Source organism: Prinia subflava, chromosome 12, assembly GCF_021018805.1.
Source record: "Prinia subflava isolate CZ2003 ecotype Zambia chromosome 12, Cam_Psub_1.2, whole genome shotgun sequence".
Lineage (NCBI taxonomy): Eukaryota > Metazoa > Chordata > Aves > Passeriformes > Cisticolidae > Prinia > Prinia subflava.
Genome location: NC_086258.1, coordinates 18,082,776 through 18,226,954, shown reverse-complemented (window position 1 = coordinate 18,226,954; position 144,179 = coordinate 18,082,776). Strand labels below are relative to the sequence as shown.

The window sequence follows — 144,179 nt, the reverse complement described above, 5'->3', positions numbered from 1 at the left end:
TGCAGCCCCCTGGCAGAGGGGCAGGGTACCAGGGCAGGGATGCCCTCACTCAGCATCCTGCGGGCTCCTTGGGGCTCCACCTGCACGCCGGGGCAGGAGCAGAGGTGATCTGAGCCACCCTCGTCACCCCCAGCACAGCAAGGGTGGTCACACCAAGCCTGGGGCTCCCAGCAGTCTGTTAGAAATGCCAATCCACTTTGCCAATGAAAATATAATTTTGTTTATTAAAATCAAATTACAGAATGTCGGTAAAACCAACAAGCGGAGTTACAGTGTCGATAACCCGGGATCGTCAGAGGGTGAAAGGAAAGCAGCCTCTATCACACTGCAGTCCCCCAGAGTTCACAAATTGGGCCCTTCTGGGGTTCGGGTTTTATACACTTTATTTTGCCCGTGGCAGAGGATTTCGCCACGGTTCTTTGTTTTCTTGGGGTGGTTATTCAGATGCATCTCGGTCCTTGGTCTGCTGAATGGGGTCTCCTCTGGGAGGGAGAAGTGTCCATTTCTTTCCTCCTGTGTGTGGATGGAAAATGAAATTCTGAATGAAGGCGTCCTCCTCAGATGATCTCTGTGTGATGGCCGGGCGTTCACAGCTCTGCTCCTCTGTTTTGGGAGGAGGGCTGATTCCTTATCTCGATGTGTCTTCTATTCTGATGCCAATGTCAAAGTCTCCAATTCCTGGCACTGCATTGTCCTCCTCTGAATGGTGGGTCCTGGGTGTTGCCTGTCTTGAAATTCGTCACTTTTGCGCCTGACCTCAGCCAGTGTTTCATTTTCCAGAACATATTTACTGTTTACGTGCACTAAAACACGAATTAATATACCGCATTTATTACAGGTCACACCCGGCCTTTGAAGCTCCCCGCAGCTGGGTGGGGGCGGCAGAGCGGGTTCCTCACAGCGGCGGCCCCCGGAGCTGGCAGGGCACACAGGAGATCAGATAACCCCAGCAAGAGCTCCCCAACCCTCCTGCCTTTCACCCCTCATCGGCACCGAGCCCCCACCCTGAGCCTTCACCCGATCCTCCCTCCTCATCCTCCTCAGAGCCCCCTGGGTGTGCCCCGGCGGGGTGGGCGCTCCCTGCTGCCCGTGGGTTCAGGCCTGCTGGAGATGCAGCACCTCGGGGTGCCTGTACCCCCACCCCTGCATCCCCTGCATCCCCTGCATCCCCTGCATCCCCTGCAGCCCCTGCATCCCCTGCAGCCCCTGCATCCCCTGCAGCCCCTGCAGCCCCTGCAGCCCCTGCAGCTCCCCCAGCCCTGCAGCATCACTGCACCACCCAGAACAATGCCCCGCAGAGGTGCAGGTGCCCTGGGGACAGGGGAGGATGTCTTTGTGGGGTCCCCTTTGTTTAATGTAGCTCTGGGGTGCCAGGGAAAAGCCAAACTCCCCCTCAACTCAGAGGAAGAGTCTGAGGTGTTTGTATCTTGATTTTATCTCCTCTCCACTTGTGGAGCTGGCTGTTCTGGGGACCCAGGTGCCCTTTCAGGCCCCCCTGAGTGCTGTTAGCCCCCCCAGCAGTGCTGCAGATGTCCCAACCCCTCCTGCCCAGTCCCCTCAGGTGCTCCGTGGTTTCTGTCTCCCAAGGAAAGGGTGACTTCCAGCCCCTGATTTACCTTCTCTGTGCCACTTACTGCCTCCTTTTTCATGTGCATGGATCATATCCCCGCATATTTATCTCATCTTCAAAATAAATGTTCCCCCTCATCCTTCAGTCTCAGCTCATCTGCAAGTCTTGCAGTGCCTCCAATAATTTTTGTTGCCTATCTCTTGACCCCTTCTATTCCTGCTGTATCTTTTTGAGATGGATTGACTGGAAACGAGCATGCCATCCCAGGCAGGACCACAGCACTGATTTATGTGCTGGCATTAGAATACTCTCAGGCAATCTTTTTAACCCCATTCTCCCTCAAATTTCCTTTGTTTGTCTGGTGCTGGCTGCACAGGGAGAGCGGAGATTTGCACATGGATGTCTCTGTTGATGCTTCTCCCCTCTTCCCAAACATTTACAGCCAACTGAGACCTCACCATGTGCCCCTTCTCACTCGCAGCACGCTTTGCATTTGCCTCTCTGCTCACCAGCAGCCCTCCAGCTTTATCAGGAAAAACCCTTGGGAGGTTTTCCACCTCTTCTCCTGCCAAACCAAAGGCACTTGCAAGTTTTGCTATTCACCCATTCCCATTTTTTTCCCCAGCTCATAAACAACTGCATTACACAGCACCATGCCCGGAACACATCCCTGTGGTAAAGCTGCAGCCAAATTCCTTTTCCCACTGGTTTTCACGTGGTTTTTGTGGCCTCCCCTTCTCCCAATGCTCCCATTTTCCCATTTTCAGTCCAAGTGGCACAAAGGGGCACAAAGCATTCCCCTGGTGAGGCCACAAAATGGGGGCTGAAAGCTTTTCCATCCTCCCTGGGACTCAAGATTTGAGACAGAACAAAGACAAAGGATGGGGAAAAGGGTGGGGAACACCGATCTGAGACCCTGGATTTGAGCTCCAGCTTCCCTGGAGAACACCACCACAGCAATAAAGCACAGGGGAAAGGATCACAAGCACCTGGGGCTGAATAAAGCCACTCTCCAAGGAAAGTCCTTCCATGCACCCACCCATCCCTTGTCTGCACCCAAGCCCTGCAGCAGATGCACGTCCACACTCCCACCCACAATCCTGACCAGCAAGGGGGTCCCCGTTGCTGCTGGGCAAAGCTGGGAGCAGAGCTGGCTGCTGGAGCCAGAGCTCCACTCCAGACTCTCCCTGCTTTCCCAAGAATTGGAAATGTGTTTTCCCCTCGCCAGACATGTTTCTATTCAAATCAGTATCAGCCATTCTGTGAGATATTTGCCTTCCTGCATTTATTTCCCAATAACAAAGCTGTCCTCAGCTTTTTAGAGCTGGTATTTTTATTTTATTTAGTTAATATTTTTAAACATTACTACTGCTATAATAAATGTTAACTATTTGTGCAGAGCTCTCATTGCCTTGGCAGGGGCCTTTATGTGTGCAAAATAACAGCAAATCATAATAAATAATAATAATAAATTATTATGGTTGATTACAAGGGAATGTGCTACATTTTTATAAGCTCTAGACCACCTACAGCTCACAAAATATAATGGGAAACATTAAGCCTTTAACTGGTTTTATACATTCCCTTCCCCCTCTCCCACTCCCCATGTTCTGTAATAGATTTACAAACAGTGTAAGGGGGGAAAGAAAATCTTCCCTTATAAGAATAGCATCAAAATTCTCCTCAGCTTTCCAGCTGCTGAGTGTTTCTGAAGCCTTCAGTGAAATGCAATTAGTATCTTTTACCGCCTGCCTTCTGGGGATACTGACATTATTATCTTATTGCAGTTTCACCTTGACATGCAGATCACAAGGCAGCGAGCTGGATTCTGTCTCCAGACGCCTTGAATTGTGGCATTGCCCCAGCTGGCTCAGCGAGTCGAGGAAGGAGAAGGAGGAAAAAAGGAGAGAAGAGCCATTTTCTCATCCTGTGGATCTCAGCTTTTTTTTTTTTTTTTTTTTTTTTTTTTTTTTTTTTTTTTTTTTTTTTTTAGGCAAATAAATAGAGGGAAATGGGAGCTGTAGGGAGAAAAAAGTGTTCCTGCCCTGCTCCAGAGAGGATGGGCATGGCCAAGGGGGGATCTGCTCCGTGCCAGCCCTGAGCTGCCAGCACAGGTCTGGGTCTCCAGCAGGACCTGCTCCCCTCCAGCTCCCAGCAGGGTTCAATTCCACATGGATACAGTCCCAGATCTCTGTACCGCACTGCGAAAGCAAAGGGAAAAACAAGGAGAAGAGAGGATGAGAGGAGGAAAACCTCACCATCAGAAGTGTTTTACATGTCAGGAGTGATCAGAGGGACACTCCTGTCCCTCCCTGTCCCTGCTGGTGGGGTTGGCCCTGTCAGTGCTGAGCCATCCGATGGGGAATGCCTGCAGCCACACATTTCTTGTCTTGAGGCTTTTATTGATCAGCAAAAAGTGACATTAACCTTCAGAATATCCACCTGAAAGCTTTCCTCTTGCTTCCAGGCAGCGTTTTCCAGCCCTCACAGCAGTTTTGGGGAAGCCCTGAGCCTGTCTCCCAATCCCTGCAGCCTTTTGGGTGGAAGCACCAGCCTGAAACCTGCCCTGGAGAGTGAGAGATGGGTGAGAATTGGAGCCCACCCACATGAGCGTGGTCTCCTCTCAGGTAACCCAAACCCTGGAATCCAAACCTTCCTATGTCCTCGAGTTTAAACCAAGGAGCACACTGTTAATCTCACTGAACACTGATTTATCACAGCTGGGAAGCAATATTTAAAGGGAATGCACAGAATGGGTGGAGGGAACCTGGGTGGCTTCACCTCCCTCAGGTGTGACCCCAGGCAGATGTGGTGGTCCCTGTGTTGGTGCCACAGCTGGAGCTGTGGTTCAGGTGCAGGGCCTGTGCTGGAGCTGTAGGAATTGTGGTCCAAGTTACAGATGGAATCAGCTGAAAATCCAGCCTGTTCCCTACTTTTCTCCAGCCCGTTCTTCTCTCTTGTTACTCTTAATTAACACTAATTCTCTGCATACATCTCCAATGGTCTCATACCCCTCAGAAACCACGACGTGAGCACGTTCCAGGACTGAGATCCTTGTAGCCCCCACAGGGATGAGACAGGAAACCTCAGAGGATTCACACCCAGGCTTTTCCCTCCAGAACTGCCTTTCCCATCCGAGTTCAGGGCCTTTCCATTCCAGCAGGGAATTTTCAAACATCTCAATGGCCTCCTCTGGACTGGCAGCGAGGGGTGGGACCAGCTCTAAGGCTCCTTCCAACACAAACCATTCTGTGAAAAGGGGAGGGAAAGTTTTCAGGTTCTTGGCTACTTCCAGCTCCCTTGCCATCCAAACCCAGAGAGGGGCAAAAGAACATTTCCAACCTCCCCGTGCCCCGATGCCCTCCCCTGCTCCTGCCCAACCTGGCCTGGCACTGCAAAACCCAGCTCACAGCTCTGCTCAACACAGCAGCACCACATCCATCCCAAAGCTGCAACTCTCCGTCACAGTAAGTGATTAAAAACACAAAATTCGAGTCATACAAATGTGATCTGGACAAAAACAGAGCTCCCAGCTACTGCCAGAGTCCCCAGTGCCTCTCTGGAGTGGACCAGGCAGGGTGTTTGGTGTCCTGGTGCACTGAGGGCACTGTCAGAGCAGGCTTGTAAGACCCCAGGCATCACCCCACCCCCTTGCCTTGTCCCATGGAGTTTCTGACAAATAATCACAACAGCCCAGCCTATGACACTCTCATTTTTCTATACAAATGGGGTTGGGGTTGTAAAAGAGGCGCCGTGCAAGGAATCCCTCTGTCTCTTGGAATGCCTGTACTTTTTTTTTTTTAAATTTAAAAAATATTTGGAAAGAAGGGACGGTTAAACAAAGAAACAAATACTAAATAAATCTCCTTGTTTTTCTGATGCTAGACTGGCAGCTTGTAAGAATTAGTGATTCCAGAGAGCAACTGGCTAATTTCCAAGGGAATAGGGAGAGAGGGAAGAGAGGAACAGCAGTAATTTACAGCTTACCCCATTTGTATTTTCTCTTTACAGCTCTCATCTGGATTACCAAATGCAAATTATTTATGATATTTTATTGGCAAACCCTTTTAGTGCACTGGGATGCGACATTCCTTCCAAAATCCCAGTTTTTCAGCTAAGGGGCTGCACCCCTCTCTTGGTCCTCCTTTGAAAGGTGAGTGTCCCTCCAGGATTTGGGTGGGCATCACGACAAGGCCACCAGCAGCACAGCACAGAGCCCATCTCTCTTTGGCACTGACTCACAGAGCTCCTGAACTATTGTTTGCTCCTCTTGTTGTGATCATCGTGCGAATGCAACACGAATGCAAAAGAACACAGCTGGTATTGAGACTGTTGCTTTCAAGATTCTAGGAGAGGATCAAATGAAGGAGAAAATTAAATTAAAAAAAGCAGCACTTAATTATGGAGGCTGCTTTTGTGCTCTCTCCTTCCTCTGTGTAGTAGTTTCCACCTGAAAATCTTTAAGTGCTTTAGAACTGGTAATTAAATCTCAGAACCACTGCAGAGAAGGATGCAAGGAAAGCATACACAGCTCACTTGATTTGTCTGTTTGATTAGACATTAACTTTGCATCTCTCCAGCCCTCTGCTCTGCCAGGACACTCCTTGCAGTTAACTCCAGGCCTGCACAAATGCTTGCAATGCTGTCCCTCAGAGAGAAAGTCTGCTAAAAGGGGGATTTCAAAAGGGATTGGGTGGGAGCTGGTATGTGTGGATGTCCTCCTGGGCTGTGTGCTGGGACTGGGGAAAGTGTTCTGGGGCACCCACAGTGCCAGGAGCCTCCCTGCTGCACCAGCAGGAGAGAGCTGCTCCCCAGCATTTCCTCTGCTCCGTGGGGACCCACCCACTGTGGTGGCAAAACCTGACACCAGCGTGTTGGAAAGCTGTGTCACCTCCCTTCCTCCACCGGTGGTGTCTGAAACCAGCAGCGAGGTCAGAGGACAGCCTGGGGGCCACCAAGAGCCAAGCTCATCCCTCATCAGTACAACCCACAGGATGATGCTCAGAGATGCCCCAAATCCTGTGGATGGGGCTTGGTAACTCCCACTGGAGGGCACAAACCCCCTGAGCTGAGCACCCTGAGCTGAGCTCCTCATGGGCCAAACACTCCTCATCAGGGAAGGCTCCTCTGTCAGGGTGGATCTTCCCCCTCTCAGCAGCCCTGGAGCTGGGATCCTCCCTGCCAGGACAGCCCTTTTGGGATCCTCCCTGCCAGGACAGCCCTTTTGGGATCCTCCCTGCCAGGACAGCCCTTTTGGGATCCTCCCTGCCAGGACAGCCCTTTTGGGATCCTCCCTGCCAGGACAGCTCTTTTGGGATCCTCCCTGCCAGGACAGCCCTCCTGGCACCACGGCAGCCTCTCTGTCATCACCAGATCACTTCAGAGGGGACTGCCCCCGTGGCATTCGAGAGGAGCTGCTGAAGAGCAGCTTCAGCAAATGTGATTTAAGATGTTATTTTCAGAGAGCAAGGAAAGCACGGGGTGATGCTCATCTGGCAATCCAAAGCATCAGCAGGAGTTCTGGCAGTGGATCCCAGAGATGATGGAAATTAAAATGTCCTTGAAAGCATAATCAGAGCTGTGGCTGGCACAGTTGCTGCTGCAACACCCAGACAATCTAAAGAGGGGGATCTGCTGGGAAAGTGCAGTTTCATGGCATGACAAAGCCCAGCTCGTGTTTTTGGGCTCCTGATATGAAATTGTGTTTGGTTCTCCTGGCCTGCTGCTCACACAGAAGCCTCTGGGGAGGCTGAGGTGGGGAGGACACCAAAGAACCTCTCGTGTTGGCCCAGGGGCTGCTCTGTAGCTGCCTGGGAGCTGTGGAATCAGCAAGGCTGTGCCTCAGCTCACAGAGGACGTGGCACAACGTGGAAGGGGACACGGTGCCAGCAAGGGACTCACTGCAGAGTGTGGATGTGACATTCCCTGCCCACAGGAACCAGCAGCTGAAAGGATCCCCTGCAGCAGCCCCAGTGTTCCCTAACAGTGAGGAAATGCTTCAGGAGTCAACAGATACTTGACATTTTTAATGGTGCAGGAAGGGTCTGTGGTTTCACATTTTGGTTTGGATACCAGAGGCCTGATTTTTTCCCCTTTTTATTCCAAGAAAAGCAGGATTAATCCAGCACCATCAGCTGGTCTGCTCAGAAAGGTGCTTCTCTGTGCCACCAAAAATGCTCAAATGGAGACAAAAGCCAACGCTACAGTTTTATGTGTAAAACGAAATTTAAAACTGGGGAGGACAGCAACCAGCAATTAGTGTTCCTAATGAGAGCCTTTGCAAGCTTTTTGAACATAACTGTAATATATTTAAAATCTGACTGTAAAGAAAAAAAAAATCTGGAGTGGGCTAAAAATGTCAGAACAGATGTTGTTCCTCCTCCCTTCAGAGAAAAGTTTTGCCAACCATTTTCAATGAGATTTTGCTGAGCTCAGTGTAATTCTATGAAAAACTCCAGGTGAATTGAAACAACCTTTTCCCCTGGAAGCTGTTCCAACAGCTGAGCTCCCTGAAGGAGCAGCTGCAGCTCTGGAGCCTGGCCACAGGCAGAGGGGCAGAGGGACAGCTCTCCTCTGCTCACAGCACCTGGGCCAGTCCTTACAGGGACATTTTTCTCAGACCTACCTTGACAGCCTTGGGTTTGGGGCTTTTTTGTTATTTTTTTGTTTGTTTGTTTGTTTGTTTGTTTTTCTTTTTTTTTTGGTGGGGGGGTGTTGGGGTTTTTTGGTTGGTGGGGTTTTTTTTGGTATTTGGGGTTTTTTTGGTTTTGTTTGTTTGCTTGTTTGTTTGTTGTTGTTGTTGTTGGTTTGGTGTGGGTTTTTTTGTTTTTTTGTTTTTTTTTTTTGTTTTTTTTTTTTTTTGTGGGTTTTTTTGGTTGGTTAGTGGGGTTTTTTTCCCCTCCTGGCTTCCTGCCCTCAAAAATAATTTTCATGTACAGGATCAGTGGAAGGGGCAGATCCATCTCTGGTTGCATTACAGGCAGAGGAACCTGGTCCATGCCTGGGGAACAAGATCAGGAGCCCAGCCTGGTCTCCAGCAGCCCTCCAGCAGATCCTGCAAGGATCACCTACAGGGTCCTCTTCCACACCTCTGTGTCCTCTTCCACACCTCTGTGTCCTCTTCCTCCTCCTCACAACCCCTCGGCTCCTTCCCACCCCTTCTGGGACTGGACTCCCGTGGAAAGAGCAGAAGAGTCAGCTCAGCCCCTCGGTGCCAGCAAGAAGGGTCTCAAAGAGCAAGAGCCCATCAGAATAAAGCTCTGCAGCCTTTGGCTTGTCACAGAGAGGAAAAGGAGTAAAGATTCACCCAACAGAGAATTTAACCCCAAAGTGGAGACTCGGTTCAATCCCACCTTCGCCCTGCCAGGGTACCGGGGAGCTGCCCACAAACTGAATACAGAGAGGGTGGATGGCCCTGGCTGCATCCTTCCCAAGGCTGCTCATCCATCCTCCCTCCCAGGAGGGTTTCTGGAGCTGGTGCAGGTGTTTTCCCGCAGCCCAGCCAGATGTGGCTCAGAGTAACCAGATTTCGGTGTGCCCCGGGGGATGCTCTGCGTGCCCGGCTCTCACACGGGGCTCCTGCGCTCATTTCTGTTCCTCGGGCAGGTCTCCTGCTGTCTTCGTGATATTTGCACCGTTTGAGTTCGAAATCATAAAACAATCCGTGGTTTTTAAGCGCTCAGGACCGCCAGCGAATCTAGGAAATAGGTAGGGCTTATTTGCCAGAGAATTCAGCATTTACTACAGAGGTTTCACTGCCTCCACCCAAGATACCCAGGAAGAAAAACATTGATAGCCAAGATTTAATCGTTCCCATGCTTAAAGACAATATGCTTTTTAATGGCCGGCAGTACCACCTTGGGAGGCATTTTAATGCCAATTACAGTTCTCATTCCGCAGCACGGCCCCAAAACCCCCCTTTTCCCACCACAAACCCATCCGAGCAGGGCCGGCCCTGAAATTTCCACTTCTCCAGCGAGGCCGGCCCCGGATTGCGCTCCCAGGCTCTCTTGTGATGTTAAGGGCGATAGATAAAAATAACTCGGACTCCATTGTTCTGCTATTTATACACCGAAAAAGTCAACAGCGCTCGGGCGGGCGGTGCGGGCGCGGATGACCCCGCGCGTCCTTGGAGGTGCAGCGGGGGGAGCACCGCGGGGCAGAGGAAATCCAGGCTGTTTGGAGATAAAGAGGCTTTTCAAAAGCCCAGAGGGCAAGCTCAGCTCGCAGGGTAAAGAGCCCCATCGGGGCCATTGTGTTGGCGGTGCCGAGCAAGGCCGGGACAAAGGGCGGGGGCGGCCCGGGGTGGGGGCTGCGTGCGAGGGAGCGGCCGCGGAGCTTCGGGGGGCGATGAATGGGAAATGTCCCTCCGAAAGGAGCAGATGGGTCCGAATACAGATGCAAAGCGACCCTCGTCTCAAGGCCGGCAAAGAAAAAGCAATCTCCCCAGACCTAAAGTGGGGGAGATAATAGGGCTTTTCAGGGAGGTAAAACTGGAATTTCCTCCTCGGCTTGCATTGGGCACAGGAATGAGGCTCCGCTGCCAAATCTACCTTCGCAAAGTGCCCTGGTTTTGCACTTTCACATGGGCATTGTGGTGGGGAAACCCAATGGTGTGGGTGGGATTAGTGCCGCAAAAAGGGCCGGGCATGGGGGCAAAGCAGAGCGGGTTCAGCCCCACAGGAGTGTCCGGCAGCCAGAGTGACCAGAGTGACCCCAGGGACATCGGGGGGTCCGCTGGGGACAGAGCATCACCGGCGGGAGGAACAGGCAGCAAAGCATCCTCAGGAACAGAAAATACCTTCTGCTAAAACAAACACCGCTCAGAATGAAGGGATGAGCTCTGTTCATTTACTTTGAGATTCTCCATTAACTACTGCACGCTAATTATCTCCCTTTCTGGGTTTGGGCTTTTATTTTTTTTATTTCTTCACACTAGAAAATTTTGTTCATCTTAAAGCCAAATAAATGCCAAGAAAAACCTGCTACCCACTACACTTATGATCAAAATAACCATTTCTTTTGATAAGTTCCTGCAGTTACAGTGGCCCAGAGAAAATATATTCAGTGAAGATCACTCACTGCTGAATACTTTCCTCATTTCTTCCCTCAAACCAGTGATGTCTTTTTTTTCCCCCTTGTATAAACAGGGTACTTTTTAATGGGGTAATTTGTACTACAAACTCCTGAAAACACGTTTTGATTTTATTTTGCTTTTTGTGATTCTTAAAGCTCTAGTTTTAAAACACATGCAGATAAAAGTGCTTTGAGGATTTTATTTCTGTGTCTCCAGATTGCTCACTAGAGAGCCAAAAGTCACTCCTCGCCTCTCAATCAAGGCCTGAGCAAAATTTAGACCCTTGCAGAGATAATCAGACTTGTCAGGTTACTCTAAGAGGCAGGAAGACCTGGGCCAACACTTTCCAAAATGCTGACATTACACTCTCCACATTCTGCAGAGCTTCGTGAAGGATTTAAACCTGAATTTATCTATAGAAGGGGAAAGTTTCACTCTATTTCTAAGCAAAGAAGAGTGGCATAAAGGAGCGATTGGTTGCTCTAAGACCAAAAAGGTGTGAAACTGAGTTTTATGTGGGCTGGGACAGATCCTCTTCTCTCCTCCAGCATGGCTGGGCTGGGGACACTTTGTCACCCCCTTTGTCACCCCGTTGTCACTTCACACCTCCCATCCCACCAGTCCTCACTTGCCCTCCTCACCCATCTGCTCCCTCCCCACACGGAGCAGGATGGGTGGCACAGGCAGGGCCTCTCTGGCCCTGCTTTGTTCATGCCATTTATTGAAGATATCTGATTTGGGATCCTTGTCACACAGAGCCACCCCTGGGCTTCCAGAGGAGCAGGGTTAGGGGGGAACAGCTGAGATCTGGGTGGCTGAGACAGCAGGATTGCAAACAGTGCCTGGAAGGTGCTGTGGGATCACCGTTTCCATGGCTGAACCCTCTGGATTTGGGCTGCCTCCACTTGGAATCATGCCAGGAGAAAAGGAGTTTGGTTTTTACAAGTGCAGAGCAGCTGCCACCCCACTGATGGGGACATCATGGGGTCCTGCAGCCCAGGCCACCAATGTCCCAGCTGGAGGAGCCCCGTGCTGGGCACTGGTGCTGCCCAGCAGGCAGAAATGAGGAGAGGTCTGGTTCTCGTGGCAGCCAAAGGGATCAAGGGTGAAAACAGCTGAGCTGAGGAAAATCAACCATGAGTGACCCCAGACACCAGAAACTTCCACCCTCTGCAGGTGACCTGAAACTAGAGAGCCAAAATGGACATGAAGAGGCAGAAAGAAGGGGCTTAAATCTGAAAAAATGCAAGTCCTGTCTCCCACTATTATGTGAACACCCTAAATCTGTCACTAAGCACCTCAAATTTTGACAAGTTTTTAACTTTGCTTCCTGTGGGCATCTTCTGTAGGAATTACCAAACCAGATCAAAGAAAAGCCCTCCTTGGGTAGTCTTAAAATGTGGTTTTTTCCTCTTCCCCCAGGGATCCCTTCAGCTCTGTCATGCCCCAACCATAATCCATTGTGTGTGGCCTTTTGGGAGAGTTATTCCCAAAACACTAAAAGGCTTCTGGAAACACAAAATGCAGAATCTGAACCTTGTTGGAAATGATGTCATTTTTCTAACTCATTTTTAATTAGTTGTTTTAATTAATTGTGGGCAGTGCCCACCTTAAGCCAGCACTAGTGAAGTCCCTTCACAGGCTCCTGTTGTTATTTTGATGATTAAATCACCAAAACCTTACTTCTTTAAAACTGACACTGACAAGCTTCAGTAAACAAAGCCAAAGTGAGTGGAAGATTGGACATCTGAGATCTTAAATGTGTGGCACTTCAAGAACTTGGAGTAATCAGGAGATACAGAGAGATGAAGGCCTGGAAAGCTGGAGGCTCCCCATCTGAGAAAAAGGTGATAAAACCATGAAAGAATGTGCAGCAAAGTAGCATGAAAAACGAGAAATCAATAACCAGTAGAGGATAAAATACTAATTAATGAAGATGATTATGTAACTTAGAACAAGTGAACATTAATCTCTTTGTTAAAAATGTATAAATGAGTGAGAAAACTTTGTATCATCATCGATGTGGAGAGCAGAACTTTGCCAGTCACACACATCCCCTTGGCCAAGAATGAAGTTAGGCCCTGATCTCTAACAGTAAAAAACAGTTTAGGGAGTTTTATTTATCCCAAAAAGTATGGAGGATTTGGGTAACAACCTCAGCCTGACATTCATCTCACCCATTATCTGATACCCACCATGAAAGATGGTGCTGGAGCTGGAACTGGGGCTCCTAACTAGAGGGAAGAGGAGAAGTAGCTGGACCTACCATAAAGTAAAACCTTGTAAAAAGCCATCCCAACTGGCCCCAGCACTTTTCAAAGCCCAAAACGGGTCTTTCCCTCTTATTAGGCACCCATCTGTGTCCCCCAGCTCTAATTAAGCATCTGCTCTGCAAGAAGCTAACAAGTTCTTCTGCTGATAATCCGGGCCAGCTTGGCAGCATTATTTATAACACAGCCACGGCGAGCCCCTGCCCCGGCAGAGTCGCTTCATTGTCAGAGTAAGATGTGGCTCTATCATTATTTTAGCAGACATATAAAATATAATCCAATTACACGGCGGATGCGTGGAATTCCCGATGATTTCGGAGCACGCTGCTTCATTCAGGAGGGGGGAAAAGATTTAAAGAGACAGGTTGTCACTGGGCATCAAAGGATTTGGGATGATATTTAGGATAACAGTTTATGGACATGGAGCAAATCCTATTATAATGCCACATGGCCATCAGGCTGTCACAGTGGCTGGTACAGGGCACGTCTGGGCACAGATGCCAGCCAGGAGCGTGGTCACCTCAGAGGTGTGTCCTGTGTCCCTGGCAGGTTTTGTGTGTGGCACCTCTGTGTCACCCTCAGCTCTGTGGTGTCTTCCCTGCCAGCAGGATCCAGGGGTGTGGAGCCTAAAAGGGGTGGATTTGGGTTTACCCTGCAATCCCTCAAGGAAAGAATGGAACCAGAGGAGTGAAAATGGGCATTTACCAAAGCTCAGGATCTGTGACTGTGGACAAGCACAGCAGCAACCCTGATGTCTCAGTCTGGTTCAGAGCTCTCCTTCCAAGGGGTTGAGTCAAATTCTGTGGACAAGGAGCCTCTCCATGGCTTCACCCAACTTTGGTTTGAGCCTGGCAACCTTGGGAGAAGTGGAGAGGTGGGAGGAGGAGCAGGAGCACTCAGAGCTCAAGCACACTTTGGGGCTTTTTTGTGCATGACTCATGATCAACACAACTCCAAGGCCCCTGAGAGCACAAAAGCTGATTCCTCACCAGGGGAACTCCAAGTGCCATGGGGGTGAGCTCAGAAAACAGCCTGCATGTCTGGACATGCCACACCAATGTGTCAGCCCCGGCCAGGAGCTGCTGGGGGCACTGCAGAATTCTGTCCAGCACCCACCAGAACTGCAGGCTGAGCAGGGACCCCCAGCCCAGGCTGCTGGGGGGAACATGAACCATCTCTACCACCCTCCCCAGCCTCAAGCAACACAAAGGAAAGCCATTCCTGCCTCCCTTTGCTTTTTTTTCCTCTTTCCCCTCAGCAGCACTCACAGGTTTCACACTCTCCTCCTCAGCAGCTCCCACCTCTGCTCCATCCACCCCTCACAGTTGTATTTTGGGTGCCTGGTGGCACATGGAATCCTGCCACGGTGTCACCCATGTCCCCAGCAGGGTGATGCACACCGAAATGCCACCCCACTGTGGTGGACAAGGATTAAAGGAATAACAAAAAATTATTTGCTGAACAGGAGATACTTTCCTTTGTGTGCAGTCCCTGGGGAGCTGGGAGGACTAGCAGCAGGAATACAAAAAAGTCCTGGATAGTTTATAAAACAAAAGAGATTCATTAGTGTCTGAAATATCCAGCACAGCAGCCTCAGAACGAAACCCCAGCCAGCTTGTAAGGAGAGTGAGGATGTCTGTGACTTACAGGAGTGACAAGGGTTTGTTTTTTCTTTTCTTTATTTAAATTCATGTTAATCCAGCTGGTGCAGTGACAGCAACACCCACAGCATCCTTCCCTGGGGAAGTCCTGGCAGTATTTCCCACCTCACAGCTCAGTCTCCTGTGAGGAGATCCACGAAAGCAGAGAGAGCCCCGTGCCCAGGTCACACAGACTCCAAGTTTTAGAGAATTTTGGGGCCCTGCAGGGCCATGCTGGGGTGAGTGGGTGCAGTGATGTGGCAGCAAGGAGCAGCTCCAGCAGCAGTGACAGGGCTGTCCCTGCAGCTGCCAGGGTGCAATAAAAGGCTCATTAATGGGGATCGTTGGACCTCAATTTCAGAATGCTGTGTGAAACCTCCTCAGTAAGTATCATTATTATGGCTCTCTCAATCAAGTCAAGCAGCTTTATGACAAAATCAAAAGTTGTGATCCAAGCAGCAGAGGGATGGGGGAAGCGGCCTATTTATTTTGCTTGGGGTTCACAGCAAGGACCCAGCAGCTGCCAGGACACAAGAATGATGGTCACATCCCCCAGGCAGCTGGGGACAGCTTTAAATGTCATCATTTAGATGAGAGCCCTCTGCCCTCTCAACCCCAGACCTCCCTGGGTCCACAGTGGGATTATGCACATGCCACTGTGCTGGTCTGTGGCTCAGAAAAGAGAGGGAAAACCCTCCTGGAACCATTAAGGTTGGAATAGATCTCTAAAATCATCACTCCCAGCTGTTATCCCAGCACTGACAAGTCTGCCACCATGTCTCTAAGCACCACATCAACACATCTTCTAAATCCCTGCAGGAATGGGGACTCCACCACATGCCTGGCCAACCTGTGCCACAGCCAGACCTTTCTGTGAAGAAATTTTTCATCTATCCAATCTAAGCCTCCCCTGGAAATATCCTCTTGCCCTGCCCCTTTCCCTTGGAGAAGAGATCAACCTCCACTTGTCTACAGCCTTCTGCCAGGGAGCTGTCAAAGTGACAAGGTCCCCCCTGAGCCTTTTTTTCTCCATGGTGAGCCCCCCCAGCTGCCTCAGGCCAAACCCAGACAGACCCATCCAGGGATGTGACCAGCAACATCCCAGCCATGTGCTGTGATCTTCCTACAGAGCACTTCATGCTGCATTTACTCCCTAAACTTCTTCCAGATATCTTCTCCCATCAAATCTCTTTTCACTGATTTGATTCCCTCTCCTGTCTCCATAACCTTCTGCCTGAAGGTCTGATCCTTCTGCTTCTCCTTGGGGTGTAAGGAACCTCCAAAAGGAGGAGGAGCAGGATGGGTGGAAGGGAATAACTCAGCCAGGCTGGTTTGCCCTGCTGGGAGGGCAAAATCCACCATCCACCACCTCCAGCCACCACACCTCAAGGCTGTGGGGCACTGACACCACATGGCACACGAGCACCCCTGGATTTGGGAACTTTCATTGCTGCTGTGCCTCTTAAACCATGGGTTTCTAAACTTCCCTGCCAGAATTTCTCAGCTGTCATCTCCACTGGAGGCAGGACACTGAGATCATAGAATTGCAGATTCACAGAATGACAAGGCTGGAAAAGACCTCCAGGATCATCGAGTCAAACCCAACCCTAACCTCAACTAAACCATGGCACCAGTGCCACATCCAGTCTTTGTTTAAACACATCCAGGGATGGTGACTCTACCACCTCCCCAGGCAGATCATTCAAATAATTTATCACTCTCTGTGAAAAACTTTTTCCTAAAATCCAACCTGTATTTCCCTTGCTGTGGCTTGAGGCTGTGTCCTCTCGTTCTGTCAGTGCTGCCCGGAGAGAGACCAACCCCACCTAACACAGCCCCTTTCAGGGAGCTGTAGAGAGTGATCCTGAGTCTCCTTTTCTCCAGGATAAACACCCCCAGCTCCCTCAGCATTTCCTCACAGGGTTTGTGTTCCAAGCCCCTCAGCAGCCTCGGTGCCTCCTCTGGACACAACACTCAATGTCCTTCCTAATCTGAGGGGTCAGAACTGGACACAGCACTGAATATCTTTCCTAAACTGAGATGTGGGGCTGCAGAGCCGCTGCTGGCTGGCAGGGAGAGAAGGAGATCAGAAGATGACTCTCTGAAGAATTAAGATCCCAATCTGCCTTCAGCTGCTCAGCACTGCCACAGGGACCAGCAGATGAGGCAGAGCCTGGCATGGGATTCACAGCCACAAACCAGAGGCTGGCAATGTAAAGGTCAAGCCTCAGTTAGACTTTGCCCTTCATTACATAGTTTGCTGTCTCCTCGGCTCATTAAAAGCCAGCTGCAGGTAGGAGGAAGCTTCAGAGGGATTCTCCAAAGCATGGCTGTGTGAGGAGATCTGATCTCTCTCAGCAGCAACAAGAGCCAAAATCTCCTGCTGCTCCTGGGAAAAGCTGCCCAGTGAGGACACGGTGATCCTGCTGCCCCTGCAGCATCCCCTGGGAGCAGCAGCAGCCACAGCCTCATCCCAAACGTGCTCCTCTTCTCTTTTAGTGGCATTTATGCACCCAGGAGATACCACAGGATTTTGAAAATCCTGAGGCACAGGCAGCAAGGGAAAAGTGAGTCTGACCGTGAGGAGCCTCTGGCTAAGCACCCCGAGGCTGCCAAAGGCATTCTGGTGAGGGCTGGGGATGGTATTTCCACACCGACCCCTGGGAAAGAGGGGAGCCTTGCAGGGAGTCACTGGTGCCACAGGAGGCCCCTCTGGACCCCCTTGCCCGATGGACACTGGAGCTGTGAGGGTTTTGTGCTCCCTCCAGGGCACTTTCACCCCAGCCACATTCCAGGTGCCCGATCCTTAGCTGCCAGTGCAGAAATCTGGCACAGGGTAGGAAAGGAACATCCATAACCCGGGCCAGAGGGGATGACAAGGGGCAGGTCTGTGTGCCTGCCCTGTGCTCCTCTCACAGCCACTTTGGAGGCTCAGAGATGTAAAATTCCATGATCTTTTCCTTCATTGCTTCTTCCACCTGGGAGCAATCTCCTGCTGCTGGAAAACACACAAGTTTAAAAGGTTTGTATAGCTCTAGTCAAGGGGCTTTGTTTGCCTTTGCCCCCGGGAAAAAGAATTTTAAGTTTCTTTCCGGGGCATTGTTCCAGCAGGTGGGGCCTGATGAACTCAACATAACAGACTGGGAGTATCCCAAAAGATTTAGGGCCATCAGCGGCCATTAATGGAACACAGCGGCCATCCAGGAACATCTGCCCCAGACCCTGCCTCTGGCAGAGGTGGAGACATCTCCTCTGGAAAAAACTGATATGAAAAGCAAAGAATGAAGAGTTAATTCACATCAGAAGCGAAGAAATCCAGATCCAGTAGGAGACCAAATGCTAAGAACTACGCAACTGGGGACCAGTGAACACTGACCCAATTCGTTTCTGTTGTTTTTGACTGTATAAAAGATCTGAAAAATCTGGTAAAAGCCATGTGTCATGGAGTGATCCTCTCTGCACACCCAGCCTGTGTGTGAATGAGATGATTTCTGTGGTACATCCTGGCCAGAACAACACCCTGCCCAGATAATAATATAATACCTTGACTCTCTAACTTTAAAAATGCTGTTGGAGGGGTTTTGGATGCTGCTGCAGGGTGCCAGTGGGAAAGGCACGTCCCCAAAATACACTGAAATCCAAACCACACAGGCCCTGCTGCACAGCGAGGAGGAGGAAGGGAGTCAATAAATAAATATTTGCCTGGCTACCCTGCTTTCTAGCACAGGGAGCCTGAAGGAGCAGAAGCCCAGCTTTCCAGTAAAACTCGGCCCACTGGTGCTGCCCACACTCCAAAATTGTGGTGCCTTGGTAACCTCCCAGTGTTTGGTCTCGTTTTCAGTTGAAGGAGCCAACGGAACCAGGGGAAGGAGGTGGTTTCAGAGCACACAAAGCCAAACTGCTGAGTAATAAATCAGCCAACTCCTCCCTTGCTGCTCCAGGACACTGAAAGTTGTGCCAACTGCTTTTTCTCTCAGTGCTGTTGGTTTTACACCCACTCCAGACAGCCCAGGACTGTTCTCACTGTGTGTTGGTTTTACACCCACTCCAGACAGCCCAGGACTGTTCTCACCGTGTGTCTTGGGTCACACCTGGAGCACAGGGCAGAGGGTGCTCCTGCAGAGCAGCCAGGATGGGCCCCAAGGTGGGGGTCACTTGCTAACACACATTGTCCCCTGGCTCAGGAAAGGAATTCCTCCAGCAGGAGGAGCGGTGAAGCCTGATCTCTGTGTCCTGTCTCATTGCTTGGCGTTTTATCCAGGGCAGTTTGTGGGTTCAGCCCCTTGGCAGGCACTAAAGAATCCTTAGGGGAGACAGATGTGAATGTCCTGACTACGGGGAAACTTGTGAGTCCATCCTGTTCCATTCATCAGTCACTGCACTTAGAGAAGACTTGGTCAGGAGTAGATGCACTGGTGCCCAGTATTTCATCATGTGGTTGTATTTTCTCCTTGGGTTTGAGATCTCCTTCCTTAGGTGTGTGCTCTGATGTCTCACACTGCCAGAATCCACTCTGCAGCCCTGCTCAGTGGGGTTTTTCACTGTTCAGGTCTCTCTGCTTTACCTGCTCTGCAGCCTTTATGAGATGTGTAGTTAAAATCACTGAGATCTGACTCTTTCAATCACATCCCAGTGGAGCAAAGCCCCGAGCTGAGCAGGGAATAGGGAAAGCTTGACAACCACTCTCAGCTGAGCACAAGGGGTGCAATCACCTAAGCCACACTTCTTTAGGAGCCAGTCTAAAAGAAAACAACACAGAAAAGGTGTTGAAATTGGAGCTCTAGTATTTTTTAGGGTGAAACAAAAGCCCTGATGTGAATCCTTGCTCTTGCTCTCCTGACATGCTGACATTCCCTACCAGCCCTCACCTCTCCCAGCCATGACCCTCTGCTGGCACCAGCCAAGGAAATTCCAAAGTCTGTGGCAGACTCCAGCTCAAGGAACAGCTTGTTTTCCATTGCCCAGAGCCTACAGCTTTTGGACCCAATTTGAAAACAGAGCCCTTGTTTTTTGTGGAAAGCCCTGTCCATCTTTACAAATTCTGCTGCATCAAGGCTGTGTCACCAGTGTGGTGCTTCCTACACCTTGCCCAGGTGCAAAGTAAAAATGAGAAAAGGAGCATTGTGAGAGGAAGGCAGCATTGCTGGGCTTTTCCTTCACTTCTTTCATGTCCTAGGCAGGGAGATGGAAATATTCCCAAGAGTTTGACCTGCCCCAAGCCTTAGAAACATGAGCCTGGTTGCAAAAGCAGCGACTCAGTCTGCCCAGGCAGTGATGGTTGATGAAACCTCCACTGCAAGAGAGAAGAGCAAAATCCCAGCTCTCTGCCCAGAGCAGCACTCTGGGACAGCTCTGGGACTCTGCTGACAGCCACCAGCCTCACCTGGGCTGCAGGAGAGGGAAGGAGAAGAAGGCATTCTGTGCACCATGCCGTAATAAACAGGAGGAAATGATAAACAGGGGAAACATTTGCAGAATTTCCCTGCTGTACCAGAGCCCTCTCAGCCTGCGCTCTCCCAGCTGGGAGAGGAGGAGAAGCAGCAGGGGTGGGAATGAGGGAGGCACAGACATCCCCTGAGCAAGTGTCGTGCTCCGGGCACCCAGTGGCACTCAGGAGGTGGCAGAAGGGCACTGCAGCCCCGGCAGGACAGCCCGGAGCTGCTCCTGGCAGCAGCAGCCGCGGCTGCATCCGCCCAGCACAGGGATGCTAATTAGGTATAAGAGACGGGAGGAGGGAGAGAAGTGAAGAAAGGAAGGGGAGGGGGGGTGGAAAGAAATACTGAAGCCCCGAGTCAATGGGAAAACACTCCAATCCACCGCAGGCAGGATGAAACCAGCCCAGTACAACATTGTCCGGTTAAACTCACAGCCCTGTATTATTCCCAGCTCGCATTAAGTAGCTCTGTAGTGTTAGTGCTGTTCTTGAAAGATAACTTCACCTTTGACCCCTTAAGCTCCGAGACACTCCTAAAAGTACCAGCATGTTATTACGAACAGAAGAGCAGTGTTAATGCTGAAACGCTCTATCCCCTTCTCCTCCCTCCTTGTCACCGCTGGATTTTAAAGCACAACGTTATTAAAAAATAAAAGATATGCTGGGGATGCACCATTCCCATCCAGCAGCAATCCCTGCGTGTGGAGAGACCCCCTCGGGTTTGCACAGCCAGGGCTGAGGGGAGGCTTTTCCAGCCTCCTGGAGTGTCGCTCCTGGGCATTTCCTGCCCTCTCTTCCTCCAGGGTTTCTGCTCTTCCCTCCCCAGGGCAGGACAGGACCCTGGCGTGTCCCTCGGAGGGCGAGGGTGGCGCCACAGAAAGTCAGGTCACCTTCACACACTTGAAAATACCCAAAAAATGCCCGAAACCCACAGTGCTCTAAAGGCACAGCTGGGAGGAGGTGCTGGTGCTGACCCTGCACAGACTGGGCTGGCACGGGCTCCATCCCGGCATTTCCAGGAGAAACCTCTCCTCTCCCTTTCCATCCTCTCCCCTTCATCCTCATCAGCTGCCTCCTCTTTTCCTCCCGGGCTCCCCTGGTTTGTGTTTGTGTTGCCTTCCTCAGCCCGTCAAGTCTTTGGGGGCAGGAACAGGCTGTGATCTGTGTTTGTCGAGTGCCCTGTAAGCGCCTGGCTAAATGTGTTTGTTTTCAGCCGCTTGTTTGTTTTCGAAGGGGTGGGTACAGGAGAGCGCACGAATCGGCAATCGCTGCGGGGCTGGGAAAGGATGGAGACGGGCTGGCGGTGTCCCCACTGGGGACAGGCAGGTGCCACCAGCCTGGGTTCCCTCCTCCTTTCTAACCCCGACTCCACAGCCACGGAGGGCTGGGGATAGCTCCGAAGGCACAAAAGATGTGCCCAAGGGCTTTGGGCATGAGCTGAGGGTGCCAGGGCAGGTGGCCAAGGTGTGCCCCATGCCAGCCTGTCCCCGGGGATGCACTCCTGCAGGCTGCTGTTATAACTGCCAATCCACTTTGCCAATTAAATACAATTTGGTTTAATTAAATTTAATTTAAAAATTAAAATTACAGAATTTCGGTAAAACCAACAAGCGGAGTTGCGGTGACTATGCCCAGGATAGTCAGAGGGTGAACGGAGAGCAGCCTCTATCGTACTGCAATCCCCCAAAGTTCATGAACTGACCCTGGCTGGGGTCCAGGTTTTAGACAGTTTATTTCGCCCCTGGCATAAGATTTCCCCACAGTTCTTTGTTTCCTTGGGGTGGTTATTCGAATGCATCGCTGTCGTTGGTCTGCTGAATGGGCTCTCCCATGGGAGGGAGAAGTGTCCATTTCTTTCCTCCGGTGTGAATGGAAGCCGGAATTTTGAATGGACAGGCGCTCTCCTCCTATGATCAGCTTGATGGTGGAGCGCTGCTGGCTCTGGGAGGAGAACTGATTGCTTATCTTGATGTGTCCTCCTTTCTGATGCCAATGGCAGCGTCTCCAATCCCTGGCAGTTCATTGTCCTCCTCTGAATGGCAGATCCTGGGTGTTGCCTGCCTCGGAATTTGCCAATTCCGTGGCTGACTGGAACCAGTGTGACATTTTACAGAACATATTTACAGTTTAACGTACTATAATCCATAAAAACATGAATTAACATACTATATTTACTGCACCGCACTGCTCTGAGTCCATGCGGCTCTGCACGCCCAGGACACACATTTCACCGTGTTCTCCTTGACAGCAGCACCCCGTGTCCTTCCCCACGCCGGCTCCAGCCCCTCCTGCCAGCCTCGAACAACTAATGAAACTGCAATCGCTTCCACCTCGGTCTGCAGGGCTTGGAGGGAGGAACTGAGAGCGGCCATCAGCAAAGAGACTGATTAAAAAGTACTTTGGGGAGGGGGCACTTCGCCTGAGGGTGACAACGGCTCTTACACTTGAAATGAAATATATCCGTGTTGAAGAGCGGGAAAGAAAAGAGGAAAACTTCGGCCCCTGCGGAGGTTCAGAAGCCCTAAGGCTGTTGGCCACTGGATTCATGTACACCGTGCTTTAGTGCTTTAAAAAGTGCCTAAAAAAGCAAGATATTGCTACCCGGTGGACTGTAAAATATCCTATCACCAGCCAGCCATACACAGCGAGGATGTCATGCCATGGGGTTAGCAGCAGTATCATAGGCAAGGTAAAGACGCTTCATTGCATATTTTAAGGGCAGCCCGAGCCCTAAATGCACCCTAAAGAAGATGGATCTCCTCGAGAAGCTGAGATCTATTCATCACAATCCGATTCCTAAGTGTCAATTAATCTTACAGCTTGTGTGTTGTTCCCCGGCCCTGACACATCTCTCACTGTCTCTGACTTGGAAGAGAAATGGCAGACGGCGTTTGAGTATATAAAAGATAATTAATAGAAAACATCCTCCTTTTAAAAAACAACCACCAAACCAACCTTTTAGCATCATACGTCTTTCCACCAGCACCCATTTTCACCCATTTCCCACTCGCAGCTTTTGTCGTTTAGGGAATGTTAATTGCTCCACAAGGAACTAAGTGTTTTAAAAAGGTGAGAAAGACCCTGCTAAGGTATGAGGCCAACACAAAAGAAATGGTGATTTTTTTAAAAAGAACCCAACTCATTGTTCCCCTGGCAGCACCGAGCCCGTCCCTGGCTCTTGCTCTCTCCTTACAGAAAAGCCACGGAGCCCCTGGCGCGGTGAGATGTAATGCAGATAATGTTATTTTACCTCTAACATCACTCGGAGGGAAATAAAGCGTGCGGATGGAGCCTGTTGCTCGCAGGGAGCCATCCCGGGATGCCGATACAGCCGCAGGAGATGGAGCTGGGTTTGCTGCTCATGGGGGTATGCAAGAAGGGGGCCCCCAGGCCAAAACTGGGCATGGCAGGAAAAAGGCCCGGGAACGGGGAGAAAAAAATGCATTTCCTCTGTTAGAGAGGCTCCCCAGGGGGAAGGGGTTTAGGGAAAGGTATCTCCTGGTGAACAGTAAGGACTGGGTGGAGCTGGGGTGACTGGGGTTCCTGCACGGATTTGTCAAAGGCTCCCAATGTGGAGTTGGACAGGATTCCTCTTGCTCCAGGAAAAACTGGGAAAACCGCAGAGGAGGTACCTGGATGGGTCAGAGCTCGGCTGAGTGTGGATGTGGCTCTGCAGGAACAGATTTCCTGGGAAGAAGGGTGGAGGAGCTGCCTTGCCACTCAAGGCACTAACAATGAGCATAAATGTCTCTGCTCCGCCCCCGTGGGGATTGCAAAATATCCGAGTTTGGCAGCATCAGCCCGGGATGGATGCTGTCCCTCTCTCCCCAGACAGATCTGCTCTGGCTGGGGTATTGTGGCTGCCTCACAGCTGGGCCAGGAGCACGGTCCTGGTGCTGGAGCCTGCAGGGATGGAGCTCCAGCTCTCAGCCGTGTCCTGACATCTGGAAGTCTTCAAAGACCAAATCAAGTCAAAATCTCGGCAGAGAGCCCTGGCAGCTGCGGTGGTGTGGGCCAGGGAGGATGGGGTTAGAGCAGCTTTTTTAGTCCCTTTCATAACGGACTGTAATTCCTGCCTGGAGGGGGTCAGCAAGAGTTCCTTTGGGTTTGTCCTTCCCACTTTGTCTCCTGGCACAACAAAACTTTAGTGTAGATTCAAGGCTTAAAAACACCTGAAACAAACCCAAGAGACCCGAGGAAGGACACTTTCCTGGTAATGGCATCAAGTCTTCTGGGATCCTTTGACCTCTCTTGGCTCTGGCTGGTTTACTGAGTGTTCCTGGGGTGCTGATTCCCGAATTTCCACTGGGGGTTATGGGAATGACACACATGATCAGGGAGAGATCAGAGCTCTGCATCACTGAGCCTGCCAGGACACCCTTACAGTCCAGTCTTCAAGCAAAATTTGAGGTTTTAAAGTAAAAATCCTGTTTAAAATCAACATTTTTCTCCTGTTTGATGAGAGTAAGGATTTTAATATCAACAGTTTTGACTGTAGGGTCTTCTGCTTGCTTCACTTTGGTTTTTAAAACCCAATTCTCAAGTTCCTTTCTACAATTTTTGGGTATGGACTAATAAAGAAAGGAGGCTCTCACACTTTAGTTCCTGTGAGCAGCTTTCCAGATAACAAAAGTGAAGGAGAGCAAGTGGAGCTCCCCATCCCTGGGACAGGGGAGAAACGTGGCCCTTTCCCCCCTCACCAAGAGGAGAAAATGTGCACAGGGACAATCCTGCAGAGCAAAGCACTGCAGCACCACCCCGGCACGAGCAGCAGATCGAGCTCCCTGCTCTCCAAGGATGCCAGATACAGTTGTAAGTTTGGAAGCGGAGGCAGGAGCTGTCAGACCCAGTCAGGTTTCATCAACCTGAATAAACAGGCTGTGAATCTCGTAATTACAGGTTCCCCCTTAGGATTTTGGCACATCCACTCCTAACCCAGCCAGGAGAAGTGCAGAAGGTATAGAAATGAAACCTAATAAAGCCTAAATATTATCTCCCATACTCTGAGGCTCAGCAAAGGTTTGATTTACATTTCTAGCAAAGGTTCTTGCATCTGGAGCAATGGCTTGTATATTGTATTTGTCTAAGATTATAGGTGCTTTATGGCATTTACTGGATCTTGTAAATATTCTGTAAAGCGCTATCGACAGAACAATTATGGGAGAGGAATAACAGTTTTGAATCCACTCCTCTTGGAAGAAAAAAAATGGATTTTGCCCTTTGCTGCTGCAAATGATCTGCAACTCAGCAATGCTTAACAGCACATATGAGAAGAGTACTGTCAAATTTAAACCTCCCTGGCTGGTTTTTCCCAAACCTGGCCTCCCAGCTATGCTCCTGGGAAAGAGAACAAGGCCTGGGAGACTCCAGGCTGTGGCAGCATGTTGGAAGAATGGGCTGTCCTGCAGATGAGAGCAGCAAACCTCATCCTACTTGTTCAAAGCCCAGTCTGCACTCTGACTCCACAGATAAGACCTCTGGCTACGCTGCTGGGAATGATCTCACTCCTCACCTTCACTGTGGCCTTTCCCTGTTCCTTTTCCAACACAAGCAGCAGGGACAGAGCTTTGGGGCAGTGAGGAGTGAGTCAGTGCCACGTGGAAAGCCCAGCTCTGCCTGGCTCCTGGGAGAAGCTCTTTCCTCCTGGAAGGACCCTGCCCTTCTCTGGTGTGTGTGGAGCTCTGGGAGCTGAGGGGAGAGGCAGCATCCCCGTGTGCTGTGCCCCTGGTTGGGCGCTGCTGGAGGGATGATGCTCACATCCTATTTTGGGCACAGCCTGCAGCAGGTTGGTGAGAGCAGCTGGCTGTGGGAACAAGGCCAGGACAGACAGGGACAGCAAAACCCCGCACTCAGCACCGAGGGGAGCAGCAGCTCCCCTGGAAAAAACACCTCCCTGCCTGTGGGGAGCCTCCCCAAGCCTCTGTAGGGAAGCACAAAGGTGTGAGAGCTGACGGAGGTTTAGGTGCTCGCCTGTCTCCTCGGCTAAGCAGCTCAGAGTCCTGCTGCCTCCATCCCAGCTCCCTGTGGGCTCACAGACGGCTCCCTTGGGACCAGCCTGGTGTCAGAGGAGTGCAGGAGCAGAGAGCCAGGCACAGGCACACCCCAGAGACAAACCCTGCTGCTCTGCTGCCTCCCCAGAGGGAGGGCTCTGGCGCTGTGCCTGGCTCAGGGTCCCTGGGGCAGTGCTGCTGTGTGTCCCTGCAGCCACAGACCCTGCACCTGGAATTGCCAGCAGACCCTGCCTGCCAGCCTGGCCCCCAATCTGTGCTGTGCAGGGACCGAGGTGTCTCCATCCCCAGGTGCCAGCCCCGCAGGCAGCAGGAATCTCCTCCTTGTGTGACCTTCCCTGGCCATGTCTTCCTCACTCTGTGAAATTCCTGAATTTCAGTGCTTTCCCACTCCATAAAACCTGAAAACCTGAGCTCCAGTGCTCCTGCAGAGGAGGTGGGAGGCAGCTTGAGGAGCCCTTTGTGGGGACAGAGCAAAGCCAGTCTCATGTGCAGTCCAAGGAGAACAGAGGTGGCTCTGGGCACTTGGGCTTGCCTGGCCCTTCCCTGCAGCACTGGAGCCTGCTCTGCATGCAGGAGGATCAGGAATCACCCCTGGCTGCAGCTCAGTGACCCTGGGAGCCTCACTGCCTCCCCAGGGCACTGTGCAGGTCTCAGCCCAGTCCTGGTGCTGTGCAAAGCCTCTGCCCTGTGGTGGGCAGGGACTCGAGGCATGACCCCACCACCAAAGGGGTCTCACCACAACCCTGGCCCTTGCCCCAGCTGATTTGAGGCATTAAATCCACCTGATGTTTCCTCTCTGGGGGAAGCAGTGGAGATGCTTGTACAGGAATCCAAATGGAACCACAGAGGACAGGAGGAAAAACTCTCTCCAGGCAGCTGGAGTGCAAACCACTTGGAAATGGTCACACATGTGTTGATGGTGTGGCCCTGCCACAGCCTGTGTGAGACAGAAGAAAGTTGGGGAGGGCGGAACCCCCATGGGCAGCTTTTGGGGCATCACTGGGCCAGAAATGCACCCCCTGAAAACCTTTCCCACCATCAGAGCCACGTGCATGGGGACCCCCAACAGCTGCAGCCCCACAGTGGGGACGGCTGGACCCAGGAGAGGACATCTGTGCATGGCCTGAAGCTGGAGAGGAAATGCTCCACCACCACTCCCAGCCAAACAGAATCCCAAGGGAACCCTTCTAGCAATCTGCAGTCAGAAAAGGTTCCTTTGTTTTCCTGGGTCGTGTTTTGGGTTGAATTTCTCCATCTCCCCAGTTTGTCTCCAGGCTCCCTGGTTCCGGGCCAGGCCTGTCCAGTTTTCCAAGCACACACAGATTGAGCGGTGAGTTTGAGCCAAGGGAGGACTAATGAATCATTTTCTGCCTGGGTCCTGCAGTGACAAGGGCCAAGCAGTGACGTGGCTGCTCCCCTCAGCCCCACCAGGAGCAGCAGCAGTGACATCCCATGGACACGTGTCTGGAGGCACCAGGGCCAGCTCTAGCAGGGACATTTTTGAGGGACCAAAGCAAAAGCAGCAGTTGTGGGATGTGTGGACCTGATATTTTGGGGCCTTAGAGATTTTAGCCTGTTGGTAGCTGCTAACTCCTTTCCCGAGGGAAAAGTTTCTTAGGAAAGCTTCTTCCCAAAACAATCTTGGCAAAACAACCATCCTTTCCCAAAACAATTTTTCTTCAGGTGGCACGTTGATTTCTGGTTCTCAGAGAAAAACGTTTTGGCTGTTTCTCTAGTTTGACCAATGGGGTTGGGGAGGTGTCATTCCTGTTCACCAATCATGTTGTCTGTTATCAGAACACCTTATAAAATTAGACAATTAAAGGTTTTTATGCCTTTTGCCTTCTGAAATATTTGGAGTCGAAAATCTTTTGTTTGTGTCCTACAGCGACATGAGGTGTCCTGCAGAGCTCTGCTCAGCTCTGCCCTTCACCAAAGGGGACAGATTCCTTCAGTGTCACAGCAGGATGCTGATCCCACTCCAGTGAGCAGTGGGAGCAGGGACACCGTGGGTGACACACAAACCCTCACAAAGCCCTGGGGGGAGCAGAACGCTCTGGTTCACTCTCCTGACCTTACACAAGGGCCTTGAGGCACCCCAGACTGTGTCCTCCCAGTGCAGAGGGGGTCAGAGGGTGGGGAACAGATCCTGGCTCTGGGGTTGTCATGTCTGTGCTGATGCAAAGAACACGGTGCTGCTTCCTCTCTGCTTCCTTCCAGGCAGCAGCCAGGATGGGAAGAGCAGCTCGAGCAGAGACAGGAAACACCACTGTGAAAATCACCCCACAAAATGCCCCAAGGATTATTTATCCACTTCCCTCTGGGATCTGGCTGCCTGGAGGTCTCCCCTCTAACACATGGAATCCCCAAGATGTGAAGATGCAGGGGAGCTCTGCTGGGGGCTGGAGATGAGCAGGGCTGGAACAACCCCTGTGCAGTTGGGGTTCAGCCTTCCTCTGCGACTCACCCATGGAAAACAGGCTCCAGTTCTGCCCTGGGGAGCTGATCCCTTCCAGGGCATCAAACCCACACGGGTCACAGCCACAGGCACACAGAAAGCAATAATATTGTACCACCTAATCCCCTTCAGCTCTTGGCTCACCTTTTGTTCTGCCCTTCTCACGCAGGAGGAAATCCTGTGTATCCTGTGAGCAGTTTGGGCAATCACTCATTCCTGGTGGTGCTGGGAGCAGGGAGATATGAGCACCTGGTAAGTTTTATGACATTTAAACCAATGTAAATAGCAAACACCTCCTCGAGAGTCAGGGATTAACTCCAGACTCCTCTGCTTTAATGATAAATATTTTGACTTAATCAGAACAAACTAATGCCCTTTTTTGAGTTAGCACTTCTATATTAGGGACACAATGCCTGCATCTGGCAGTGGCCAGAGGATAAAGTTTGGAGACATGAATCTGTCTGCCTGTTCCTCCTTTTAATTCAATTTAACTGGATGAAAAAAGGAATCTCCAATAGTTCAGACCACAACAGAGATGCATATTAATGTCAAGACCCTAAAGTCCCGTTAAATTTGAGGTTGTACTGGGCCAGGGGTTGGCCTCGATGATCCTTGTGTTTCCCTTCCAACTCAGGATATTCTACAATTCTAGGAAAATCCACTTTTGAGATACAGTAGATTCTCAAGTGTCTGCAGCCTGGGTATTTTCCACTGAAGTATTTTGTTACTTGAGCAGAGTTGTGAACTTGGCAGAGGAGTTAAAGGATGACATCCTTGGGAGTAAGGACTGAGTCAGGGTGGGTGAGTCCAGACCATGCAACAACCTCTGTGGATTATAGGACTATTTATTCATCTACTGCACCCAAAATTGGGCAGAAATACCTGAAGATGAGCAATAAATGAGCTAACCTCTCACTGCATTCCACTGAGCTGTGGCACAAAGCTGCCCAAGGAAAAGGCTCTGCTCTACTGCACCAAGGGCAGAAGTGGGATGTTTTAGCAGTGAAACAAAATTAAGAAGCAGGATAATTTTTTTAAAGAAAAAATATAGGAGAAGTGAAATTCCAGTGTCTTGGGTCACCCATTGCTGGTGACATTTCAGAATGAGAGTAAAACCAGGGGAAAGCACCCATGGAAGGAGAACTCAGCCTCTCCTGGGAAACCCCACAAAACACAGCACTGAAGTGGAAACAGAGCCAAGGCATGAAATACCCACTGAACTCCCAGCTTATCTGGCTTCCAGCACCCTCCTTTAAAACAGATTAGAAAATCCTACCACATCATTTTAAAATCTGTCAGACCTTTCCCCTCTCTGGCACAGCCAGGTTTGTCACAGCATTTGGGGTGTCAGCACCACAAGAATTTCCACAGGACACCCCCACGTCAAAAGCACCTCTGCTGTGTCCTGGGATATTTATGCAAACCAGGAGGCATGGCAGGATTTCACAGCAGGAGGACAAATTCATTTTGTAAAAGGTATTTATATAGTTCAATAGGTGTGTGCAGTGCTTTAGAGGTATAAAACATGAGATCCCTGCCCTGAGGGGCTTCTAATCTAATAACATATACTAGGTAAATTAAAACATACATCACGACGGCGATGAATGCCCAGCCCAGCTGAGACGGGAGGGCATTTGAGCCATATGACAAGGCAGAACTCAATTTTCATTTTAGATTTGTAGTTTGCCTTTAAACAGCCGGCGTTCCCTAACCCCCAAGCGAGGGAGAAATTTATCAGCATTACATCTGGGGGGAGGGAGTGCTCCAACACAGGATCATTTATTAATTGTTATTTATTATCTGTTAAACAAGGACAGTGTGTGCAGCAATAGCATTCCTTTTTCTGGATTAATTGTTGCCATGTAATTCCTAGGTTTTATATTTTTAGCAGCCCTGTTGTAGCCTAACCCACTGAAAAGGGGGGAAAATGGAACAGGCACTCACACAATTAATGTAATGAGAGTAATTAATTTGAAAATAATACCCAGGGGGTGGGAGGGTTAAGGCTTTCTTTTTAAAGAAATAAAAGTCGAACCAAAGCTCCCAGGTCCCTCAGGACTCGGTGCTACACTGACTGCACTCGTTATGTTCACATTTGAATACTCATTCGAGCACATTTCTCATGCTGTTATTCCACCACTTCCTCAGCCTTGCATAATAGATGCAGTCATTGCCACTAAAGAGCCGGCGTTTGGAGGTGAGGAAGGAGCCCAGAAAAGCAGGCAGGGGGCAGAAATAAAGCTCTCCTCACCAGCTCCCTCCTTGGGGCTCGCTCACTCCCGCAAAGGAAAAACAAACAGGATCAGGAGCCAAGCACCAGAACACTGAGCAGTGTCTGGGGTCCTTTTCTCCAGGCAGGTGGTGGAGCTTGGCACCTTCCATCCCTCCTCTTCCTCCTGCACATCGCCCCAGCAGCTCTGCAGCTGCCAGGACCTGCCTGCCTCACTCAGGGATATGTTTGATTCCATTTTATGCAGTTTTATTCCATTTTACTCTAAAGCCAGGGAAACACAGCCCAGAGGAACCGTGGACAGTGCCCAAGTGGCTCCACAGTCCCAAGAGCAGCACGGGGTTCACCCTACAAGGAGGGGTCTCATGGTGGTGAAAACACGGAGAAAACCTCACAAGAACCTTCCTGCTCCCTCCAGAGCCACAGAGCCTCACTGGGATGATGTGCCCATCCTAAAGAAGCTTAGAGAGGTTTTTATTTCTTGTGCATCTGCAGCAGGTGGCACCCAGACACTCGAGGGAGGCTGGAAACATGGGCTGGGTGACAGTGACAAGAAATGACACAATGCTGGTGGCACCATCTCTGACTGCTTCTCAGCACTCACCACAAACCCCAGCTTGGCTCTGAGGTGCTACCTTCAGCCAGAGCCTCCCAAATGCATCCTCAGCTCACTGCTGGAACGGGCAAAGAACCCTACAAAAGGCTCTGGTTTGTAGTTTTCTATTGCCACACATTTGCAAAAGGGAATTCAGGACTGAAGCCCTTCACTTGACATCTCTGACAGGTTTTCAGAAATAAAGAGGGGCATGGTGCTTGTCTGAGGCTGCATTTCTGTCCCTCCACGATGCACCTCAAGTGGAGAAGCACAAAACCTAACATGACAAAGAGTAACTCCCCAGAGACCAGAAAATCAAATTTTTCAGAGTTCATATAAATTTTCAACTAAATCAATTTTTCCCAAAACTTAAAATTTGGTAATGATACAGTTTTTGGTCCCAACCATGACAAAGCACAATCTCATCCAAAGCAGACCTGATTTTAACTAACACTTGAAATAATTATTTAGTGATTGTGCACTGAGTTATGTCATATAATAAAGCCAAAGTTCCTGAAGGCTTTGCTGTATGTGAGCACTTCCACAGCAAAAGAAACCCATTTTCATGTAATCTGCAGCAATTGCATTGGTCAGGCAGGCTTGGTAGAATGGAGAAGGATTTCTGTCTTCATTTGGAGCAGCTCGTGGAGGACAGTCCAGGGGGATGTGTGGACCTGGAAGTGTCTCCAAGGAGCTGGATCTCCTTTGGTTTGTATCTTGGTGACTGAGCAAAGAATTATGGTAGCATTCAAGGTGTTCCAGAATGGAAATTTTGGCTTTCTTGCCACCTCCACCAGGGATTTCATGTGGGGTTTCCAACAAGCTGCTGGATCATGTTGTATTTTCAGTCACTAGAATATTGGCATTTCTCTGAATTAGAGGGGAAGGGGATGAAGAGAACATGATGGGGAATAAAAGTTTCCAAACAGAAGAAGAAGGAACATGCCAGGACTTTATATGAAGTCAGCAGTAAACTCCAACTCCCACACAATGGGAACCCATGCGTGGTGTGGTGCAGAACCACTGTGGTTTGGTCAATGGGTGTTGCTTTTTGTTAACTCAATTCCACAGGGAATTGTAAGGGCAGCCACAGCCCCTGTCCTCATCATCACCTCGGGAAAGGGCAAAGGGCAACTGGCTGGTTTTTAATAAAAACCCTCTTCAAGTTAAAATCACAACATAGCAGCGGGAGGTAGGAGGAACAAGCAGCTGAGGAGGCTGCTCATGCCCCTCAGACCCTGCCCTGGGTGGGATACACAGTGCAGGAGGACACTGGGCCTTTGCTGCCTCCCTTTGGGGGGCAGAGACCTCCACGGGCACCTCTGTGCCCTTCCCCTGGCCGGGGATAGCCCGTGGGCACCGGGAGGAGCCCTCACCCCCATGTTCTGCGGGGCAAAGGCAGAGCAGGCAAAGGATGCTGAGGATCCCCAGCGGGGTGAGGACACGCCACTTTTGCACGGGGAGGAGAGGCAGGGCCCTTCCACCAGCCCTTTCTTCAGCAGCTCGGTGCTGCGTTTTGTTCGGGGGTTTAACTTTTTTTTTTCCCTTTCCTTTTTTTATTTTTTATTTTATTTTTTTCCCTCCGGTGTTCGTTAGCAGAAGTGACATTTCTGCGGACGGGCAGGCGATGACGGCAGCTAATGGCTCCCGGGCCCTCTCTCCGGTTTCCTTAGCAACTGCGGGAAGGGAAAACAGAACCTGTCAGATGGAAAATGTCAATTATAGCGGATGCGGAGGGGAGAGATGCTGCGAGCAGAGGAGGCGGGCGGTGGCGGGGGGAGCAGGGCTGCGGCGGGGAGGGGGTGCCCGGCAGCGGGAGAGGGACAATGCCCGGCAGCAGGCGGGGCTGAGGGATGCAGGGCTGTAGAATACAGGGCTGAGGGATGCAGGACTGAGGGTTGCAGGGCTGAGGGCTGAGGGATGCAGGGCTGAGGGATGTGGGATGCAGGGCTGAGGGATGTGGGATGCAGGGCTGAGGGATGCAGGGCTGAGGGATGCGGGGCTTTAGGATGCAGGGCTGTGGGATGTAGAGCTGTACAATGCAGGGCTTTAGGATGCAGGGCTGTAGGATGCAGGGCTGTGAGATGCAGGGCTGAGGGATGCAGAGCTATACAATGCCGGGCTGAGGGATGCAAGGCTTTAGGATGCAGGGCTTTAGGATGCAGGGCTGTGAGATGCAGGGCTGTAGGATGCAGGGCTGTGAGATGCAGGGCTGAGGGATGCAGGGCTGTGGGATGCAAGGCTTTAGGATGCAAGGCTGTTTGATGCAGAGCTGTACAATGCAGGGCTGAGGGACGCAGGGCTGTGGGATGCAGGGCTGCACTGCTTCAGCCACAATTTTGTCAGACACAACCCATTCCCGTGGCCCAGTGGCTGAGTGACCACCCCCCCAGCCGGAGCAGGGCGCCCTGAGGCAGAGAGGAAAGCAGCAGGAAGGATATCAGTCAGATGAACCAATAAATAAATAAGAGGGAGGAATAAATAAAGGTGCGGGCGAGCTACGCCCGTGTTCCGCCCGTGGCTCCGCACCCCTCGGTGGATGCGGGGCGGATCAGTGCCGGAGGAGAAGCCATGGCTGGAACGGGGAAGGAGCTGCTGACGCAGTGTTGGTGATAATCAAAGCCAGCCATCCCCTGCTGCCAGCCAGACAAAAGCAGGCGGTGCCGGCAGCCTGCGGCGGGCACTGTGCCCGGGCGGGGATGCCCGCCCGGGGAAGGGGCTGTGGGAGGGATGTGGGTGCCCGGGGCTGCACACCCACCCTGCTGCTGTCTGCCCAGCCCAGCTGGCAGCAGGCACGGGGACGTGGCACTGCCAGCCAAAACCACGACAGGAGGATGGAAGGAGGCTGAAAGCCGGGCTCCCCTCTGCAGTGGAAGCCAGGATGGCACCAAGTGAGCCCAGCCCCATCCTCGCAGCACCAGCAGCAGCGCTGGGAGCGGGGGGCCTCAGCACATCCTTCTGCCTCAGGCACCTCCCAGCACCGTTCGTGTGCTTCTTTATGCAGCTTCCCATCTCCACTTTGACAACTGCTCCAAAACGCACCCGGTTTTAAAACTGAAAGGGGAAAAGCCAAAGCGGCAGTGACCCCAGCATCTCTGGGATGCCTGGCGCTTCCAGCCAGCCCCTTGCACACCGGCAGCTCCTGCTGCAGCACTAAGTGCACCCTAAGGACACCGGGGTTGTTGTTCGGTCACCTTGCGCTGACACCTCCCTGCCCGCTCAAAGCCTTCTTAGCAGGGAGAGTGCTAAATCAGCCTTTACTCTCTCCACTTAACCACCACCCAGGCCTCCTTGTCATGCTGTGACAGGGGGGATTCGGACTTTCCTTGTCTTGACTGACATTGATATCCTGCCGGTAGGGAGCCAGCCGGCGGCTGCTGCGCCGTGAATGCTAAAGCAAGTGGAATAAAGGAGGAGAAGAGCTACCTTGGGGAAGTGGTCACCTGCAGCTGGCTGGAAGAATGAGCTTTATCCTGTTTTGTTCTGTATTTTTTTGTTGTTGTTTACTTGGATGGCTCAGGAAGCCTGTGGCTCAGGAGAAATGCTTTCTCTTGCCTTAATAAACAAATGCCTCACCTTGCTGGTCACTTAACCTGCTCCATTTCTGAGATCTCCCTTTAGCAGATAGCACTTGCCCATCTCTCAAAGCCCTACAGCATCCTGAGGTGAAAGGAAATACCAGACCCTGCTTAATTTTCCTCATCCCTTCCCTTATGTGATCTCTCTGAATGGGAAAAGCAGCAGAGGCACAAACTAGAGATACCCCAAGCTGGTGCTCTCTGGAGTCTCATCCTAACTCTGAAATCCAAGAACCCATCCGGACCCTGGTTTGCAGAGCTGGCCCTCTTATCCTCCAAAGACCCAGCACCAAGGTCCATCATCTCCCTTCTGTCTCTGGGCCCAAAACCATTTCAGAGCAGATAATTTTTTAATGCTCAGCATGACAAGGCAGTTTCACCTCTCTATTCCCTCTGTTCCTGTCTGTTTCCTGCACTTTCTAAGTGTTTAATTGCAACAACAGGCTTCTGTAGGCTGAAATAATCACCCCACAAGAGCTGTCCAACGGAGGAGAGGGAAAATCTTAGCTGGAGCCAGGACAGCTCTGGGAACCGTCACTCAGGTTCACTTCTCCTGCACTTTCCCTTCTCACGCTCGTGGGCTATTTTTACATTTTCTCTTATGTAACCAGGTCAGGGTCTGCTCTGGTTTCCACTCTGTCTGAAGCCAAAGGGAAAAAACCCTCTATGAATTCAAGTAATGGACTTCCAACCGATTGCTTTTCAAAGTGTCAGCACGGGTCTTTGCCATGGCACCTGGGTGGGCAGAGCTCCAGCCTCTGGGGAGCCCTGGGGAATAACCCTGGTGTGAGCAGGGCAGCAAAAATACTCCAAACTGAGTCCAAAACAGCTTTAACCAGTCTATAGTTACACTATTCCTGTGTCTGCTGGGTTTCTGACCCTCCTGTGCCTTCCCCAAAATCATCCACCAACCAAAGCTCCCGGGTGTGTTACAATCACAGCTCTGCAAACCCCTCTGCCAGGCAGGGCCCTGGCACTGCTGGGTGTGTGCCCAGCACCCCTTCTGCCCATCCCAGCACAGGATGCACCTGGAGATGCCATCCCATGCATTCCACATGGGAGCAGGGCTCAGAGCCCAGGCCAAAGACACATTTGCAGCCCAAGGAGAAGATTTCCCAGCCTGGCAAACCTTGCGACAGCCTCCCACAGTGGCATTTCCAAAAGACTTTCTTTGAAAAACTTGGTGCTGTCGATAAATCTTAGAACAGCAATACTCATCCCATCCATCCATGCATCCATGCATCCATCCATCCATCCATCCATCCATCCATCCATCCATCATCCATCCATCCATCCATCCATCCATCCATCCATCCATCCATCCATCCATCCATCCATCCCTCCATCCATCCATCCCTCCATCCATCCATCCCTCCATCCCTCCATCCATCATCCATCCATCCCTCCATCCATCCATCCATCCATCCATCCATCCATCCATCCATCCATCCCTCCATCCCTCCCTCCATCCATCCATCCCTCCATCCATCCATCCATCCCTCCATCCATCCATCCCTCCCTCCATCCATCCATCCCTCCATCCATCCATCCATCCCTCCCTCCATCCCTCCATCCCTCCCTCCATCCCTCCATCCCTCCCTCCATCCCTCCATCCCTCCATCCATCCATCCCTCCCTCCATCCATCCATCCCTCCATCCATCCCTCCACCCACCCACCCACTCACCTTCTCCCCCTTGTGCTGGTGTGGGACCCCTGGTGCTGCAGGGCTGTAAATATCCTTTGTTCTGGCCCCGTTAGGGCCTAATAGGCTCAGCAATATCTGCTGAGGAAAGGGCCTGACCCCGCTCGTCAGCAGTCATGACATGGAACAGCTATAGCATGCTCAGGGTATGCAAAAGGCTTAAATGCACATTTAATGGTTGTCAGGCAGCAGTTCCTATTAATATAAAGACAGTCACATCCCAGGGCTATGGAAAAAGAGCTGAAAAGCAGGGAAGAAAAATGAATTTATTTCAATGGATGTTGGCGTGATCAAGAAACGACTCAAACAGCTAAAGCTGCTCTGCTCCTGACACGCTGAGAGATTGAAACTTGGATAATTAGTACAAAAGTTTCCCTGCCCATGTGACTCAGATCTTCCATTATTGACATTTGAGTTCATTATCATTTATGCATTTTCTTTATTTGTATTTTGCCCAGGAAAAAGCAGCGCAACTCAGGCAGATAATTTGTTGTTGCTTTGCATATCTGCTTTCCAGCATTAAATTTTTATATCTTCTCCATCAAAACCAACTGAACTACCAGCCCTCTCAGCCCTCTAATACCGTAATACAAATAACTGCAACCTCCTCCCACAAAAGATTAACCCCTCACTATGTCCATAACTCCCCCTTCCCATAAATTTAAAATTAATAATCCGAAAATATTTACCACCATTTCAAGACTCAGGTAGAAATCTCCCTCATTCCATTGTGTAAAACAGAAATTTTAGGCAGAGCCAAAGCTGACATAATTTTTTAGCTCTGAACTACTTTGCCCAGGAGTGGCAGTTCATCCTCTCTCCTATCATGCTTAGGACAGACCTTTTGTAAAGCTTTGTAATGCCCCAGTTTGCCTCTCCTTGCAGGCTGTATGATGTTACTAATCTCAAAATTGCTAAATTACGAACACGAAGGCAGAGCAAAACCCTTTGCACAGACACGAGATTTTTCTTTTTTTTATTTCCATGTCACACGGAGTTTCCTTTTCCTCCCCTTTCTCTTTCTTTTGTGTTGTCATCTTCATTTGAACAACCTTCCCAAGGCTTGAAAAGGTCAGTGCCCTCGTATTTGGGACACAGGATTAGAGGTGACGAGCTGTGTTGAAAGACATAATTGAGCCGGGAGATTTCAGCCTGCCGGGGTGCGGGCAGCCCTGGCCCCTTGAAGGATCTAAAAGGTGTTCGTGGAGGGAACGATGCTGGAATTTCAAAAAGCTGCAGGCGAGCTTCAAAGGTAATTAATAGAGACTAATTGGTCTCAAGGCCCTGGATAGTGGCTCTGTGTGAAGTCCTCAGTGCTGGCACTTCTCCTTTGTCCTGCCGAGGATCCCGCACTGCTCCTGTGCTGGAGTGGCTGCAGGGAGAGAACAGGAGGGGACAGGAGGGACAGACAGGGACAGGAGGGATAGGCAGGGACAGGAGGGGACAGGAGGGACAGGAGGGACAGGAGGGACAGGCAGGGACAGGAGGGACAGACAGGGACAGGAGGGACAGGCAGGGACAGGCAGGGACAGGAAGGACAGACAGGGACAGGAGGGACAGGCAGGGACAGGAGAGACAGGAGAGACAGGCAGGGACAGGAGGGGCAGGCAGGGACAGGAGGGGACAGGCAGGGACAGGAGAGACAGGAGGGATGGGAGGAGCAGGCAGGAACAGGCAGGGGACAGGCAGAGAACAGGAAGGGACAGGCAGGGACAGGCAGGTGTTGTCACTGCAGCAGGTCAGGTGTTGTCACTGCAGGGAAAAGCAGGAGTTTCCCCAGATGCAGCAGCTGTGAGTGGGACACAGTGGGATGCAGGGCAAATCACCTCTGCCCTGGGGCTCTGGTGCCTGCAAGCTCTGCCCCAGTGCCTGCTCCTGCTCTGCACTCAGACTGGGGGACAAAGAACCCTCAGCAGCCTCTGGGTGCACACATCTGTCCAGCCTGAACAAGGGAGGCTGTGACAGCTGGGCAAAATCAAAACACAGACTCTGTGGAGAGTGTTTCTGGGTTATATCTCTAATGATGACAATGTGCCCTCCTCCACTGAGCACTCACTCCCTGTCCATTCCAGGGATTTTCCTCCCTATCCTGTGTTACCTGTGCTTATAAAGCACAGTTGCTTATTGTAACACTTCCATGTTATTTTCTTTTTATTTTTCTATGACTGCAACATGCCTTACACAGATTTTCTGGAAGCCAGACTACCTTATTTGTTGAAAGGACAGATTTGGGACGCAGTGTGTGATAGCAAGGATGCTGTCAGGGGCTGGAGAGGGGCTGTCCTCTTCCCAACCCTGGCCCTGCCACCTCCCTTATCAGCCAACTAGGTAAGAGAGATAAAGAGAAATAAGTTCTGTGAGTGTGCAGTGAGGCTTCATTAAAGTGAGGAAGCACTTCAGGCTCCTCAGAACAAGCAGTTTTAAATAAAACCCACGATAATAACAAGGTGGTTACAGCATGAAGGAGTCTGGAGGAGGGACAGTGACACACGGCAGTGGCAAGATGGCTTAGAGAGCTCCCTGGGACCTCCCACATCCCAGCCAGGCTTCACCATGGATCCATCCCCAGGTGAGAGCCGAGCTCCTCATGTTACTGGGAATAACCTTCTCCTTCTCCTTCTCCTTCTCCTTCTCCTTCTCCTTCTCCTTCTCCTTCTCCTTCTCCTTCTCCTTCTCCTTCTCCTTCTCCTTCTCCTTCTCCTTCTCCTTCTCCTTCTCCTTCTCCTTCTCCTTCTCCTTCTCCTTCTCCTTCTCCTTCTCCTTCTCCTTCTCCTTCTCCTTCTCCTTCTCCTTCTCCTTCTCCTTCTCCTTCTCCTTCTCCTTCTCCTTCTCCTTCTCCTTCCCCTTCCCCTTCCCCTTCCCCTTCCCCTTCCCCTTCCCCTTCCCCACAGGGACTGTCTGAGCCCAGAGCGCAGCTCCTTGGAAAGAAAGGTTTTCCAAGCAGCACTGTGGGGAGAAAAAAGACCTGAACTCAGCTGCAAACATTTTCTTGTCACTCCTGTGGTCTGTGAGGTCTCTTATCCTTTGTTTTGATGACAAAAATCCCTTCCTGGGGATGGGACTGACAGTGCTCCTGCACAGGCTGCTGTCCCAGCCCAGCTGGTGCCCTGGTGTGATCTCCAGTGGCTGCAGGAACAGAGGGCAGGGATGTCACCTCATGCCATCATGCCTCAGTGTGCCCCAGGACCAGCCCTCAGGGCTGATTTGTCCCAGGGCCAGCCTCCAGCAGCCCAGTTATCCCAAGGTCCTGGATTACAGATGTTCCCTGTGTTCTCCTCCTGTATCCTTAAGATAAACATGTCCTTCACTGTAGTCACCTACTCCATCATACACTCCTATCAAATGAGCCTTGCCAGCTCGTAAATTACTGTGCAAACCATTCCAAACAATAAAGGCAATTTTACTTACTGAACCATTAAATTTACATACTTAAATTAGACTCAACCAGACGTTGAGAGGGGACGTCTCGCGGCCAGACAAACAATGAATTTAGGGAAAGAGCTGCCGTGTACTTCCCCACCTCTCACATGAAATTAATGAGGTGCTTCAATTTAATCATCATTAAAATTACATCTTTATTTAGTTACTTAGCAGAGTTTGACTCACTGCGTGGCGTGGGACATGAGGTAATGCCTGCGACATCAACCCTTCCACAGAGGGAGGCAGGGGGAGGCCCATCTCCCCAAAACACCTTTACAGGCACGCCTGCCATGATCCCAAACCATTCTCCAGGGCTCATCATTAAGGTTAGACAATGAGAGAAGAGAAACAGCAAGGCAGAGTAAACTGAGAAAATCAGGATTCGTTTGGGATGGGTTTGAGGCAGGCAAACGCAGCCACGTTATTCTTTAGACAACACCAACAAACAGGAAGCTCTTGCAGCATAATCAGCCTCAAAGTTCAGTGCATGTGACATGGAGAAACTCAGAAAAGCAAGAGTTTGGAACAAAGGCACAGAGAAAGGGAGACAAAAGAGACAAGGCGCCTGCTCTCGTGGTGTGCACGTGCAATTTGTTTTGCACTTGCTCCCACACACAACTGACTCATCTGAGGATGCTCAGGGCAGCTCAGGGGAGGCTGGAGCTGAGGGCTCAGGGACAGGGGGAGCAGCACCTGCGGCAGCCACAGGGTGCTGCAGACCAAGTCTGGTTGTCACCTTTCCCTGTTTGTCCCGGGGGTGGAGCACTCAGCCCCATGCTGTCCTGTCCACAGGCACTCACTTTGCCACCAGAAACTTGTCAAGAAGTGACAGGGATTTCTGGGGCCTTTTAGGGTCCATGGGGACAAAGAAGGGATCAGACAGAGGGGACAGGCTGCACATTTGGGAAGGTTCAGTACCTGGGGACCTGCTGCCTCTGCAGTGCTGAAGAGTCATGTAAGGGAGCAGAATAAAGAGATTACAGAGCCCCGTGGAAGTGTTCTAAAGGAAACCAGTCCCCACTGCACTGGCCATAACACATGCATGGAGTAAGAGATGAAAAGCTTCTGAGCCCAGAGACAAAGGTGGTTGCTCTCCCAAGGTCACTGAGGATATCTGAGATTTGGTGAGGTCTTCCTCAAAATCAGCAAAGGGCTACAACAACACAGATTTTTTGTTATTCGAAAATATTTTCATCCCAAGGGACTGATTCTCTGCTCCCCACTTGGGCCACAGAGCTCAGTGATCTCAGTGACCTCACTCTGGCTTGGTGCTGTTGAGAATGAGTGAGATTGGACCTCTGAAGACATCAAACACTGGCAATCCCCATGGATACCCCCAGCTCTGCATGGATGCAGTGTGCCCACATTATTTCCACCTGAAAGTCTTTGCTTGCCTTTGCCTCATTTGGTCACTCCTGCTGCAGCAGCAAGGGGAGATGAGCTCCCAACAAGCCCAGACTCTGGATAATGCCAGCTGGGGGAATGGCAAAACCTGATTTGTTAGGGCTGCTAACACTGACTGTGCGTTCAGCAGCTTCCTGTGAGCTCTGTTTTCCCTTTGATCCCTGCACAAGTCCTGCACTGGCAGGTGTTATGTGCCACCCTTCACCACAATGAGCTGTTAGAGCAGCTCAGTCCCCAAAACCACAGCTCAGGCAGGGTTTGAGGGCTTTGTTTGGCCTCCCTTTAGGACAGCATCTTCCCTCAGACAGGAAGGATAAATATCAGTTATGTACAGCAGGAAGAAGCACTCGCACCTGAAAGCTTGCTGCATTAAAAAAAAAGAGAAAAAAAAAATAAGCCCACAAAAGAGTAAACATCAAACTGCCAACTGCTTTTTACCTTCTGTAAATCAAAATACACTCTGGAAGTAAAGCCTCCCAAATTACACCAGGCGAGATGAAACATTAACCCGCCAAGAGTGGGGATGGCAGTGGCAGGGATGCACAGACTGGAGCCACAGCTACAGTTTGTCTACATTAAAAATGCAACATCAGCAGAGGTGCCTGAAAGAGTCATTTATCAACTCCTGGATTAGAGAGACATCTTAAAGTAAGTGCACCATTTATACGCACATATGCACAAATTGTCTGCCGGGGAAGGAGCGCAGAGCTGCTCTCTTTGTGCCTTGCAAAGTTCTCTGCAGTCCTCTGGGTAAATGTAGGGCCACAATGACATTAGGCATGGAAAATAGGAGCCTTGCTCGTGGTAACAGGGGGTACAATTCATGTGAGCAGCCGGGATGGAAAGTAATCTAATGCTGCAATTTCAGAGAAACAATATAGAGTCGCTCACATACATCATGATTAATGGCTGGATACCATAGTGTGAAAACCATTTAAAAAATGGCATTTTTGTCACTGACAATGTTACACATATAGTAAAGGTCATACATGATAAGAGCATTATCCATATTTCTTCTGCAAACATGCTTAACCTTGTAGAGCACAATTCCCTGGAAGATTGGTGATCCATCTCCAGCTGCAAACTGTGCTCTTCAGAACCTGAGAGGGCCAATTTTACATTTATATCATTCCCATCCCCACACACACAGCCTGCATGAGCCTTCCCAAGCAGAAAGGGGTGGAAATGTTTTACTGCTCGGGGCTCTCCTCCCTCCACCTTGTCTCCTGCTGTCACCTGATGCATGAGCTGATGATGGGCCCTTGCTGAAGCTGCGCTGGAAACAGTTTCTCCTTAAATCCCCTCTCCAAATCTCCTTGAGGAGCCCCTCTGGCACCCTGTGGCCACAGGGATGTCCCAGCTGTGGGTCCACACTCCCAGTGGGGTTGTCTCTGCTCAGCACAGAGCTCTGGTGACTGGTTGTGTCTGCAGGGAAATCTCATCCCATCCAAGGATGATCACCTGGGAGGAAATCTGAGATGAGTCCACACACCACACATTTATCTTTTTGAGAGCTGCGTTTAAAACACACAGATCCTGCCAAAGGGTTGGCTCAGCCCATGAAGGAGAGTGGGATTCACCAGGTGAATCACTTCGGGTAAAAGCCAGTCTGACTCAGCCCCACACACCGTGTGGAGCCCACAGGGCTTGTCAGAAGCTGCAGCTGCAACCTGCACTATCCCCTAGACTCAACAAAACCCCTGAGCACCAGTGCCTGTGAGCCTCACTGCAACCCTGCCTGGCAGCTCTGGGAGCTTGGGTGTCCTGGCTGAAATTTGGAGAAGCAGCAAGCTTCACAATGCATTTTGCAGCAAGTTGTGTGAGCCTCTGGAAAGTCCCCAGAAAGTGGCACTAAGCTGACCAATTGCCATTGTCTGCTGGCTGGCACACGGTGGCCAGGAGAGTTTTTCAATGTGTAGTCATGTAGCTGGAATTGTAGAGTAATAAAATCAGAGAATCACAGAGTCACAGAGTCACAGAGTCACAGATCCACAGAATCACAGAACCACAGAATCAAAGACTCATAGAATCATAGTTATGGAATCATGGAGTCACAGGATCACAGAATTACAGAATCACAGACTCATATCCACAGAATGGTTTGGTTTGGAAGGGATTTTAAAACTCATCTCGTTCCAAGCCCCTCTACCACGGGCAGACAACTCCCACTAGGCCAGGTTGCTCAATGCCTGAGCAATCCTACCTACCCGTGTTTGTGTGAGCATTCACTGCTGGCTCACACCTTTCCCTGTCCCCCTGCCTGCCAGGCTCCTTTCCCTGCTGGTACTGAGCTCTCTTGATTAACCTCAGCTCCAGCTGCAATTCAGAGTTGTGCTCTGCACTTAAAAGCGTTGCATGAAAATTTCATTATTTTTACAGCAAATCTCTCTGCCTGAAATAAATATTTGTGCAGTGAGATGCAGTGTAAAGCTTGTTGCACCAGGTTAGACTCTGAAGGTGCTTTAAAGCACCTCTGCGATGCCTCAGCTGGGGCAGGGGGTGGGAAGCAGGACAGGGGCTGTGCTCACTGGTGCTGTTTCCTTCAGCAGGGCACAAACACAAAAATGTGCCACAGCAACCCCTGGGACAGGCTAAGCAGCAATGCAGCTCAGAGCCTCTGCATGCTGGAACTCTGCTAACAAATAATTGCCACTATAAAAAGTGCAGGGATGCTGTTAAACCTTGCTGGAGCAGGGTGAGTGCGAGTTCAGAGGCTGCAGGCAGGATCTGCCCCCATCCCCAGCTCCCTGCTCCCCAGCAGATCTGCCCTCCTTCGGAGAGGAGAGCATGATCTCACTGCGGAGGAATTTCCTCTGTGGGAGACACTGGAAAATGCTCTGGTGCCTTGTGACCACCTCCTGGAGCAGAGCCTTCCCCCCAGCCGGCTGCCAGATGGGGCTGGAGCACCCCGAGGCGTTCAGGGGGTGACCACATCAGGGGGAGTCACTGCCAGCCCGGGGATTTGTGCTTTGCTGAGAAAAGTGTGAGCCCAGATCTCCCTGCCGTGTGTCCCCAGCAGCTGGCAGGGCTCAGCCCCTCACACAGCCCAGGAGAGCAGGGAGGGATGGAGGGGATGGAGGGATGGAGGGGATGGAGGGATGGAGGGATGGAGGGGATGGAGGGGATGGAGGGATGGAGGGATGGAAGGGATGGAGGGATGGAGGGATGGAGGGATGGAGGGGATGGAGGGGATGGAGGGATGGAGGGGATGGAAGGGATGGAGGTGATGGAAGGGATGGAGGGATGGAGGGGATGGATGGATGGAGGGATGGAGGGATGCAGGGGATGGAGGGGATGGAGGGGATGGAGGGGATGGAGGGATGGAAGGGATGGAGGGATGGAAGGGATGGCAGGGATGGAGGGCATGGAGGGATGGAGGGATGGAGGGATGGAGGGGATGGAGGGATGGAGGGGATGGAGGGATGGAGGGGATGGAAGGGATGGAGGGATGGAGGGATGGAGGGGATGGAGGGGATGGAGGGATGGAGGGATGGAGGGGATGGAGGGGATGGAGGGATGGAAGGGATGGAGGGGATGGAGGGGATGGAGGGGATGGAGGGGATGGAGGGGATGGAGGGATGGAGGGGATGGCAGGGATGGAGGGGATGGAGGGATGGAGGGGATGGAGGGGTGGAGGGGATAGAGGGCATGGAGGGATGGAGGCGATAGAGGGCATGGAGGGATGGAGGGATGGAGGGATGGAGGGATGGAGGGGATGGAGGGATGGAGGGGATGGAGGGGATGGAGGGGATAGAGGGCATGGAGGGATGGAGGGGTGGAGGGATGGAGGGATGGAGGGATGGAGGGATGGAGGGCATGGAGGGATGGAGGGGATGGAGGGGATGGAGGGGATAGAGGGCATGGAGGGATGGAGGGGTGGAGGGATGGAGGGATGGAGGGATGGAGGGCATGGAGGGGACGTTTCCATGCTGGCATTTGCAGCTTGTCAGATCAGCTTGTGCTTTCTTATGTGAGCAGCACAGCAAAGGCTTCCCACTGTGCCCAGGGTGGGAAAGCTTTTCCCCAGAGTAGTTTGCAAAGACTGGCTGGACCAAATTATTCTTCTCATCATGAATGCCTCTCTCTGAGCCACCTTACTCATGCAGATACTCAAACGTTATTAATATGAATGAATGCATCTTGTCTCGGGGTGTCTCACGGTAGAAGCCATTTCAGAAACACTGGGAGGGTGGAGGGAAGGAGAGAATACGATCCAACAGCCCTGCTTGCATCTCTCCTGTTCCTCAGACGACAATTTCCCTCTCCCAAGAGCACCACAGACTAGAGGCACTCACAGATTATACATCTTTCAGTCCTTTGCTTTGCAAAATTAGCTTTCTTAGCAAGGAAACAAAGGATTTGCTGTATTGGATCAGGCTACCGACATTGCTGCTGCTGCATCCAAGCTCTGGCACTTAAGAAACACAGCAGCTCTCCCTCCTCTGGCTGTGCTGGCCAAGTCCCTGCCTGGGGAGCTGCATACACAGGCAGAGATTGCTTCCAGATTGCCACAAAAATTCATCTGATGCTCAGTAGCAGGTAGTTTAACTTCTCTCCTAATTTTGTCATCTTACAGACCCACAAATGGCCAACATTATTTAGCCCTTTTAAAAACTCAGCCAGAACGTTTATCTCAATAAGTGCCTTCGGCACTGCCCTCCATAAAGGAGACTGCATACCACATAAAAGGAAGGTTTCTTTTTTTACTCCTTCAGAATTTACTGGCCCGCATGGTTCACTTTACAGCTGTTAATACAATGAAAGCTTTTGTAAGGAGAGGATGGTGCTGGGGAGCGGGGCAGGAGCTGGCAGAGGAGAGACACAGCAGCCTGTGGCTGCTGCAGGGCTGCACACGGGAGGACCGTAACTCATCACACATTTAATGGCACAGGCGAGGGCAGGGGCTGCTGAGCGTCCCCCAGAGGGTCACACACAGCCATTCCCACCAGCTCTGGCAGCGGGTGATGGAGCAGGGAGGCTCCTCTGGGCTGGGAAGGCAGCGGCAGCTTTTAAGCCTTCCCCTCTTATGCATAGGAGGGATGGAGGGGGTTCCTGCCCGGGCAGGAGAAGGGTTCACAGCCAGGGAGAAATATTAAAGGTGATGCGGAGCGTCGTGTCTGGGAGATGCCGGTGTCTGACACGCCGGCTGCAGCCTCTTTTCCCCGACCTTTAACTCCTCCCGGCCCAAAGCAGAGCACGCCGTGTGTTTTACAGAGCCTGCGATCAAACACGCAGCCCAAGGCAGCAGAAGAGGGTTCTTTGGGGATGAGGGGATGTGCAGCAGCAGCTCTGCCTCGCTTCATCCCGGCAATGCTGGTGCTGAGAACCCTCCCTTCCCCTGCACAGGGCTGCTCCGGGGCTCCCTGTCTGCAGCGCTCGGGGTGAGGGAAGGAAACCTCCCCAGCTGCAGGCAGAAAGGAGAACTCGGTGTTCCCAAAAGCACAAATCCCATCCCTAAAGCAAACCCGCTGTCCTGGCCGTGCGGGAGTGCTGCCCATCCCTGTGCAAAGGGCAGGGAGTTTGGGGAGGGGGAGAGCCCCGTGTGCCCACACAGCTCCGAATCCCACAGCCCCGCACGGGCAGCACTGGGAGCACTGGAGGATGTGCAGGAGAGCCCTGGAGCGCTCTGTGCTCGGCTGTGCTGACACACACACTGTGTGAGCCTGCCCGGCTCTCCACGGGTATTTTCCAGCAGCTCCATCCTCTCCACAAACCCGGAGTTAACTGCTGAGAGTGCTCTCTGCCATCTTTTGTGAGCCGGGAACCAGGAACGCTGCATAAATCATTATTCTTGCTAATTACCAGGAAACATCAAACAAGACAAGCATTTTACTCCTCATCACTGAATTTTGTTATGCTAATTAGAGTTGTATAAGCTGTTGCTATTAAACCTGGAGAGTCAGAAAAACATTTGCATTAATACCCACAAAGCTGCATCAAAACCTAGTTATTAGTATTTCAATGAGGTTCAGGTTACAGGGAAGCTGCTGCCATTTCAGGGGCTGGTTTGTTGTTTTTAAATCCTGCTGTGAGAGAAAATATAAATAAATGCAGGGTGAGGCCTCATGCAGACAATACTCCTTTTATATGGGGAATTAAAAAAATAAAGCAACTTTTGATCAGGGGGAGATACAGAAGCGAGGGGGGGAGAGGGAAGGCAGAGCAGTGCAGAGATTTTGGTGCACTGCACATGGGGCTGCTCAGGCAGGGGCTGCTCAGGCTGTGGATGCCAGACTGGGAACTGCTTTTTGGCTTTCTGAGCTGCTCCCAGGCACTCCGCTTGACCTGGGTGGTTTGGGTTTGACTCTCTGGAAGGATCTGGGAAGAGGAGCTGCCTCCATGAAAATCACCTGATTTGCCTTCACCTATGCCTTGTGCATCCCACGGACACCAGGAGGATGGGGGACAGCATTTCTGGGTACCACACACCAAGCCACACGTCCAAACCTTGTGGGGAGCCAACTCTGTAACAGGAATTGGCAATTCCCTCTTTTTAGTGCCAATCACAGCAGCCGAGTGTTTCATCTGAAGATCTCACAGCTCTTCAGAAAGGCAAATTATTCCTCTATGTGCCCCTTTAATACAACAATTATCACCATTTGATGCATCAAATACATCTGAAAAAATTAGGGGAGTCCAAACAGGCAGCTTGTGAGCAAGGGAAGGGTATTTTAAACCCCTGAGGCCTGAGTGCTGGAGTTTCATTTTGGTGAGATGGTCACAAAGGCACACTCACATTGATGATTTCCATCATGTGAAAATATTGAGCTCACATGAGGTTGCAGCAAACTCTGTGCTGCACTGGGAGGCTGTGGCAGGTTCATACACAACAGAGGGGACCTGAGGGGGGAGGAGCTGGGGTGTAATTCAGGTTGGGAGCATCCTTATCCCAGGAAGTACCAGGGCTGTTTGACCTGGGTGAGGGGCACTGTCCTCTCTCCAGGCACTCAGAGTGTGCTCCCTCCATCTGCAGGTTCCCCAGCCCCTTGGCTCAAACCCCAGCACTCCCTTTGCCTGGCATTTATTCCTCAGTAAGGAGCAGCCCCTATTGACAGCTGGGTGCAGCTTAAAGAACACATCTGAGCTGGCTCTGTGACCCAAGTGCTGTTCTATCGACAGCAGGGACAAGTTATCTGTTTTTAGTGTCCATTTGTCAGATTGCTGGAGAGGGAGAGCCATTCACTCTCTGGCTGTGTATTTCCATCCAAGAAATTAAAAAAAAAAGAAAGAAAAGAAAGAAAAAAAAGAAAAAAAAAGAAAAAAAAAATTAAGGAAAGAAAGGTCTGTGTTGCCTTTTCCTCTGCTGGTGGGAAGCTCAGGTGGATTGAGCAGTGCCTTGCTGAGGATGGATTGAGGCGGCAGCACCCAGGCTCTGTTGTTTTGCTGATGTGGAGGAAGGTGGATGCACAGCACAGGCCCTCCAACACCTCCCTGTGCTGGCCGTGAGCTGTGGCATGCCCCTGCTGGGGTTCCCAGCCCAGGGCCACGTCCTCTCCCCCAGCACAGACCCTGCGCACCCCCAGCATCCTTTCCAACTCCGGGGAGCACCGGGTGCTTCTCTCCAGCCTCATTTCCTGCTGCATCCAGAGGAACACCCCACAGCTCTCTTCTCAGGGTTGCTGTTCCCTGAGATTCTCCTCGGGGTTGCTGTTCCCCGAGGTAAAAAGGTTTTCGAGCTTTTCTTGCCCGAAAAGTTCCGTGCCAGTGTCAGAGCAGACAAGCTGAGTCCACCAGTGTTTCCAAGGCTGTTTATTCTTCATTATCTCTCAGTTCTTTCTCAGCTCTGCAGGGCGTCCCCAGCAGAGCAGGACACGCGGCAGGACTGGGCAGATCAGAGGGTCCCAGACCCTTTGTACCATTTCTCTGGTCCAACCACCATCCACAACGAACTTTTTATTTACAAAATCTTACCAATACTTACTGCCTAAGTTATCATGTCATTTCTACTCTAAACCAATCCTTGTGATACAACTCAGCAGAAAATGGGGGATGAGAACAAGAACAAGGAGCACAGGGGCCACTCCCCAATTCCTCCATCTTGCCTCTTCAAGCCCATACACTAAAAATCCTAAATTCTACATTCACACTCTGTGATAAACTAAATACTGCTTATTTTGAATTCTCTCAGCTTGTGATTGTTCATACAATGTGGGCATTCACTCCATGGACAGGGATCAGAGGCAGTGCCCTCCTGGGCTCTGTGTGAGGCTGCCTGAGCCCCTTGGACAGACCCCAGACCCCCTGTCCGGTCTCCAAACCCTCCAGGGCGACCAGAGGGATGTCCTGGACTCTGACACTCTCTGGCCTCCAGAAGGGGATGTTAAGGCCTCATTCCCTCTGTCTCTGCCAGGATCAGTGCTAGGAGAAGAGCCAAACACCAGGCAGGTGCCAGCAGCCCCCAGTCCCACTCTAACCCTGCATTCTCCCTAATCACAGGCAGATTAAAAAAATCCACATCAGCCATGCTGAGGAAAGGAGAACTCTAAGAAGGATGAGGAAAATGAAGACACTGTGAAATGCAATAGATGTCAACTTCTACTTATTTTTTAATTTCATCTCTTACAAGCTTTTTGGAAGCTAACATGATTAAGTTCTTCACACAATTTATTAGCATCGTGTTGGAAATCCAGCAGTATATTACACTGTCTGAGTAATCCAATTAGTAAAATGTATTTATTTAACCAGAATATTAGCTGCACACAATCCCAAATGAAGTAAAGTCCCTGATCCTGGGGTTCCTCTCACTTCCTGGAATTCATTTACTGGCTACAGGAAAGCTTACTCTAATGAAATAAGTATCAGTCCTATGTTTTTGGAATAATACAAGAACACCAATCTTGCTGCTCAGCTAACTGCTGCTTTTTTTTTTTTTTCCACAGCAGATACTGATGGCACACAGATTTCACAGCAGCACAAAGGTTTTTCTTCTACCTTCCTCTCATCCCAAACCCAAGAACTTCCCCAAACCCCCCAAACCCACCTGGCTTCCCATTTTTTACAATTACCAAATCATTCCCCAAATTAAGAACACTTTTTTTTTTCTTTTCTTTTGTTCAGCAGCCCATGTGCTAAAGTGAGCCTCGTACCTCTTTACCCTGGTTTGAAAGAGCTTTGAAATAAAACCACTGTAGGAAGCAAGGGCTCTCCAGCACTTTTTTCCCTCCTAATGAAGGAGCTGAGTGACAGCCCCCGAGGCAGGAGGTCTGAGGTGCCTCAGCAGCATCCCTGCCACGCTCATGTGCTGGCCTGACCCAGTGCTGAGCTACAGGGACAGATGTGTGACAGTTCGGGGGGTATTTTAGTGATTTCTTCAATTTTTTTAACTCCCTCCCCTCCCTGCTTTAATTTTATTACTACCTTGGATGCTCCCAGCTCCTGACAGCACAGCGTCCCCACCCAGAGCCCCTGGGCACAGCCTGGCTGTCACACTGGGGTGGCTGTCACACTGGGGTGGCTGTCCCAGCCTGTGGCATCTCCTGGAGGGGATGTGAGCAGTGCCAGGCAGCTGCCACCAGCAGAAGGGGCAGGGCTCAGCCCAGGGTAGGGCCTGCTGTTGATCAATGGTATTTTTCCAGAGCTGCTACTCCAGCTTATCTTCATTAATTGGCTTAATTACTCTTTTCCCAGTGAGCAGCAGTGGGAGGAGCAGTCAGGAGCAGCAGCACGGGGTGGTGCAGTGAGCAGGGGGCTCTGCTCTGCCCCGGTGACCCCGGTGCTGGGGCAGCTTTGGGCACTTTCCCGGGTTTGGATTTGGGCTTGAGGGGAGCTGCAGATGCAGCTGGGGAGCTGCAGAAACCCTCACCTCCTCCCACCCAGCCAGAGTGTGAAATAGAAACCTCAGGGTAGTGCAGCATTCCCGGATGTGCATCCCCAGACACCCCAAATCTGGGATTTTGGGAGTCAGTACACGCCAGGTGTCAGCAGGAAAAGGCACAGAGGGGATGTATTTGCTTTCCTTGCTCATAAACTCTTTTTCCCACACCTCATGGAGCATGACCTTGTTCTCCATCTCCAGCAGCACCTGTGAGATCACTCTGAAAGCCACAATGGCAGAGCTGGATGGAGGAGGGACTAATGGCCAGAGTTAATAATAGACATCATTTGCAATGTGCCTCCAAAAAATTGAACGTCCTGAGGCAAAGGAGCTAATTTTGTGTTTCCTCTCAGATCCTGCCTGAGCTGTGTGCAGGGGAGGGGAGGAGGGGAAGCGTCTGCCAGAGACTCACCCGGGCTCAGAGTGCCAGCCCTGTGATGCTCATTCACATGCAGAGAATTTGAGAGAGATCCTCCCATTAATGCAAACAGGAATTACCCGTGTAATCTTGGGATTAGCGGAGTCCAAGGAATTATTTACATTTCCTAAGTGAGGGAAACTGTATCAAGTGGGTGAGGCAGAGACGGGAGCTGAGGTGTGGGAGAGCGACTCCCTCCCTGAGTCTGCAGGAGCCAGCATCCTTTGCTGTCTTGAGAACGGGTTCACCCAGGGTTGCACTAAAGATTTGGTGTGTTTGCACAAAAGCTGCTGCTGAGGTGCACAGCAGACAGGCTGACTAGTGCTCATGGCCAGGGAGGCATCAAACTCCAGACCCAAATCCCTGCCTGCAGATCCTTCCTGCATCACAGGGTGCAGCTCCTCATCTTCCACCAATGACTACAGCAGCAACAGGAATAATTAAAAACATTTTTAAACTGTTTTATATTTGATTTCTCTTGCAAAGTCTCTGTCACAACCACCCAAGTCCCCCTTGGCAGTGCTGGGTGTGTGACAGACCTGCTCCCCCCTCGGTCACACAGAGCGTCCCTGTCACTGAGGGCACCACCACGCTCTGAAACAGGGCTCCAACCACCCAGAGCATTCACCACACGGTGCTTTTCACTCTTCCCTCCTCAAAAACCACACTGAGAGGCAGCAGAACCCTCAGAGCCCCATCTTCTCCCAAATCCTATAATACCCACTGTAATCACAGCAACAACAACAGCAGCTGCAATAACCCTCAATCCTTCACACGCCAGGCGAGGAGTCAGGCTCCATTTCCAAACTAAGACATCTCGTGTGCTCTTCTCCCTCCCCTCCAGACTAATAGCTGACAATGTATGCCTTCCACATTAATGATAAGGGTTCAAGGGGAAAGAGACTGCTCTCCTGTTTCGCTGACATTACACTCTCCTATGTACCCACCAACATACCCTAAGGCAACAGAACTCGTAATAGGTTCCTCTAACTGCCTCCTGCATCAAATTTGACACCGGGTGCTTTCTTCTCCTTTCCCATCGCTCACCTTATAACTCTGTCATCATCATTGATTTTGACTTAAGGAGAGAAAAAAACCCCACCACCCAACCCTCTCCCCCTGCTCCAGCAGCACCAGGGTGGTGAAGCACAGCTGCTGCAGGGGCCTGCAGCAGAGAAGAGGAGGCCAAGGGGGCTGCTGCTGTTTTTCCCAAGTCTCAGTTTGTGGAGGGGCTGAGGCAGCATGCCAGGAGTGTTTGCTGCACCCAGCAGAACGAGTCTGCAGCCTCAGGACACTGCTGCTGGCTCTGGGGATGCTTCCCAGCTTGCAGGCAGCGCTGTTCAGTGCTCAGTGCATTTTTGCTCTAGGCTCATGATTCCTCTGAGGTCAGGATTTGTTAATTTTTTAAGCAGAGCTCCTTTTTTCCTTCTGTCTTTCTTCCACAGAAAAGACAGCTGGAGTGATCTCTGCCTCTGGGCTGTGTCACTCTGTGTACTGAGCCCTCCTCTGTGGCCTCCCCAAATTCTCTGCATCCCCACCTGCAGCAGAGGTGATGCTGGGCCCAGGAAGCCCTTGGGACTGGCGGTGGGAAGGGGCCAGTGCTGGATTCACCATGGAGGGGTGAAGGACCCTTCCCCCAGCACGGTGACAGGAGTGTCCCATGGGACAATTTCAGCTCAGTTCAGTTATCAGGTGGCCAAGGCTCTCAGAGGAGAGGGCCAGACTCCCATGCCAGCACCGGGCACTTCCCAGCACAACCCTGCCAGGAGAGACCTTGAACCAACTTCCAGCACTTTTCTTTTGCAGCTGCATCCCAAGATCTGCTTTCCAGGGACTGTATCAGTGTTGGAAGGGGAAGCAACCTGTCAAAATTCCCCAGCATGGGGCAATCCTTCTTCCTGCAGCCCCTTCCTGAGTGATGAGGGTTTGCAGCTGCCTCCTCTGTCTGGTTTCCTCACAGCTCCACAGCAGTGAATCCCCAGAGTGCGGCTGACCCGCAGCTGGTGTTTTCTTTGATTTATGTCAGAGCCTATTTATGTCCTCTGCTTAAAACAATCCAGTTCATGTCAGCAGTAAATGAAACTGTGTACCATCCAGCAGCTGTTTGGCTGCTACCTGAAATGAGTTTCACTCCAGTTCTTATCATGAAGAAATCCTTTTAATCATCAAAACTGCCACGGCTGCCTTGGAGCTGCGGTGGTGTGGTGATTTTAACAGGGGGAGGCACATTGCAAGCCAGAGCCATGGAAAGAGCCCTGGAATTGGAGGTGATTTTGTCTTCCAGGGTTGCAGTCACCTTGGCCACAGTGACAGGTTTAAATGAGGCTCTTTGGCTGCAGTTAGGTGTGAGCCTGGCCACAGCAGGGTTTATTTAGGGCAGTAAGGGCCAGACTGGGCACAGAAATTGCCTCTGAGGTTCTCACCAGTGACCCAAGAAGGTTCCTGAGACTGAAAACACCAGTGGTCACTAAGACCTGCTTATTTGGAAGATCCTGCTGCTCATATGGCCAGTAGGGCCAGCCAGGAGCAGTTCAGGAAAAATCCAGATGGGATGAGCTCTGAATCCGTGCTGCAGCCGCCTCACCCTCACAAGCCTCCTAACGAAGGGTTTAACTAACGAGGCTGTTGGCAGAGAGTGGGGATGCTGCTCAAGAGGCAAGGAATATCCTCCCAAAGCTATTCTGAATTCATTAAGGAGGAATGGCGAGAGCTGGGCTGCTGTGTTTGGGGACACAGCGTGAGGCCACAGAACCTGCTCGTCCCACCAAAAACTAATGATCACAGCTTGAGCAGCGAGGAGCAGGCGCCTGCCACGCGCTGCTTGCAAACAAGCTGCAGACCAAAAGCAATTTGAAGGAACTATTTGGGAAATAATTGTAAATAATGAATGAATGGATGGAGAAAACTGCAAGCTGTTTACAGATAACTCGCCGGCAGAAAAGAGCTGAATTTGCCGAGTAGATTATTCGCTATTGATTATTTCTCCACTCTAGCTGTAACCTTATAAAGCATTAATTAAGACAAGTCCTCACAGTTCAGCATATTCTAATCTGCTCCAGGTCTTGAGAGCTCAGCAGTGGCCTCCTGGAAGGAAAGCTGGAGTTCACACCCTGCCTGGGTGGGGAGGAGAGCCCAGCCCCACACCAAACCCAGCCACACTCCCAATAGGTGCTGAATATTCCAGCAGGCTGCCAGCTGGGACTGGGGACAGCCCGGCAGGGGAAGGCTGGCTCCTACCTGCCTGCAGGATTTCAAACAGGACAGCTGCCCCTTGGGATAAACCCTTTAAAGGCAGCCAAGGCAATCTGCCTGACCCACCGAGGCTGCCCTCACATGACCTGTTGCCAAGTCTGCCTGACAGCGATACTCAAACGTGCCCCAAAGTGACATTCTGCAAGTGCCCCTTGTGCCACCCAGCCCTTCAGGGGGGCTGCACTGCTCCCCCAGCCTCAGCTCAGACAGAGCAGGTGTTGGGGGTGCCCAGAGGCACAGAACTCCTGGGGTGATGAGTGGCATGGAATGTCACTGGGAGAAAATGGGCCAGTCTTTGGAGAAATTCTCTGCTCTGTGGTTTGGGAGTTCACAGCAGGACTGCGATCAAGTGTCAGAATATTTGCCAGGAGAATGCTGTGGCAGCTCCAGAGAGGAGCAGCTTATTACAGTGTGCTGGTCCCTGGTTACTGGTTATTAAACACATTAATCAGAGCTGTTTATCAGCTGCTCCTATCCCTGGATGTGCTGAGCAATGGCAGCCCCACGGAAATGCAAACACCCTGGCAGGGCCTGGCACCCCTGGGCACGTCCTGCTGACACCAGCACAGCTCCAGCCTGTGCTGAGCCAGCCTCCAGCTAATGAGGCACAGGGCTGTGTCTGGGTAATGCACAGACACGAAAATCCAGCAGAGCAGTCTAATCCAGCACAGCAAGGCTTCTGATTCCAACCCCAGAAGGAGGAAGGGATGCTGAGCCAAAGCAGAGCTGGGGCTCTCCAGCTGTGCTCCCCAAGGTGGATCTGCAGCCTGGTTTTTTTTTTTTGGCAAAGCCACTGAGTGCCCTGCCCATCCCATCACCCCAGGACTGCTGGCCCAGCTCTTGGCAGGCAGGAATGTGCCTGCTTTCCCCACATCCTGAAGAAATGAGGACGTGATAACCTGGCACCTCACTGGAGTTAAAATGCTCTGCCTTTCAAGCAGCTGATTAGCTCAGCATTGCCCACAGCACGTTTGCATCATTTCTGGATGTCTTGGAATACAGGGAGAGCACATTAGAATCTGCACTAAGCAAGCCCAGTATTTAACTGATTTTTGTTCTCCTAACTTTGTTTCAGAAGGAAAAGCTCAGGCAATAAAGTTTTAACCAGCAGTGAAATCCAGAAAACCAACGACTCTGGTCTTTCTATCCCATTTCCATGTCCACTGTGAACTAGCACAGGTTTTCCCAAGACTTGTCCTCAGTTCCCAAGGGAATGGTTTGCCAGCAGAGCCACCAGAGCCCTTCTGGCCACTCAGCACTATTTGGTGTGGTGCTCACTCAGCATCACATTATGGCCAAGCCATGACCAGATTACAGGAGCCACACACAGCCTTAATTTCTCCTAATTTATGCACAAAAATTAATAGGAAGATTCCAATAAAAGCTCCTCTTTCCCCCCCATCAGACGCAATCAGCCACAAGCTGTGTCTCACAGGGGCTGAGCTTCAAGGTAAAGTTACACTTGACCACTAACCAAGGGAAGATAGCAGGAGAGGAATTAAAAGTTCAAACAAAATAGAGCATAATCAGTTGGATTTTAGCAGCATGACTAGGTTCTTAATGATTTCAGAGCTTTACAGACTGTTTTGGGCATGTAATGAAAATTATTTCGTATCATCGACTTTGCAGGAAAAGCTTGTCAAGATTGCAAATATCTGAAATAATCATTTGAAGGACACGCAGCACAACATCTGATTTCTCCTAATTCAGGTGTTCTAGGTGACCACACGCAAGTAGATAACAATACATCACCCAAATTGTGAGTGCATTGCTTTTTACACACACAAATGTGGGATGGAGCATCTTTTCCTGCCTAGCAGTAAATCCTTTAGCAGCATCCAAAAAGGGGAGGAAAATAAACCTGAGGCTGCAAACTGCTCTGCCAGCCCTCATGGGACGTGTGATCCTTTGTGGCAGCAGTGGAGCTGGCTGAGGGCTCTGCTCTGGCTGAACCACAACCAAGCCAGGCCAGCCCATCCCCTGCCAGGGCAGGTCCTGCACAGCTCAGCATCAAACACACAAGCAAATGTTTCTCATGGATATCATCAGAAGCAAAATCCCTACCTGCTCCAGACTCCTTCAAGGTCTGCTTCCCAGTAAGGGCTCAGCTCCTGGTTTGTCCTTTTCTGGAAGACATGGAAAACAAAGAACAAGTGTTTGCCAAACTGCAGTTGGGTTGGAAAGGATGAAATGCTCCTGTATGGGGAGAAGAGATGCATTTCGTGTTTAATTTCATTACTCTCTCATTCGTTTCATTTTCTCCTTTCACTCATTGCACGCTGCACGCACTTAAAAACTTGCAAAATTCTCTCCACCCAGTTTGTTTTATTTTGCCAATTATCAAAATCTTCTCTCTCTGTGAGCAGATGTATTGCTAATTAGGACAGAGGAACAGATTAAGTTCAAATGAGTAGGTCTCCTTGTCGATGCTGTTGCTTTCCCTGCCTCTCTCCAACCCAAAAATCAATGCAAATCTTTTGGGGAATTCAAGCAGATTTTCATTAACATGGATTTAATGTGCTCATGGAAAAAAAAATCAAAATTACAAACTGTGAGAAAAGGGGATTGAGACAATGAGAGATACAGAAAATGGGAGATGCAAAACACATGTGTTACCCAAACTCCAAATTTCCTGGCCAGATCTGGCTTGGCTGGTGTGGGCAGAGGTGTGGGAAGTTGGTTTGTGTGTCCTCTCAGCTACAGGCACTTCCAGAGAACAAGAGTTTATGATGGTGAAAAATGATGATCTAATTGTTTTTATTTAAAGGAGTTTCAAGAGAACCTGAAGGATGAAAGCTGCAAAAGCTTCCCTGAACTCACTCCATGCTTTCCCCCGACCCCACTTCTAAGACTCAGCACTGCCATCAGGTGTGATCCCATTATTTAGGGAAAAAACCACTGTGCACATGCCCAAGCATGGGACACCTGCAGGAAAACCCCTCTGACTTCTGGCTGAGGACTCTGCCACCGTCCCCTCACCATGCTGAGAAACGTGCCAGTGGTCAGTGGTCAGGACAACCAACCTGCTGCCCAAAGGAGATTTCCAGACCTAAACCCCACCATGAAACAAACACCTTGGCATAGGAGAGAGCTTTTTGCACCAGATGGACCCCCTGCTCTCTTGGTAAATCCAGTTCTTAGGCTTTGCCACAAAGAGGCTTAAAATTAATTAGCAGGGGTTTTTTTAAGAGTTCTGCATACAAAGAGTGTGTGAGAAAGGACATTCAGCAGGAGCTTTTCAGTGCTTACAGGCCAAGATGAGGATTTGTAGTTTGCAAGACAGTTACTTTCAAAACTGGCAATTTTAGTGTTAAAGGCTTGCAGATGAAAACGTTCCCAGCTTTCCCAGGAAGACAGCCAGGAAGGGGGAGGTTTTCTGATTTTCCAAAGGTGACCATTTTAACCAAAAATCATCTGTCCCCTTTGGTTTTCCAAAAAGCAAATCATCACAACCTCCAGCTACTCTCAGCCTGAGAGCTGACTCAACTGCTGCTGACCCTGGACAACTCCTGAGACTGTTCTGGAACAGCACCTGCCACAGCTGCTCCAAAAAACATGGAGAGATGGTGAGAAATCTGCCTAGTTAAGCAAATCACTCATAAAATAATAATAATAATAAAAAAAAATACCCTTCAAACACTTGCTGCCACATTGGTTTGTTTCTTGGCCTTGACAGAATGATTCTCAAAAGGCAAAGTCTTGGTGAGGCTTTGCTTGGGGTGGGGTTTTCAACCTGTGGTTTCCAGGAACTGCACTTTCCTCCCCAAAAAAATTAACCCCAGAGGTGATGGAAACCCTGCTAGCACAGCCCCCCTTCCAGAGCACCCACCCTCACCCCAACCTCATCAGGGACCAGTCAGGACCACCACCAACTCACAGCGTTAATTCACACCCATTTTGGGATTAATGTTTCACAATTCACCTTCATTTACTAATAATTTGGAAAAATAAAAAATAAAAGCAGATACAGCATTTGGTAGGACACATCCACCAGTTAAAGTTGCTCATGCACCAGTTAAAGTTGTTCATCCACCAGTTAAAGTTGTTCATCCACTCCCTAGGGCAAGAGAAGACCCATCACTGCTGGAAGTGAAGCACCACAATACTAAAGTTATTTATTGTCTCAGCCCTGTGCTGCCTCCTAGGAGCTTACAGTGCCTGCCAGCACCTGGAAGAGGAGGAAATGCATTCATTAAAAAGCATGGATGAACAAATACTGTGCAATGCATGGTGGTCTTCAGCGTTTCCACAGAAGGAAACCTGGTTCTGTCAGGCTTCAGTGTTTTCCCAGGAAAAAAAAGAATCAGTTTGTGCTGCATTACCAACACCATCCCTCACTTCTTCAGCCTTTAATAAGTCCAACAAGAATTAATTAATTTGCAAGCCCCTGGTGACCAAACCCAAACTAAATGAGTTTTTCCTTGTCATGAACCCACCCCACACACACACCACAATCAGCAAAATCCCCGATTTTGCTAGGAAACCCTCTAAACTCAGCCTTGCCTTCATTATGTGCTTTTCCCACTCTGCTTCACTACCTGATCCTTCTGGGGAGATCTCCTTTGGAAGGAGGCTCTTGTCAGTGTTTTGCTGGTGGTGTTTGGGATCAGCTCTGAGCGGCGCCGTGTTTAAAGCTCTGTCAGGCTGCCCGCTCAGCCGTGCTCTGCCCTGTCTGTGTGCTCATGCAGCACCAAAAAAGAAGAAATTTAAGGAGAGCTAACCTAGTTAGAATTTGAAATGCTGTTTTGAGAACTCAGGGAACTGGAAACACAAGAAAGCCTTAGCAAAAAGGGGCATAATTTGTAAAAGAAAAAATGGTCTGAGATTGGTGAAGATTTCCTCCTGCTCCAGGTTTGGTCTGAGATGGCAGAGAAATTTAAATTTTAGCCTTTAAAATATCAGAAAGGAAAACCATGTCTTTACAGGACTTGAGATTGCTCCAATATTTGGAAAGAGAGGTTCACATGAAAAAGATGGGTTCCCAAGGCAGAAATCATTCCCCATTCCTGCCAAGCCCCTAGAAAAATATTTGGAATACCTGTGGCAACCTGCAGCACCCATATTACTCCACTGGCCCAACTCTTACTCTCAATGTTCTATTTTATCCTAACAAAGGATTTCCTGTACAATAATCTGAGGGTGGGAGAGATGGGGTTATTTGCTCTAAGGAAAGCATAAAGATGTTATTACCAAGTTAGATTACATCCAACTCTAACTGTTCAAGTATTAAATCCATTTTTCACCATCACGAGTGTTATCCAACAACATGAGAAATACAAGCAGGAGAAAATATTCTCAAGTGAAGGAATTGATGGCCAAAGCCTCAAAGTTTGGTAAAATGCTTTTCCACTTCATGTCCTACAAGCTGTCAGCACTAGGATGGAAAACCACAGAGCAGTAATTGCAAAGGACACTTCTTCTTTCTTACACTGTCTCTGTCTGTAAGGCAAGAGGATGGCAAGTTAATTAATTATCTCCAGCATCAGTTTACTTGAAGATCTTTTTTTCCAGCAGCACATCAAAGGAGACTGATAGAAGCCTTGATTAGAGGGATAATGAAGGAAATCTCTAATAGATTATATCATTTCTTGCTCGTCTGCAGCCATTCGCTGCTTCACAGGGCTGGGATTCACGTCTGGAAAATATCACAAGCATGTAAATCCACCTCCAATGCAAAATTTATGGAAAAATTCGAATAATTGCATGTTTACCATATTTCTGTCAAGGGTCTGGGAAAAAAGATATCAGATCATCTGACTTGCTATAGAGCAGAGATTTTCCATGTGTCCTGTTAGCATCTCTGACTCTGTGAGGATAAATCCATATTTTGAAGTCACATCAGACATGGAGAGAGAAAATTTATTAGATAACAGAGAGCAGGAGGAGAGCAGAGAAGCAGGAGGAGGGCACACACTGATGTGTGGGTACCATGGGCAGTTTGGTGTCCGCCTTGTTTTCTGTCCCCAGAAGCCTTTTCCTAACAATGGCCATTAGCAGGGGTCATAGGTGAAGGGTTTTATCGGTTTTTTAATTTTTTCTTTCTAATCTTTCTTTCTGCTGCAGCACCACATCTCCCCCAGACCTTGCTTCAGCCCACCAGGAGCCTTTGGAGGGCAAAGCTGGCTCCCACTGCAGAGGAGGAAACTTTGGTCCTGCCGAGTCCCAGCTCTCCATCCCTGTCACACCAGTGCCCCCCAGTTTGCCTCTGCATTTGCAGCCCCTGGGGGGATTTTGGTGCCATTTCCCTCTTCCCCAGGCTGTGAGCACACTGCCAAATCTAACAGCGAGAGGGGAAGGGGAGTGTCAGGTTCTGATGCAGGACACACCGTGCTGATCCCTATCTCACACTGATAAACCCCAAGCCATTCCCAGCGAGCCCCAGAGGCACATTCAGGAAATCCACTTCTGTTAAGATGAGACTGCAGATTCTCCCTGGGTGCTGTTTGCAGCTTAATAAATGGTTGGTGGCAGCAGTGGCTCTGACCTTTGGATGCTCGGGTGCCCCAGCACCAACATCTTGAGTGAGGGGTTGGACAAAGCACTGTGCTAACAAAGGGATTATTAATTCCAGCAAAGAGGCACAGAGGAGGACCAAGTCACCCATCAGAGCCATCCTGCCCTCTCAGAAGCATCCCCAGCTCTTGTCCTGGCCAACAGGTTCTGGGAGAGATGCCCCAGCCCCTGCCCTGAGCCTCTCCTGTCCCCACAGCCAAGGGCCAGAGGAAATGGTGCCACACAAGTGAGCAGAAGCAACAGCAGAGGGGGACTAGAAAGTGTTTTATGGGGTTAAACATCCCAGGCTGAAGTAAAGCAATTTCCTCGGGTCTCCTGCCATTTCCTTGTGGGGGCTTATCATCTCCAGCTGGGACAATATAAAGGCCCATTTAATCGAGATCCATTTAACACTGAATCACGCTAACAAGATTACTTAGCCAGGGCTAATTCTGCATTTGCTGAAGTGCAGTATCCAGGGTGAGTAATCTCTGTGTGCTGGTGGCAGGTTCAGAGACAGGTTAGCCACTGGCTTAGCATCCCAGACAAAACATGGAAAGCACATGGGGGACCATGACAATGAAATTGCAGCCCCTTTAGCCCATCGGGCTCTTCCCTTTCCCCTACTCAGTGTGATCAGTGTGCAGAGGGTTCACTCATTACCCCATAGGATCCTAAAAGGGGAATTATTTTCTTTGTCCTCACAAGCAGCTGAACAGGCAATACAGCAAAATCCTCTTCAGTCATTATCTGTTAAGTGCATGGCATCCTTTTGTGAGTTAAATGACACAGTATTTCTTGCATGGGACTGAATTCAAAAGGTTTTGCCTTCCATCAGGAGATAACTCAAGATTTGAGTGCTAATTGAATACATTTATATGCACACAAGTGATAGGCATTCATACAATTTTTTAAAGTAGATTCTCACCATTCAGTCATTTAAAAATATAGCACTAAGGGCTCTATTATTTATGATTATTAAATCACAAATCTGAGTAGCAAAATACTTCACTCGGGGAAAATGTGAAGAGGCTGTTTCAGAGGGAAAAAAATCTCCTTTCCAGAACTCACAGAACATCCTCACAGGAGGATGCTGATAACCAATATTGTTTCACAGCTAAGGCTTTCCAAGTGACTTACTCAGGTAAATGGATTAATCCTAATCACCCCTTCAAATGTTCCCAAATCCTCCAAATGGTCAGAGCTGAGGTTGATGTGTTCTGGGGAGCTTTTCACTTTTTTGTACTCGCTGACTCATGATGCCATCAGTGCAGGGTTTGGGACATCCCCACTCATTCCCCCCTTGCTTTCAGAAGATGGGTCTTGTCACTTCAGGGGGGATTCATCTCACCTGGTGTCAGAGGTCCACAAGACAAGTGTCTGTACTGGAGTGAGTCTCTTAAATGTGTAAGTGGAGAGAAATTGCAGTGATTTGTCTGACCTATTTTAGGCAACCACCTCCAGATGAGAGCAATTGCCTGCTGGAGGTGCCCATTTCTCTCCATTGATGGTAAATGAGATCTGAGTGCTCAGTGCAGATGCCGAGACCTCGGTGCCATCAGGTGAGATGGATCCTATCCACAGTAATTGCAGCCTTTCAAAAGAAGAGGCACTTTTTTCTTTTTTTATTTTTTTCCTTTTTTTTTTCCCCTTTTCATTTTTTTTCCCTAAGGAGTTTATTTTAACCATTTGAGGAATTTTCCAAGTTTTCATTTCTGTTCTTGGCATCTCTTGTTTTTTCTCCCCCTTCGGGCAGGCAGTCCTCAAGCTGTGGCAGCTGGGCTCTTAAAGATGATGGTGAGAGAGCCCCGGGTCTTTCCTACCACAAAACAGAGCAGGGCTCATGGTTTTATTTTGCAACCAAGCCCAGAACAACTTTTGTTCAAGGCTCAGTCTGTCAGAAATATCCACAGGCTGGATGGAAGCTCTTCCATGGTGTGAAGGACAAAAGCTCAGGGCAGAAGGACAGGACCAGAGATGACAAGATGACCTCCAGAGGTCCCTTCTAACCCTGTGAAACAACCCTGGTTGTTTCATGATTCTGTGAAAAAGGAAAAGCCCTCCAGGGCAATATCTTCCCACCAGGTTTGGAGATCTCCATGCTCAGGACTTGCTTTGTCCCTGGAAACATCCAGCCCCCCAGCACTGCTGGGCAGGCACCTCCAGGAAGTTTCAAGATATTAAAAAAAGTTATCCATGGAGCTGGGGGCCTTTAGGGTACAGCAGGAGGTGGACAGAAGCCTTCAGTATCACCATTTGTATTCAGACTTCTGGGTTCACTTGAATCCAGCCCACATCCTGCTCTCGAGAAGTGACTCAGACACTCAGGGAACCGAACACCCCCAGCCCCAGCTGTGCACAGTCCTGCAAGTGTGGGGTGCTGCTTCACGTGCCCCATGTCCACCAATTCCAGGAGGAGATGAAATCCTTACATCACAGCTGGGTTCTGGCCAGGTGCTGAACTCACTGGTGAAACTGGGGTTCTGCTGAGACTTTTAATTCTGGTTTTTATTGCAGTCTAGAGCTCAGACCAGACATTTGCTCCCCTTCCTTCCTCCCTGCCATTACACTCAGGTGCTAAGTGGTCTCTGCATATGGGAAAGGGGGTTTGCTAGTCAGCCCTACACAGGGAATTCAGGTATTTGTCATCCACCACTCAGTGCCTGGGAAATGACCAAACAGATTCTGAAGTCTCGTAAGTGAAACAGGCAGGCATGAGGAGAAACCTGAGTGTCTGAGGTTTGTTTCCTTGAAAAACAAAGTGCTCAAAACGTTCAGCTGCCCTCACGACTTCATCATCAACGTCTTAAAATCTACCTCAAAAATATGTTCAAGTCACACTGAAAATTCAAGGGACTCCCTCTAGCAAGTGCTCAGGTTTTCTCTAGCTGTAAAAAACCAAAACACATCCCACTCATATCCCTTCAAATATCACTCCACTAGCCAAGGAGTTGGGTTGTGCAGACAGCCCTGTGGTTTGGACACTTTGGAAGGAGCTGAGAGTCTTGAACTCAATTCCCAGGAAAGAATTTCCAAGCATTTTCCAGTTTTAACGGTGACTAAAACAATTACAAATATGGTAAAGGCACAGACTGGCATGCCACAAGTTTGAACCCAAAGCTTTCTTTCTTCAAGTTACCTTTTCTGAACCACTCAAAAACAATCTGCTGGCTGCAGGTTGCTCAATTACTTGTCTTGATTTGAGATGATGCCATTATCTCTAATTGCTGGGGTTTGAAAGGCTCCAAGTCCTGCCTGTGTGTGCTCCAAGCAGGTACCAGGTGTGACAACCACCCCTCGATGTCACACCTGCTGCTTGGGCAGCACTGCCTGACCACAGAGGCAGAATCTTCCTCCCAGCAACAGGACCAAGCAGACTCCACGGGAATCGTGATTAACTTGCCTTTAATTACCAGCTAATTTCCTCCTGCACAGCCAGTAATTTCAAGCCCTGTGGAAAGCACAGGGAAACAATAACAAGGCATTTCCCAGCAAAAGGAGGGTAAACAAACAGGCAAAACAAAGAGATTCAAAGGAGAGCGGTGTATTTAAGCACTCCAAACACAACAATCTGAGAAATTCTTCCTCCAGAAAAGAAAGCAGAAACCCTTTTTTTAAAAAATTTATTTTTTTTATTACCCTTACTTCCCAGCTAAACATTTCATTTCTCAAGTCACCCAATTTTGCTAAGCTGTAGGGAATACCTGGTGGGTGTTTCAGACGGGAGCTGCTTGCACCTGAGACAAGCAGAGGTTACCACCTCTCCATAACAAGCTGGGGCTGGAGGTTGTTCAGAGACACTCAAACCGTGCCTAGAGCTGACAGACAGCAAGGAGAGCTGCAGGAGCGTGAAGCCTTGTTAGTGGCAAGGTTTTCCCAGCTGAGGCTCAGCCGTGCACTCATTGGCAATTCCGAGCACGGAGGCTGTCCCGGTGGAGCCTCCATATGTTCCTTCCCCCTGGAGGAGCCATGAATGTCAATTCACCCCTTGGGGTGCGTCAGGCGAAAAAACCTCCCGAGGGTGAAACCAGAACTGACAGCAACCAGCCACAGGTTGCCCCAACCAACTTCCACCAAGTTGGAGATTGGATGGAGGAAGCTTACTAGATTAAATGCTAGGAAGGTGGGGTTTTTTTTAATATTTAGGGGAAATTGAATATTAGCAATGAATATCAATTCACCCCTTGGGGTGAGTCAGGTGAATAAATCTCCTGAGAGTGAAACCAGAACTGACAGATTGCCCTGACCAACTTCCACCCACCCAAGCTGTAGATTGTATAGAGGAAGCTTACTAGATTAAATGCTAGGAAGGTGGGATTTTTTTTAATTTTTAGGGGAAATTGAATATTAGCAATGAATGTCAATTCACCCCTTGGGGTGCGTCAGGCAACAAAACCTCCTAAGAGTGAAACCAGAACTGACAGCAACCAGCCACAGGTTGCTCCAACCAACTTCCACCAAGTTGTAGATTATGTAGTAGAAGCTTACTAGATTTAATGTTAGGAAGGTGGGGGTTTTTATTTTTTATTTAATTTTTAGGGAAAATTGAATATTAGCAATGAATGTCAATTTACCCCTTGGGGCACATCAGGTGAAAAAACCTCCTGAGAGTGAAACCAGAACTGACAGCAACCAGCCACAGCTTGCCCTGACCAACTTCTACCCACCCAAGCTGTAGATTGTATAGAGGAAGCTTACTAGATTAAATGTTAGGAAGGTGGATTTTTGTGGTTTTTTTAATACTTAGGGGAAATCGAATATTAGCGATGAATATCAATTCACCCCTTGGGGCGCATCCCGCAAAAAAACCTCCTAAGAGTTAAACCAGAACTGACAGCAACCAGCCACAGGTTGCCCCAACCAAGTTCCACCAAGTTATAGGTTGTATAGAGGAAGCTTACTAGGTTAAATGCTAAGAAGGTGTTTGGGTTTTTTTTTTTTAATATTTAGGGGAAATTGAATATTTTTAAAAAGTGACATAACTGATTTAAAGGCGGAGAAGGTAAAGTTGAAAAGCTTTGTTCTAACACAGAGTATGTATAACTAAAATGCAATTAGTACAAGGTTTTTTGCACTTTCTCAAGCTTTAAGCTACGTGTTGGGCACTAATAAATGTATTTGTCTTTGGTTTGGGAGGAAACTTTTGAATAGGGTCCTTCTGGAAAGCAAATCTAAATGGCCCTTCTCCTAATTGGTCTGGGAAAAAATCTCTTTAGAGAAAAGGTGGAAAAACCTGTTTATTTAATAAGTAAAGTGCCTACAAACCTAGAAAATGAATGATATGAAATAATAAAACTTCTTGTTGTTCTGAAGTGAGATGGCAAATTTAGAAAATCTTTGCTGTGGGTTTTAGTTTAGCTTGCTCACTTTCTTTTTAGTCCCTCTGGCACTGGAAAATGCTGAGGTCTAGGCCCCAGTGGGGTGCAGGTGTGAGATTTGGTTGTCTTTTTGGGTTTTTTAGCCTTTAAACAGCTCTAAGAAAAAGGGAAAAAATTAATCTAGGGAACTTCTCTGCCACTTGGCTTTGCCAAGGCTTGGGGAGAAAACAGAGCTGTGTCTGCTGCGTCCCCATGCACAGCACTGAGGAGGACATCCCCCTCCCAAAATCAGCTGTTTGGGAATGAGAATGGAAATAACACAATCTCACACCCCATAAAACTGGGGAATGAATGTTTGTGCTGGCAGATCATCAGCAGGGATCTCCCCAGAGCTCGTGGCAGTGCCCTGAGCGTGGGACAGCGGCCGTGAATCCACAGCTCCGTCCCGTTCTGTTCACCCAAACACAGAGCAACTCATTCCCCTCCCTCATGTCCACTTCTCATCTCAACTCCTCCTCAGAGCATTCTGCCAGCGGCTCTTGACAGGCTTTCCAGAACTTAATTAAGCTTCAAGACACCTCAGTGAAGTTGACTAATGTAATTAAGTGAATCTCGCAGATGAGTAAGCTGAGGAGAGGAGAGATCAAACAGCAGAAGGATGGAGGAAGTGTTGTCTGCTGGCAAAGTTGGTCACAGGGCACTGAGACCTCATCCCTGACTTCCTACAAAAATCACTGCCCTTCCCTTCCCATATCTGTAGCTGATTATGCCATGATTTCCTCCTAGAAATGATAGTTTGGACCATCATCTTAACAAGAAAAGCAATTTCTTTGGACAAGAAGGCATCGAGGTAGAGCTGCTGACTGTGTGTCACACAGGGGTGTTTCTTGCAAGTATCAAGTCCCCAGTTATTATCATTATATTAAATTTGGGTCCAAATTTACATCCCTGAAATTGTTCAAGCTCAGGCTGGACGGGCCCCTGAGCCACCTGGCCTGGTGAAAGATATCCTTGCCCACTGCTGGGAGTTGGAATGAGCTGAGCTTTAAGTTCCCCTCTAACCCAAACCATTCTATGATTCTGTGATAATTCTACATGTACATGAAATCATGTATTTTATTATTAATTAAAGTGACAGGAAGCTGTAGTCCAGTGGCTTCTACCAAATAAACCTTCTGAAATTACAGTAACTGTATAGGTTGTGTTCAAATAATTCTCAGATTGTCTGGGTTTGGCCTAAAAACAATCTCTGATGAGATATCTTTCTTTAATTTCAAAGTAACCTGGAAGAATGATTAAAAGGAAAACCTGAATCTTGCTAGAGTTTGAAGCATGATTTGTGTTGTAAGTTTACAAGGGTTAATATGGACTTGAAGATGAACATGCACCTAAATCCCTCCATGACTGGAGCCTTATTAAACTGGGGATTTTTTCCTGTAAATTGAAGTCTGGAATGACATATTTGGGTGTACTTCATTAGAATGAAGTATTAGGGTGCAAACAGGAATAAGATAGAAAATTTCCCAGCTTCGACTTGGATCTGTATCACCTTCCTACAGGGACTGTCCTTCAAAACAGCCTTTCCCGGGAAGTTCAGCATATTCCCAATAACTAAAGATTTCTTTCAAAGCGTTTTTTTCCTCTGTGCCTCTATCCAAATGAGATTATTCTGCAGTGTCCTAAGCATCCTGGCCACTTATCTCACAGGGAGCTCAGCCCTGAGAGGCAGCAGTTCCAACATCATGTCCCATTCCAAAATGTGCAGCAGCACTGGAGAAGGAATCACTGCTGTCAATGAGCTTTGAGCACCTGCAGGGCTCTTGCTTGGCTCTGGGACTGTCTGGGAGCAGCCCAGAGGCCCCTGGCTCTGCCACTTCACACCACTGGCTTCTCTTCCCCACTGGTGACAGCATCACCTGACACTCTCCCTAAATCTGCCAGAGGTGAAAAAGATCCACAAGACTGTGGGAAATCCAGGTGACACCACTTTCCTTTAAAACTCTTGTTTCCCAGTGCTGGCACTCCATGGAAAACTATGAAGTGATGGCAGCTCTTGGGACCTAAGCCACGCTGATTTTTTTTCTGTTTTGCCTCATCTGTTTCTTTATACTTCACCATGTCCCGAGTGACTCTGACACAGGAATTCCTGCTTTTCATTTTTCTGCTGTACAAGATGTCAGCAGATAACAATCCATGCTTCACTGCTGCCATTCCATAATTGAAAGAGCCAGCCATACATCAGGCTCAGAGCCTGCAAACCCCATCAATAAGTACTCTATTACTTGGGCATAATTTTCCACCAAGCCCTGATGAGACTTCACAGGCAGTAGGGGGATATCGCTGAACCCACACTTTGCTGCAAACTGGTTAAGATAATGTCTACTAAACCACAGTCTATTGTCACAAATTAGTTTCTCAGACAACCAGTGTCTGGCAAAAAAATGTACTTAATATGCAAAGCTGTCTGTTCAGATCTATCTGTTTTCCAGGGAAGCCACCTCAGGGAAAAGAGAGCTGAAGTCCAAAATAACAGCACACGTTTCTTTCCAAGCCAACATACGCAGATCTACACCTTCCTCCAGGAACAAATTTTTCCTGTGTCACCAAGAGGGTGGTTTGGTTTTCTTTTGCTTGGCTTATCCTGCATTTTCAGCATGTAAGAGAGACCTTCACAGCTTCTGCAGCCTTACAGACTGTGTGAGGGCACTGTGAAACTTGCTTGGCCTCTCATTTTAGATTTAATTCCCTGTGCTTTTCCATGGCACGTTAAGAATCAGCTTCCTGGTCCATTTCAACAAAATCCTATCAAGTCCCAAGAGTTTCTCCTTTAAATAAATACCAGGGGCTCGAGTTTTAATTACTTTCTGCAGAATCCCCTTATCAGCAGCAGCTTTGACAGGCACAGGCTATACGTTATCTGGGAGCACAACTGAGATCTCTAACTCCTTCCATGTCTTTAGCCCTTGAAGCTCATCTCATACCTATTACATATCATGCCCAGAAGCACTGCCAGAGTGCAGGCTCTGATACCTGGATAGGCAGCTCTTCTCCTCCATGGCTTCTTATCCCACAGGCTCCTTACATCCTCCCCTTGTTGCCAGCACAAATAAATTGCTGACAGTGAAGCCGTGCTGGCCATCTATCTGCACCTCCCAAAGGTGTTCTTTCTGGCACAGAACCTCATTTTCATCCAAGTTTGGTCCATAAGGTTTGGGGCTCTGCAAACTTCCCTGAAGCTGGTGGCTAGAGCAAGGAGTTGCCTGTGCAGGTTGTGAACTGCCTGCACCACCAAAGGTGTGTGGCAGCAGAAGCAGAGGAGCTGGGGAATTGGTGCCTTTTTGAGGGTCAGTGCACCCACATCCCTTTGTTTCCCAGAGCAAATGCAAGAAGCAGTATAAATTATCAAAACAGAAGAGCTAATCATAAGGCAATTTGAGTTCTGCATGGAAGTTCAGGTCTTTTAATACATTATCTCCATGGGATCAGCCACCCTGCAGTCCAGAAACTGCCTCATAAACCCCTGAGGGAGTGTGCCACCCCAAAATCTGTCTGCTGCAGTGCAGGCATGATGACTTTATTGAAGGATCTCCATTATAAATCTATTTGAATGCATTCTCATTTTTATCCTTGTAATCCCCAGTGAGAAGCATTGCACTGCCCAGTGAGAATTATGTTTGGCTCTTTCACCTCCTGCACTGTTCCCTTGTCCCCTCCATCCCTCACCTGCACAGCTGGAGTCTTGTCTGATTTTCAGCCTCCAGAGATGGCTGGAGAGAAGAGCTGTAACCTAAAGCACCTGTACTTATGTTCAGCTATTTTCAAAGGCTCAAAGGGCTCTGTTCCTGAGCAGGACAATGCCTAAACTCTGGCTGCAGTGCACACTTGCTGCTTTTATTGGTGGCAGAGCTGTCCCTGCCCCGGAGGGCACCCACCTCCTGCCTTTTTACCATATTAACAGTCCTCCTTTCCTTCAGCTCACCTTCAAGCCAGGAATGAAACAGCCAAACTCTAGGGCTGGGAGAACAAAAGCAGGCAGCACACCAGCCTCAAAGAAAAGCAGACGTAAAACCCCATTAAACCTGATGGTTCAACACAGCAACAGAGCAAAGGGGGGACCTCCCAGAGTCCTGTGCTTGATTCCAATAACCATCCATAACTACCCCTAAGGATAGTTTCTAAAGAGGGGAGAGCAATAAACAGCACTTCCCCTCTTCATTACACAACTCCAGCAATAACTATGATGAATGGCAACCAACAACTGGGTTTCATTGCTGGATTTCCAGGCTGTGGTGTCCAACAATAGGAGCATAATAAAGACAGATGGCAGTGGATTAACTCTTCTTGCAATGCGGCCAGCTCTGGTTGTTCAGCCGTGCTCGTCCCCAACACAACAACAGCCCCAGCCCTGTCCAGCAGCAGGAAAATGCTCCTTGTTTTTGTGCAGGGTTGGGTGCAGTGGGGATGGTGAAAAAGCAGAGGGTTTGTTCTGACCAGAGTGCACAGCTGAGCAATGTACACCAGCTCTGGTGTTGTGCTTTAAACATGCAGAAAAATCAAAAGAAATCCAAGTGGGTTTTTCACAGAATATTTCTGCTCCTTTTCAACTGATGGTAATAATTCCTCGACTTATTTTTAGTTCAGAAACCTCAAAAAGGAAAAAAGAAAAAAAAAAGACAAAAAGAAAAAAAGAAAAAAACCCCACAACAACAACAAAACCCCCAAAAAACCCAAACAAAAAACCAAACCAAACCAAAAAACCCAAAAAAACCCCACAACAAAATGAAACAAATCACCAGAAATTTTTGCTGCTTCAGTGCAAAAGGGGATTGTTTTTCACAAGTTGTTATATTTTCCCCCTCCAGTTTTGCCCATTTAGAATCACAGAATTATTTGGTTTGGAAAAGATCTCTTAGATCATTAGGTCCAATCAATAATTAGTATAAATAATGGATAGCTAGATGAATAAATAAAAAAATAGATAAATAAATAAAACAAATCAATTATAATAATATTATAGATAATATTTAAATAGTGTATTTTGCATTCTTTTTCAGTAGGCTTAATGCAGTGCTAATGGGTGTGTACTGGATATAATTTTACAATTCCCATGAAGTTTTGTGTCAGTTCAAGCAACAGAGAACAAATATGGTCTAGGAGGGCTGAGCAGTGAGGAGAGCTGGGCTTTGCCCACACCCCCTGCAGACTTCGCTGGGTGCAAATGTATGAAATTCACTCTGATTTTCAGCATTGAATGGGTCCATGCACTGCCAAAATTAACAGGGGAGGGGTCTCATCACAACCAGTTAATTGAGTTTGTAAAGCATTTGGAGACCTTCAGATGGAAGGTGCTAAACAAAGTGAAAATTGTCCTAATTTTGCTGAAGTGAAACCACCATGCAATGCTGCCTCTATCACTCACTGCAAACCCAGGTCTTGATGCTGTTTGCAAGTCCTCTGCAACCCAGCTTAATTCCTGCAGATGTATTTGTCATTCAGGAGCACTCACTGGGCTGGATAATTTTCAGATGGAGTTTTTGGGAAGCGTGTTTGATTTGCCCATTCATTATCTGTTAGTCCGGGTGCGTGATGGGCTCCACAAAGCAGCGTGTTGCTGTTTCTGCCTGCTGCCTGAATGGCACAAAGTTTATTAGATGGAGGAATAATGAATAACCAATAATGAGTACTCTTGTTTTTGTGTGAAAACAGATGAGCGTGTGAGAAGCAGCGTCTCTCCCCACTTTCCTGCCAACACATCCCCATTGATGATAATGTTTTCCAACAGGGGACGGCAAGCAGACTCTTGATACAGCCAAATATCTGGTCATTCACAAAATCTAGTTTGACTGTCTTGCCAGAATCACTACACCAGTGCCTGAAATATGGAGGTGGCTGCTCTGGGGTTGCGCCGTTGTCTTTGTAAAGATAAGATGATAAAAAGTTTAATGTGCCTGTCTTTAAGATGTGTGCTAAGCACTCATGTGGCACTCTGGGCTTTTCTCTCCCAGTTTCTCCCTGCTGTACAGGACAACTCCTGCTCCGTGGGGGCTTCTCCACAACATCTCATCCCGACAAATCTGTTCAGCCTTCAGGCCTCCTACAAACCCCATCTCTGCTCTGCTGCAAGCCTCAAACTCCTGGCAACGAGACAGGACAAAATCCAACAGCACCAAGCACCCCAAACCCACATCCCCCCGCAGCTCTCCTCGCTGCTGAGAGGTGGAAAGCTCAAATTTACTCAGAACCACTTCCTCATTTCACTTTTTTGCTGACCGTGTGCCTCCCGGTTGCATGTAATTATTTTGGTATGCCGGTGTTAATGATGTGTCCAGTTCACTTAGCCTGTTCATCAGTATTGCTGGTCATTTGCTGTTTCTTTGTTTCTTGCCTCCCAAAAGGTCACTACATCATCAGCAAAACCAAGCACAATTCATCCATTATTTATCAAGCCAGGTTTAACTGCTCACCTGTCCCTGATTTCAAGGCCACGCTCCATCCACACCTCGCAGCCCACGCCTGGGCCATGAGGCACCCGCTGGCACAGAGCAGTTTTTAAACAGGAATTGTGGATTGTTGGGAGTGAGGCTTGCTGTGCTGCAGACAGGGATTGGGTATCATTTTAAACCTTTCTCAACCTCAGGCCTCCAACCCCACTCCTGCTTTGCCTTTTATTGACTGGAAAACGATTTATAAGTAAATCTATGCAATAAAGGACCTGCCTTTTGCTATTTGGCCTGAGTTGTGACCTCCTTTAACCCTCCATCAGCGAGGGCTGCCTGCATCTGTCCCTGCCCCAGCCTGAGTGCTCACCACGGCGTCCTGCACTGCATTATTGACATCTTCCTCTGGAGCAATGTCATGGAATGACATCCCTGAGGGGCCCTGGGGAAAATCAGGGATGCCCATCCCAGCCCTGCCCTGGACCACCAGCACCTTCCCAAGGTGAGTGCCCCTGCAGGAGGGATCTGCAGCCTCGCAGCCTCTCCGGGGGTACAGGGGATGCAGAATGTTAACAAAGCTCCATCTGCCTCTGGGGAGTCTTTTAAATCTCAGACCCTGAGAAGAGCAATAACCTTCAGAAAAAAAAAAGAAAAAAAAAAGGAAAAAAAGAAAAAAGAAAGGAAAAAAAAAGAAAACTCACACAGGGCTTATCACAAAAGGGAAATTCTAACCTACAAATAAAGGTGGTGAGGAGGCAAACCCCTGCATGCCAATGACACCTGGCAGGCCCAGAGGAGCAGCGTGGCCGGGTCACCCCGGGGCCCTGCTGTCCCTGCCCCTGGGACCTCCCCGGTGGCATTGGTGGCATTTGTCACCCCTGCTGCTGACACAGCCGAGCCGGGAGAGGGAACGGGAGGAGAGCAACGCCACTCTCTGCTCCCCGCTATTTGTCCTGGTTATCAGACTGGAAAAGATCACCAATTACCCTCTTCCCGACCACCACCGCTCCTGCCAACAAAAGATGAAAAGCACATTTATTTCTCTTAAGTGAGATCTTTTTGTGACACATAAGGACCCTTGTATACATGACAATTACTTGTAAAAAATGTCTCTCTGTCTACAGCATATCTGTAAATGGATTTAAGCCCATATAAAGGATGTAAAAATGGCAATAACCGCCCCAGTGCAGCTCCCTGGAAGCTCTCAATGGTGTTTTTTTCACATATATAAAAGCCAACACAGAACAAAAAGGCCTGTCAGCAAAGACAGGTAGGCTCGCCTTTCCATACCTAACTACGGAAACTTAATTTTATTTATTTTTATTGACAATTTCAACAACTATTTCTCAATCATAAAAGTAAAAAGCACAGGCTCAGCTAGTCAGCCCATCATTTCTATTTAGCTTTTTATTTGTGCGAGGAACTCTTTGGAGATGCAATATCTTGTTTGCAGAGACACTCTAGTGGCAACATTACTCAAACCACCAAATGGGGCTTGCACACACATTGCAGCCTCCTCCTCCTCCAGCACCTTTATGGATCTCCTGCTGCACCCTGGGGCTCCTCTGCTCCCCCCATGTCCCCAGCCTCCCCCATTACTGCCCCCTTTACTGTCCTGGCTGTGACATTTGGGGAAGATGAGCAGAACTTGGTTTCAAAACAAATGCTCTCATTGCCCAGCAGGTTATCATTGACCATTGCATTTGCCTTTTTTTAAATTATTTTTTATTTTATTTTATTTTATTTTAACTTTTAAAATTTTTTTTTGTTACTTTTTAAAATTTTTTTTGTTTTGTTTTGGTTTTTTGGGGGTTTTTTTTGAGGTGATTTTTGGGTTTTTTTTGTTTTTTTGTTTTTTTGGTTTTTTTTTTACTACCTGCCCCCTGGGGTTCTGCCTGGAGGATTTATCTGTGCCTGAATTACAGATCTGACACTCATCCTTCCCTGGCCCAGAGGTTTCTGAATCCCAGGTTTCACAAGGAGTCGAAGGATGCATGGAGGAATGAGAGGAATTTCCCAGCTGAGGGAATCCCAGCAGAGTTGTTGGGAGCTGGGCATCCGATGTGGAAATCTATGAGGCCACTCTGGCTCTGGGTGCAAAGGTCCTGTTGCAAAGCCAGTGCTGTGCTCAGCCCCTGCTCCCTCTGCGTGGGTGGGGTCAGCAGTGACCAGTGCAGGGGGGATCCCTGTCCCCTCACATCCACTCCTTCCTCTCCAGGGCAGCTGGTCCTCATCCCTAATTTAAAAGCAGGGACACGGAGGGCGGCAGGGACATGGAGGGTGGCAGGGACACGGAGGGTGGCAGGGACACGGAGGGTGGCAGGGACATGGAGGGTGGCAGGGACACAGAAGGTGGCAGGGACACAGAGGGTGGCAGGGACATGGAGGGTGACAGGGACATGGAGGGTGACAGGGACACAGAGGGTGGCAGGGACATGGAGGGTGACAGGGACACAGAGGGTGGCAGGGACATGGAGGGTGGCAGGGACACGCTGCTTGTGGGCAAGGCTGGCATTGCCTTTCCGGGGTGAGTGCTTTGGGCCACAGGGGATGATGAAACCAGGGCTGTGCCCCCTGTGCTGTGACACAGAACCCACCCAGAGCCCTGTTTGCCCTCCTGTCCACGGGGGATGATAAAACCTGTGTTGTGCCCCCCTGTGCTGTCCCACACAACCCACCCAGAGCCCTGTTTGCCCACCTGCCCATGGGGGATGATAAAACCTGTGTTGTGCCCCCCTGTGCTGTCCCACATAACCTATCCAGACCCCTGTTTGCCCTCCTGCCCCAACAACAGCTCTGGTGTCAGGTGTCTGCCAGCCAAAGGCTCCCTCTCCGTGGCACTCTGTGAAAAGCATATGCAATGAGCCTGCACCTTCTGTTCACACTCTGTCAGTAATCCCGGGCAGGCAGGTTTGCTGTTAACCTTCCTAATGGAAACTCTGCTCAATGGCTCGCTGCCTGCGCCTCAGTTCAGTATTATCTGCAAAGATGCAGACTGTTGATTTGTGGGCATCTTCTAAAGTGAGTGCTGCAGAGGCTCAAAAGGGATGATGCAGCCTAGGGCAGCAGAAGGAAGGTGGTTTCTTGTCCAAACACAGGCCAAGGCAGTTATATATAATTCCTACAGAAGAAATAACTTGCTTTAGCTGGTTTGGGGAGAGGGAAAAAAAAGAACTTGTCACAGCTTAATTACAAATTTACTTCTTTCTCTTTCCTCTCTTGCCATCCCTGCCCCTCACCCCCTGATAAAATGAGGGTAAAAAGCCCTGCAAATGGCAATATCCAATATTCATTAGTGGCTTGTGAGAGAGACAGAGAGACACAACTCATTACTGGGTTCTTCACCTTTACCCTTGACAATGGTTATTTACATAATAACCTGACCCTTAGGTTACTCTTCATTAACAAACACATGTGCAAACATAGAAGCAGCTGGCTACAACTCATAAATATATATTGTTAACCTTGGCTTAGAAGACTTACTTTCACTTACTAAAGAAAAAAAAGAGAAAAGGACACATTATTTTGCATAGCCATTATGTTCTAACCTCAGTAAATGGTACAATGAGCCAGAGGCTGCTGTGTTTGAGCTTGCAGGATGTGGCACAAGGGCTCCTGCTGCTCTCCACATCCACTCTCCAGCAGATTTGCAAACCAGTTTGTGTCTTATCCCTGTCTGGAGCATCTCCCTCTGCCCTGTGGGCACTGTCCCGGCTGGGGGATGAGGCAGAGGGGAGTTAATCCAACTCTTCCACTCCCCAAACCATCTCATGATGCCTGCTGAGCTAGGCCAAGGTGGGAAGGAGTGCAAAGAAGGGATGAAGTGGGGCAGGACCTCTCCAGATTGAGTTCAGCCAAGATGAACGGTGCCATTTAACACTCTGAGCAAGAGTTTCAGACTTCATATGGAAATATTCCTTCACAAAATCATGCAGACCAGGATTTAGAGCTTTCCTTCATCTTTCTGAAGGCATCTGAAACAGCTTTTGAGCCCTCTCTTCCATCACCTGGCTCTTGGAGCCAGCCTCCATAACTTGGAGGAACTGAACCATATTCTCCAAATGCCGTCCCCGTGACTTTGGGTCAGGCAGAAATTTATGATTTTCCAGGGAATACTTCAGTGGCCACATGTCAGACAGTCCAGACCCCCAGAAGCACCACCAACACCACACATGGAGAGCAGCTTTCATCTTGGCCATGGCTCCACAGGCTCTGATCAGAAGGAGCCACACAGAGGACTTGTCCCTTTTCCAGGCGTCCTTGTCTGCAAGCTGGCAGGTGACCACAGGAACCTGGTGCTCAGGCTGTACCAGCGAGCCAAGAATCAAACATAAGGGTTTGTGTTTGTTTTCAACAGCAGAATTTGCTCAGAGGACCACAACCCCATCACCCTGCACGTGGAGATGTCACAGCAGATCTGCAGGACTGAGGGTGCTCACTGCCTGCTCCTGGCAGAGGCCAGCTGGGAGCTCACCCCCAGCAGCTCCCTGCAGATGAGGGTGGGCTCCCTGCACATGAGGATGGGCTTCCTGCAGACGAGGATGGGCTTCCTGCAGATGAGGATGGGCTCCCTGCAGATGAGGATGGGCTCTCTGCACATGAGGATGGGCTCCCTGCAGATGAGGGTGGGCTTCCTGCAGATGAGGATGGGCTCCCTGCAGATGAGGGTGGGCTCCCTGCAGATGAGGATGGGCTCCTTTCACATGAGGATGGACTCCCTGCAGATGAGGATGGGCTCCTTTCACATGAGGATGGGCTCTCTGCAGATGAGGATGGGCTCTCTGCAGATGAGGATGGGCTCCCTGCAGATGAGGATGGGCTCTCTGCAGATGAGGATGGGCTCCCTGCAGATGAGGATGGGCTCCCTGCAGATGAGGGTGGGCTCCCTGCAGATGAGGGTGGGCTCCCTGCAGATGAGGGTGGGCTCCCTGGGATCACCCCGAGCTCCAGCTCCTCTCGGCTGTGACAGTCACTCCTTCAAGCCTTGCCCAGTCCCAGGTGCCAGAAGGACACACCTTAGAGGCTGTGAGTGGAGACAGCAGCAGCCTCGAGTCTGACATTTGGGAAACAAAGGAATTGCTCACTGAGAACTGAAATGAGGATAAGGTGCTGTTGGAACAGAAGTACATCTACTGTTTACAGAGTACAAATGTTAATTGTGTTTACGAATCCAAACCTGAAATTAACAACTCAACGTTTGCAAAATCTCCCAGGAAAGGCAAACCCTGCTGTTCCAGGCACTCTGTATTATCCAGCACAAATCATTCCCAAGCTCTTTACCTATTCACTCAGTATTTCTAAACCAATTACTAGCTCAGAGTTTGCAAAGCAGGCTGACACTTGGGGTTTCAGACAGGGACTTCCTTCAGTCCCACTACCAATCCAACTATGTTTTAATTTAGTGAAGAGGGAAAGCATATAATTTTTTAGCTCCAGGGGAGCCAGAGGCAATCACAAATATCCCTTGAGCTGAGTCAAATTCTTCAGTTTAAAGAAGCAGCCCATTCTATTGCAATAATTGGACTTTAGTGTCCCTTTCATTTAAAGGAACAATGGCTGATCTGGAGAGCTGATGGCTTGGACAGCAGGCACCTCACCTTTGGGACCTGAGCCACAGCCCTGACTGTAATTGGGTGAACCCAGAATAGCAAGTGCCCTACTTGCATGGAAATAACAATAATAACAACAATAATAATCACAGTGATGATGATGATGATGATGATGAAGTGGATGAACACACCAGAGATGCCCCCACAGCTGGGTGTTTGTCTGTCAGCAACCCAGCATGTGGATGATGCTACAGCAAGACAGACCTTGGAGAAACAAAGCCTCAGGCTGATGAAGAGGAGATGGATGGAGGTTGGAGTTTTGGGGAAGGCCCTGACAGCAGCCAGGCCTGACACTTAACCCCACACAACACCTCTGCACTGCTTCAGAGCCAAAAGGAAAACATCTCCAGGAGGGACTGGCCAAGAGAGGTGTCCTTGGAGGGTGAACCAGCAGAGGGGAACCACTGCTCTGAGAAAAGGCTGAGAACTCTTATTAGGGTGCAAACTCAAGAAATCAAACCTCTTGCAACATCAGGCTGATCTCCAGAGTGAAGGACTCACCTCAAGCATCCCACCAAGCAACGAGCCCCACGACACCTCCACACCCCACCTCCCTCAGCAGAGGCTTTACCTGCCCCAAGAACCGAGATCAGAGAGGTCAGGTCCCACCCTCTCAGGGTCTTCATTCCCTGAGATTCTCCTCGGGGTTGCTGTTCCCAGAGGTAATAAGGTTTTTCATCTTCTCTTTGCCCTAAGTGTTTCACACCGAAGGTAGAGACAACAAGCTGAGTGTGCCAGTGCACATTTCCAAGGCTGTTTATTCTTCATTATCTCAGCTCTGCCAGGCCTCCCTGGCAGGGTCCCTCATCTCAGTTCTGTCCCAGCTCTGTGAGGTGTCCCCAGCAGAGCAGGACACGCAGGGGACTGGGCGGATCAGAGGGTCCAGGACCTTTTGCACCATTCCCCTGATCCAACCACTGTCCACAAGGAACTTTTTATTTACAGAATCTTACCAATACTTACTACCTATGTTAACATGGCATTTCTACTCTAAACCAATCCCTAAAATCCAACTCAGCAGAAAATGGGGGATGAGAACAAGAACAAGGAGCACAGGGGCCACTCCCCAATTCCTCCATCTTGCCTCTTCAGCCCCATATACTGAGAATCCTAGATTCTACATTTACACTCTATGATAAACTAAATACTACTTATTTTGAATTCTCTCAGCTTGTGATTCTTCACACACTGTGGGCATTCACTCCCATGGCAGGGATCAGAGGCAGTGTCCTCCTGGGCTCTGTGTGAGGCTGCCTGAGCCCCTTGGACAGACCCCAGACCCCCTGTCCGGTCTCCAAACCCTCCAGGGTGGCCAGAGGGATGTTCTGGACTCCGACACCACCCCTGCTGCCTCACCAGGGAGGGGATGGCAGCTCTCCCCAGCCTGCACCAACAAACCCCACTTCCCCCTGCGCCCAGCAAATGTCAGCCCAATATTAGATGCGGCAGTGGCACTTATAAATCCAAGTTAGAAAATGCCATCATGTATTTTTAATCCAATCGCCTCGTCACCGCATAATAAAATGAAAGGATTGCCGAGTTTGACTGGCATTTGTAAGTAGCATGTGAAAGGGGCTAATAGAGGGAGAAAATTAGCTGCATTTATCATCTTAACTACATTCATATTACACTCACGATCCAATTGTTTAAAAATTGGGCTTTTAGAGCAGGTCCTTTTGAAAGTTTAAGCATTCCAAACAACCGCGATTTATTCTCAGAACAAACATTACCTTAGAAAAGATTTATTCTGTAGCTTTTGTGAATTGTAAAAGGGATGGACTTTGTTCAGTGGGTTTCTGGTAAGTGCAGTCAGCACCAGAGACAGTCAAAACACAGGATTTGTGTTCTTCACCGAGTGCTGGTGTTTGGAGGAAAAAGTGTAATTGGAAGCCATTTAATATTTGAAAAAACCCTACAAAATCTCCCCTCTGAAATAGCCCTGAGTTTAACAAAATTTCCAAAACATTCAAAAGCTGAGGTGAGAGGTTTTCTTAAATTTTCTTTTACCATTTTTCTATTACAATTTTACATTACTGCTTATTATTTAAGTAGTGGCAGCAAGTGGTTTTAATCACATTACAATGTAAGGCTGGAAACCCTGTAGTATTTTGGCTTTTTAAATCAGACAGATTATCTGTTACTCAGCCCTGACTGAAAAATATGACCTAATTCTTTGAGATTCCCGTTTGTGATGTAATCAAAAGTCATAATTGAAAGAAAACAACCTGAAAATCAGGAGAATGAAAGCACTCACCAAACTCAGTCATACTACTGAGCAAACCTGACCTAGGCATGTAGATATTTCAAATAGTGCTAAATATTTTTACCCCATAATTGAGCAAACAATTAAAAACATTAACAAAATATCTAGTTTTAGGTCATATTGTGATAGTGCACAGGTTGTGCAATGTGCTCTCATGACATAAATATATATATGAAACAATTCTGTGTCTCTGTGTGAAGTTAACCTCCACAAAATGTCGTGATTTTCTAAACTAATGCTTTGTTTCACAGAATTTTTGCACACTGAAAAAAAAAAGTTATACTCTATTTTTTTTTACTATACTGAAACAATGTAGACTTGAAAATAAAGAAACAAAACTTTCCCCGAGATTTCTTTCAGGTGTTTGTGTGGAGGTCCTGCAGCCTGTGCAGTTGCAGGACCTGGCTCTGACACCTGAGTCACCTGTGGCTCAGCAATGGCATGAACATACAGAAAATCTCCTGCTTCCACAGAAAATTTCCACTCCTGGAGTCGTGCTTGCTGTTCTCCCACCACAGTCCCCAGGGCAATTTCCTCCCCAGTTGGTTTTTATCAGTCCTTTTGATCCCAGGGTGACCTGAGAATTTATTCTGTTGCTGAGATATCTCTGCGCATCGGCAGCAGGAGCATCAGGAACCAAAGTTTCCCTGCCCCTTCTGCTGATGTGAACTCTGGGCAGGTGGTGGTTGATTTTGTCCAGGAATAGTCCTGACAAATCGGGCATTTCAGTCAGCTGCACCCTGACACAGGCCTGGGTGCTTGAGAACAGGTCACAGAATCTTCTGCAAGACTCAGGGTCTCACCAGTGTGATGGCACCTGGGGCTCTGGAGACAAAATCCTCCAGCAGTTACAGCACAGCTGACACAGGGACACCCTCCTGAGGTGCTGTGATGTCCACCCACCCCCCTCTGGTGTCCATCTCCCCTCTGATGTCCACCTACCCCCCTCTGGTGTCCATCTACCCCCCTCTGGTGTCCATCTACCCCCCTCTGATGTCCACCTACCCCCCTCTGGTGTCCATCTCCCCTCTGATGTCCATCTACATCCTTCTGATGTCCATCTACCCCCCTCTGGTGTCCATGTCCCTTCTGACGTTCCTCTCCCTTCTGATGTCCATCTACCTCTCTCTGGTGTCCACCTCCCCTCTGGTGTCCATCTCTCCACTGGTGTCCACCTCCCCTCTGATGTCCATCTCTCCACTGGTGTCCACCTCCCTCTGATGTCCATCTCTCCACTGGTGTCCACCTCCCCTCTGGTGTCCACCTCCCCTGTGATGCTGTGGGTCGCTCCCTCCCTTTGTGACCAGCATCCCCTTTTCTCAGAGATGTGGAGCAGAGGAATGCACTAAAGGTGTCAAAAGAGCTTAGGGGAGGGTAAATCCCAAGAAAAGTTCAGGGAATCAGCCCCTGGGCTGGGACCGAGCCTCTGCAGACACCGTGAGGTCTGCAGGGCCCTGGTCAGGCAGGGATGGCAGAGAGCCCCTTCCTTTCTCCCGCTCCCTGCTGGGGGAGCGCTGAACCCCAAACCCGAGCTGCTCCCTCTCCTTCCACCCCCATCCGTGCAAAGTCCCCGCTTGCTGCTGCAGCTCCCTTCCCTCCCGCTGTCCCAAACTCGGCTTTTGCAGCCTCCATCCCCTCCGGAGCTGCCGAAGGAGGCGGCAGGGCTGGGGGAAGCGCGCAATTAGCCCTGAGTCATCCCCGCCGCCTCCATCCCCGGCAGCCGCCGCCGATGGAGATGTCGCTGGCAAGGGAAGCATCTCCGAGCGGCTTGCTGGGAGGAGTCCCTGACCCGCTCGGTAATTACTCATGCTAACAGCTTAACTAACATGCAAATTCCTCCGCTGACTGACAGGTAAACACTGAGCTGGCCTGCCCGGCTTTGTGGGGGGAGCGGAGGGGGCAGAGCGACACAGATGTAAAAGCTTGTGTCAAATTCCGGATCTAACGTGGCTTCAAAGTGCGACATGATTCATTAGCCTTATTTCATGCCCAGGATAACAGAGTTGTGGTTGCTGTGTTAATTGAGGAGGGAGGAGCGGGAGGGAGTCGCTGGCACAGCAGCTCCGGGGCCACCCCTGTCACAGGGATGCTGGGCACCGTGACTGGCACCTGCGTGGGCGTTTCTCTGGCTTTGAAGGAAAGAAGGGGACCTCTCTCATCATCTGCCAGATCCCAGCAGCATGCTGGAGAGGCTGGAAGATGCTCCAGGGGCTGTTTCTCCTCCAGCATCCTCCACCCCTCCCGGCAGCAGCGAACGCTGCTCTGCTGCTTGAAAGCAGCAAAAAGAGGAGGCAGGTTTTGAGCAAACAAACCCTCCAAACTCTTGTCACGCCGATCCCTGGAGCTCTCTTTATCCCTCCCTGTGTCCAGCAGCTCTCCCCTCCCTCTCTAACAGCCCGGGCCGATCCCAGGCTCATAAAACGAGCCCAGCTCCGGGTTAGGTGCAGAGGCTGAGGCAGCACCGGGGCTCATGGCAGAGGAGGTGAAAGGGAGGAAATTGCAGACCTGAATTTAAGTCATGCTTGAGAGTGATCTAACACAGCCACTAAGCCCGACAGCTCCCTCATTTCCTGCTCCTCGCAGAGTTTCTGCCCTGAGGTTTGTTGATGCTGGCTCGTGTCCAAGAACCTGAAGAAATTGTACAAATCCTCCTGTGCCACGGTGCAGCTCAGCCTCCAAAGGCTAACAGGGGTGGGAAAGAGTCAGACAGGCGAGAGCACTTTCATCAGCATCCCTAAAATATGGGGGGAACCCGGAGCAGGACAAGACCTCACACACAAATCCCACAGTGGTGCCTGGCTGCCCAGCACCAGCTCAGGTCTGTGCTGGAGGATGAGGATGAGGATGATTTTATTCTTGCTGACATTGTGCAGGGGCTGGAGATAGCCCAGGCCAGGTGCTGTGGATCTGAGTGACCTCAGTGACAGAGCCAAAGGCTGCTGTCCCCCCTGAACCTTCTCCAACCTTCCCACCCACATGGTGAGCTCAGGCTTTAGCAGAGGAGAGAAAATGAGGGGCTTGCTCAGGGCTGCACAGCTCCATGCCCCATTCCCCAGCCCTGTGAGACCCTGAGCTAACAAACTGCAACTTAAACATGACTTAAAGGAGAAAATATCTAATTGCAGGAGAACACTAAAGCAATCCCAAACTTCAGCTGCTGCCTGCAGAGCAAAGAGGCACCAAGCAGCAGCCAGGCAAGGGGTGAGCATTGCCACTGCATGGGGGCTGTGGAGGAGCTCTCCAGAGGGGCTGGTGGGCTCAGGGGCTACATGGCAGTGTCACAACCACCAGCCTGATCTGCCATCCCTGGGGGGATTGAAAAGGTGTGTGACCCTGTGACACTGGTTAGTGAAGGGCTCGGCAGTGCTGGGCTAGTGGTTGGACTCGATGACTTTATGGGGCTTTCCCAACCTGAACTATGATTCCATAGCTGATGATGAGACCAGGCTGGATTGTCCCTCCCCACAGCCCTCTCCCTGTGTATTTATTTCTTTCGAGTGTCTGTCAAAACCATCTGTCACACGTGGGGGTTTGAGGGGAAGGGGAGAGGGGAGCGAGCTGCCCAGCTCTCGAGGCTCCTTGCCACAGGATCACCCTAATTTCCATTTTATTTATTTATTTATTTGGGTGCAAGCCTCCGGTGTCAGTGCTCTGCGCAGAGCCCGCTCGCAGCTCCAAAAAGCACCTCTATTATTCTCAGGCCATTTGGTAGCAGTTGCCATGGAGATCAAAAGCAAAATGGCATGCAAATCAACACGGCCCCGCGCTCGATAACAACGGGAAAAGGGCAGCCGGATTAAAAAAAAACCAACAAAAAAAAACCCCACTTGAAATGCTTCAACCTGCATTGCTGGCTGTGATTAGATCTAGAAGGCAAGAAAAATACCCTAATGGGTTACACCAAAGGACTGGAAAACACAACTCAGCCGTGGGCTGTGTGAGTCCCCCACACACCACGGGCCCCATGTCCACACACGTTAAAGCCGAGCAAACACTTTGGGATGAGGAATTTATGCAATGATTTGCCCCTCTCCCTTCTTCCTTCCATGCCATTTGTCCATAGCCGCCAGGTTCCCGGTGTTTATCAGGAATCTGTGGCACCACTGGGCTGTAACTGAGTCCCTCTCTGGGGATGGGTGGCACACGCTGCAATTCCAAGCCTTGCTCGGGGTGCTGGGGGAGGAGGAGTTGCCTTTGCCAGTCCATTTCTGCCCAGATAAAAAGCTGGCTCCTGCCAGCAAATCCCCACTGCTCGGGAGCCTGTGGAAAACAAGCTCCAGGCAGGCCGGGCCAAGGCACCAAATGTAAAATCCAGCATCACCCGCATGTTTGATTCACAACTTCTACCCTGAGGTGTTGCAAGCAATGAGAGGAATATAGGGGTGGGAATGCAAGCCTTGAAAATCCAGATTTTCGGGTATCCAGGGGCTGGGTACCTTCTGATATGCCCCTCAGTCCAGGGGCACGCAGGATCCCAGCCTTGCCCAGTGCAGGGGGAGGATGCTCATTTAACAAGCAGCTCCTCAGTATTTTGTTTTCTCATTGTTATGGGCAAACTCGTGCCTTCACACAAATCAACCCTGCTTTGAAGACAGAATTACTCATTTTTCACAGGCCTGCCCACAGCATTACAACTACGCTACTTAGTGCTTCAGAAATATGAATGAATTTATTATCCACCACAACAGGCAGCAGTCACACCACAGCCCTTATTTGTGCAGACACAGAACAAAGACTTGGGAGAGAAAAGCATCAGGGGTTTGGGATGAGGATATTTGGCTTTTTTTCCCAGGTAGGTAGCAGCATTAGACAGCAGTGCAAATGCACAGGGGACACATCCTGCCAGCTTCATCCCCAAGCCAAGAGCCCAGCAACCCAAGCCAAAAAAAAAATGGGAACCCATAATTGAGTGCCCATCAGTGGAGAGTCTGGCCAAGGGACTTCAAATGTGTCATGTAAATTTTGATTTTCCAAAGGCTCAAACTTAGAGCAGCCAGTGCTTTTCCACAATGTGTCATGTAGATTTTGATTTTCCAAAGGCTCAGGTCAGAGCAGCCAGTGCTTTTCCACAAAAGTCAGCTCCTGCCATGTTCCAGGAAACTTTTCTAAAATATTTTGGGTGTGTTTATGCCCAAGGACCTCGAAGACTGCTGGATGTGACTGAGCTCCAGCAAAGCAGCTTGCAAAGGAAAGGTTGATTCCTCCTATTCAGCTGCAAGATTTGTTTCCTGGAAGAAAACGGTGCAAAGGAGAGGGAAGGATCATGGGCACATGAGATCCTAGAAGGGACTGGAACCAAAACAAGAGGAGAGGAGGTGCCCTTAGCTCAATGAAGAATTCTCACCTACAAGGGGCCACAGGTGTTCATTATTCAAGGGGGACATGCAGTCACCCATTTCCTGTGAGCTCCCTGAACTTTGCCAAGTGCCATAAATTCCTGCCCTGTTTTAGCAAGCTCTTTATCAAACCCACATGCTCCTCTGGCCTGTGGAAACTGTCCTGGGACAAGTCAAACATGCAAAAGTTGCTGGCTTGAAGGCTGGTTGTTTGATTGCCTTCTTTTTTTTTCTTTTTTTTTTTAAATATTTTTTTTCTTAATTTAAAGCCAGACACACTCCTAGCAGGATTCAGGCTCAAACTGTTTCAAACTCTCCCTCCATCCTGCCTTTGGGCCATTAATTTTCAGGCTGCTAAAGCTTTTACAGCAAGGTGTGAGTTTGTTCCAAACAGCACATTTGGGAGAATTTAGAACTGTGTGTTTCTAACGCAAAAATCTCAACCCTCCACCTTACATGAGCCAGAGAATTTCTTTCGCTGTGCAGTGTTAAATTATTTCATAGAATCACAGAAAGTTTTGGTGGGAATGGCACTTCAAGATCATCTCGTTCCAACCTCCCTGCAGGGACACTTTCCATTGGACCAGGTTGTTCCAAGCCCTGTCCAACCTGGCCTTGAACACTTCCAGGGAAAATATTTCTGGGAAAAATATTTCTCCCTCAGTCATGTTTTCCTCCCCTCTGCAGCTCCCCGGTGCCACGAAGCTCTGCTGCTTCCAGACCCATCTTGTGCCTCCTTGCACCACCCATCCCACCTCCTCAAGGGCTTTCTAAAACCCAGGCCCAGCCTCCACTGCCTTTGCATTACAGAAGGAGCTAATTGGGAACCATCTCCTGGCCTCCCCTGCAGTGGTGGTGTGAGGAACACGCACCTTCCTAATTACATTTATTCACAGAAATCAAAAGGAGAGGGAAACAGTTGAGTAAAGGTCACATTAATAACACAGGCTGGAAGTGTGTGGATGTGTATTTTTCATTAGAGACACGTTTGACTGAAGGGGACGGTTCATTTTTGGAGTGACAGAGTTTCTCTGGGAAGCCATCAATACCGTCGGGCAAATTTAGCTATTTTTCTTGTCACAGCTTGCTGCCTGCTGGAAATCTGCTTCCTTACCAAGAAATGTCAATACCACTGCATGCACTCAAGCTTTTTCATGGCCAAGGTGTCAGAAAAGAGGCATTTCTGCCTCCATCACAGCTATGAAATTCCTGCCAGACTCTATTTCTGCATCCAGTGGGAACTCCTGCAACATCCCACAGGCATCCCAGTGCTGCTGCAGCTCCAGGCAGAGCCTTCAGTGGATAAAACTGCCACTTTTCTGGATCACTGCCACCAAAATAATCCCCTGAGGATCACCTCTTGAGGTGCCAGGTCAGTCCCCAAACACTGGAATCTTTGTTTTTTTTGTCACCTTTGGCACCACCCAGCCCTGTAGGCCAGAGAGCTACAGGTCAGCTGAAGGGACCTGGGCTACAAAAGATCACTGCAGCTCTATTTTTCTAAGCACAAAATGACAATAAGATGAGGTTTAGGAACCTGTTTATTGGATTTGGATGGCTGATAACGCTGACAGGAACACACTGGCCAGTTCTGCAACACTCCTACCAAATCCCCTGTGCCACACACCGACTTTTCCCACGCATCTCAAACTCGCAGCTTCCTCAACATCTTCTTTTCCCATTTATTCTCATTTTTTTCCCAAAGCACCTTTTCTTCAAGCCCTCAATGCAGTACCCCTTAAGCCCAGTTCAAAGCTGGGTGACCCTGAAGTGGTGGGGAGGTGCCAAAACACAACAAGAGGTGCCAGAAAGCTTCTGGGGGCTGCTTAACCCAGGGGCTACTGCAGGCAGGCAGCTCTGTCACAGCTGTCTGAGCAATCCATTTGCCAATTAAGTTAATATGCTCAAATCCCTCCTATCCACCAGAAAGGGCAGAGCAAATCCAGGTGAGAGAGTGTGGAGTCTTACAAGCCTCCTACGTGTCACACGGCAGAAGAACAAAGGAATAGGAAAGAAATAGATGGGAAAAAAAATAGTGAAATCCACTACTAATTACCAGGAGGTATCAGGGGGCTCGTTTATACCTTGGTCTGCTGCTCTGCAAGGAGGAAGAGGCAGGGACACCCTGCAGTGGGCACACCCTGCAGTGGGCACACCTTACAGTGGGCACACCCTGTGGCATCCTGCAAGGAACTTTTGGGAACTGCTCTGCAGTGATTCTGGAGGAGACACAGCTAAAATTCCACCACGGACCCTCCTGGCCCTGCTGGAGGTGAGAGCTCTGGGTATGAAGCCAGTCTTTAGGAGTTAAAGTTGTTCCTGGAGCCCCCCAGAAGGAGGATATTAGAAACTGGCTCCTAGAGTGAAATATTTCAGAGTGGAGGAGCAGCTGATGTGACTAAACCCTGTGCTTTCTCCAGCTAAGTCAGTTAATCAAAAACACCAAAAACCTCCAGCTAAACAACAACAACAAAAACAAATAAGCAAACAAATCGACCAAAACACTTCAAAAAATTAAAAAGGGAAAAAAATTTCTTGCTCTTATGCATCTAGCCTCTGCCATGGGCTGAGCTTGGTTGAGCTCATAGATCCTGACCCACACAGAAACCACCAAGGCAGCTCCAGGAGCCTCTGGCTGCTCATCCGTGCCCAGGGCATGGTTTGGGTCCCACCCATCACACCTGGGTTTGGTGATGTCCCTGCTGTCCCCCACTGAAGGAAGCATCACCCTCCCGTGTCACAGATGACACAAAAAGAACCACACGAGGACATGCAGGTGTGCAGAGCAGGAGAAAAAGGGCTGAGTTTATTTACAAAACTCAATTTATACATTTCCTATGGGGCCTGAGGATTGGAGGATGGAATTCCACCTCTCAAACTACATTGGTCAAGCCAACTATCAATCAACTTTTTCCTCCCACCTAGAAATATGTAAACAATAAAAGACAGTTAGCAAAACATGGCCATTGTTTATAGTACAAACTATGAGAAAATAAAATTTCTGACTCCAATATGAAGAACAGAACAGAAGGCTTAGAAAAGTCTTCAAAACCAGGGTGACACTCCTGGAGAAGCCACCAAGAGAGAGCAGCTGTCTGGGGACACCTGGTGCCACTCATCCCTGGGGTGGACAAATGAGAGCTGTACAAACACGACCCACCTGCAGAGAAAGGCTGAACGAGCTGGGTTTGGTCTGCAAAAGGCTGAGAGGGGATGGGATAATCCAGGCTCTATAATGAAGCAGCAGGCAATTGTTTCTCGTGTCCTTAGGGGCATCACAGAGTCATCAGCTTAATTTGCAGGAAGGACTTAAAGGAATTAAAATATATATACTGTACAGATTTGCACCTATGTGTTAAATATATATATATACACTTAGTGCCTTTTCACCTGTATATATTAACTGTATAATTAATAAACATAAAGTACCTTAATACCTCAGGATGAATAATAAATACATTTAATAAATGTATAATTAATGCATCTTCATATGCACTCACACGTACACATGAAGGAAAGCCCTTTCTGTCTGGTGGCTCTGACAAAGTCCCAGGAGCTGCTGGGGAGGGAGGACTCTGGGACTCACTGCTTTGAAGGTTTTTTAGACCAGGTGGGACAAAAGCATCTCAGCAGTGCCCCCTCTGAGGGCTGAGAGCATCTCTGGAGGAGAATTCTGCAAATTGCAGAGCACTGCCCCATCCCAGTTTGCCCCATCCCAGACCCTTTTTCCCCCCCATTTTAATTTTTTTTCTTAGAAAGAAAAAAACCCAAACCCCAACAAACCTCAGCAAAGGGTGGCAATGCCAAAAACCATCTGCAGCCAGGTCATCAGGGTTGGACTGGGCAGGGAAAAGCTGCATGTGGTGGGCAGGGCAGACACCTGCCCAGGTAAAATGAGGAGAGGAACTGACCCGGGGGATGCTGAGATCACAGCACAGAGAAAAGAGTCTCCTGCAGAGGGCCTTCTGTGATGGGACAAGGGGTGATGGTTCACACTGACAGAGGGAAGGTTTAGTGGGATTTGGGGAAGGAGTTGTTCCCTGGGAGGGTGGGCAGGCCCTGGTACAGGGTGCCCAGGGTGACTGCCCCATCCCTGGAAGTGCCCAAGACCAGGTTGGACAGGGCTTGGAGCAGCCTGGGATGGTGGAAAGGGGTGAAATCAGACCATCTGTAAGGTCCCTTCCAACCCGAATTATCTGTGATTCTTTGATCTGCTGTTGTGGAGCAGCACTGGATGTATTCCCTTCCCCATGGTTCTCTGCAGGGTGAGGAGGAGGAAAATGGGGATGCTGGGGAGAAATAAAATTACATCCCTCCAAGGCAGGACCAAATCCAGCCACAGGGCAGGGGAGGGATCACCAGCAACCACCAAACCACAAGCAGAGGATGCTTTGTGAGCAGGAGTGGGGTCAGGAATGGGCTGGAAGGGGAGGAAAATGCTGCCCTGGACTGGGATGACCCTGAAATCCCTGTAAGGGCAGAGAGAAGTGGGAGACAGCAGCTCTCTGTCATCCTCAGGGTGAAACCAGGCTGCCTCCTCTCCTGAGCCATGGGCAAAGGACCTAATAAAGACTGTCAGCAGCTGATGGGTGATAAAATAGAGAACAAGATACTGTAAATGATGGCAGAAAAACACTTCCACACAGGGCAGCGGGCGGGGAGGGGGGAGAAAATTTCAGTAAAATATCTCCAACCTATTGGCAAACTGAACAGAAATGAATTAGGAGGATGGCTAAAGCATGGGGCTCATATATAACAGCAGAAAGTCTCCTATTTATCAGGAGATGTGACCGATTTGCTGCATGGAGCAGGGACATCTGTCAACTCTATGAGCTGCAATTAGCTGCTACTCTGCTACCCAAAAGAGGTCACAGAAAACCACAGGTTCTCCCTTCCGAGGGGAAAAACTCCCAGGCTCTGCATTTCCATTAAGAGCAATTGCAAGTTTGGGCTTCAACATGATTGAATGATCTGGAGGAGTGATGGCCTTTGTGGGTGCTGTAGTTTGTCTGGTGGAATACCAATTACAGTCATTTTAGAGACACCACACAGCCCCTGCAGCTCAAGGATGCTGGGCTCTGCTCGAGGGGGCCGTGCTGGCCTTCAGGGGGTGTGCAGGGCTGGGGTGAGGTGTTTGAAATTTGCCTTTCCTTGATTGGTTTCATGGCTTAAAGCAGCACTGTGCAGAGCAGGTGCTGTGGGAGGCTCTGTGCACAGCCCGTGCCCTGTGCTGGCCACAGGGCCTCCTGTCCCAGCTCATCCCTCATTTCTGGGAACACCCTGTCATGCCAAGTCCCATCCCTGCCAGCACCGTCTGGGTTTTACAACCTGAACAGTATCTGCAGCTTGATTCTGTGATCTTTTTTATTTTCTGATGATACATTGGGGCCCCTTTTCCCCAACATCACAGGCGGCTCCTGCGCCACAGCCGCCAAGCAAGCCTCTGACAAATAATTCACACCACAGGTTTCACTTCTGCTCAGGAGGAGCCTGCAAGCTGCAGCTTTCTCAAGCTGAGCTAGATTTTCCCCCTAATAATTTATGCAAATATTGCACAGCCTGGCAGCAGTTCATGAACTACGTGTTGCACCATTCTGAGTGCAGGCAGGGGCCCTGGGATGTTTCCCCGCCTCACACTTGGGAGCTGGTTTCCTCTGCTGATATTTGTGATCAGACTTCAACCCTCGTGTCCTGCAGGTGTTCTGGAGGAGCTGAGGACTGCTGCTGCCTTCCTGCACAAAGTGGGTGGGGAGAATTCTCAGCAAACCCTCAAAGGGACCCAAAACCAGGCAAAGGGGATCCTTCCCTGTTCTGAACTGCTAATTCATAGAAACACAGAGTGGTTTGGGTTGGAAGAGACCTCCAAGACCACCTAGTTCCGACCTCCAGCCACAGGCAGGGACACCTTTCACTAGATCAGGTTATTCCAACATAACCTTGAATGTTTCCAGGGATGGGGCAGCCACAGCTTCTCTGGACAACACGTGCCAAGGCCTCAGCACCCTCAGAGGGAAGAATTGTTCTTCTCTGCTCCTTCCCTTCTCAATCTGTTTCCCTGCCTTTGCTCCTTGTGGCTGGACAATGATCGCCTGCCCCTCCTGCAGGTGGGACTGCATCATCTGCTTCTCTCCTCTCCTTTCAGGTTACTCAGAGACCAACTTTACTCCTTACCTGCCTTCAGCAGGAATCTCTGCAGCATTAGGATGCTCCTGACTGCAGCAGGAGATGAAGACATGAGCACAGCACAGAGGGAGGGGAAGGAGACGGGGGATAAAAAGGTCTCTTGGCTCCTGTGCTGCATCAGGTGGTGCAAACAGATGTGCTGGGGCTGCTGCAGAGCCTGTCCCCCCTCCCACTCCCATCAGCCCAGCCCTTGTCTGAGACACCTTCTAAAAGCAGCTCGCGCCACAAATCTTCACTGCGCACATCAGTTATATCAAATTAATTCAATTGAATTAATAACAGTAATTAATTCATGCATATTAGCATAACACCATGCATCATAGATGGAGGCTAATAAATGCAATACTGATTTTCTTAATCGACTTCTTCAGCTGCCATGTGTCTTAGTCAGAGGGATGCTGTGGGGTCTTCCCCTCTTTTCCATATGCAGACAAGAAAAAAAAACTAAAACAAACCAACAAACACCAAAGGTATTTCTGACTCAGACTGTACGTCCACAACAACAACAAGTGTGGGGTTTGTGCTCTCAATTCCTTGCAGTCCAGCCAGGCCACAGGCTGCACTCTGGGGCTATTTAAAGGTCACCCTGCAAGTGGAAGGCTCTGTAAGAGACACTGCCCCAAAAGCAGGGAGAGGAGCAACAGTGCCAACGACCAGTGCAATAATCATATATCTGGAGATTATTTTCTTCCCTCGCACATGGTTATTAAGAGACGATGTGGGTCTTAAAGCTAGAACCTTTTGCTCTGGGAAAATTACATGTGACACTTTACATACGGATTAGATAATTAATGTATGTCCTGATTTCTTCCACCGTAACATAAAAAGGGCGAGAGCAGCGCTATAATTCCAGATAATTAAGGAGGGATGGAGTTGCAGTGGCCTCCACAGTGGTGGGAGTGCTGCCCGCTGTCATTAGTGCAGGAGAATCCCTCTCTGTCCTCCACACCTCGCTGCTGGCTCTGTTCTCCTCCCCAGGGGCCACCCAGCTGTGGCCTCTGCTGTCCCTGACCGCTGCCACCAAACCCAGCTCTGTTCCTGTCTGCTGCCACCAAACCAGCTCTGTTCCTGTCTGCTGCCACCAAAAACAGCTCTGTCCCTCTCTGTTGCCACCAAACCCAGCTCTGTCCCTGACCACCACCACCAAACCCAACTCTGTCCCTGTCTGCTGCCACCAAACCCAGCTCTGTCCCTGACCACCACCACCAAACCCAGCTCTGTCCCTGTCCTGCCATCCAAAGGTGCTGGCCAAGCTGCAGGACCACAGAGCTGCTTTGTGCCCATCCCATGGAGCGTGGGCAGCTCCTCACGGCCGGGCACACGGGGCTGGGAGCGAGGGCAGCCACCCTGGCACTGCTCCCAAACCTCTGGTGGCTCCAGCAAAGAGCTCCATCAGCTCACCTCCTCCTTCTCCTGCCATCAAAGGGCACCACGAAGGGCAAGCACAACCCTGGGTTGGCCACACCAGAGAAACGAGTGCTGTGCCAGTGCTAAACTCAACTCCCCAAACTGGGCTGGCCCTGATGGGAGTCTGGAAGTGGGAGGGTGTCACCTGTGTGCCTCCGTGGGGACTGCAGGGCCCTGCACCTCTGCACTGGAGCTCTGGTGCCTCTGTAGCACTGCTGGAGGCTTGGCAGACAGAGCAGAGCACAAATGCTCACCCTGAGCCAAATTTGCATTAAGCCCAAACTATTTTTCCCAGCGAGGTAGGCAGGACCCACTCGTTTAATGTAAAGAAAATGCATGTCAGTGCATGGGGACAGAGTATCTTTCCAGGGTATCCTGAAATCCCTGCAGGACCTCCCTGCCTGCTGTGATCAAACATTAAAATCTAGAGCTGTCACTAAGCAAAACAAACACAAACTGTGCTTTCATCACAGCACCCTGCATCCTGCCCCTGCAGCCGGGGGCCGTGCCAGGCTGGGGGGACAGCAGCAGCACCCGGGGCACACCGCAGAGTGACATTAATGTGCTCTGAACCAGCAGGTGTGTCCCGGTTTGTTTGTGTTGTTTCTCGTAGCAGGAAGCTGCTTTCAGCTTGGAGCAGCCTCTGAGGCTGTGGGTGCAAACACAAACACAAACCCAAGGGAGCGAGAGGGTCACCCCCAGATGGGATGTGAGGGGTGCAGGGCTGTGTCCCCCAGCACAGGCTGTGCCCAGCCTCCCTTTCCCTGCGCAGCTGAGCTCTGCTCCCAGAATGGACCAAAACAACAAAACCCTACGGGCAAATCCCACCCGCCCCAGCTGCAGAGCTCCAGGACAGGCTCCTCTCTTTTCCTGGGACTGAGCACGAAGGGAGGGAGGAAAGCTGGAGCTGCAGGTGAGCGATTGTCCCTCTCGGGCTCCGGCTGCATCCCTGCCCGCCCTCCTCCCTTTGTTTACCCGCACCGCTGCTCCCAGCGCATCGCTCAGCGCTCGCCGCCTCCCCAGCAGCCCCACAATTTTGTATTTAAAACACTAATAACAATCAAGCCGTGTTATTTTTTTCCCCCCTCCTCCTGCAGGATCTCCCAAGGCTGTGAAGGTCTCAGACGTTCGACCGGGAGCCTGATAAATGCTTGCCTTCAGCCGTGCACTTTCTTGTAGCACCTCTGAAATATGTATGCACATGTTATGCGGTGTGGATGCATATCAATGCCACATCTACCTTTGCATATTAAATCATCGCCACATCTTCTCTGGCAGTAAAATATGCAGAGCATATGCTAAAGACAGCATCTCCCCTGCCTAAGCCCAGCAGCCCTCCCTCTGTGTGCTCTCCCCCAGCACAGCCTGTGATCCCAGGTATTTCAGCCCCTCTCTTTTGTTCTTCTCCTAGGAGAGGTATTTATTTTTATTTCCTCCCTGCACGCTGCTTTTGCTGTTTTAAGGACTCCTGTTACTGCCTGCTTACAAATATATTCCAGCTGGAGCTGTACCCTAACTTCTCTGCCCCTTCAGAGGGAAGACAAATACGAGACACTGTGGAAAAGCTGGCCGAAATAACAAGGCAGCTGGAGCATGGGATTGCCTCCCCTGTATTTACCCTCTCCCAGTCCTGTGCAGGCAGTCAGGGATTTCAGACAAACCTCCAGCCCTGCCAGCACTGCTGCCACATCTCCTGCTTTTACACCTGAGCAGTCAAACCTGGCTGACACCAGACTTGAGTTACAAAAAAAGGGAATGAGAGGTTTCTGATGAAGAGTGGGAATATTTGCTTTGCTGATCACTGGGATAAGAGACAGGAATAAGAACAATCTTTTGGGATGCATAAAGCAGCTGCCAGGTGCTGGGATTAGGCAGAAATCTCTTGTCAAGATCTGCTCCTTGGAAGAAGTCTTGGTCCTGCTCTTGGCGGAATTGTGCTACATAGAGACTCCAGAGCCTGTCCCACTGTGGGGCTTCCCATTCTGCTGGTTTAATAAAAATGCTAAAATTTACATCCAAATTCCCAACAAAACATGATCACTTCCTCTAGGGAGTCACAAGAGGTGGTTTCCCCAGAGTAATCCCATGGGCCCATATTTGTGTGTAGGGGTGCCCGACCTAGAAGCAGGAACTGTGCACCATGGAAGCAAATGGGGCCTGAGTGGCTGCTCTATTGTTACAGACATAATAAAGCAAATTATTAGTATTATTATTATTATTAACCCAGGCACCCAAACTGACAAATCCTGCAGCCCAGTCCCTGGGCCAGGCAGGGAGCTGTCACCTCTCTGATCACACCAGAGCTCCTTGGGCAGTGGCAGAGCAGAGGGACTGGCTGCCCTGCCCTGCACACAGCTCTGAAATCCTCCCCTGCTTCCCTCTCTGCAAAATAGGCCAAGGGTTCGGGTTCTCCTGTGCCACCCCACAGCTGAGCTGGCTGCTGATCAACCCTCCTGCTTTCTCACCTGCTAATTCTCCTCTCCTACCTGGGGGTTTCTGTCAGCCACTCCTCTTCCACACTAACTTGGCTTTCTCCTCCTCTCCTCACCTTCCACTCACCCTAATTTTGCAGATTTCAGAGAAGAAGTGAGGAAAGCTGTCACTGCTAAAGGGAGCTCTATCAGAGCAGAACAGCACGAGCGCTTTTGTTCCTGGTGGAGACATCAGCAGGAGCAGGAGTGTGAGAGCCATTTCCTCCTCAGCTCCCAGGTGGCTGCTTTCCCCTGCAGGGAGACCTGCTCACCTTTCCCAGCTCTGCAGCAGAAGGCCCAGGATGACACCTGCAGGGACAGCCCAGGCCTGTCCTTCACCAGGGAGGGAGCAGAGATGCTCAGCAGCCCCAGCCTCACCCCCGCCTGGAGCTGGGGTCACCAGCAGTGCGAGGTGTCAGCCTCTCAGCTCTCCCTCCTGGCTGTCACCGCTGTCCTTTTCCAGGGACAGAGGGACAGGCTGGTTGTGTCACCAGGCTCATTTCTCCCCACAGCAGCCTGCTTTTCAATTTCCACCTGCCCCAGGTCAGAAGGAGCTTGACCCCTTTCACCCTGTGAGAACACGCTCAGCTTTGACCTGTGGCACAAGAACAAATCCTGCAGCACACATTAACAGCACAGGGAGCACTTTCTCTCCTGCACTTCTCTAGAAAACAAAGTCCTGTTAAAGTCTTTCAAGAGATCAAGGAAAGCCCAGAAGGGCTTAAGCCTGAAGCCCCCAGGCTCTCCAATGGCACTGTGTCCAACAGAAACCACAACACGAAATGGAATCTCCCTGACATCCTGTTGGAGCCTCAACCCTCAGTTCTGGCACAAGTCAGGTCAGCCAGCAGAGGATGTGGAGCTGCTGGAGTGAGCCCAGAAGAGGACGTGGAGATGCTCCAAGGGCTGGAGCCCCTCTGCTCTGGAGCCAGGCTGGGAGAGCTGGGGATGCTCACTTGGAGAGGAGAAGGCTCCAGGGAGAGCTCAGAGCCCCTGCCAGTGCCTGAAGGGGCTCCAGGAGAGCTGGAGAGGGACTGGGGACAAGGGATAGAGGGACAAGACAAGGGGCGATGGTTTCAAACTCAGAAAAGGCAGAGGTGGATGGGATATTGGGAAAGAATCCTTCCTTGTGAGATTGGTGAGGCCGTGGTACAGGCTGCCCAGAGAAGCTGTGGCTGCCCCATCCCTGGAATTGCCAAAGGCCAGGCTGGACACTGTGCCTTGGAGCAGCCTGGGATAGTGGGAGGTGTCCCTGCCCATGTTAGGGGGTGGAATGAGATGGTCTTTAAGGTCCCTTCCAACCCAACCCATTGTGTGGTTCCATGACCCTCAGTGCTGCCCCCCCAGGTGTCCCAGGCTGTGGGGTGAGCACCAGGCCCGTGGCAGACCTGGGGATGGGAAGCTGAACTGAGGCCAGGAAAAATGCAACCAGGTACATTTAAAATGAACGTGTGATGCCACCTTTTCATTTGCTGGAACTGCTAAAGTGGGTGCCCAGGCATGCTGGGGACAATGACAGCTCACTGACAGCCAGCTCTTGGCTGCAACAAGGACAGGGCAACCACCAGCTAAACCCATGCTGCTGGCACAGAGCTCCAAAAAGTCAAGCCTAGGGATGAGAAAATCAAAGCAGAGACGAGAAACAGACACTTCAGCACTGCTGCTACAAATTTTAGGAGGAGATGAGCCAACTTCATACATCTGTCTGTCTTTACAGGAGGCTAAATTAAGAATCACCATAGAAGAAAACATGAGTAACAGAAAATGTGAAATCTCTGCCAGTGTGGCCAGTGATCTTCACCTCTGTGGCACCCAGGGGATGGGCCTCACCCAGAGGGCTGCCCCTTCACACAGGCTCTGCCAGGAGAGCAGGGATTTCCCCGGGCATCACCTGCACAGCCAGCCTGGCCCTGCTGCAGCAGCAGATCACAGCCTGCGCTGTGTGAGGATGCAGAGCCCAAAGCCACGGTGGCTCCATCCCTCTCCTGCCTGTTGCTGCAGCTCCTCACAGCCAGCCCTGCCTGCCCTCCCTCCCCAGACACCCTCCGAGGGCTGAGCCCTGCATTTGTGCCCATTTCACCGGGAGAGAGATTTTTTTTCTCCAGCGCTGCTGCTCCTCTCCATCTTTCAGGATGAATCATTGCTGGTTTAAGCACACAGCAAAGATTTATGCAGTAATAGATGTGGGGAATAGCTGTGGCTCTGGGGTCTCAGAACAATAATACATAATTCAGAAATTAATACAGGGTAGCAAAGACAATGGGATTTGAAATGAACATTATCGGCCAAAGCAAAAGGAAAACTCCACAGGCTCATCGTGTGCAGATGCTTCCACCATCCACACACCCAATTATAACTTTAGCTCTTACAAAGGGAACTGACTTAAACCATTAAATCTTTATTATTTTTTTCCCCGTGGTGGGAGGGGGAGTGGGAGTGCAGATTCCTTAAAGATAGAGAGTTTAAATTAAGCTTTAAAACTGTGACTGAGCAAGATTTAATACTGACAATTAGCCTGGACAAACAGTTAATCGTCCTGCAGGCATAATTTATATATTCTCTGTGCAACAGGGAGAGAATGTCAGCACATTGCACTGCAAATTAGTGCAATAAAAGAATCTCATAACCTCTAACAGCTCTGCTGTCTGACAAAGAGAGATCATTCCTCCTCTCCCCAAGCTGTTGCCTAGCCACACGCCCATCACCCTGGGCTGCTGCTCTTGCATTTTAGACCCAATTTCCCAGCTCTGTCCCACTTCCCAGACCTCCCTGCCAGCCACACCACTGGTGGAGAGCTTTGTCAGATCCCCTGGAAGGAGCCAGGTTGGAGCTTTGGTGAGAAGAAGGAAAAAAAACAAGCAAGCATCTCACAGGATGTGGTGATGCTCCCAGCCCTGAATTAGCAAAGCAGTTAAACTTGAGCCTAAGGGTTTAGGCCTGGGCTGCAGCCTGGGGCTTGGCTGAGCAGAGCCAGACCCAAGCTCAGGAAACATCTTTCCAAGCCATTGTGGATGCACTCAGGGTGGTGGTGAGGAGCTGGTGTGCTTCCAGGTGTTTCAGGTAAAATTTACAAGTGGCACCAACAAACAGCACTTTTATTTTCCCTAAAGAACTTCGCCAGTGTCTGGGCCACTGTGATGAGTAATAAAAATCCCCAATAAGGCTCTCTCTGGATGTTTTTATTTGGTAAGGACACATGGGCTGGAACATCTTTTGGCAGACCATGGTTGTATCTAATTCTTTATATTCTCATGTTAAAGACCCTTTAGAAAAAGTTAAATATTCTCTCAGTGTTCCCCATAGGTCCAGTGGCCATCATTGCAACCCATGTGTCATATCACAACAGAAAGAAAGCAGGAACTCATAATGAAAGAGAAAAGAAAAAAAAAACCTTTAACAATATAGCCCACATCCAATATTATTATTTCAAGAGTATTATTTCAGTGGAGGCTTTCATAATGACTTACTGACCTAAACTATTAAAAACCGTCCCCATGTCTGCAGTGGAACAGATGAAGTACTCCAGAAATAGCTACAATTCAGTGATACATATATTATACACTCTGCAAATTTGTTGAGGAACTTTTATAAGCAGGCTATAGAAAATTAAATTAATTATTAATACAGATCAGCAATATCTTTTCACTCATCTCCTGCTAATACCATACAGGTGGCCTGTGCTGTCCTATTCTTCCATGCAGAATTTTCCCTGCTCAAATTCTTTTGCCTTTCTGTGCTAAAGGAGACTGTGGGAGGCTGCTGTACGCAAAGAATTTGTTTTAAGAAAGGCAAAATGTTAGATCCCTCAAAATCAGCTCCTAACCAGTGGGAGACACAGAGATATTGGCAAAAAAAATAAAAAAATCTTGTCTTATTCAAGCATATCCTTATTTCCTGTGAAATTAAATTTGCATTTCTTTTGGGGTAGAAGAAAAAGGAAGTGGGGAATTAAAGTCCAGAGAAAGCTAGTGCAGGGATAAAATGTAAAACTCTACTGGGACTTCCAGCTTTTAGGCACAGCAGGAAACTCAATACAGATTTACTTAAAATAGGTTAACAAGGCAGTTTGCCATCATCTTCTTTTAGCACTAGAGGACTCTGCTTTCGAAGGACACAATTAAGGGAAAGAAGGAAGAATCAGGACTCAGTGGTGCATTTCCAGCATTGCCTTCCACTGCAGCTGGAGCAAATAAAATCTCTCTGCTTCATTTTAGTATCAGAAATGTGGAGAGCACGGGCAAGTAGGGCAAAGCAGCACAGGCCTGTGCTCCACACTCCCCAAAGGTCTGTCCAATATCTGCTCTTGAAGACTTGAGGATGTTTATGTGGGAACCACAGGCAAGCACAGGCCACAGTCATCATCACAGCTTTCAAATCCAGCCCAATTTCACATCCCTCCGTTCCTTCTGAGGGTATCCACCAGTGCTGAGCAGCTAAAAATCCAGCACCACCAGTAAATTGTCAATGGCCTTCCCAGCAAAAAGCTTTCAGGGCACATTTGGCAACACCAACATTGGCTTCCTGTGCACTTGCACTCTGTGACATCTGTGAGAGACAGAGGGTTTGCACAAATGCTGCAAACACAGCAGGTTCTCAATGCCAATTCCCTAAAGACACCAACAGCTCACCCCAAGGAGCACACACACATCCCCCTGAATGCTCACATGCACCCAGTACCAGCTCAGCAGTGTGGCTGCGTGGAAAACCTGCCCAAATACATTTTTAATAGGCAGTTAAAAAAAATAAAATAAAAACACCTTATCTGGAAGAAAAAACCCAAACACAAAAACCACTTCCTGAGCAGTCACTACTATTCCTTAGTGCTATGATGAACTGTTGTTTCAGTGCAACCAAATTCTTATTGTTGCTGTAGGCTCACCCAAACACTGAATTCACTGTGCTGACTGTTGTTGATACCAACAGGAAAAAAAAAAAGTAATTTTGTTTGTGTTTGTTTGAATCTTTGACCTAAATGAAAACAGCAAATATTCTTCAGATATATCTACATGGCTTTGTAAGGTCATTTCCTCCCCAGGCTCAGTCACCATCCTCTCTGGGACCACAGGCAGGGCAGGCTCAGTCCTAGGGCTGGCCCTGCAGGGCAGCCTGGCCACTGCACTGCCTCACCCTTGCCCATATCAGGGACTGCTGGGGACAGAAAAGTCCCCAAAGCAGCTCTGGTGATTTGGAATAAGGGGAATACAGGAGGGGCTGGGGTCATTCAGTGTCTCTGCTGCTGAGGAACCAGGTGAATGTTGGTGCAATGAGAAAAACTCCCTCATCCATGGGAACTATCCATTTCTTCCATGCAGGCTATCCCTGTCCCTGAGCATTCTGCAGGAGGTGATGAGGCTGAGGGGGCTGGCACAGCTCACATGAGGACACAGCTCCTCTGTCACCTGCCCAGGGGAGGTTTCCACTTAATGCCAAAGCCAGATCAGTCCCTTTCACCTGGAGTTGGAACTGGATGAACAAGTCCAGGACGTTACCGAAGAGTTTCCTCCCCTGTGGTGCATGGATTGCCCATAAACCCATGGCAAACCCATAAACCCACCCAGCAGTGGATCAGGGGGCTGGATGGGGCATTGTGGAAATGCAGAGCCCCTGGGCATGGGGCCTTTCATAGGTGTCTGTCTAAGGGAAGGGCAGTGAGAGGGGCTGACACGGTCACCTCCACCTCTGAGTGGTCACCTGCAGCTCTGAGTGGTCACCTGCAGCTCTGAGTGGTCACCTGCACCTCTGAGTGGTCACCTGCACCTCTGAATGGACATCTGCACCTCTGAGTGGTCACCTGCACCTCTGAGTGGACATCTGCAGCTCTGAGTGATCACCTGCAGCTCTGACAGGTCACCTGCAGCTCTGAGTGGACACCTGCAGCTCTGAGTGGACACCTGCACCTCTGACAGGTCACCTGCAGCTCTGAGTGGTCACCTGCACCTCTGAGTGGTCACCTTCACCTCTGAGTGGTCACCTGCACCTCTGAGTGGTCACCTGCAGCTCTGAGTGGACACCTGCAGCTCTGAGTGGTCACCTGCAGCTCTGAGTGGACACCTGCACCTCTGACAGGTCACCTGCACCTCTGAGTGAACACCTGCAGCTCTGAGTGGTCACCTGCAGCTCTGAGTGGACACCTGCACCTCTGACAGGTCACCTGCAGCTCTGAGTGGTCACCTGCACCTCTGAGTGGTCACCTGCACCTCTGAGTGGACACCTGCAACCTTGTCCAGCTGGGCTGGGCTCAGGAGCTGCTCTGAGAAAAGCCCAGAGCTCAGCCTGAGCTGAGCTCAGAGCCTGACCCTTGGTGTAACCTCAGCTGTGGGATGGCAGCAAGCTTTCACTAAAAATAAACTTTTCTGGTGTGTCAACAGCTCTGCAACCCAACAGGAACAAAGAGCTCTCAGCAGCCACCAGAGAGGCACAGCACTGGAGATCAGCTCTGCAGGACCCCACAAGCTCACTTGCACCCCACACTGCCTCCAGGTTTAGGGGAGAAACAAACAGGGAGGAGTTCTTGTAAGGAAAACATCACTGAAAATTATTACTGATTTATTTCCCCGTGAAAAGATGGCATTTTGTAAGGCCTTCTGTTCAAGAACAGCCCCAAATGTCAGTGAAACACATTAAATCTCTTATTTATGGTAATTATGCATTAGTTTGTCTGTTGTGTCTAGAGTGAACCTACCAGAATAGTAGGTGAGTAGTAGGTGAAGCACTGCTGGTTTTTGAAGTAATGGCATCTACTAAATACTGATCAAAACAACTTTTTGTCTTTTGCAAAGAATTATACCTTCTGTAACAGACACCTGCCAGTTTGATGTCATGAAATAAAACACAGAGATATGGGAGATGGATAATAAAAGCATAAAGAAGACAAATCGAATATTCAGAATTCCAAATTTTCATTTTCATTTTTGAAACAAATTTCTCAGAATTGAATAATTCCAAGAAGCTCAATTAAAAAAAAAAAGAAAGAACAACAAAACTTTTTCAGTGAAGAAATGAATGGAATTATGTCTGGAAACAGCTCCATTTCTGGTGAGATATGAAGTCAAAGCTTCAGCCACACTAAGGTGAAGTGTTGGATGGTAACTGGGGGAACCTCAGGGGAGAAAAGGAGGCAGAGGAGCACATTTATTACTCTACAAATTTATTTCTCTCCACCTGACAGGAGGTTGTGGCCAGGTGGGGGCCAGGCTCTACTCCCAGGTATCAGGACAAGGGGGAATAAACTCAAGGAGCACTGGGGGAGGTTTAGGTTGGACATCAGGAAAGATTCCTTCACCAAAACACTGCTGAGCACCAGAAGAGGCTGCCAGGGGAAGAGGTGGAGTCACCACGATTTAAAAACCGTGCAAATGTGGCTCTGAGGGACGTGATTTATTGGGCAGTGCTGGGTGAGTGGTTTGACCCAGGGTCCTAAAGGTCTTTTCCAGCCTAAAAGCTCTGTGATCATGCAGTTAACAGCACTCGATTATCGCACTGAGCTGCAGCTCCTCGGGATGGCTGTGGGTGCTGCTAATTAAGCTCAGCCTGGATGTGCAAAGTGCCTTACACAGAAGAAGTGCCTTTCACACCTAGTCACTGTGCATTATAGATCTGTTCCAACAAAATTATCCCTTCAGCATCCGCTGCGTTGAACGTGCTTTCACATCAGTCATCCCCGAAATAGAAGGCAGTGAATGGTCTTTATCCACTTAATGAGGGTGGTAATCACTTTATTCCAATGGGTACAGTCTGTAGCCCACATGAACAGTTTATGCTACTAAAAGGATCCTTCTCACACCTTCAGCTTCCAGTGCTGGTTTCAGAAAATGCAAATAATTTTTTAATAAAAACTAGGCTGCTGTGACCACAGTTGCTTTTCTTATAGTTTATTGCAACGCTCTACAAGCTTAATAAAATTAAAATCTGTTGTGTAAACACACTTCCCATCCTTGGTACCTGCTTTTGGCTTATTGTGAAGTATTTTATTGCAAAATGCTCTCCAATGATCCCAAACTGTGACACCAGAGAGCAGACAGACCTCAGAAGAGGGCTGAGCTCCCCTTTGCATCCCTCTACCACCAGTTCCTTCATTAGTAAATGAAATATATTCTGAAAGGTTTCAGTTTGGCTGTGACACAGCATTTGGACCCATCTGAGGGCAGGTTTTTTATTTTGCTCACAAGACTTCTGATCTTTCAGGAGGTGTAGAAGGACGAGAGCACACCCAGATTAACAGCAGGGAATTTGCAAGGCTCTGTAACAGAGGAGGGGGAAACAGGTCACATTTTTAGGCTTAGTAACATTAAAGGTGCCCCTTTAAGGAGTCAGTGCTAATGAGCCAGCAAATTATTGCGCCGGAGTCAAGACTGCCCTCCTGGTTCTTGCAGATCCGGAGAACCAATCTGGAGGTGCCCAAGTGGAAAATGATGTGGTTTGTGGAGGTCGCCACTTCAGGTCACTGTTTGTGAGGGCTGCCCACAAATATATCACAGCTGAAGGCACTCCCAGCCAGCGGCTGCGACCTTTGAGGGATTACAGAGTGGAAGGAATTGCGGGGAATAGGCTGGGAAATGGGCTGGGAGCAGCTGCGGGGTGTGTGCGGGGCCCTTCCAGCACACCCTGCCCTGCCCAGCTTCCAGGGGCAGTGGAAACCACCCCCCTGGAAAGGTGTTGCACCCACAGGTAAAGCAGCAAAGCCACAGGGAGAGGGGAAAATGGGATGTGACATGAAGGAGCTTCTCATCTCCGAGCATCTCTGAGGGCAGAGCTGGGAAAGGAGCCTGCTGCCAGAATAAAGGCACTGGAGGCAGCCTTGCTTTGCAAGCTCCAGTCTGATTTGCTTCTCATTAGAGCACATACATCTCAGTGTTTTTACTCATTAGTGTTTTACATCCCTCAGAAAAATCCATATTTTGCTCGAGCTGTCTCAGTGTTTAGTCTCTTACGTTTCCCTGCCTGAGTTTTCTGCCTGTTCCCCGTCTTGTTAATTCTCTTTATTTTCCCATCTGCCCTGATTCATGAAGCATCTCTGAATGCAGCAGAACCCGTCAGGAGGGAGGCAAGGCAGCCCTGAAGGGCAAGGTAAATCTGTGAACAGCTTGGAGCCCTAGAATCACAGAGTGGCTCGTGTTGGAAGGGATTTTTAAAGGTCACCTGAGTCCATCCCCCTGTCGTGGGTAGGGACACCTTCCATGAGACCAGGTTGCTCAGACCCCATCCAACCTGACCTTGAATATTCCCAGGGATGGGGAATTGTTGTCCAGTTTCTCTGGACAACCCTTTCCAGGGCCTCACCACCCTCACTTCTTCTAAGAGCCACATTTGCACGGTTTTTAAATCGTGGTGACTCCACCTCTTCCCCTGGCAGCCTCTTCTGGTGCTCGGTGTGCTTTGGTGAAGAAATCATTCCTGATGTCCAACCTAAACCTTCTTCCTGATATCTGTGGGATATATGAAATGAAATAACCCATTTCATCTCAGCTGCAGGATCATGCCTGCAAATCCATGCCTCCTGCAAAGGGGACAGAGACAGGGACAGCTCTTCCAGGCCCACCTTGAGCTCCCCAGATCCTTCAGAGGAACCTCAGAGAAAGAGCAGCAAGGAGAAGCCCCTCCCTCCCAAACACGGGAGGCCACTGAACACTTACATTATATCTTATAACGAGGGAGGGGGGGAATTCCAATGGAACCTGAGATACAATTAATTACCTGTTAACTGGAATGAGGGACCTTCTGCTCCCAATACCTAACCCAGTTTAATTATAGGTGTCTGGAGCTGGGCAGCCTGTGTGTGCTCACGGGTGGGGTGGGAGGTGGTAATAGGGACCCCCACACCACAATCCTGCCTCCAACCTCTCACTGTACCTGTCTCTGCTCTGTGCAGTAAGCATGAAGAAGGGCTTTGGATTACAAAGAGAGACCTCCCCCTCACCTTGTAATTACCAAATTAACACATTCTAATGGGTGAAGTACTCCAGCAGCAGACTATGATTAATGCACAAGTCCAATTAGCCGCAGATTCTTTCCCTCTAATTTTAGCCCACTTAAATAGCATGAGACAATCTGTAATGTCTCTGGGGTGAGCCTCCCCCTCTACACAAGCTCCCTCCTCTGCGATTTAATGAAATCTCTGGTGTTTAATGCGAGAGGCAGCTCAACTCTGCCACTCTGCTGGAAGCCTTGCTCTGGCACAGCCCCGGCACGGTGAGAAGGAAGGGGGAAGCTGGTGGGGGGAGCTGCCTCCCTTCAAGACAAAAAAGAACACCTCGCCTCAAAAACATCACCTGATGGCAGCTTATCTGCTGTCACACCAGGTGGAGAGGCGGGGACAGCTAGAGAGAGACCGAATTTAAGCTCCCTAAGAATGCTGCTGATGTCCCCAAACCTTACACCCACCAGGAGCCTGGCTGGCGGCTCCCCAAATATTTCTGAAAATGACTACTCAGTCACATGAGTTTCCAATCTGGCCCCTATCTAAACACAAGTCCCTTACTCCAACAGCACCATAGATGTTTGTTAAAGCTCTCGTTTCCTTAACATAACATTTGATTCTTTTGGCTTCAAGGAAAAAGAGGACAAATTCCTCAGAAATGGCCTTTGCTGAGCCCCGTTTTCAGTGTCAGAGGCGTTTCCAGTTGTTCCCACAATCGTTTCACTGGTTTGATAGAGAAGGAATCCAAGGACAGAGGGAGAGAAGGAAAATCAACAAGAAGCTCAAACGATTGTGGGTGGCCTGAATGAGCCCAGAAAGGAAAGAGAAAAACAGTTCTTTGTGCCAAAGCTGGGGGAAGCTCAACCCAACAGTGGATGGCAAAATAACCATTTTTAGTAAGAGCCTTTGCCAAGGAGGAAGCCTCAGGAAGGTGGGACACTGGTGCACCCCCACCTCTGGCATCTCCATGCAGCCTCTGAGGGGCAGCCACAGAGCCCTGGGCAGGAGGCAGGGGCTGCTCCTGGGGGAACACTCCAGTGGCTGCTTGGAGAGGAGCCCATGTCCCCCTTGTCCACTCAGGGAAGCACAAATGTCACCTGCTGCTGAGAACTGAGCAAACTCCTCAGGGGGAACGGCTTCAAACTGACAGAGAGCAGGGTTGGATTGGATATTAGGAAGAAATTGTTCCCTGTGAGGGTGGGGAAGTCCTGGCACAGGGTGTCACAGAAGCTGTGGCTGCCTCTGGATCCCTGGAGGTGTCCAGGCCAGGTTGGACAGGTCTTGGAGCAACCTGGGCCAGTGGAAGATGTCCCTGCCCACGGCAGGGGGTGAAATGAGATAATCCTAAAGGTCCTTTCCAACACAAGCCATTCTGGGATTCTCTGAGCTGCCTGCTGCTCCTAAGCCATTACCTGACAAAGCAGTGCCTGGGAAAGGAGCAATGGCACAAACTTCCTGAGCTATTTGCAATATCCCCCCACATGAGAAATATTAAAACATGAGAAATATCCAAGGATTTGCACTCCCCCAAATGACAAAAAGAATAGGTTTCAGCCAGGTTGCTCATTGCTTGTTCTCCCCAGTTTGGCTGGGTTTTGTTTTTTTGCACAATATTCGCTAACAACAAAATTTGAGTGGGAACTAACAACAAAAACTTCCCACCAGCCCTGTGGACACTCAGAAACGTGCAGAGCTTCCATACTGGGGGGGATCCATAATATTTGGAGGTGGTTTGTGGACTTCACCCCCCGTGACAGGGAGAGGAGGACACGGCCTCTGCAGAAGGGAAATGCAAGTGGCACTTGGCGAGTCTGTGTCGGAGAGATTCGCTCCCCCAGCCGCACTCCTGATGCTCCTCTCTCCACCCAGCATGGGCCAAAACTCTCCTGCCACCACAAACAGACACATCAGTGCCTCCTGCATCAAGCTTTTTAATTTTATTAAAGCTCAGTCTCATATCTTTATTAATAAACCCCACTAAAGTAGGTTCTATACTAAGCCACTCCCAGCACTGCCCTTTTTGGCCATCTTTTTCTGAGACATAAAGAAATCTAGTAAAGCTTTCTAAGCAGATGATGTTGTGTACAAAATATTAATGCTGCTTATCCCTAAATTGATATTTCTTTGAAGACTTCTAATAAAGCCCAGTTCCTCCAGAGCCTTAACCATGACAAACGTCAATAAATGTTATGAGTCCCTGAGGCTGAATTTTAAAGGAGCATTAAAGATTAAAGAATGCACAGGTCAATTACTGAAACAAGCAAACGACTTTAGGAGTAATTACATATAATTTTGCCTTGTTTATTTTGCATTAGTTATAAGTGTCCATAATCCTGTGTCCCCCCCCAGGGTCTCTTATGATTTGGGTTGAAAAATTCCTTCATCTCTTGTTTGATTTTAAACGCAGTTTCTAGGGCCAAAAAGTGGGTTTAAATTTTTTTTCTTGTGCCATATATATATGTATATACACACACACAGACAGACATCTCCTCTGGTATCTCATCTCTCCAGCACACAAGTTCCTGCCTGTCCCAAGGCCCCTGGAGCTGTGTCCCCAAGCCCCTGCTGGCACAGCCCATTTGGCTGGGGTAGACCAAGTTCTCCCTTCCAACACCTGCATAAACGGCTAAAGATGCTAAGTGGCACTTTATAATCTGGATTATTCATCCATGAAGCACTGGCACCTCCATGTAAAATGTGTTTGATGAGAGGGCTCAGAGCCTGAGCTGCTGTCCCATCCCTGGGTGTCCCAGCTGCTCCTCCCCTCCCAGCTCTGTGCACACACATCACACTGAATATTAACATTTACATCCACAGAAACCCTTCACCTGCCCATGCTCTAGGGGTTGCCATCATCTCCTTTAAACCTTGCCCAGGTACCAGCTGCTGGCCAAGCCAAGGCTCCCCCAAACCCCAGGGCTGGGCAGGATGGGCCCTGGGGAGCCCAGGGGTGCTGGGAGGGGACCAGCAGGGGATAGGAAGTGTTTGAGCAGGGCTTTGACCCATTTTCATTTCTTCTGTGCTCTCAGATGGCACCAGATTAGCAAAGTATTTACATAGCCCTTATGAAGTACATTCCATGTTCGGGGCAGAGTCAGCATCTCTCATGTGGCTGTTCTGCCTCTAATGTCATTTTATAGTGTGCCTGCCCATAACAAGGGTAATAAAATAAATTTGGGAGGGGAGGCGGAGGCTGAGGAACACATTATGGAGGAATCTGGCCCTCTGTGCAGGCAGCAGGAAGGGGAAGCTCAGTAATGGACATGTCATAATCTTTCTGTGCCAGTTAATATACGTCCAGCGTTACACTGGTGTTTTATTGCACTCCACACATTCAGCAGAAGCCCATTTCTTTTAAGTGATTTTGATAAGCTGATTGATGCAGGCCCTGTTTTTCTCATATGTGTGTGTTTGTAAGAACCCGTCTGCCTGATGCCATGGGCTTCTATCTAATAAAGGACCTATAATGTACTTATTTTCCTCGACCATGACTTTCCTCCACTTTCCCCTGCAATTTACTACTTTAGAGAAATTTAATCTGCTGCTGAAATTTACTGTATTATTAATGGAGAGTCAGTTCACAGCCTCACTGTAATTAAACTATGCACCAAAAGAAAAAAAGGAAAAAAGAAAAAAAAATCTCAACCCACCCAGTGTTCAAATAGCATTGAAGGTTTCACTGGAACTATGTGCAGCCAGGAAATGCAAAACCAGGCAGGATATCTTGGCTGGTTATGGAGTTCTCTGCTGCTTTTTGTAGAGCTGAGCTGGGAGGCAGATTGCCAACCTTCCCAGCTTCCAGAGGAGTAAACTCCTCATTGAAGGTGTCACCCATGCAAATTCTGGGCTGAAGGAGGGACAGGCTCCCTCCTTTTGGTTAACAAAACACCAGAGGAGCCCCAGAAGATCCCCAGGCCACTGCTTGAAGCCCTCTCGCTTTAAAGCACTCAGAGAAAACAGGGCTGCACCAGTTTTTTATTTTATTTTAGATTTTTTTTTGTCTTTTCATTTGTCAAACCTCCAGAGCAGGATTAAGCCACAAAGAGAATATTTGGCAGGAGACATGCAGAGGCAAGAGAGGTAGGGACGGCATTTCTTGGGACAAGGAATGGGAATGGCAAGGAACACAAAACAAAAAAGTGCTGACAAAAAAACTGCCAGTGCTGCCAACCTGCAAAACACTTGAAATTCCCAGGGGGAAAAAGTACCTCTGCTGCCTCATTTTATACAACCTGCTGAGCGATTTACGTGTGATGTAACCCAAAAGGTGGAAGGGTAAAAATTTGGGGGTTTTAACAAAACTAGACTCAACTCCTCAGCAAAAGAGCCCCTGATGCATCAATTTTAGGGTATGTACACATCCGTGAATACTCAGAGCATCCCAAAACTAAGTTTAAAACAAGGCACGAAGCTCAAGCATGTTTGCCAAGGACAAAATCACCCATTTCAGATGTTCAATGCTAATATTTCTCTGAGAGGATTGTGAAATGCATGATTTCAAAACTGTAAAAAGCTGCAATCACAAGTGGTTTCCTCAGTGCAGAATCAGAGTTGCACCCCAAGCACCAGGATCACCCCTCCCTTGGCAAGGCTTGGGTTCTGCTGTGTGTTGTACACAAACAGGAGATTTTCAGACATTGGACACCACAGTATTCTGCTTTTCCTTGTTTTCTTTGATTTCTTTTTTCTTTTTTTTTCCTTCTATTTGTAGAGCAAAATTTTCCCCCCATCCCCAAGTCTCCTGGAAGGTAATTGAACTATTTTGCCCAAACTAAAGGTAACCCACATGTCTGATGAGAGCTGAAGCAGAGCCTGTACAACTGCAGGCCAAGATTTTATACTCAAAATTGGGAACTGTTAGACAATCTTAATTTTATCTTGTTCTGACTTGCTCTGCTCACAAGAAACTGCATCATGAGGTATGCAGGTACTAAGGAAAGGCATTTTTGCAGGTTTTTTTTAGCAGAAAACTCATCAATGTGATGTCCCTGAAAACATGAAACTATGTAGTGGACACATAGAGAGGAGGAACACAAGAAATGTCCCAAAAGCTGAAAGAGTCTTTGCATCCCTTCCAGAAAGATTTTCAGCTCCCTATCTGGAAGTAGATGGAAGCTGAAAGGGCAAATATATAAAACAAAAATAACTTTAAAAATCCACATTTGTCTCCCTTAGGGCTGAAAAGAGAAGGAAATTTGATGACTGAAAGCAGCCTCTTGACTGGGTAGTGCAGCTTCTTATTGGTATTTATTTGCCAGGCTGCAGTCCCCACGTTCCCTTCACTCATTTGGGAAGGTTTTGTGCAGCGTATTTGTGAAGGATGATTGACTACAGGGAGTCTTTGTTGTACTATCTGCTGTAATTATTTTAATTCAAACACATTCCCTTATAGGACTGACATCATAAACGCTGTTTTCTATAACAAATAGCTGTCAAGGCTGTCAAGCAGATCTGCTTACTGTTTTATATCATTACGATATTTAATTTCAACTCGGCGTTCTTTGTCAAATGTTCTCAAGATTTCCTTTTCCCCAGCAGCAGATCAGACAGACACCCTCAGCTTCCAGCAGATCATTCTTTAGGGAGAGGTCAGGGAAAAGGAGAGGGGGAATTTGGGAATTTGCAGGGATATGCCCACATCCCAATGGGAACTCCTGGCCAGTTTTAACTTCCCACCTTGGTGTACAATGGGTACACCAGGCTGCTTGGGGTTTTTATGGCCTGCTCAGACTCCAACCTTCTTAGTAATAAGATCACAGAGAAGCTTTTCTATTATCAGGTTATAAACGGGCCCAGGAGCTGATAGGAGCAGGCAGCACTTCATTCCCAGCTTCTTCCTGCGTTTCTCATTGATCTGACTTCCAGCCTTCCTTGTTAAATGAAAAGCTGTGCCTCAGAAATAAACACTTCATAGCCCTCAAAGGAGAGAGGCAGTGGTGTGGAGCAGAGCCACCACCACAGCCCGGTGTGTTTGGCTTAGAAAAAGCCAGGTTTTGTGTCTGTTGCTGGCCCCCAAACCAGCCTGACCTGCACCTGCTCTGCCTGAGCCACCTCTGAGCTTGTTCCTGCCACAGAGCCCGATGAGAAGAGCCCCAAACACCTCGGTTTTATCGCTCTTCATTGAAACGCAAATCATTTTGCAAAATAGCAGAGCCGGGAGCTGCTGTGTTTCAGGAGAGGTTTGGAACAGGATTCCTCTCCCACAGGTGGCTTTGCCCATTTATTTGGAAGGCAAAGCACACGGGGAGGGGGCGACAGGAGGTGAAAAAAAGAAATGCAGGGAGTGCAAAGCAAATCCCACCTCTCCAGCACTGCAGGCAGACACCCAAGCTGCCCTCTGAGGGCTGGGCTGTGACACCTGGCAAAGGGTGCTACATCCTGGAAAACACACCCGGGGCTCCCCGGGGCTGCCTCCGTGCCCTTTGCCCGTGCAGAGAGGGGCACAAAGGCCCATCCATCTGCTCACAGCCTTCCAGGGCAAGAGGAGAATCCAGCAAAGGATTCCTGGGGTGCAGGAAGGGAAGGAAGATGCCCTCCCTGCCCACAGCAGGCTGCAGACACCAGAGAACTCAGGACTGTCCCAGCTGCTTTCAGGGAAAGGTCCCTGTGTGTCCAGAGGGCTCTCCAAGACAGAATCCCCCTTCATTCTGATTATTCCTACCACGTGCAGTAAATGCAATCCTGGTTCTTGGCTATTGGCAGAAATAAGAATTGAGGAGAATTGAGGGGCAGACGTGGCTCACCCGCTCTTTCCAATGGAATTTGACTTCTCCACACAAACACAAACCCTGCCCCCTCTGAAGGACTCAGCACCAGCACAGCAAAAACACCATTTGCTCAGCTGCTGGGATGTGGGACTGCAGCCTGTTAGGAGCCCTGCACGTGCTCTGCTACTTGGAGCTTATCATTTAATTAAAAATAACACACAAGTTTGGGGGCCCAGGCCAGTGATGTACACCGAGCTGCTCCCCTCTCCCTCCCGTCTCCCCCCAGCCCTCCCTGCCTGCCAGGAGTAGGTGTACAACACTGTAACCTTGCTTTGCAGCACACAAGTGCCATAAACCATCCATAAATTTTACTGACTTTCCCCTGACCTTCACGAGGGCTGGACGAGCCACATCTCCCGCCAAAGATGGGGCTGTAAATATTTTATCTGTGCAGTAAACACAGCGCCGACAGCAGCAGCTCACTCACAGCCCCGGGACTGCTCTGCCAGCATCCCCGCTGTGCTGAGATGGAGATTTATCTGCTGCCTCAGGAAGAACCTGGGCACAAAGGCAGGGCAGCTCACAGAAAGCCATCCTCATCCCCAGCAGCTCAGTGTCACCGGCAGGGCTGCTGCCTCTTACAGAGCCATTCCCCGGCTCCGTGGAAAAGGCAGGAGCAGGAGCCAGGCTGGCAGGGAGGCAGGAGTGCTAAATGCTCCTTCAGCAAGGCCCCCAGCCAGAAAAAACCCTTAAACATGCTGGAGTTGGACAACAGGAGATGCCATGGGGTTTAAATCACCTGGGGTTTGTTCTTTTGCAGACCCTGGTGTTAAGGTTTGAGGGGAGGGGTTCTGAGATGAAAATCAATTCCTATTTCCCCCAGCCATGGAGATCCCTGACGAGTTCAAGAGTGCTCACACACAGCCAGGTTTCTCAGTGCTGCAGGCCAGCACAGGCTGACCCATTTCAGGAGAATCCTCCTGCTTTGGGGGATAACTGCATCCTGGAGGTGCAGCACCTGCAGCCTGCACTGCTGCCATGCACAGCTGCTCCCAGCCTCGTGCTGCTGGGAGTCACAGTGATGCTGCAGGACACAACCACTGCCTCAAAAGCCTCAGCTGGGCTCTGGGTGATGTTTGATGGGGATCCCCAGCACCTCTAACAGCAAAATGAGGTGCTGTGGTCCCAGTACACGCTGAGCTCCTCCAGCTGGTGGCTGTCCCCCAGTAGAAGGTGGCCAAGCTCTCCTTAGCCCTGAGGATCCCAGCAGCTGCAGCCACCCCCCTGCAGTGAGCAGCCCTAGAGGAAACCCTGTCTTTCAAGGGATTTTTGTTAAGGAAACAAAAAACACAAGCCCAAGGGGTGTGGAGGGTGAGGAAGAGGAGGGCAGTCAGCCTGTTACCAACCAGCTCCCCTGCAAGGGTGAAAGCAGCTCACAGGGGACACAATCCATCTCCTTGCTCCTTGCTCAGGGTTTAAATCTGCCTCATGAAATGTTCTGTCCTGTCCAATGTTAACCACACCCAAAGACTTCGTTCCTTTGAGATATTCCTGCTTCTCTGGATCCCCAAAGAGGAACTGAGCACCAGAGTACCCAGGCCACTGAGCTACCCCTCCAAGCTCCTCAAGATCTTTGTTCTCTCTGCTCACCACGTGCCCTCTGGGTCTCTGGCACATTCCCCTGCCCTCCTGCACACTGCCCGCCCTCGCGCCAGCCCGGCTGTGCTGTTATCCTGCAATATTTCCTCAGGCAAACCCCACATCTGCACTGCGATCCCCGAGGATCCATCCCTTTGTTTTGCAGCCCACTCTGCCAGGAGACAGGCACGTGAAATGCCTGCTGCTGCAACGGAGCCAGGAAGGAGCCAGCCCCGAGCGTGTCACCGCCAGCCTTGAGGGTGTCACCGCCAGCCCCGAGTGTGTCACCGCCAGCCTCGAGGGTGTCACAGCCAGCCCCGAGCGTGTCACCGCCAGCCCCGAGCGTGTCACCGCCAGCCTCAAGGGTGTCACTGCCAGCCTCGAGGGTGTCACAGCCAGCCCCGAGGGTGTCACTGCCAGCCCCGAGGGTGTCACCGCCAGCCTCGAGGGTGTCACAGCCAGCCCCGAGCGTGTCACCGCCAGCCTCAAGGGTGTCACTGCCAGCCTCGAGGGTGTCACAGCCAGCCCCGAGCGTGTCACTGCCAGCCTCGAGGGTGTCACCGCCAGCCTCAAGGGTGTCACCGCCCCGGCTGCCCCAGCCCCACCACTGCCCACAAGGCATGGCACTGCCGAGACTGCAGGGAAAGGTGGGCTGCTGGCCTGGCTTCCGTCTCTCCTGCCTGTCCTCAGATGTCCTTCCTGATCCTGCTGGCTGCATCTGGCCCTGAATCTTCAGCTTTCTCCCCACATGGAGCAGCCCAGCTTGCCCTGGCAGGGCCTGCTGCTTTGGATCATCCTCATGCCCTGCCTGTGGAAAGCGGGAAGTGGAAGCTGTCCTGCAGAGCGGGATCTCACTGCAGCAGCTTCAGAGCTCAGGGATGGCCCAACCCATCCTGCAGCAGCTTCGTTTGGGTCGTTTTCCCTGCTCAGACCCCTCTGTGAACACACACACAAAGGCACAGCGCTCACACTGAGCCAGGCTGCTCAGTTTGCAAAGGGTTACCTCGAGAGAGTAAAGGCTTCGTTTTGTCTGGCACAGGCTCCCAAGCACCACCACCCCCCTCCCGATTTATTTCTGCAATTGTAATTAAGGCCCTGACAAAGTGGTTTAGCTGCCTGAGTCTTTTGTTCAATTTATTGATTAGCTATTTCTCAGAAGTTCATTACCATCCAGAGGCTGGGAATTGGGAATTGGGTCTATGTGGTTTTTCAAGGCTTCATCTCTGCTTCAGATGATTAAATGCAGCCACAACACATCCATCCTGCATTGAACAGCTCTGCCCAAGGTCAAACATTCATGCAAAACAGGAGTGCATATCTGCATGTCTAAATATCATCTGCATGAATTTCCAAGTGGATGTTTTTAAAGCCTTCCCAGCAAGTAGGAGAAAAAAAAAAGTATTTATGGAGGTAAGGCAGGTCATATCTTAATGCTCTTAATACAATATCCTTTAATTATAAACTAATGTATTAAAAAAATATCTCAAGATCAACTCCCTCAAAGGAGGAATGGGGGAGGTGGGAAATTGCTATTGGCACAAATTGGCAGCTCCTGCTCAGGAGCAGAGGGCTGAACGACAGGGTGGACAATCCTGCAAGGCAGAAACACCAGGGAAATACTGGATACCACCATCCATCTTATACTGGGGGGAACAAAAGGCTCCAGTACACAATGCTGTCCATCAGCAATCTTCATTAAGTTCACTATTTATCACAAGCACAACATTCCACACCCCCTCAACCTGCTGTCTTTCCTTGAGAGGTTTTCTAGGCAAATGAGATGCAGCAGGTTTCATCCAGATTTCCACAGAGCATTTGTCATTAGCTAAGCTTGAAGAGACAGGATTCAGTAGAATCTGTGACATGGGTGAAAGTCTCAACAGCAACTGAAGGGCACGGCACGAGGAGGAAGGAAATTATTGATGGAGAAACCAAATAAGTCTTCTTGTTCAATGTTTTTTAGTGTTCTGACCACAGCACAGTTAAAATAAACACACACACAAGGAAAGGTGCAGAGGTGAGAGCTGCAGAAGAGAGAGCTGGAAGGGACACAGGTCACACCAGGACAGCTCAGGACCAGGGTCAGAGCTGGATAAGTGCCCAGGCAGGTGGCCAAACAGGTCAGTGGCATCTTGTACCAGCACTCACGTGGCCACAGGACCAGGGCAGTGACTGTCCCACCGTGCTGGGTGCTGGTGAGCCCACACCTCACACCCTGGCTTACCCCAGCAAGAAAGATATTGAGGGGCTGGAGAAGAGAGAAAGAGCTGTCCAGAGAAGAGAACTGAGCTGGAGAAGGGGCTGGAGCACAAGATTCAAGATTGTGCTGCCCTTTCCTGAGCCTCCTGTCTCCAAGGGACACAATCTCCCTCCTCCTCCTGCAGGCCCTTGCTCTCCCATTTCCCAGGGTCAACACCAGACACAGAGAGGATGCACTGGGGATAAACAGGAATTTCTGCTTCTAACTGGGGATTTCACCACTTGGAAGACCAATATGATGCCTGGAGGCATCATTTACCATTTTCAGTAGAGAAAGGTACACCTGGCCACTCTCATCCCTTCTGCCCAAGAAAGTCACTTGAAGAGGCACAGTCTGGGAAGGAGGGAGGGAGGTTAAAGCAGTTTAAAGTGAGGCAGCCATTTAAACGACAGAATAAACTGCTAATAAATGTCCTGAGGGTGTGAATCTCTGGGTGAGGAGCTAAGGAGCAAAGCTGAAGGCCATTAGATGGACACAGAGACAATACAGCTCCAGTGCAGAAAACAAATACACAGCTGGACCCTGCACATCTCTGCTCTGCAGTGAGAGGGAAGATCAGCAGCCTTGGCCATTTGGAAATATTAATGAGATATTTTTCTGGAATGTTAAAAAGTTTGAGTCTGGCATGTACCTGGGACCAAATTTTAAACCAAATTGGGTCTGCAGCACCATCCAGCCCTGCAGCACCTGGCACAGGCTCCTTTCCCTGCGTGTTGACAAGGGAGGTCCCTGCTGTGGTGTTCCCTAAATTTCTGCTCTGCCTTTCACAGGCCAGCTCTGTGACGTGGTGAGAGGCACTGAAATAAAACCAATCCCGCCGAAACAAAACAAGGCAACTCAATCACTTGCAATAAGAGAGAAGGGGAAATAGTAAAAACTCCTTAGAAAGTTGCTAAAGAAACAACTTCTCATCTCAGCACTCTGCTCTTTGAAACTGCTGTTTGAAACTGCTCTCTCTTTTCCAAGCCTGTGCAAGAAGCTTTAAAAAAAAATCATTTTCAGCTCAAGGACAGGAGAGGAGAAGTTTGCTCAGTTCCTTTTCAAAAAAGAAAAAAAAAAAGAAAGAAAAAAGAAAAAAAAAAAAGTGATTTGTTTTCTACCCTGACAATTGAATTTCTCTAGAATAAACACCACTTATATTCAGGCAAGACCACTTCCTGCTCCCCTTTTGAGTCAGCACCTGTGTGTGTGGCACTGCAATTATTTCCTCAGTGACACACTTGTCACCAGAGCTGCTCTGTCTTGGGTGCCAGCTGGAGCACCAGGGAGCTCAGCAAACCTTTGTGCAGGGACAAGGTGTGGTTATGGGTAATGAGGGAGGATAAAATAGAGGAGGGAATGATTCTCCCCTCTACCTCCTGCATCCTCTCTTCTGAAGAGTTTTGTCTCCAATTTTCTCCCCTTGCCTTGGGGTCCCTTTCAAGGGATGTAATTGATATAGTCACTGAAAATAATGGAATTTATAGCCCAGGCTCAACACTATAAATTCAGCTATTACATTCCTGATGGGAAAATGAAGAACAAAATGAATTGAGACAGAATATTTGTCTTAATAATTGTCTCTTTTCTGTGCCGTATGTGTTTAATCCGTCTGTGCCTATATATGTGTGAATATGTACATGCACACACACAGAACTGTACTTAGAAAAGAGGGTTTTAATTTGATTTTTGAGGGGCTTTTTGTTGTTTTTTTTTTTAAATTATTAAATGACCACATCAGCACATCCCGTGGCCAGGCAAGCACATTAAGAATCTGTGGCAGAGCAACAAGGTGAATTTCCATCCTGGAGCTGTTTGATGGGGAAAGAGCTGAACTTTGCAGAGTCCAGACACCACCAGGTACCAGCCAATTGTTCTGCACTGCAGAACGTACACAGCCTTTTCTTGGGGCTTTTGGCTGTTTTTTCAGATTTATTTCATTTTTAGCCAGAAAAGTCAGAGCTGAGCCAGCACTTCTGTGCTCAAACCCATTGCCCTGAGCCTCTGATAAGGTTTCCCAGTGAAACCTTCCCTCTTCTCCACTCCTCCCTTCCATCCTGCTCCAACTTAGGAAGTTTTGGGTTGGCTTATCCCAACCTTATCCTATCCCACTTCAAATGCACCACCACCACCACCAAAAAAAAAAAAGAGTGCATGTCCAGGCTGTGATCATTTGTCATTTAGATAGAGTCTATGATATGAACCATGGCAAACACTGTAATGACTAATTTCAAACATTTATTACAACACTTGAGAGACTTGAAAGCTCTCCCTGCTCTTGATTTTAATAAATGCAGTCTTGAAGCAGCCGCTTATCAAAGTGACACAAATTGTGTGGTAAATAGATTATGGCACAGCTGAAATACTGGAAAATGAGATCAGAAATGCTACTATCTCCCATTTAAGGCTTTGTAAGATGCTCCGATCAAGCGGATTCCAGAAAAGTGGCACGGGCAGAGCTGGTGGAAGTGGGAAGAAGCCAAAATGCCAGGGGATCAACGTGGGGCCAGCCTGCTGCTTATCACCCCCTGATTTGCATATGTACAATTTCCTGCACATTAAGGAGTTTGTACAGCAAAGGCAAGAGATACCAACAGGCCTTGAAGTCGGCGTTTCAGTGCCAAACCAAGATAGAAGGGAGGCTTCATCTGGGAAGGAGTTATCACACCAGCAGCCAGACTTCCTCACGCTGTTCCCTGCTCATTGTCTTCGTGGAATAAACAGAACTCTCGTCAGGACTTGCCACGGTACTAAAAAGGGAAATATTTTGACTTGTTGTCAAATCGCTGCAGATTTTTGCGTGCAGATAAAACGAAAAGCTGAGTTAGTGTTTGTTTTCATAAAGTTCTGAGAAGCTGAGATGAGAGCTTTGCTGTTGGAATATGCTTTGACCAAGAAAATTGGTGAAAGTCTGGAAAAGGGTTGTTTTGTTTTAAAAAAGCATTCCCAAAGGGCACAGAGAAGGGAAGTGTAACGAGACACGTTTTTCAACCAGCCACACAGGGACTCTGCAAGGCCAGCTGGTAAAGGAACATAAGCACAAGAGACAGGAAAATTACCTCAGAAATGTAAGAACTTTCTCACCAAAATAGGATTCATTTATAGAATCAGCTGCTGCCAATTGTTTTTAGGGTTCAAAGAGAAAAAAAAAAAGCACTGGGTATCTGATATAATGGGATTTCTCATTCAATAGCAAACACCATGAGTCAGATTAGTTTTATATTTAGAGCTCTCTTCTACTGAAGCCACCAGGACGGATTGCTTGAGAGGGAAATGCACCCAGTTTGAGTGAAATGGGAAGTACCAGAATTTGGGGGCTCAGCTCAATGGCAGAGTTACCCCCAACAGCACAGACCCTCCATCCCAACCCAAGGCTGTTATAAGCTAAATTTTGAAGATCTCTCTGAGCACTGAACTGGGAGCAGAGCTGAACACAGAGACACCACTGGCCACCAGCAGTGGCACCTGGGCTCCTAATCCAGTATCCACCATGGACATTTCAAATCTGATGGAGAGAACACCCCCACACTCTGCTCATTTTGGAGGCTCTTTGCCTAAATCCCCTGGGCAATGCATCTTTGCCTCTTTAGGGCTCATTCCTTTGAAAAGATGCTGCCTAAGAATAAGGCTGCAAGTTTTGAATATGCAAAGCAGGAATATTCCCTATCAGATATTCTTTTGCTTTATTCATATGATTGAAACTCCTGCTATGGTTCTTGCAAATCCAAGGAAATGTGTTTACAGTCTCATCAGCTGAAAAGAATTGGATTCCCACATTGCGGTTCAGGGGATTTTCTGGGGTTTCTATCAAACACAGCAAGTCTGGCAGCACAAGGAGAGTTTAATAAGAGCCTGTATTGCAGTTTCTTATTAGAATACACAATTAAAATCAGAAGAGGAAGAAAACACACATCCTTTCTACCTCCCTTCTGGATTTCAGGAGAAACTCCAGAAATCTGGGGAGTGGGAGAAATGGATTTAACCTAACTACCCAAAGTGCTCACCTGTATTTCTTTCATCCATGATGCTGGGGAGCTTCCATTCCCAGCCCTGAAACGGTGATTGTGCACACCGAGGGGGAGATGCTGGCAGAGGAGATGGGAGACCTGCAGCAGCACCACTGCACCCTCACTGCCATCACTGCTCTGTCACTGCCGTCACTGCACTGTCACTGCCATCCCTGAACTGTCACTGCCATCCCTGCACTGTCACTGCCATCCCTGCTCTGTCACTGCCATCCCTGAACTGTCACTGCCATCATTACACTGTCACTGCCATCCCTGCACTGTCACTGCCATCACTGAACTGTCACTGCCATCACTGAACTGTCCCTGCCATCCCTGAACTGTCCCTGCCATCACTACACTGTCACTGCCATCACTGCACTGTCACTGCCATCACTGCACTGTCACTGCCATCCCTGCACCTTCACTGCCATCACTGAACTGTCACTGCCATCCCTGCACTGTCACTGCCATCCCTGCACTGTCACTGCCATCCCTGCACTGTCACTGCCATCCCTGAACTGTCACTGCCATCCCTGCTCTGTCACTGCCATCACTGCTCTGTCACTGCAGCCACAATTGTTGCTCTTACTGAGTCAAAAGAGAGAGGAGCCCCCTCTGGCTCTGCAGCCCCCATAGATCAGGGTTTCCCCCAGGCCTTCTGGGGGAACAGTTGTGCCCAAAGCAGCTTCTTGAAGCTCAGATTCCCCATGCAGAGCCTTTCCCCTCCTGCTGCAGCACAAGCAGGACACGTGTTGGAGACTTGCTTGGTGCAGGGCACAAGCCATGAGCTTTCCCTAGAACTGAAAGAAGTTGCCTGGCAAAATATGGGCAGCTGGTGGCACATCCAGCATGGATGAGGCACGTGTGGCACAGGACAGGGCAGTTTAAATGCAGTTAGCAGGGTATAACCAGGGGCAGCCTGATTTTTCCTCTGTGCACAATTCCTTTGGCCAGCAAATGTACTCATTTCTCATTGCTAACCAACATCCCCAAATGAGATAACACATGTTCAGTGGGGATGGCTTGGAAAAATACAAACCCTAGAACCAAATAGAGACCAACCTGGCACTATAAACATCCTATGAAGATGCTGAGTTTTGCTGCCAGTTGTCTTAAGCAGAGCAGTGGGAGTCCCTCACCCTCCTCCCAGTACAGCACTGGGGGCTCTTGTTCTCCCCAGCCAGGAACCACCCCAGGTTTCCAACCCTGACATCCATGCTCTGGGTCTTAGAGGAAGTTTCCATGCTCAGTCAGGGGAACTCAGGCCCCCCAGCAGTGACATCCCCCAAACACACCCCATTGCTCTGGGAGTGCATCTCCATTCCTGCTTTACAGCCTTAAACACATCCAGGGGAATTTTTGTGACAGAAACCCACAACCATTGCTGCGTGACAGGGGAGCAGCTCTCAGACAAGCACTTGACCAAACGTACTTTCAGTGGCTTTCATCTGTAAATCTCCAGCTGCCTTTAGGTGGCAGGGGACTGTCACCCCTTTGGTGCAGGGGGCTGCAGCAGGGAGAGGAGCACCAGGAAGGGCAGAGCTGGAGCTCAGCTCTCCCAGCTCCCCGTGCAATCCCCTCCCTTCTGCTTTTCTCTTTCTCTCTCCTCAAGTCATAAACAGAAGCAGCATTTTTGACAGGTGTTTCAAGCCCTTGCTGTGTTCATTTTTTCCCATTTAAGGAGTCGCTGGCAACGATTCACCCAGCTCAGATTCATCCCTGGGGTGAGTTTGTGACCCACTCCCCACTGCCCCTGTGCTGCTGTGGTGCCCAGCCCAGCGCTGCCCATGGCAGGGTGGGCTTTGAGCACAGGCACAACCCTGGCAGAAGAAAAGACGTTGGGATAAGGAGAGAAATGCTCTCACTGAGGATGTAGCCATGGCAACATAGTTCTGCAGAGCAGGAGGCATATCTGCCAAGGCTCAGAGATTTGCCATTTGATCGCATGGATTTCCATGCTCTGGATGCGATCACATCACACAAAATCCAGGTCAGGCTTGATGCCTTGAATAATTCTTTACCCTCAGGGGCACAGAACTGATGTAGGAAGCTGCGTCTCATGGAGGATATGGTAGGATTAAATAGATTATCTTTTTGGCCCCCCCCACGAAAAAAAGGTGAGCTGTGCAAATGAAGAGACACCCAGTTCTGTATTTATTGCCCAAGAGGCAGCAGGGAAGAGGCAGAACCTCTGAGCTGTGCATGGAATCTGTGTTTCCTGGGGAGGAGACAGAGCAAAAGTAAAGGGTAAAATCTAGAAGCAGGGTAAAATCCTCCTAGATAAAAATCCCATCCCCTCCTCTTCATCTTCTCAGTGTTATCCAGAGATAGGACTAACCACATTTCCAAACACCAGCTTTTCACCCAGGGCTGCCTCTGAAAAACCCACCTGGGCTGGGCAGGCATTTGTCACACTGGGGGTTCAGACCTTCCCCTGGCCCCAGCAGTCACCAGCAGCCACGGATGTGATGGACAGAGCCCATCCAGCAGCAATCCTGCCCTGGGAGCCAGCTCCTCTCCCTGCACCCCTCTGCAAGCACAGGGACCAGCAAGGAGCAGAGCTATGAGGTGCAGAGGAACCACCTGCACCAGCACGTGTTGGGGGCAGGAGGAATGTGAAACCCTAAGGGGCAAAGAGAGAAACCACAGACCCTTCAGGGCTTCAGGAGATTTGTGGCACAGCCTGGATTGCAAATATTTTCCCTAGGGTTCTGCCACTGAGTCAGAGCTGCAAGACTGGCGAGGGCTGTGTTTGCTCTGATCTGTGCCTGTGTAAATCATGAAAGCCAGGTCTGAAGCCCAGAAAGAAGAGGCAGCTTGAGAGCAAACAGCACAGAGGAAGATGTGCCAAGTGTCTTGATCTGAGCAAGAGCTGCTGCAAACTCCACACTCCTCTCTGGGTCTGTGGGGAGAGGACATGGGGCAGGAAGAGGCAGAGTTCCCTGTCCCACTGCTCACCCTCCCCTAGTTCATGTCACACTTTGCTCTGCTGCAGTCTCCATCACCTGACCTGGGACAGGACTGGGACAGCGGGAGCCATGGCTCCCTGGAGCTGCTTTACCCCAGCTTAACCATGTCTGCATTCAGATCTGCATATCTGGAGGGAGGCAGGACTCTCATTGGAGTCAGAACTCAGCTGCATTAAAAAAAAATAAATAAAAGGAAGGAGAATTAAAGAACCAAAGGTTTATTTTACATTTGGAATCTATTTTTCTCTTTTATACTAGCGAACCTGAAACCCCTAGAAATCTAGATATTGTTCACCTGGCATCTTTTAAAGAGTGTTCCCTTCCCTCAGTAGCTCGAGGGTTTTAACCTTTTGAAAACAACAGGTTCTGAGACCTTGAAAAGCAAAGCCAGCAAGGCAGAGCTCATCCTCCATTAGAGCAGAAACAGAGAGGGAGGGGGGATTTATCCCAATGATCCGAGTCTTTTTGGAGAAGTTTAATTCCTTCCCTTGTCAGGTCCTTTCTGTTTTGCCCTCCCCACTCCCAGCTCACTCTGAAGCAGCCTTCCCGTCCCTTGCCTTTCACCTCTGCAGGCTTGAGCACGAGATAAACATGCCCTAATTATTTTCCTCTTGCACAGCTGAGCCCTGCAGCCCTTCATTTCCTTACCTGAATGCTCCCGCTTCAAGTGGGTTATATACGACAAAGGCTCTCAAGTATATTTGTTGTGCAGCAGAACTCGGGTGTCACACAAGCAACTCAAACCCCTCTTTTCCCCAGCATGGACTAATAAAGGACATGAATTACTGGGGCCTTCTTACAGTCTGGGAGCCAAAAGGCTGAGGGAGGGGAGAAATAAGGTCACAGATCCTCTTGCCTTCAGACAAATAGCACAGACACTGCTCTGGCTGTAAAACATAGATTTAAATTATAATAGATTAAAAACCGCCTTCGTTTTTGTGCTCAGTTTTGCAGAGGGTCGTGAAGATCTTGGTGGCATTGCAGCTGCCAGGACATAAACACAGCAGGCATCTCTTGGTGGGGGCCTGCAGAGGACAGGGAGCAGGGGAAGGGGCACTGCTCCTCCTGTCCCCAGGGGTGGCACTGGGACAGGCTGCTCTGAGCACAGGCAGCTCAGAACAGGGCGTGTTGCAGCATTTGCTGCATTCACTGCACCATTCTCACACACCTTTGCAGCTGCTGGGTTCCAAAGCCTCCCATGGCAAGGGCTGCCTCCGTGCTCCAGGCACAGAGCCCTCCCCACAGACAGCAGCCCTGTTCCACACCAGACACGCTGCAGGATGGGGGTAGGAAGGGGCAGTGAGGGTCAGCAGACATCAAACCCTGCTTTGTGCAGCTGAGCCACAGGAGGAAAAGCCAGCACAGTATCCACTCGAATACAGGTCTTTGGAATGCTTCCAATGGCATGGAATTGTGGAGTGGTTTAGGTGGAAGGGACTGTAAAGATCACCTCATTCCACATGGGCAGAGATGCCTTCCACCATCCCAGGCTGCTCCAAGCCCTTTCCAGCCCAGCCTCAGGCACTTCCAGGGATGGGGCTGCACCAGGTACAAAGCCCCAAAGGACAGGGGACACCAGTCAGCACAAAATAACCCTTTTCCAAGTTTTTCTGATCCCCTGTGTGGCAGGGAGCTGCCTCACCTGTTTTATACCACATAGGAACAGGGAAACCTCTCCCTGTGATGCCCCAGGTCCCCCCTTTCCTTGAAGAGTCCTGTGGCAAGGTGACTCCTCCATGAGGTCAAGGAAGACACCCCAAAACACACGGAAGCTGCAAAGCTCCTGCCTTAGTGATGCCAATAAAAGCAGTATCACTGCAGAGATGCCATCAACAAATGCTGTGGCACAGACCAAGCGACAGAGGCCAGCAGATACCCCAACCATGCCCTCCAGCAGGGAGCACAGTGCTGCAGAGCTGTGCTGGCAGGATGCCTGGGGGGCACAGGCTCCCCACTGCTGCAGGGAGCTCCTCAGCAGAGTCTGTGAGAGTTCTGTTGGTCCCACAGCCCAGCCTGGCTTTGTCCACTCCCCATCCTGGAACACGGCAGTGAGAAACCTGGAAACCATCCTAGAAACCTGGCAGCCCCCAGCTCTGCTTCCAGAGCTCACTTTCCACGGCCTGTTTCTCCCAATTCCATGTGGGTTTTGCAATGTGGCTTCTAAGATCAAAAAGGTTGGCTGGGCTTTGCCCCAGCCCCCCTCTCTACTTTGAACTTCTAATTATTTTGCTAATTCTGAGCCTAGTGCTAAGATGCTCTGAGCACACCTAAAACCTTCCCCACAAAATCAAGCTGCAAAACGTCTCCCAGGATCTAATCCCCAGTGAGAAATACTCTAACCTTTCCCAATAACCACGAGCAGAGCTTGTCTAGTCATTTGCAATTAAGCTCCTGAGCTAATGAAGCTGCTTTGAAAAAAAAAAATAGAAAAAGGAAAAGAAAAAACCCAACAACCTCAGGTCAGTCTAATTAAGAAATGTTGTACCTTGCAGTCCCAGTGTATCTTGTGGCACACAGCTGTGCATGCTTTCAGCTTTGACAGCAGAAAAAGTGTGATTATTTATTTATTACATGAATGCAGGGAAGCTTCAGGAGTAGGAGATGCCTGTGCTGTGAGGGAGCTGAAGTAGAGAGAAAAGAAATGACATTCAGCTGGAACCTGTAATTATAAGAGGGGATGTTGACCATAGAAAAATGCAATTGTGTAATGAATACTTATGCATTAGCTTTTCTTTGAGATTAAAAGTACACAATCGAATCAAGGCCAAAGTGGAGCTTGCCCTCAAGGAGAGGCAGTTTGGAAGACAAATGTAATTATGCCACTGTCATTTGCAATGCTACAGAAAGTGGCTGAGGAAACTTCATGGAAAAAAAAGTCTTAGTGGAAAAAAAACCCACATTTGGAAAGAATTGTGCTCCTGATTTGAGTCTCTCTTTTCCCCCAACAAGAGAATGGATCTTTCCTGCTGGCTGCACACACACAGGATCCCCCCAGCCAGCATCTGCTCCCAGTACACGTTACTGATCTTGGATCTGCAAACAGCCATCTTCCCTCTGCTTTCCTTGTGACTGAGTAACATTTGCACAGCAGGAGCCAGATCTGATCTGCAAGAGCAAAATTTTAATTAAGTGCCTTGCCATAAAAAAAAAAAAGAAAAAAAAAACCCCTAATTTTAGGAACTGGTCCAACGTGCTGATATTTAATCCTCACGTTCTCCTATCCCTCTGCACTGCATTAGCCCAGAGCCCTCCAGGACTCTGCCTGCACTGCATGACAGGATCCCAAAATTCCCAAGCATCCATCAAGCCAGTGGTGTCAGTGGTGCTGAAACAGTGATTCTCTGAGCTTGGCTGCTCTCTGCTCAACGAGAAGGAATGACAAGGTGTTAAGCAGCAGAAGTTGCAGTTAAGCCTATCTTTCTTTTTTAGCCAATTAGATAATTTTTACTATCTGCAGAAGACGCCAGGGTTAGAGGGGAGCTGCCAGCACTGCTCGGGCACAGCTCGTCTTGACTGGGATTTAAAATTCTGCGTGTCAGCTGGCGAGAAGAGGCACAGCCAAAGTGACCCCACACTGCTGAGAAACCCCGTGAATTATCTCCATGGGTCAATGGAGTTTTGCACAGGGTCTTCTCACCCAAAGAGCAACAAAAGAACCCCCAAAACACCAAAACCCACCTCCAAAATCAAACCAACCCCGGTGAAAGCCTCCAGTCTTTTCTAGATTGTGCTGCAAGCTCTCCATGGCCACAGGGAGCTGAGGGGCACTGCTGGGTTCACAGCTGCAGGTAAACCCCAGGTCCTCACCCCACGGCTGAGTTTGCCAAGCCCCCTCTGCCTGGCTGAGCAAGGGCTCCAGCACAGCTCGTGCAGTGCCCAATTCCAGTAATCCTCCCCCAAAAAAGGTGCCCTGGAACAACCCAGCCCTGGAACAACAGCCCCGAGAGCAGACAGTGCCAGGGACTGACACCATCGAGATGCACTCCATCAGTGAGGAAAAACCTCTCCTGATAATCACAGCCTTCATCCTGAGCCATCCTCCAGCCCCAGAGCTCAGCAAAGCCCTGAACCGGTGGGGGTGCACAAAGGGATTCGAGGGGAGGGAGGGGAGGAGTGACAGGGAGAAGACAGACTCCTCAAACCAGCACACGGGGATTGAGGGATGGAGGGGAGAGAAGAATTCAGACAGAAGAGATGCAGCCAAGTGTGGGAAAAAGGAGGGAAGAGTGGGGGAAATAAAAGATCTCAAGAGCATCCACTTAAGCTTTGAATTGCCTGGCTTTGTCTCTGCTTCACACAATGGAAACTACAGTAGCAACAGACAGATGCTGAGAGCTGGTTTGCTTCTCATCTGCAATTCCAAACACCCTGTCAGGAACAAATATTTGAAAAGACATCTATCCAACCATTAATGTATCTAGTGGGGCAATTTTTTTTTTTTTAAGAAAAATAATTCTGCATTCATCACAAAGATGATCACGCAGAGAGATGCCAGCAGAAGCACTGGAAGGATAAGCAAAGTTTCAGGTCTTTCTTTAGGACTGAAGACAGCTCACTATTGAGCTGAGAAGGTGCAGCTGGTTAAGTATTTGCAGTACAGGGAAAAGGAAAAAAAATAATCAGACAGCTGTATTTTTAACTGATCATGTGCTTGCTTCTGTTTCATAAGATTTATTCCCTCATTAATCACTGCCCTCCCTTCATTCATGTTAAATATAAAAATGATTAGGAAAGATCCTCATCATGGTTAAAAAAATAATTAGCTGCTACATCATGTTGCACACATTCAGACAGAAAGGAGTGATTAAATTAGGAATATTAAAACCCCATTAATCTGTGTTCAACTTAAGCTCTGCTTGTTCATCTCACTGTGGCACTTATTATTTCTGACACTGAAAGATATTTGAATTACTAGCTGAAACAAGGTCACTATCAGAAAGATGTCAGGTCAGCAATTAGTCAAAGGTGGGAGAAGCTACCAGAACTGAGCTGTGCTTGACATGCCACAGCCGTGTGGAGTCTCCCCTTTGCAGGGTGCCCTGGATGAGCAGGTCAGCACCAGGACCCAGCAGCTCCCAGGTGTGGATCAGCCCTGCCAAAGCCTCCCTGCAGCTCCTGAGGCTGCCCCAAATCGCTGTGTCCCAGACTCTGGGGGGAGTTGGGCCAAGGGCACAGCCTGGAACCCCCAGGCAGAGCTCTGCAGCTGCCCCTGGCTCCCCAGGGCAAACCTCAGCACAGGGCTTGAGGACAGGGCTGGTGGGGAAGATGAAACAGGAAAGTCTTACAAATATGATTGCTTGGCAAAAGACTCTGAGAATAGGAAACCTGTAAGTGAAATAGAAATGAGAACAAGTTTTGATGTATAAGATGCCAAACTGGTCAGTGACTGAACAACTGGAAAGATAATTTGAGTGTTGAGGGAGCTGAAGGGGAGATCCCTGTTGACTGAACAATGTCCTTGGCAAATAAAGGGATGCCAACAGTCCAAAGGTCAGGAGGACCCTCCCAATGTAGTAGAGAAGAGAAAAGGGGTCTAGAAAGCAGCTTTTAGAGTTTAAAATGTAACACAGTGTGGTAATGTAGGACTTCGAATAGGCTGTTTGTAGATTCTATAGGTTTTGTGTCTTTTACTGGTTGGATGTTGTAAATTAGCATATTCAATACAGAAAAAGATAGAGTGTACTGTAACCAGAACTGAAGTGTCTCTCAGACATGCCCATAATCAGAATCACAGAATGAGCAGGTTGGGAGAAACCTTCAAGATCATCAAGTCCAACCCAGCCCTACCCTCAACTAAACCATGGCACCAGTGCCACATCCAGGCTTTGTTTAAACACATCCAGGGATGGTGACTCCACCACCTCCCTGGGCAGACCATTCCAGTACTTTATCACTCCCTCTGTGAAAAACTTCTTCCTAATATCCAACTTATATTTCCCTTGGTGCAGCTTGAGGCTGTGTCCTCTCGTTCTGTCAGTGCTGCCTGGAGAAAGACACCAACCCCACCTGATACAGCCCCTTTCAGAGAGTTGTAGAGAATGATAAGGTTGTAGCTGGCAGCTTTTAGGCTGGGCTCTCTATCACCCACAACCCAGGACTGCTGTGACAGTGTCTGTGCAATAAACAGCATTTTGGAACAGAGCTGCCTGGAGTCCCACATCTCTTCCTGACTGCTCTCACTGGGACATTTCTTACACAGGGTCGGTGCAAGAGGCAGTGCCTGGAGAACAGAGCCTTGGCTGTAACCCAGAGCTCTGATTTCAGCACCACAAACAGCCTCATTCTCACCTGTGGGCAGCAGCCTCTCCTGGTCACCCAGCACACACTCCGAGGTGTTTTCTCCCTTTCAAGAAGCAAAAACCTCACTTCTGTTCTGGCCCATGAAGCAAAGCAGCAAGTCCAGCTGCTTGTACCACAGGTGCAACAGAAAAACCCTGAAAAATGCTTTTCTCTGGGGGAACATGAGCAAGAACAGGAGCATTTGGTGGCAGCAAGAGAAGATAGCCATGGATCTGTGTGTTTCATGGACTTGGACTTGAGGGGTGGTCTGGAGGGAAGGGTACAGCACAGAACTGGCATTCACCACATTGTGATCACCATTTGCCTCTTGCTGTGCAGTTGGGAGCATTGGATGAGCAAAATCCCCCCTGGGCAGCTGGCACTGGCCCCAGGGTGAGGGGCTCCAGTGCTGCAGTTTCCCATTCCAAAAGAAAAGAATCAGGTTCTGCCTAGGACAGGGCAGCCCACATCTACCACACATCTACGACAGCAATAATTGCCAGTTTTACCTTCAACTTCAAGAATTTTTATTTTTTCTTTAACAGAACTGCCAGCAACTTTTTTGGAGAGCCTCAGAATTGTTGTGTAGGGACCTTTAGGCTACAACAGGAGGTCTCTGTTGTTGCTGCAGGCCCCATTCACCGTTTCCAGCACGCTGGGCAGGACCCTTTGAGATTTGTCCCTGGGAGCCAGGCATTACCTGCCACCACAGAGATTAGGCAGGATGCAAGCATAGGAGGACAAAAAGAAAGCTGACAAGTCAGTCACATCTTACAGATGAGTTCCTAGGCTGTTTTTTTCCAGCCACAGGTGGACTCAGTGCTTGGTGGTTGATACCTTTGATATGTTTGCAATGCTTGCCCTCATTAAGGGGGAAGAGAAAAAGCACAGGAGACGTTTTCATCCCCAGATCTCCCAAAGTCTTTCCTAAGCACAGTGTTCCAGTGTACAAACTATTTACTCTGTACTTCATTCAGCACTGACAAAACCACCTCTGAGCCTCTTTAGAAAGGAAACAGATAATAAATCAGCTAACAAGCCTGGGCTCTAATTGACAACACAGGAAGGAGGGAAAGATGCGGCGTCTCCTCATAACCGCAGGAAGGACTTCAGGAAAGCAGGGTATAATTAATCGAGTTGGGATTTCACCAAGATCCCCACGTCTTATGAAAAATGCCATAAGACATTTAATGACCACAGGTGAGCAGAATCTTCGGTTTACGTCTCATTTGGAGCTGAACACACAGAATATAAAGCGAGTCAACGCCAGCCCCAAGCCCTGCACGAATTATGCTCTCCACTTTTCCATTTGCCTTTGGGCGTCCCACAGAGCTCCCTCCACGAGCTGTGGGACCTCCTTTTGAGTGAGGTGAACAGGAGTGCTCCTTGTGACCACTGCAGTGACTGCTCAGGGGAAAAATTAGCTGAATATGGATCTCTCTGCCATTTCACTGCTACTTTATTTTAGAAGAATGCAGCGGGGATGGGGAGGAAAAAAGAAAAGTCAAACCAGAAAAAAAAGTCTTTGCTAAAATATTTATTTACTATCAATAGCTCAGGAAGTGTTTTGTTTAGGCAACAGCCAGGACACAGCAGCAAGACACCCTGACTTGACCCACGGGGGGTGGGATTTTCAGCTAGACAAAACAGCAGTTCATTGTTAGCCCTGAGGGTGGGCAGAGGTTTGTCACTGACTTCTCCAAGAAAAGAACTGAGACAGCAAAACCCTCCCAAACCCCTCCTACAAATAATAGCACTGGCACCATGGGACAGCCAAGTGTTCACCAGGCAAGATCTGCTCTCTTTTACTTCTTTTGGAATGACTCTAGAGCTCACCTACATGAAAAAGACAATTGTACCTGACTGTTACACACCCACAGCAATCCTTAATCATCAGCATCAGGGAGCTTTATTTAAGGAGTGAGAAAAACCATGAGGAAAGACTGGGAACTCCCACAAAATCAGTGCCTGGTGGGCTGGGTGGCCAGCAGAAATGTCTTGGTAGGTGAATTTACTGTGCCAGCCTGTCCCTATCCTTTGACCAATGAAATCTTGTTGCCAGAGCCACAGCTGTGCCTAAAGGCTGGAATTATATTAGTATTTTATCCTCAATGCTGTTTGGAGGTGAGGGAACTGGACAGAGTGGCTCTGCAGGAGTCTTCATTCATGTGGACCTCTGTGTTTGGTAATTTGGGTGCAGTGTGGTGTGCACAGCATTGATCCTTTTGCATGATTAATTAAAAAAAAATATATATATATCCTGAAGACCAACAACTGGAAAAACTAAGAACACATCCAAAACCAGAAGTCATTTAGGCCACCAGGAAGCAGGCAAGCACTCCCCTGCCTCAAGTACTGTGGAATTAAGACACTCATAAATCCTTGCCCAGCAAGCCCTGGAGAAATAAAAGAGGCTTTAAATATAATCTATCCTACCACTTCATAGAGCAAGGGGAGCAGCAGAACGGAGGGTAAGCTGAGAGGAAAGGACAAACATAATTGCTGGAGTCAAACAGAGGAAATTGCAGGTAAATACCAGCTGGATGAAGCTCCAAAAACTGCCCCAACACCCGGGGTGTCTCCAGGTGGGGTGAAGGAGGCACAGGGGTCAAGCACGGTGTAAAAGGCACAGCTAAATGCATTAATCAGAGCTGTACCATTGAGGCTGCAGTGCTGGGTGGGTTTTTATCCACCTCTGACACTCAAAAATGGTGTGAGGAAATGCAGAGTGTGCCAGCTCCTCGGGCCTCCAGCCAGAACAATGAGAGGCATCTGCAGGACCTCTTCCAACGTGCTGGCACAACAATGCCACATGTTTGGCACTTGTGTCCCATGGCAGGGACCTGGAGGAGAGAGGACTCAAAATGACAGGTCTGCCAGGGAGGAATTGGGCAGAGCTGGACTCATAAAAGGAAAAATAACTCTGATTTTTTTTTTAATTCCACCCAGAGCTGTGCCAGCTCATCCATTTGCTTCCCAGCCCAGGTCTGGATCACCAGTGGTGTTTCCCGTGGCCTCTGGGCAGCACTCACCCTCTCAGCAGCCCAGAGAGGGCATTTCAGGGCAGGCCAGGGCAACCCAAGAGCAGGCACATCACAAGAACTTTGTGTTGCCAGGGAAACAGCTCCCTCGGTGATGGAAGCATCGTTCTGGGGTTATTTTCTGCTCCTCATTGGCCTCAGGTAACTGAATCAGCCCCAAAGCACAAAGCAGGGGACAGAAAGCAAAATGCAGCAGAGACAACACAGAGCAAGCAGGAAGGTGAGAGTGCCCAGCAGTGCCAAAGCACCAGGCAGGAGTGGGCAAGGTTTTGTCTGTAACACCTGGAGAGCTGCCCAACATTAAATGAATCCTCATTATTAAATAAAACCAGGCTGTGAATGGCCAAGCCACCAAGTCCCTACAACCAAATCAGTCTCATGCTTTTCTTCTCTTGGTTTGATAGTTGAAACAAAATAAAATATACTAATAATATTAATGATAGAAACGACAATAATAATTGTAATGAAAAAGAGAGGGAGAGATATAAGACCCAAGGGAAGCAAGTGATGCATAATGCAGTTCCTCACCACCCCCTGAATGATGTCCAGCCTGTCCCTGAGCAGAAACTGGGAGCTCCCAGGCAACTCCCCCCAGTCTATGCACTGGGCAGGACTTTCCATGGCCTGGAATATCCCTTTGGCCAGTTTGGGTCAATTGTCCTGGCTGTGTCCCTCCCAGATTTGTGTGCACCTCCTCACTGGCAAAGCACAGGACACTGATAAGTTCTTGAATCAGGGTAAGCACTATTCTCATGCTAAATTCAAAACACAGCACTGCACCAGCTAAGAAGAAAATCAGCTTCATCCCAGTTGAAACCAGGACATACATCATCAAAAAGTAACCCTCAGAAAATAAAAGATAAAAATCAAACCACAGGATCTGAGAAGGCAAGGAAACAGGTAAAATTCACCAGTGCTTTCTGCTGCATTCCCTGGTGGAGAGCATTTCCCAATTACCATGACACACACCAAGAGCAAAGCTAATCCTCCAGGGGATCCCTTCCAAAGGAACCTCCATGCTCTGTGCTGCTGGCCTCATTCCCAGCACAGGGACTGAGTGGGGAGAGCACTGCAGACAGAAACTTTCAGTTTTAGTGATTCTGAAATTGTCAGTCTGGCTGTTGTTTAAACTGCAGTAGCTTTTCATGTCAGTCCAGGTTTGGGGGAATTCCAGAGCGTTTCACTTGAGGCTTCTCTAAGCAAAGAAGAGATGGAAAGTTTTACAGATTCATCTTCCCACTCCTACACATATGGGTAAATGAGCCCAGCGTGGTCCTTGGCCCATTTTAGACCCAAACCACCCCAAGCAGCCCCTGTCCCCTCTACCCTGCAGGGGGGAGCTGGCTGTGACCCCACACAGCAGCAGGGCTGCAGCTCCCTGGGGGCTGGCAGAGCCAAGCTGGGGCACAAGGCTGGCTCACCCACTGTCCCCAGCTGTCTCCAGGTCACCAAATAGCTCCAGTTTCCTTGGAAAGGAGGAGGAGAAGACAGGCAGGGATGCAGGAGGAAATTTGGAGTTTTCTTATTACCTTTAAGTTATGTAAAATGATTTGTTGTGGGTTATTTCAGCGCCGTCAGTGAAGTGGCTCTGACCACGAGCACCAGAGGGGTTAAAGACCACATATCAAATCCATCCTTTGAATTTTGGGGGCATCTCAGGATTATCAAGGCAACAAAGCTTTGGTGTTTCCATCCCCCAGGTGCAGCACAGAGAGCTCAGCTCGCTGGAGGAGGGTGACCACATCCTGGCCTGCAGAGCCTGGGTGCCACCAGCGTCACCCAGAGCTGTGACAACAGGAAAGGAGCGTGGGCACAGGGCCAAGCCACCCCAGCACCAGGGGTGGGATGGGGCAGGGACAGGATGGAGAGTTGCAACCACAGAATGGGGGCTGGAAGGGACCTTTAAAGCTCCTCCAGTCTAACCCACTGCCACGGGCAGGGACACCTTCCACTAGACCCCGGTGCTCAGGAGCCCTGTCCAACCTGGCCTTGAATGTGTCCAGGGATGACACCTAAATTATTTTTACTTTTAACCCAATATCCAACCACCCGTGGCCCACAATGCAGACTTTTCCACCCAATTACAAAATACCCCCAGACCCATGAAGAAGAAGGTGAAAAAGAAGGACTCAGCCTCTGCCTGAAATCCTCCATCTTCCTTTATTTATATTACTATATTCTAAAACCTTAAACTGAAGTTTTCCACCATTTAACATTTACACACTTTATTCAAACTCCACACCCACAATCCCAGTGCTGTCACTCAGTTTTGGAAGCCTTCTCCATGGCCTCAGGTTGAATGCAGTGCTTTTTTGAGGGTCAGTGCCTGTCAGCACAGAAAGCCTGAAATTCTCAGTGCCCAGGGTTCCTCTAGGTCTGGTTTTTAGAGGCAGGAGACAAACTGGAGGACACCTTTTGAACCAGTGGCCTCACCTCACTGGCACTCAAAGACTGATGGCAAAAGCAACTTTTAAAGAAACAAGTAAACAAAAAGAAAACCCCAGTTTATTGTCCCAATACAATTTTGATTTCTGCCAAGCTAAAACGGTCTGTCTTTACTTGTTTGCAGAAACTTTTACCATGCAAACAGCTGGGGTAAAAAGGATATTCCTTGCAACAAGGACCAAAAAAATCCCCAAACACACAGATATTTGAACGGGGTGTCCTAACCCAAATCACATCCCAGAATTTCAGCTTGATTTCAAGGATCTGGCAGAGAGGGACACTCACCATGTTTTGGCAATTTGGGTCTTTGGACAGAGGTATTTATATCTTTTCCTCTTCATTTTTTGTCTTTTTTTTTCCCCCAAGACCCAAATTTCTTAAATCATGACTTTTATTAAACCCCAGCATGGTGCAGATCACAGCCATAATTCTTTTTCCCCCACCTTCCCACCACAAATCCATTCAAAGTGAGTGACATTTGCAAAGTGTATTTTCATGGCCCTCCATAATCCCTTCAGAATATTAAGACTGCATTACTTTGTCTTTGGTTACATTAACTTCAATTTTCCTTATGAGTAAGTATTTGGCTAAAAATTAATATAGTGAAGTTGAAAAGAATCTTATGATAGGAAAAAGACTAATTTCATCTCTGGCTGCTCAGATACCAGAGTACACTGGGGTTAATGTAATTAACTTACAATTTTAGCCTAGGTTGTGTACATACACTGAATCTCCCTGCTGGAAACAAGATTAGATTTTATTACACTATATATCCTGGTTATCTTCACCATGCCTCCAATATTACTTCCCTCAATGACTTCAAGGCTCTCTGCTGCAATGAAAATGCAGAACCATCTGGTATTGAGCCCATGCAGTTTATTTAAGGATTTAATTAAATGCTCTAAATGGAGAGCTTCTTTGAATTAACATTTTAAATGTGACTTATTGCAGGTTTAATATTGTCTTAATGCCAACCTGGGAAACTCCATAGCCAAGTTGTTGACGTTTAAATTGAATTCATTTGGGTGGCTCCAGGGGGACTCATTAATTAATCTAAACAACTAATGGGGATTGGTTCTGACTTTTGATGAAGATTATTTACAGAGACAATTTGCAGTGAATAAAGAGTCACAGTAGGCAAATGTTTAATTGAATTTAAAAAAAAAAAAGGACATCTCATTGTGTTCAATATCAAGGATGCATCTTGCTAGTGGAGCTTTGAAATACCAAGAAAGGGACGATTGCTTGAAGCTTCCAACTGCACACTAATAACAAAGAATGGGTAATTACATTTGCCTGTGTAATTTGCAGCTCGTGAGAGGACAACAGGTCTGTCTGGCTTACAGCACACAGAGAAAGACCCTAACAGGAAACATCCTGTTTTATGAAGACCAAGTTGCCCCACTCACATACCAGAAAATGGCATTTTCCAACCAATCACTGCTGGAAAAACAGAGTCAACTCCTCTCACTTACATTTGCAATAACCCAGAACAACTGCAATGAGCTCAGCAGAGCTGTTTTAATTTACAACAGCTTAACCTATAACACCCAATCTCCTTTTATTCTCTGATTATATCAACTTTGGAATCAGCTATTTGCGCCAACAGCTCCTTATGTGGTTCTTCTTCAGCCAGCCACAGGACCAAAGCAGTACCTGCTTTCCTGGGCAGCTGCACTCATTAAAGCAAATTTCCCTTAGCGTTTTTGCACTGTTGTCATCGTTATCCCCTCTCATCTGGAAGCTTCCAGTAACGCCAGGGGTTACCAGCAAAGCAAAAACCCACGGAGCACTGAATGCTCTGCCAGGGAAACACGAATCTGCCCCCACCACCCCGGCTCCTGAGGGCACCAACACCTCTAAAAGCTGAGATTTCAGGCGTTTGGAAGTTTGCAGCTGTGTGTTTAACACAAAGCTGGTGTGTTACTGGTGAGCATCGCAGGTGAGCGCAGCAGAACCAGGAGTGAGGCCGGGGCACGTCAGGGGGAAGGTGTCAGCAGCAGGTTGGGGCTCTGCTGCCCAACACAGCCTCTCCTGTGTGATTTCTGCTCTTGCACGTTATGGATTGTCCTTAACCTAAAGCCAGATTGATTTGAAACTTAAAAGCACAGCACTGAAAGGCAGGAGAGGTGATGGACAGGAGAAAAAGGGATTTGAGAGGAAAACACAGCATCAAACGCCACAAGTGCTGCTGCAATTTTATATGTGGCCTTTAACCACGCAGAGAAAGTTGATGGAGAAATTATCCAGCCCCTGAACAGGATTATCTGAGCTTCAAATCACAGAGCTCAGGACCACAGCAACCACCAAAGATGAGGAACAGGGCTTGGGGCAGCACACACTGACTCTGCCTCTCCCAAGCCTATCAGTAACTTGGGAGACTCACATCTCTTAGTCTGCTTTAATCCATGAAGGATTAAAGGATGTGAAGCCATGAAGGACCTCAGCAGTGCTCAGGATGCTCATTCACACCCAACAGGCACCTGAAAGCTTTTAGCAGGCTGTGGGCACTGAACTTACTAATTTTATCACCCACAAGAGTCAATCCAATGTTTTGAGCTCTATTGTCCTGTGTCCAGCTGCAAGATCCAACTGAAAAATAGAATCAGCTTGGTTGGAAAAGACTTCTAAGACCTTTAAGTCCAACTGTTGGCCCAAAACTGCTCAGTCCATCACTGAACTGTTTTCCCAAGCGCTCTCCCTTTCTCCACTGTTTTGCATGATAGGAGTCCTGCCCCACACTAGCACTGCCCATGGGTTAAACCCCTCCTGAAGGCTCTCAATGGGGTTCACACCAGATTAAACCATTGTGGGCATGCATTTGTGAAAAACTAGGTTCACTCTCCTGGTAAAAATTAAAAGTTTAATAGAGGAGACAGTAGGAGACAAAGATAATAAAGCAAATTTTAATGGCCAGGTACAAGAGCACAGCTGCTGTTTCAGAGACACCCTTTACATACCCTTTCTATTGCATCAGCCTATTGCATAGTCATAAACAATCACACACATTTAAACTTTTCCCCAAATAGTTTACATGTTCCAAGAACTGTTTAGCATGGCCCTACCTTGGGTCCACCTTTTTAGAGCTTGTGCATTTCCTGGCAGTGGTTTTACTCTGTTCTTATTGTCACCTCCAGCTTGGGTTTTGGTCCCTACTTTCTACAGACCATAAGTGCTCATAGTTGGCAGATCAGTAGCAGGGGTGTTCATCACACCTTCGCTGGATCTTATCCCATCCAGGCAGCTCAATTATCACAAGCATGATTATATCAGCTATTCCACTACTGTGCCTAAGCTTAGTTAATAGCAGAAATAAAAACTATCTCTTTAGAGCAGAGTTACTCTAACATTATACATACGGCATCATTTTAATATTTGCGAAAAGCCTATATTATTATAATATGTATTTATAACAATCTCCTGCCAGGCTTCACCTCAGGAGAGGCCAAGCCCAGGCTGGGCTCACGGTGCCAGGAAGGGTTACCCAAGGAAAAAAATCATCATTTTCCCCACCTGCCCTGGTCTGTGCTGCCCCAGCCCAGGGCTGATCCTCCCCTGACCTCTCCTTGCCAGAGCTGCGTTTTATTCCCGATAATACCCCAACCTGCCTCGCCTGAATCCAGGAGGTTCCTAACTTCTTTCCGAGGCTGGACACGTTTTGCATGCTAATTTGGGAGGCAATTGAGGGGGAGGGCACATTAAGGAACGGCACTTAGCCATTAAGCCAGGGAGACTAAAGCATCCAGCCCGGCTCAGCGCGGCTGGAGACTGTCTAGAGCATCGCCAGCTGCTCTCAGATACCTACAGTGGAGCTCTTTTATGCAAACACCTCCAGTCACAGCTTTTGTGGATCTGACAGACAGAGTGGTTAAAAATTAGGCATTCTGTGGGTATCCAGTGGAGAGACATTGTACGGCACATCTGAAGAGGGGAGTCACACTCGGAAGGGAAATTCTGAATTGTCTGAAGGGGAAGGGCTGCTCAGGCAGGCGGGATGGATCCCGATGGCGAATCAAGCCGTGCTGTGAGCATCACCCATGTCAGCCCTCCCCATCCTCCCAGGGATGCAGCTCCAGAAATGTGGATTCGCAGACAGAAGGCAGTCACATCCCCTCCCAAAAAGGAACCAAGGCAGATATTCGCTGCCAATGGGAGTGTGGAGCGAAATGCTATTTTCCCCATCAACTCTCAAAATTTCCTACAAAATATCTCCTTTTTTTTTTTTTTTTTTTTTTTTTTTTTTTTTTTTTTTTTTTTTTTTAATCACAGACTCGCTCAGGGCTCTCTCGATGTGGTGTAGCTGTTTAATGTATTTTATTTTTCCCCAGGATTGCTTGCTCCCGGTGTGAAGAGTGTCAGTTATTTTGGGAAACCTGAAATCAAGTGGGCGAGCGGTGGAATTATTCATGAGGACACCGTGAGGAGGGAGGTTACCTCCTTCACCCCGACGGGAGGCTGAGAGCTCAACCATTGTTTCAGGCTCAGAATGAAAAGGCAAAAGTTTGTGCCCCCTTGAGCCCGGACAAGGCATTAGGAGCTGAAATTATAGGGAAAGGCACAGCTGGTCCATCGCTGGAGGAGGGAGGGGAGCTCTGGCAGTGCTTGAGGCTCCTTCCAGCCCTGTGCAGCTGGGGTTTAGGTAAAACCAGGCACACACCACGATATCCTTTAGGTCTGAGCACCCACGAGGGCAGAAAGCCGGGGTTTGGTCACTCTGCAGGGCTGTGAGCTGCTCTAAACACCTGCCTGCCCTTCCTTCCCAGAGCAGCCACCCTCCCATTTCACCCCTGGGCACTGAGCTTTTCCCTCATGCTGGTGTGACAAACTAATACCTGCCTTCTAAAGCTTCTCTTAGATGTGATGCTATTGTTCCACCTTTTCTACTTTTCTGTTTTTCTGCTTTTTCCAGGTCTGCACCTGCCTGTGCAAAAGGCACACCCCACACGTGCCCTCATCAGTGAACCACGTTTGGGGACAGCACAGGGCCCAAAGCTTCAATAAACCACCTCTCTTTCCCAGGCCTTTAGGAACACAGTCCTTCAGCAGCACTGACCATCTCAACCCTTCCAAATTTAACTGGAGAGCCTCATTTCTGCCCTGCAGCTCTGCCAGACCAGAGGGTTGGGCTCAGCCCAGGGCAGGAAGGACCATGAAGGCAGACCCAGCTGCCCAGTGGAGACTGGTGGCTGCAGGGGGATCACTGGGGCAAAGTAAACATTCTCTGAGCAGGAATGAGCGTTGTGTTTTTGTGTTCTGTTGTTTGTTCTGTTTCGGTTTTGAACCCAAATCCTGGAGCTGCCCCTTATTCCAGTAATGATTTCTGATATTCACTGCGTTTTCTCTTGAACCCTCTTGTTGCTGTAGGGAACACCAGATGCTCTGGCTGTGCTGCTGTTGCCTAGGGACAGCCTTCAGATATCTTGTTTGATTTTTCTGCCTCATTTATCATCAAATCAAAATCTCTTATCCAAACTTCCACGGACTCCTGTGGGCTTTGGTAATAGCAATTAACAGCATCTGCTGAGGGGTAACCACACTGCTCCTGTCCAGGATGGGAAGGAAATATTTGGGATGGAGAACTGACAGATTAGGGACTGACATTTAGATGACTACAGAACACACATCAAAATAATATACCTCTGTATTTCATCTTTTATATGTATAAATCCATCAGACATATATATGCACATAAAAACTCCTTAAACCCCCTAAAACCTCCCCAAGTGACCCTCTGAGATGCCTTGGGAGCGCAGTTTATTTTAATTGGAGGCTGGTCAGACACAAATGCATGGGTAGAGACAAACTTTGACAGAAGAGGTAAAGTGCCTGCTAGGGAGAAGGGATTGATTTAAAGCAGCAAACTAAATTTGGAAGCGAGGTGATAGAAACTGGCACATGAAAATGCATTCTCTTTTTTACTCCCATTTACACTCCTCTGTTATAAATAAGGTTACTTTAAGAAAAAGGAGAGTTCGAGTTGTCATGTTTGAAATGTTAGATGGCAAAGCCATCCCCTTTGTCCCTGTTTGGATTGAAATGTGTCTTTCCACATCCCACATGGAATAGAAACAGTAAAACCAGAACATTTAAACAAATATTTGCAAGGGAAGTTTGTTTGTTTTTAGATACTTGTCCTACTCCAGACAGGACCCACAGACCACACAGAGTGTCATAAAACACCGTTTCTTTTCTCCCTCTCCAAAGAAAGGAGCAGAAATGTGTGTTACAAAGGAGATTTGGGTGAGTGCAGGAGAACAGGAAAGATTTACACTCCTAAATGCAAAAACCAGATCATGATATCTGTATCCATTTCCATGTATTGAGCCAGAGCTGCACCAAGAGCCTCTCACACAAGGGATGACCTTAAAAATGAGTTTCAAATACAGCTGAAACCTGGTTTGGACACACAACAAAAACATCACTTGGTCTGGCTCCCTCCAGATCATCCCAGGAATGGCAAAAAATCTCCTTTTTGCCAATCAGGGCACAAAGCTTTGAAAGCAGAAAGCATCACTGCAATCGTTAAGAGGCACGATTTAGTTTTGAAATAAACAAAGCTAAAAGACTGACCTTCTGTCTCTCACCAAGACTTTGCTGTCTTTGGTATTAAATCCACAGGCAGAATCTTCCATGTCCTGGAAAAAATATATTAAAGAGCCTGAATTTGTGTTTTTCCTGAATTTGATACCTGGTTGTGTGCCTGTGTAGTGTAAATACTGTTGGAACAAAGAGAGTTTCAGCTCTGTGCTCAGAGTTTCTGGTAACTCAGGTGCAGGTGAGACCAAAAATCATTAAGTAAAAGTTTCCAGTTTCTCAACACTGATATGAATATACAACAAAAGACAGTTCTTGGGGGACTAAGTGGCTGGAAACACACAGAAAAAGCCTTAAAAATAGAATAAAATGAAAATATTTTCCTGTCTAAACTTCCTTTTACAAGAAAAAAAGAAAAAACACTGAAAAATGTGAGATATCTGCCACTTTGTGCAGCAAGAAGTGGGACAATTTTTCCAAAAGCTTTTCAAGTCTGACCTTTCATCAAAACTGGAGCAGCCATTAACAGCTGAGGATGCTCTGCAGTTCTGCAGCCTCTCTTCTCCCCTGTTGTGCCAATATCTCTATTTTAGAGCTACAAACACAGAAAGAATGAGCTTTTTCCTCCCAATACCACTCCCCAGGCAGGTAAGGATGGCCTCAAGAGCAGAGCCCAGAGCTGCAGAAAAGCCATCCCAGAAAATCCTTGAATTTTTGAGGAACAGCCAGAGGTGATGGCAGGAAGGCTCCAGAAAAATCCTGGAGAATGGAGCCAGCTGTGGCAACAATGGCTCTGCAAATTGTTAGGAAAATTAATCCACAAATGCCAGAGGTTTATGTCCAAAAAGGAGACAGAGAAGTCTTTTTACTTTAGTCGAACAAAGGGAGAGGCCATGGGGCATTTCCCCTGGGGTTTCTCAAATGTTGGAGGACACAGCCTCCTGTTTATCCTAATTTCCCTCTCTCTTTCCCCATTGGCTGAGCTACTTGGGAGGTACAGACTTCCTGGAATGCCTAAGATTCCCCTTTAATGTATAACCCCCCTTTTAATTTTTAATTCTTATGGGATTTATGGGTTTTCCTCACTGTTTCTTTCATCTTTCAATATCCAATTTCATTTCTCAGGAAACTACGGATTGTTTGTAAAGGCAAATATCTTCTTTTCCATTCATCGATCAGAGGAATCCTTCCCATTGTTTCTCTTATCTCTCGGTGCTAGATTTATCTATCAGCAGACCCACAGCTTGTTTGTAGAGACAAATCTTGTCATTCCTCTCAAAATGGTTCTCCCGATGGAAAGGAGAAAATCCTTGAATTTTTGAGGATGATAAATACATATTATGAAGTCGGCTTTTCAAATATTAAGACGAATGCTATATGTATAATGTCAAAACAACTTTGATTTTATTTCTGCTATTAACAAAACTTAAACATAGTAATAGCGGTAACTGATATAGTTATGAGTGAATGGTCTGCTTGGTCTGGATAAAATCCAGTAAACATCACGAGGACCCTGCTACTGATATGCCAACTATCAGAATCTGCCATCTGAAGAAAGTATAGACCAAGGCCCAAATTCGAAACAATAAAAAGAACAGGCTGAAACCACAGCCAAGAAACATCCATGCTCTAAAAAGGCAGACCCAAGGAGTGGCCATGCTAAACAGTTCCTAGAATATAAAAATTCATTTATGGGAAAGTATGAATATGCATAATGGTTTATGAATATGCAACAGTATGATGTAATGGAAAAGGTATTTAAGGAATGTGTCCGAAGATGAAGTGTGCTCTTGGCTGAATGCCAAGCACCCGGCCGTTTAACCCTTTATCTCTATCTCCTATTGTCTTTTTATTAAACTTTTTAAATGTTATCAAGGAAGTAAATCTCATTTTTCACAAGGAATAGCTGGAGGTATCAGCAGGAAGGCTCCGGAAAAGTCCTGGGGAATGGAGTCGGCTGTGGCAACAATGGCTCTGCAGATGGTTCTCCTGATGGAATGGAGAAAATCCTTCCA

The 144,179-nt window shown here is 49.1% G+C and overlaps 1 long non-coding RNA gene across 1 annotated transcript; it reads right to left on the bottom strand.

Annotated features, from left to right (window-relative positions):
• Positions 1-32,185: 32,185 nt before the first annotated feature.
• LOC134557218 (uncharacterized) lies at positions 32,186-142,812 on the bottom strand. The gene is made up of 3 exons (XR_010082004.1): positions 142,201-142,812; positions 56,938-56,999; positions 32,186-32,960 (listed from the first exon to the last, which is right to left on the bottom strand). It is a non-coding gene; the product is annotated as an uncharacterized LOC134557218 (long non-coding RNA).
• Positions 142,813-144,179: the final 1,367 nt, after the last annotated feature.